Genomic DNA, 144,179 nt, shown 5'->3' on the forward strand with positions numbered 1-144,179 from the left:
TCAGCACTGGAAATGATTTTCCACTCTAGATTAAAGTGTTTCTGCCAGCTTTTCTTTTAAAATTGGCCTGTTTTCATAGTACTAGTGAGATTACTCAAGTAAAACATGCTGATCTCCTCAGCAGTTATTCCCTTAATGGAGAATGCATATTTAACTTAGGGAGACTGATGCATGGGCAGCCACTACACAGTCCTCGACACATCGGGGTCAGGGCCCAGTAACGTAGAGTGTAAGATGACTGGGGACACTGCTGCAGCCGTCAAACACCTTCACTGCTGTTGTGATGTGTTATCACCTTCTACCAGCTCCACCATTAAGTTCTTGGCTGGATCACTCTCTGTTTGAAAACTTCCCCTTGACCTTACCACTATGGGTGGCATAAGGAACTCAGCTCCAGATGGCATTGCTCTCAGGCTCTCAGGATCTTACACGCCTCTTCGGCATGACAAGGTGACGATCCTTGGAGAGTCCTGTTTTCACAGTGTTCTCATTGCTCGTAGACTGTTCTGTATGTACCAAGCATTCCACTTTCCCCAATATCTGTAAAACCTCACTACAGGGAGTTCCAATTGGACTGTGTACAGAGCCAGAGAGTCATTGATTCATGGAGCACAGAAACAGGCCTTTTGTCCCAGCTAAACCATGCTGACTAAGATTCCCACCCAAGCTCACAATCGGGATCAGAATCAGATTTATTATTACTAACAATTTGTTGTTCTGAGGCCGTAGTACACAAGACATAAGAAATACTGTAAATTATAATAAGAAATATATAATGTAAACAAAATAAATGAACTAAATAGTGCAAAAGGAGAACAAAAATCGTAAAGCTCTGTGACATTTACTATGCCATATGTTGGACTGAGGCTGAGACAGTGAACCAGCTCCGGCTGCTCTCGGCTTCGAGCCTGAGGACTCACTTTCATTCTAAATGGTATTTACTTACTTAGTTCTATTGTTTGCACAATTTGTTTTTTTCTCTCTCTCTGCACATTGGGTATTTCTCATCTTTTTAATGGGTTCATTTGGGTTTCTTGTTTTGTGGCTGCCTGTAAGGAGACAAATCTCGAGTTTGTACAATGTATACATACTTTGATAAGAAATGTATTTTGAATTTAGAACTTTAAAGAAGTGTTCATGAGTTGGTTCCTTGTCCGTTCAGAAATATGATGGCAGGGTGGAAGAAGCTGTTGCTAAAGCATTGAGTGTGACCCTCTAAACATAGAACACAGAAGATTTAGAGTCATAGTTAGCCATATCTGTCTAAATTTGTGAGATGGAATGTTTTGACACTGTTCAAACAGTCTGATCTAGTATCAGTTCATATTTCAATGCACTTCCTCAAAAACCTGTTTGCTATTGTTCTAGCTTGTGGCAAGGATTCCAATTGTCTGAGCAAGTTTTCACACCATGATTTCCTTCTTTGTACTGTCATTTCAAATTCCAAACAGCATTGCTTTTGTTTGTTAACTTACAGGTGGATCTATAGGTGGCCAAAATGTGAACTTTGCTTTGGCAATTGAAATCCTTGACTGTCTATACTGACAAGATTGTAGCCTTTGCAAAGATAGAATCAGAATTAGAATCAGGATGAGGTTTGTTGACACTGACATATTTTGTGAAATTTGTTGTTTTGCAGCAGCAGGATACTGCAATACATAAAAATTACTACAACTTAAATTTACACAAAAATCATAAACACAGGAGATTCTGCAGATACTGGAAATCCAGAGTCACACACAAAATGCTGGAGGAACTCAGAAGGCCAGGCAGCATCTATGTGAAGGAATAAATGGTCAACATTTCAGGCCGAGACCCTTCTTCAGGATGAGAAAGGAGGGGTAAGAAGCCTCTCATGCATTTATTTGTATTTATGCAACACATGAAAAAAATACTAGAAGTTACAATAAGAATTATAAAAACAATAATCTGTGTAAAAAGAGAGCAAAAGGTGAGGTAGTGTTCAAGGGTTCACGATCCATTCAGAAATCTGATGGTGGAGGGAAAGAAGCTGTTCTTAAAATGCATCCATCAGCCTTTTTGAAGATTTAATAATCTTAGTGAACTGCTTTCATCAGTACATTTCAGACTCAGATCGTAACCTTGGGCTTTGCTACAACTCTCTGTCAGATTTCTGCAGCTGTGCCTCCCACAGGTGTAGATGAAACTCCCAAGATACCTGAGGTGCTGATTGAATTCATTGGTATCTCAGCCCAGACACAATTCAAAGGTATCAACTAAAAAGACTCCAAGAGGTCAGAGCTAAAGTAAGTTTAAAGTAATAAACTCAATGGTTATATCACTCAACCTCTGGCTCTCTCTCCCCAACATAATTTACATATTTTTCTTTAATAGCTTTGGATCAAAGAGAATTTCAGATTCAGATTCATTTATTTGTCACATGTTCATCAAAACATACGTCAAAATGTATCTTTTGTGTTAACAACCAACACACCGCAAAGATGTGCTGAGAACAGCCTGCGAGTGCTGCCAGACATCCCGACACCAACACAGCATGTTCACAATGCTCATAAGAACACAACAAAACAGAATAAAACAAACAAAAAAATCAACAACAGCAAAACAAGCCCTTTCCCTCCCACCCAACCAACCACATACACGGACAGGACAGTTCTCCAACTCCAGGATGGATCTCCATGCCTTCAGCCTCCAGGCTTCATCCATCTGGCTTCTACTTCCAGACTTCTGGTTTACCTTCAGGCTCTGATCTTTGGTATCAGACTAGCTGATTACAGGACCCAAACTCTAAGCTCGAACTCCGGGTACGCCGACTCACTGGCCTCCTGCTCTCATGGATATCTGATTCCGGAACCCACTAAGCTGGGACAGTCCACCATCTACAGATGACCTTTGTCACTCATTCATGACACTGACCTTCGAGCATGGAGTGAAGGCCTAGACTTTGGATATCTTTCATCTCATGTCCACATCGCCTGCCTTTGAGTACAGAACAGAGACTCAGACTCTGGAGGTTTGGAGGTCCTTTGTCACCTGACCATGTTGCTGGTATTCAAATACAATTACTTTTGGGCCAGTCTCTATTAGGAGTACTGCTTTGCTAAACTGACCTATCACATTGCTTTGTGCTCTCATTTAACAGAATTCACATTTAAGGAAATGCCCATTTATTCAGCTTAGAAACTGAATAGCTCTTGAGTTTGTTCCAACATGTTAAACTGCAATGTAGCCATTTAGGGCAGCCACATCAAAGTCAAAGTCAAAATTAAATTCATTGTTATCTGCACGGTGCAATGAAAAACTTACTTGCAGCAGCATCACAGGTATCTAGCATCATAAAAACAACATTCACAAGAAAAAAATGCATGATTTTTACAAGACAGAACACAATTAGAACAAAAAAATGTCTACTCTAGTGCAAAATCAAAGCAATCAGTGTTACTAAACTGTAATCATTAGCGTTTTGCCAGTTGGTTTAAGAACTGAATGGTTGAAGGGAAGATGCATGGTCAAAGTTTTAGAACAGCTTTTTCCTCTCCTTCATCAGATTTCTGAGTGGTCCTTGAACCCACGACACTACATCACTCTATTGCTCCCCTTTTGCTCTATTTATTAATTTTTATACAGTATATTCTTATTGTAATTTTTAGTTTTTTATGTTTTGCAATGTACTGCTGCCACAAAGCAACAAATTCCACAAAATACGTCAGTGATAATAAACCTGATTCTGATTCTGTACTTGAACCTGGTGGTGTGGGACATCATTCTTCTGCATCTCCTGCCTGATGGTAGCTGTGAGAATGATGGCATAGTGAGGCTGGTGGTGGGACATCATTCTTCTGTACCTCCTGCCTGATGGTAGTTGTGAGAATGATGGCATAGTGAGGTTGGTGGTGGGACATCATTCTTCTGTACCTCCTGCCTGATGGTAGTTGTGAGAATGATGGCATAGTGAGGTTGGTGGGGAAGTTTGATGAGGGATGTTACCTTCTTGAGACTGAACCTCGCAGATACCACTGATGTTGGTGAGCAATGTGCCTCTGGGCAGAATTCATAGCTCTCTGCTGCTTATGGTGTTCCTACACATTCAAGTTGCTGCACCACATCATGATATAACCATGATGCTTGACCCATTTCTGCTCGGCAGGAAATTCTTAGTGGCTGTGAGAATCCCGCAAAAACTCAAAGTTGAGACTGAGTCTGCTGGAGGTTGAAGGCCAAAGACAGTCTGTTCTGGGGATAGAGGTCCATGTATGTATGTTGGCAGGAGAGAGGAATGAGGCTTGTTTAGCTGTTGTTATTTTGTTGCTTGTTGTGTTCTGTGTTGTTCTGTTGAGAATTGTGGGCATGTTATGTTGGAGCCAGAATAAGTACCAACACTTGTGGACCTCACTCTGCAAATCCTTGGATGTGTTGGTTGCTAAACCAAACAATACATTTCACTAACACTAAGAAATTCTGCAGATACTGGAAATCCAAAGCAACACACACACACACACACACACACACACACACACACACACACACATAAACACACATAAACACACACACACACACACACACACAAAATGCTGGAGGAACTCAGCAGGTCTGGCAGAATCTATGGAAATGAATAAACATTTCGGGCCGAGATCCTTCTTCAGAACTGAAATGGAAGGGGGAAGATGCCAAAATAAAAAGGTGGGGGGAGGGGAATGTTTCAATGTACATGTGATAAATAAACTTGAATTTTGAACCTTGAATCATGAAGCCACTGTGCTTTGCCACATTGGCGGTGCTGCACCATGTTGGTAGCTGGACAGACCTTGGACAAATAGGAATGCATAAATTAACTGAGTCTCGGCATCAGGAGTAGAGCCCAGCATGTGACTGGAAAATGAAAGTCCGACACTGAACACATATCCTCCACAACATAAACACTAGGGCAGTGATTTGGTGTCAGAGTGAAGAGTGGCTTTGTCTGCCAGTTCTGTTCCGTTAGGATGTTGTTCTCAAAAAGCATGCTAAGAAGCAGTATCTTTATTTCGTATTCAGTACTTAGAGGTCCATCGTTAAGGACTCCTACCACTAATGCCTACCACCCAGGACATGCCCTCTTCTCATTACTGCCATCAGGGAGGAGATAAGGGAACCTGAAGACGCACACTCAACATTTTAGGAACAGCTTCTTCCCCTCCGCTATCGGATTTCTGAATGGTCAGTGCACCCATGAACAATAAATACAAAATGCTGGGGGATCTCAGTAAATCAGGCTGCGGAAAGGAATAAAAAAATTGATGTGTTGGGCTGAGACTTGATGCAAGTTCTCAAACCAAAATATCAATTGTTTATTCCACCCCACATGTAGATACTACCTGACCTGTTGAGTTCCTCCAGCATTTTGTGCGCGTTACTCTGGATTTCCAGCATCTGCAGAATCTCTCGTGCCAATGGACTCCTCAACACTACCTCATTATTTTTGCTCTCTTCTGCACTACATATTTAATTTAATTTTTTAGTATACACTTCCTATTTTAATTCATAGTATTTTAATGTAATTTGCACTGAACTGCTAAAGCAAACCCACAAATTTCATAACATATGTCAGGGATATTAAACCTGATTCTGGATGTGACAACGAGTTATCAAAATCCTGATTTTATCTCAGATACTTTGACTATTTAACTGTACAAGTAAAACTTTAATATATTCAAATTCTATTAACACTAGCTTCTTAATGTTCTGTATGGGAACACGTGTCAAAGCTACAGGAAGTTTACAACATCTCCGTGAAGTGGCTTGTAAACACCATCAATATAGAACGTCAGTAAAAGCAGAGTTAGACCATAAGACCATAAGATACAGGAGCAGAAGTAGGCCATTCAGCTTTCGAGACTGCCCCGCCATTCAATCATAGGCTGATTGAATTTTTCCAGCCATCCCCACTCCCCTGCCGTCTCCCCATACCCTTTGATGCCCTGGCGAATCAAGAACCTATCTATCTCTGCCTTAAATACACCCAATGACTTGGCCTCCACAACCGCTCGTGGCAACAAATTCCACATATTTATCATCCTCTGACTAAAGTAATTTCTCCACATCTCTGCTCTAAATGGACGTCCTTCAATCCTGAAATCGTGCCCTCTTGTCCTGGACTCCCCTACCATGGGAAATAACTTTGTCATGTCTAATCTGTTCAGTCTTTTGAACATTCGGAATGTTTCTAGGAGATCCCCCCTCATTCTCCTGAACTCCAGGGAATACAGCCCAAGAGCTGCCAGACGTTCGTCTTATGGTTTCATTCCTCGAATCATTCTCATGAATCTTCTCTGAACCATCTCCAATGTCATCATATCCTTTCTAAAATAAGGAGCCCAAACCTGCATACAATACTTTAAGTGTGGTCTCATGAGTGCCTTATAGAACCTCAATATCACATCCCTGCTCTTATATTCTATTCCTCTAGAAATGAATGCCAACATTACATTTGCCTTCTTCACCACCGGCTCAGCCTGGAGGTTAACCTTTAAGGTATTCTGCACAAGGACTCCCAAGTCCCTTTGCATCTCTGCATTTTGAATTCTCTTCCCATCTAAATAATCGTCTGCCCACTTATTTATTCTACCAAAGTGCATGACTAGACACTTTCCAACATTGTACTTCATTTGCCACTTCTTTGCCCATTCCCCTAAACTATCTAAGTCTCTCTGCAGGCTCTCTGTTTCCTCAACACCACCCGCTCCTTCACCTATCTTTGTATCATCAGCAAATTTAGCCACAAATCTATTAATCCCATAGTCCAAATCATTGACATACATCGTAAAAAGCAATAGTCCCAACACCGACCCGTGTGGAACTCCACTGGTAACCGGCAGCCAGCCAGAATAGGATCCCGGATCCCTTTACTCCCACTCCCTGTTTTCTGCTGATCAACAAGGCTCCACGCATGGTAGTAACTCCGCTGTAATTCCATGCTAAGCAGCCTTATGTGCGGCACCTTGCCAAAGGCCTTCGGAAAATCCAAGTACATCACATCTACTGCATCTCCTTTGTCTACCCTGCACCCTGCTTGCAATGTCCTCAAAAAATTGCAGTAGGTTAGTCAGGCAGGATTTTCCTTACAGGAAACCATGCTGGCTTTGGCCTAACTTGTCATGTGCCTCCAGGTACTCCGTAATCTCATCTCCAACAATCAATTCCAATAACTTCCAAACCATTGATGTCAGGCTAACAGGTCTAGAGTTTCCTTTCTGCTGCCAACCACCCTTCTTAAATAGCGGAGTAACATTTGCAATTTTCTAGTCATCCAGCACAATGCCAGAATCTATTGGTTCTTGAAAGATCATTGCTAATGCCACAACTATCTCTCCAGATACTTTCTTCAGAACCCGAGGGTGCATTCCATCAGGTCCAGGAGATTTACCCACCCTCAGACCATTAAGCTTCCTGAGGACATTCTCAGTCGTAATTTTCACTGCACATACTTCACTTCCCTGACACTTTTGAATGTCCACTATACTGCAGATGTCTTCCACTGTGAAAACTGATGCAAAATACGCATTCAGTTCCTCTGCCATCTCTGCGTCTCTCATTACAATAGCTCCAGCATCATTTTCTATTGGTCCTATATCTACCCTCAACTCACCTTTACCCTTTACATGTTTAAAAGAGCTTTTGGTATCTTCTTTTCTTTTCAAATCTTTTTATTGTTATATTATACAAAAGAAATAGCATGAGCACGTTGAAGTATCAACACTTACAATGTCTCAAAAAGGACATCATCTTAAAGATTGAAAAAAAATTTGTGATAACAGAAAAAACCTACTAAGCAGAAAAAGTAAGAAAAAAAAACCATTAGGTGTACAACCCCGGAGCCGTGCGTCATACAAAAAGCTTCTAAAAATAAACATCAAACCGCCAGCAAGAAATGAAAATAAATTAAAAAATTTACAATTAGATCGTGGAAAAAATCTATCAATTAGCTCAAATGATAAAATGAGCAAATGAGCCCCATCTTTTCTCAAAATCAAATAAAGGTTCCAAGGTTCGACTTCTAATTTTCTCCAAACTAAGACATAGCATCACTTGAGAGAACCATTGTGACCAAGTGGGAGCTGATGTATCCTTCCACTTCAACAAAATGGCCCTCCTAACTATCAATGTAACAAATGCAATAACATGTTGGTCAGACACAGAAATACCATGAATATTTAAGGAATTATTCCAAAAAGCACAGTTAATTTATTAGGTTGTTGATTAATTTAATTGCTTAGAAATTGTTGAAAAAACTGACTTCCAGAACTGTTTCAATATAGAACAAGACCAAAACATGTGTGTCAGTGTAGCTATCTGAGTTTTACATCTATCACAACTATCAACATTAGAAAAGATTTTAGAAAGTCCCTTCTTCATCAAATGATAATGATGTACAATTTTAAATTGAATAAATGAATAGCTAGCACAAATTGAAGAGTTAACCAACTTCAAGATCCGCATCCAATCCTCCGTCATAAAAGTCAAATTGAGTTCTTTTTCCCAATCCCGTTTAATCTTAGAAAAAGGATGCTTATCCCATTATAATAATAAATTATAAATGCTTCCAATAGAATACTTGATCGAAGGATTCATACTCAATAGTATCTGACAGGTCAGCCTCCAATATGGAAGGAAAATTACTTAAATATTTTTGTATAAAATGTCTAGCTTGAAGGTATTGCAGAAAGTGTGAGTATGCAAGAGAATATTTATCAATTAATTGTTCGAAAGACATCAATCTATCTTCTTTAAATAAATCCAAAAAAGAATTAATACCTTTATTTTTCCAAAGTAAAAAAATTGGATCACTCAAAGAAGGCTTAAAAAGGTAATTTCGATAAATTAAACTACAAATTTTAAATTTTTTAAGATTAAAGAAACTGCGGAACTGGAGCCAAATTTGTAAAGAATACTTAATCACAGGATATAGGTTTGAATTAACAACTTTAGCTAATTGTATAGGTAAAGCAGCTCCCAATAACGAGGTTAAATAAAACTGTTTTACAACTTTCAGTTCCAGGTCTACCCAAAATGACCGATCACTCTTATCAACCCAATATATTCAAAAAGACATGTATCGCACATTAACAGCCCAATAATACATCCTTAGATTAGGCAAATCCTTTTTCAATTTTTGTAAGTGACATCTACTAATTCTTGGTCTTTTATTATTCCAAATTAAAGATAAAATAATAGAATCAATACGATCAAAAAATTTCCTAGTCAAAAAAACAGGGATATTCTGAAATAAATATAAAAATTTTGGTAAAATCATCATTTTAACTATATGAATATGACCAACAAGTGAAAATGTAAGTGGACTCCATCTACAAAATAAATACTTCGTAGAGTCTACTAATGAAACAAAGTTGGCTTTATAAAGATCCTTATATTTTTTAGTAATTATAATACCTAAATATCTAAAAGAGTCCGTGACTTTAAAAGGAATATTATCATATATAGAGACAGAATAATTTAAAGGAAACAATTCACATTTACTGAAATTTATTTTATTCCTGAAAAATCTCCAAATTCATTAAATAATTTTAGCAAGGCAGGAATAGATTCGTCAGGATTAGATATATAAACCAATAAATCGTCAGCGTAAAGAGAGATCTTATGCATGGTCTCATTCACAAAAATCCCACGGATAATTTTAGCCTCACGAAGAGCAATAGCAAGGGGTTCTAATATTAAATTAAACAACAAAGGACTTAATGGACAGCCTTGCCTTGTCCCCCGTGAAAGCTGAGAAAAAGGAGACCTACAATTGTTAGTGGCAACAGTAGCAATAGGGGCTTTATATATCATTTTAATCCAATTATCAAAATTAGCACCAAAGCCAAATTTCCCTAAAACATTAAATAAATATTTCCATTCGACTCAATCAAACACTTTTTCAGCATCCAAAGATACAACACATTGTGGAGTTTTAAAAGAGGACGAATATATAATGTTAAATAGTCTCCAAACATTTGAAAAAGAATAGCGACCCTTTATAAAGCCTGTTTGATCTTTAAAAATAATTTTACCCAAAATATTCTCCAACCGATTGACCATTATCTTTGACAGAATCTTAGCATCAACATTCAGTAATGAAATAGGTCTATATGAAGCACAGTCAGTGGGATCTTTATCTTTTTTAAGAATTAAAGAAATAGAGGCCTCATATAAAGTAGAGGGTAAGTCACCTTTCACAAAAGAATCCTTAAACATTTCCAACATATACGGAGAAAGCAACTTTCCAAATTTTTTATAAAATTCTACAGGATAACCATCAAGTCCCTGGGGCTTACCAGATTGCATTGAAAAAATAGCTTTATGAATTTCGGCTTCTGTAATTTGAGCATCAAGAGTTTTTTGATCCTCAGCCGAGATTTTAGGAAAAACAATCTTTCGTAAAAAAGCATTCATTTCAGAGGAATCTAACGGACATTAAGATTTATAAAGTTCAGCATAAAAATCTTGAAAAATCTTATTAATTTCTTCATATTCCTGAACCAAAGTACCATCTTTCCTACGAATTTTCATGATATGCCTTTTGGCTCTAGCCGTTTTTAATTGAGATGCGAGCAGTTTATTATTTTTATCTCCAGACATATAAAATTGGCTCTTTAACTTAAGCAAATAGCCTTCAATGGGATGAATTAATAACAGGTTATATTGTGATTGAAGTTCCACCCTATGGTTAAATAAATCAATATTGGGGGAAATTGCATAAATATTATCTAAATCTTTAATTTGTTTTGAAATTCTATCTAATTCTGCTTTAGTTTGTTTTTTAAGTTTAGCTGAATAACAAATAATCTGACCACGTAAAAATACTTTAAATGTATCCCATATAACTAATTTAGACATACCCCCTATATCATTAAAAAGAAGAAATCTTTTATCTGGGTTTCAATGAAACTGACAAAGTCAGAGTTTTGCAATAATGTCTGAGACATGCGCCATGGTGGGCGAGCAAGGATGACATCATCAAATTCAAAAGACAAACTCAAAGGTGCATGATCAGATATAGCAATAGCGTCATATTCCGCAAGTTTTAACACTAGGCAAGAAGCGGGGATCGATTATAATATAATCGATCCAAAAATATTTTTTATAAACATGTGAGAAGAAAGAATATTTTCTGTTATCAGGATGGAGATACCTCCACAAATCAATCAACCCAAAATCAATCAAAAAGAAATTAATAAATGACGCGGAACGATTTAGAAGTCGCTGATTGGTTGAGCTCTCATCAATCATAGGATTTAAGCAGCAGTTAAAATCCCCACCCATAATCAGCATATATTCATTTAAGTCAGGCAGTAAAGCAAATACCTTTTTAAAAAAAGAAGGATCATCTAAGTTAGGACCATACAAATTAACCAAAACAACTTTTCTGTTACAGATCGTTCCTTTAACAATTAAAAATCTACCATTAGAATCTGATTCAATATCCTCTTGAATAAATATATTAGATTTAATAAAAATAGACACGCCTTTTGTTTTACTCTGAGAAGTAGAGTGAAATTGCAAACGATTCCACCATCCAAAAAAATCTATTTTGATCTCCCGCCCTGATATATGTCTCTTGAGCAAAAATTATATCAGGTTGGAATTGATTAATAATTTTAAAAGTCTTTTTTGTTTAATAGGATGATTCCAACCACGTACATTCCAATTTATTATATTAATCCGTTTAAATACCATGCTATAATTTTATTCTACTTTATACATGCGCAGAGCACATACCGATACGGGACAATCAAAAATGGCGGCGATGAAGAATACAACCAGATAGAAAGTACGCATGCTCCAGAACCACCTAATGGGAAAAAGCCCCTAACTCTAATCCCACCCCCTTCCCAAAAACCCAAGAAAAAGGCAAGCAATCTATGATAGAGTTCAAAACCACTGACCGCTCCGTCTCTATTTTCTTTCCCTCCTCCCAGTTAGTAAAAAGAGTAAAGTGACTTTGTAAAAAAGACAAAGTCTCAGCAAAGAAAAGCATTTACATTCCATCATCTAATAAACAAGAAAGAACCAAAATAATGTTATCTCTTAGAGAGAAAAAACAGTGCCATCTTTAAGTTTAACATTAACTCCCTAAAAAACTTCAAAATTCAATTATAAAATGTCATAATAAAACAGAAAAAAAAATTAATAGTATATTTGACCCAGCTGAGTTTTCAAAAATACTAATGAATAATATCATAAGTAATTAAACCCCCCAAGTATATATATACTTTAGTATCTTCTTTGATATTATTTTAGTATCTTCTTTGATATTATTTGCCAGCTTCCTTTCATAGTTCATCTTTTCCTTCCTAATGACCTTCTTAGTTTCCTTCTACAAGTTTTTAAAAGCTCCCCAATCCTCTATCTTCTCACTAGCTCTGGCTTCCTTGCATGCCCTCTCTTTTGCTTCTACTTTGGCTCTGACTTAATTTCTTCATGGGTGTCCTTCCATTCAAAAATTTCTTCTTATTTGGAATATATCTGTCACCAGCCATTGCTGCTCTGCTGTCCTTCCTGCGAGTGTCTTTTTCCAGTCAACCTTGGCCAGTTTCCCTCTCATGCCATTGTGATTTCCTTTATTCCACTGAAATACCAACACATTGGAATTTAGTTTCTCCTTCTCAAATTTCAAAGTGAACTTGATCATATCCTGATCACTGTTCCCTCAGGGTTCCTCTGGATCATTGCAAAACACCCAGTCCAGCACAGCCGCTCCCCTAGTGAGGTCAACAACAAGCTATTCTAAAAAGCCATCCTTTGGACATTCTGCAAATTCTCTCTCTTGAGGTCCAATGCTGGCCTGGTTTCCCAGTCCACTTTCATGTTAAAATCCCCAACGATTATCATGACATTGCCCTTCTGACACGCCTTTTCTACCTCCTCTGTAATTTGTAATCCACATCCCGGCTGCTGTTTGGAGGCCTGTATACAACTGCCGTTAGAGCCCTATTACTCTTGCCATTTCTTAATTCAACCCATAGAGACTCATCCCTTTCTAATGATTTAATATTATTTTTTATTCACAGGGCCACACCACCCCCTCTGCCTACTAACCTATCTTTCTGACACATTGTATATCCTTGGACGTTCAGCTCCCAATGGCAGCCATCCTTTAGCCAAGTTTCAGTGATGGCCACAACAGCCCTTTTCAAGTCCAGCCACAAACTGAGGTCTGGATTGAGGTCTGGGCTCTGACTTGGCTCAATGTTGTATTTGCCAATCTGTAGCTGAATTTCAAGATTGTCTATTTTATTTCTTATGCTGTGTGAATTCAAATATAACATTTTCAGTCCAGTATTTGTTGATCTCTGTTTTAACTGCCCTACACCTCTATTGCCCTGTAACTCATTGATCTTGCCTCATTTCCTGCCTATCCTTTCTATCATCCCTGTTGCACACTATCTTTGATTTATTTCTGTTTTCCTCTTCCTCAGCCCTATCACTCCAGTTCCTGTCCCCTGGCAAATTAGTTTAAACCCTCCCGAACAGCTCTATTAAACCTGTCTGCTTGGATATTGGATCCCTTTGGGTTCAGGTGTAACCCGTCCTTTTTGTACAGGTCGTATCTCCCCCAGAAGAGGCCCCGATGATCCAGGAATCCAAAGCCCTGCCCTCTACGCCAGTCTTTCAGCCACGCATTAATATGCCTGATCATGCTCTCAGGACCTCCTCCCTTTTTCTACCTATGTCATCGGTACCAATGTGTACCAAGACTTCTGGCTGTTCATCTTCTCCCTTCAGAATACTTTGCACTCGATCCGAGACCTCCTGTGCAGTGGCACCAGGGAGACAACACGTCATGCAGGTATCTCTATCGGGCCGACAGAACCTCCTGCCTGTTCCCCTCATTGTTGAATCCTCTATGACTATGACATTCCTCATCTTCTTCTCTTCCTTTTGCACCATGGAACCAGGCTCAGTGCCAGAGAACCGATCACCGTGCTTGTCCTTTATCAGGTTACCCCCTCAACAGTATCTAAAATGAGATAACGATTATTGAGAGGGTTGGCCACAGGGGTACTCTCTACTATCTGAGCTCTTCCATCCCTTCCCTGACAGTTACCCACTTATCTAACTCCCGCAGCTTCAAGGTGACTAACTCCTTGTCGTTCCTGTCTATCTTCTTCTCACTTTCTCTAATAAGCTGTAGATCAGCAAGTTGCAGCTCCAGATCCCTAACACAGTCTCTCAGGAGCTGCATCTCGGTGCACCTGGCACAGATGTGCCCATCTGGGAGACTGGAAGATTCCCAGGATTCCCACATCTGACACCAAGAGCAAAGTCCTAACCCTAGAGACATGCTCTCTATTCCTCCCAAAAAAAAGGCAAGGAAAAAAAAAACGAAGTCCACTTACCCACTTACCTCGCTGAAGGCCGAATGAGCCAAAACCCTACCACTCTGCCTCAGACCACTCCGTCGACAACCGCTCCACTAGGCAGTGTCTCCCTTTTATGCCTGAACCTTCCCTGCTCTCCAACTCATGATTGGTGCTTCAGTTATAGCCGAGTTCCCATGCTTTCCCCTTTTAAACTTCTCTTCTCTGAAATAATGATAAGTAAAACGCAAGGATGAGATCATGGAGCCATAAGTTCATGTTCAAGTTTATTGTCATTCAGCCACATACATGTATACTGCCAAATGAAACAGCATTCCAAGGTGCTCAACACAGTACATAGAACTCGCACACACAAAATATTGAGTAATATTACCACAAATAAATTAACAAATAATAAAATATATTCTAGAAGATTGACATTTTTCATAAGGTGCCTTTACAACACAAGTTAAAATTCAAACAGTGTAACACTTCTGGCACCTCATATGAGATGAGACCTAGGTGGTGGCAGGAGGTTCAGTAGTCTCACGGTTGAAGCAAAGAAGCTGTTTCTCATCCTAACAATCTTTGTCTTAATGCAGTGGTGTCTCCTGCCTGATGGTATGTGGTCAAAGAAGTTATGGGACAGATGGGAGGGATCCTTGACAATGCTAAGGGCTCTGCATACACCATACTCTTGTTTAACATCTCAGGCGGGTGTAAGAGAGACCCTGACGATCCTCTCAGCAGTCTGCACAATTCATAGGAGCAGAGTAAGGCCATTCAGCCCATTGAGCCTGCTCCCCCATTCTATCATGGCTGATTTATTATCTCTCTCAACACCATTCTCCTGTGTTCTCCCAGAAATCTTGGACACCCTAACTGATGAAGAAGCTATCAGTTACTACTTGACTTAGCCTCCAGAGCCGTCTGTGGCAATTAATTGCACAGATTCACAAATTTCTCCTTATTCAAGTTCAAGTTTAGTTATCATTCAACAAGAACATGCATGAATACAGCTGAACAAAACAGCTTTCTTCTGACGTCAAGGTACAAAGCACAGTACCATCTGTAATGCTCTGCTTAAAATTTCTACTGCTATGCTGTGAAGTATTTTTATTTTAGCAGTTTTCTGCAAAAACATTATGTCTGCTTGTGAGAGTGTCTTGGCTTTGGCTATAGACGAGGACCCATGTAGTCCAACTTAGGAATGTTATGTCACACAAAAAATATAGTCCAAGTCCCTAAATCCATGAATGTTGCAGCAGTCTGTAATCAAGCACAATATAGCTTGTCTTCTGCTGAGCAAGCACCAGGAGGCAGCTCCGACTCCAGGACGCACATGGTGTCACAATGCCTCTGGCACACCTTTGGAGCATTTGATGGAGCGCCCTGTTAAGATGGCGGCACACTCAGATGCTGCGCCTTCTGCAGGGTCAACCAAAGGTGTTATTGTCTTTTTTATGATCACAAGTCCCTGTTGGACATTAAGAACTTTAAATACTGCAGATCTACCCCATGAGTAAGTTGCTTGTTGGTGGAGAAACTGAAGGAGCTGGACTGTGTGGACCATAATGCAGCCTGCAATGGAGAGGCATCAGTGCATGAAGGAAGTTCAAAGTTCAAAGTACATCTACTCACTGTATACAACCTTGAGATTAATTTTCTTGCAGATATACTCAATAAATTCATAATAGAATAATAACCATAAAAGATTCAATGAAAGACCACTCCAACTTGTGCATTCAACCAGTTTGCAAAAGACAACAAATAGTGCAGGTATTAAAAGAAAGAAATAATAATAATAATAAGTAAATAGATAAGCAATAAATATCAAGAACATGAGGTGATGAATACTTGAAAGTGAGCCCATAGGTTGTGGGAACATTTCAGTGATGGGGTAAGTGAAGTTGAATGAAATTATCACCTTTGGTTCAAGTGGTATTAACTTGAACCTGGTTTTGTGAGTCTGCTGGCTCCTGTACCTTCTTTCCATTGGCAGCAGCAAGAAGAGAGCGTGGCATGGGTGGGGATATTCCTTGATGTTGCATGCTGCTTTCCTACTCCTTGTAGATGTACTCAATAGTGGGGAGGACTTTATCTGTTATGGACTGGGCTATACCACTACTTTTTGTTCATTACCAATTGTACTTTTCTTCCAGGAAGATCTGTGCAAAAGTTTGATCTTGGCAACAATCTGAGCGGCATATTCTGAACCTCATTGCAAGTCGACAGCTCACCATTGTAGAAATCTACAACTTGCATTAAACAAACTTATCACTTCTCAAGGCTTTTTATAGGAGTGTTATCAAGCAATCCTGGTCCATGTAGAGAAAGTGTCTGAAAGTAGGAGGGTATGGTTGAAAGGCAGTGAGATTCATGGTGTGGCTAGGGTGTTGGTGATGGGAATTTTCAAGAAGGCACTGGTGACATTTTGCAGGTAGCTCATGAAACTACTAATATATATATATTCTGAACTGTTATCGCTGCAATCTGGAGCCTTACAATTTTCCTTATGCTTTCAGTACAGTAGTACTTTACTGTACCTGTGACAGGGTTCAATTCCCAACACTGTCTGTAATGAGTTTGTATGTTCTCAACGTGACTGTGTGGGTTTCCTCTGGGTGCTCTGGTTTCCTCCCACAATATATCATTTGGTAGGTTAATTGGTCATTGTAAATTGTCCTGTGATTCGGCTTGGGTTAAGTTGGGGGTTGCTGGGCAGAGTGGCTCAAAGGGCAGGAAAGGGCCTATTCTGCACTGTATCTCAATAAATAAATAAATAAACAAACAAACAAATAGACGTAGCATCTCATATTCTCAATATACTTTTTATTTGCACAATATATCTTATTTTGCACATACGAGGAATTCTGCAGATGCTGGAAATTCAAGCAACACACATCAAAGTTGCTGGTGAACGCAGCAGGCCAGCAGCATCTCTAGGAAGAGGTACAGTTGACGTTTCAGGCCGAGACCCTTCGTCAGGACTAACTGAAGGAAGAGCTAGGAAGAGATTTGAAAGTGGGAGCGGGAGGGGGAGATCCAAAATGATAGGCAAAATGTGGTCGAAAGGTTGAACATCACATGTTTTTTTTAGTATTTATGTACAGGTTTTTTTGCAAATTCGATTGTATTTCTTCGCTTTCTGTAAATTCTGCAAGAAAATGAATCTCAGGGTTATATATGGTAACATATATGTACTTCAGGAATAAATTTGACTTTTGATTATGGCAAGAAGAGGGCCTTGCCAGTGGCTGAGCCAATTAATTTTGGGAATGATCAGTGGGCCAAGAATTAGAAGCAGCTATCTTGAAGAGGTGCAGGGCTGGAGGAGTTTACTGAAGTAGGGAGAGGTGCAGGGCCGGAGGAGGTTCTGAGGGAGGGAGAGATGCAGGACTGGAGAAAGTTCTGAGGGAGGGAGAGATGCAGGGCCGTTGGAGGTTTCTGAGGGAGAGAGAAAGTGATGGAGAGAACTGAAAGAAAAGGAAGGAATTTTAAATTCACTGTGCTCTTATCTAGAAATCATTTCAGGTCAAATAGTGCACAAGTAATGAATAATTAGGACTTGGTACGATCTCTGATACAGTCATCAGATTTTTAATGGGCCTCATTTGGAACCTGACACTATCAAAAAGACTGAGTTATTATCAGTACATATACTCATTTGTCTCTTTATTACATACCTGCAAATATCTCATCTGCAGCTCAGAGAAGGATGCAGGGACACGGTCAAGGGGCTCAGTTGTTGTTCAGACCAAATATCAGAATGGGGAGGAAATGATATATAAGTGATTTTGACCATGAAATGATTGTTGCTGTCAGGCCTGGTGGTTTGAGTATCTCAGAAACCTCTGATCTACCAAGGTTTTCATGCACAACAGTATCTGGAGTTTACAGAGAAAAAATTATGTCCAGTGAGCAGCAGTTCTGTGGGAAAAAAAGTCTTGTTAATGGGAGAAGTCAGAGGAGAATGACCAGACTGGCTCAAGCTGACAGGAAGATGATAGTAAACTCAACCACACGTTACAACAGTGGTGTGCAGAAGAGCATCTCTGAATGCACAACATATCAAACCTTGAAGTGGAACGTCTACGGCAGCAGAAGATCCCAAACCTACACTCAGTAACCCCTTTATACTTTATCAAGTGGCCACTGAGTGAGTGTATGTCAATGCATAACTTTCCACAAAAATCTGCTTGTTATTGTTGCAGAGAGCCCTGTTGTCTGAACAAACTTTCACACCATTAATACCTCCTTTCCATTGAAAATTTGAAACTCCAGCCACCATTGCTTTTATTAGTTGTTTATTGGTAGAAGATGAGAAGCCAGACAGCTGGTTCAGTCCTAAGTAAACAAAACAGAGGTGTAATCAAAGGCATAAGAGATTCTGCAGACATGACATTATCACTACACTGAAATGCCACATTTATGTAACAAGTTTCCAAAGCAAGCAGCTAAGGCAAGTAAAATAGCAGATTTTAAACACAGGAGATTCTGCAGATGCTGGAAATCCAGAGTAACACACACAAAATGCTGGAGGAACTCAGCAGGTTAGGCTGCATCTATGGAAAAGAGTAAACAGTCGACTTTTTGGGGTGAGACCCTTCAGCAGTAAATTATCATTATGCTGAAAATTAGAGAGAAATACCTTATAACTATAACTTTCAAATGCAAGCATTAATTTTTGTCTGACTGTTTTAGATAAATTGGAATTTTACAAAATTAAAAGAAATATTTTCTGTTTATTTTTGAATACAGCAATTAGTTTTACAATGTGGCATGTGACTTTTGCATTTCAATTTCTCTGTTAGCATCCATTTTCACATTGTTGAGGTATTATTACCCCTAATCAGTAACGTACTTACTGGTTTCTCTGGCAATTAGTATTTTGTGATTTAGATAAGGAGAAAACAACAACCGCCACCAGCAATGAACACAATTTTGTAATGTGCTCCACAGACTCTTGAAAGTTCCTTTTTTCTCCCTGTTGAATGGACAACCCCCCAAGAAATGGTAACACATGATGGTCTGCAGCTGCAATCTTGCAGATTACCATCTCTTCCAAATTTTTTATTATCTTTTCTTTCTAGGCAACAGCAGAGGATAAAAATCAATTTCTGCTGGTTTATACATGACACGTGTGTTAGATTAGATTAGATTAGCTTTATTTGTCACATGTACATCAAAACATACAGTGCCCACTTTTGTTCGAATGAATTCCACACCTTGCACCATGACTCTTTCTCCCATCTCCAACCCTTCTTCTCTGCTTGGACACCCCACTCTGGTTCTCTGCTTGGACGCCCCACTCTGGTTCTCTGCTTGGACACCCCACTCTTGTGCCAAGATGAGGGCACCCTCAGGTGGAGGAGCAACCTCATATTCAGTCTGGGTAGCCTCCAACCTGAAGGCAGAAAAATTGATTTCTCCTTCCAGAAGAAAAATTCCCTCCTCCTGCCCTCTTCTTCTATTCCCCACTCTGGACTCTTACCTCTTCTCAACTGCCCATGAATTCCAGTTGGGTCCCCTCTTCCTTCCCTTTCTCCTTTGGCCCACTCTCCTCTCCTATCAGATTCCTTCCTCTCCAGCCTTTTATCTTTCCTAGCCACCTGGCTTCATCTCTCACTTTCCAGTTACCTCCTTTCCTTCCTCCCACCTTTTTATTCTGGCGTCTCCCCCTTCCTTTTCAGTCCTGAAGAAGGATCTCAGCCCAAAACATCAACTGTTTATTCATTTCCATGGATGCTGCCCGACCTGTTAAGTTCCTCCAACATTTCGTGGCTGTTGCAGTGAAATGCATTTCTTGCATTGAGGATGTGATGGAGTCGGCATGCAAGTGTTGCCTACAACTTACTGTATGTCCTTGGATTGTGGGAGAGATCCACAGCACCCAGAGGAACCCCACGAGGTTATTGGGACAATGTACAAATTCCTTACAGATGGCAGTCGGAATTGAACCCCAATCAGTGATTACTGGCACGCTGTAAAGCATTGCGCTAACTGCCATGTGCACTAACACCCCATTTGTCAGTGAATAAAATGTTCCCCTGTTTGCTTTGAAGAGAAAATTTCTCCACAATCTCCTAATCAAATTTCACATTTGACCAAGGCACTAAGGAGATTTAACTGGTCAATTATCACATTGTCGTCTGCAGACGCTTGCTTTTTCTATCAATGATACACTGATAACCACACTTCCTGAATTACAGCAGGAGACTTCATTGGCCATTGAGCCCACTGTGGATGTTTATTTAATGTTATTTTTAATTTTTATGTGGAGACAGCACAATAACAGTCCCAACCAGTCTATTCTGCTCTATTGCACCCATGTGCGCCCCTGTACAGGTTTGGGATGTGGGAGGAGACAGGGGCATCCTGAAGAAATCATCTGGTTACAGAGAGAACATACAAACTTCTTAAGTTTGGTGGTAAGTGGCGGTATTGAACCCAGGTTGCTACACTTAATAGTGTTATGCGAACTGCTACACTACCGTGCCACCCATAGTGTCCTGAGTTTGTTGGCGTCTTTCCTTTTATAAAAAGAAACAGCAATCTGGTGAGCTGTAGATTTTCAGGAGCTACTGTCTTCTTGGGATGCAGTCTCCTCATTGAGTGTTCAAAGCTCTACAACTGGCTGCTGGTTGCCAGGTCTAAAGGAGGACCCGGTTTAACATATAGTTCAATCGCTTCCACTTGACATAAGGTTAATACAATACAAAACATAGAACATTACAGCACAGTAAAGGCCCTTTGGCCCAGGATGTTGTGTCATCATTTTAAGTTACTATCAATCTAATCCTTCCCTCCTACATAGCTCTCCATTTTTCTATCATCCATGTGCTGATCTAAGTTTCTTAAATGTCTCTAATGTATTTGCCTCTACCTCAACCCCAACCAGTGTGTTCCACACACCCACCACTCCCTGTGTAAAAAAACCTACCTCTGACATCTTCCTATACTTCCCTTCGATCCAGGAAACATCCTGGTAAATCTCCTCTGCACCCTCTCTAAAGTTTCCAAATCCTTCCAATAATGAGGTGACCAGAACTGAACACAATATACCAAGTGTGGTTTGACCAGGGTTTTATAGAGCTGCAAAATTACATCATGGCTCTTGAACTCAGTCCCCCCGACTGATGAAGGTCAACCACCATATGCCTTTTTAATAGTCTTATCACCATACATGGCAACTTTGAGGGAGCTATGCACATGGACCCCAAGATCTCTCTGTTCCTCCACACTGTGGGCTCCAAGATCCCTCTGTTCCCCCATGCTGTGGGCCCCAAGATTTCTCTGTTCCTCCACGCTGTGGGCCCCAAGATTTCTCTGTTCCTCCACACTGTGGGCCCCAAGCTTTCTCTGTTCCTCCACGCTGTGGGCCCCAAGATCCCTCTGTTTCTCCACGCTGTGGGCCCCAAGATCCCTCTGTTCCCCCAGACTGAGGGCCCCAAGATCCCTCTGTTCCTCCAAACTGTGGGCCCCAAGATCCCTCTGTTCCTCCATGCTGTGGGCCCCAAGATCCCTCTGTTCCTCCACGCTGTGGGCCCCAAGATTTTTCTGTTCCTCCACGCTGTGGGCTTCAAGATCCCTCTGTTCCCCCAGACTGAGGGCCCCAAGATCCCTCTGTTCCTCCACACTGTGGGCCCCAAGATCCCTCTGTTCCTCCACACTGTGGGCCCCAAGATCCCTCTGTTCCTCCACGCTGTGGGACCCAAGATCCCTCTGTTCTCCCAGACTGAGGGCCCCAAGATCCCTCTGTTCCTCCAAACTGTGGGCCCCAAGATTTCTCTGTTCCTCCATGCTGTGGGCCCCAAGATTTCTCTGTTCTTCCACTGTGGGCCCCAAATCCCTCTGTTCCTCCAAACTGTGGGCCCCAAGATTTCTCTGTTCCTCCACACTGCCAAGAATCCTATAATTAATCCTGGATTCTATCTTCAAATTTAACCTCCCCAAGTGAACCACTTTTTCAGATTGAGCTCCATCTGCTAATTCTCAACCCAGCTCTGCTTCCTGAGTATGCCGCTTTGTCACCGAAGATATCCACAACACCACCAACCTTTGTGTCATCTGCAAATATACAAACCCACACTTCCACTTCCACATCCACATTAGAGCCTGATAAGGGTAAATATTTTTTTAAATTTACCCTTGCTCCTTTTGGTTTGAGTGAGCATGATTGGGCTACAAATGAACAATACTTGATTCAATCAAAAATAGTAAGAATATACATATATAACGATGATTTGATTCACTAGGCCAATATACTGTCAAAAAGGCATAGTGATATAATTTGTAGAACATTTATTCACAATGTACCAAGGAAGAATGACCCAGTTATAACATAATCATCATTCATTCTGTGCTGTGCAGTGTGATGTGTGTGATCATGATCTTTGCATGACCATGCTATTAGCATTTAGTGAAGTTTCATATGAGCTTTACCAATTCAAAGAGAATAGGTCACCAACATTCCAGAGTAATTAGTGGCAACAGCCAATACTGCCTTGCTGATGATGCCCACAAATGAATATTAAGGTTAAATCCTTAGCAACAAAGTTTTGCGAAGGGAGAAGTTTGCAGTGTTGCTGGTCAGTTTCATTGTATGGTACACTTCAAGTTTCCTGTTCCAAGATGGTGCCAGAGTGTGGCGTCTCTTCAAAGTTCAAAGTAAATTTATTATCAAAGTATGTATATCTCACCATACGCTACACTGGGATTCTTTTCTTGCAAGCATTTACAATAGAACAAATTTCTACTATACAATAAAAGATCAGATTTTCTTCACAGTAGAACAAAGAAAATGTGCACACAAAGACTGACAAACATCAATCTGCAAAAGAAGATAAACTGAGCAAACACAAAAAAAAGTAAATAAATAATATCGAAAACATAAATTGCAGAGTCCTTGAAAGTGAGCCCATAGGTTGTGGAGTCAGTTCTCAGTTTGGATGAATGAAGTTATCCACACTGGTTCAGCAGCCTGTTGTTTGAAGGGTAATAACTATTCCTGAACCTGGTGGTGTGGGACCCCTTGCCTGATGGTAGTAGTGAGAAGATAACATGTCCTGGATGGTGGGGTCCTTGATGAGGGATGCTGCTTTCTTGTGGCAGCACTCCTTGTAGCTGTACTCAGTGAAATTGAGGCCTTTGCCTGAGATGGCCTGGACTTTATCCAGCTTCTCCCTAATTCATTGCATCAATTATAATCATTCTATGCTTTCAAACTTGAATCCTAAGACTTTAAGAATTACTCACTTTATTGCCTACCTGCAGTACACATTCTCTGTAACATGAGCAGTATATTCTGCACACAAGAAATTCTGCAGATGTTGGAAACTTTGAGCAACATAAAATGCTGGAGGAACTTAGCATGCCAGACAGCATCTATGGAGGGGAATTCTACGTTCTGTTACTGCTTTTCCCTTGCACTACCTTAAAGCTACTAGGTTTTCAAATTGCTTGTAGAATGGCAAGCAAAACAAAATGGGAAGAGGCAGAATGGTGAGGGTGCTTCATGATGGATGCCATCCTTTTGAGGCATTGCCTTTCCAAGATGTTCTTGAAGGTGGGTTGACTAGTGCCCATGATGGAGCTGGCTGAGTTTACAATCCTTTGCAGCTTTTTCCAATCCTGTGCAGTGGCCCCTCCATACCAGACGGTGATAAAACCAGTCAGAACGCTCTCCGTAGGTTTGTATATCTGTAGGATTTTGCTAGAGACTATGGTGACAGACGAAGTCTTCTCAAACTCCGAATGAAATATAGCTGCTGCTGTCATGCCTTCTTTGTAATTGCGTCAATATGTTGGTCTCAGGATAGATGTTCACAGGTGTCGAACCCTAGGGATTTGAAACAGGTCACAGAGGAGGATTTGTATGAGCAGAGCAGGGAATCACAGAGAGCGATCTCCATAGAAAGCGGAAAGGGGTATGGAGGGGAAGATGTGGCTGGTGGTGGGCCATACTGTAGCAGGCTGAAGTTACAAAGAATGACGTACTTGTTACGTAGACAGCAGTGTTTCACCTGCTCTATCAGCAAGCTACAGATGATCATGGAGGTGGGAACAAATATTAGTGCTTGCAAAAGGGCAGTGAGTGGGTATTTACAGAGAATGATTGAAGGGCTATGAGGAATGGAAGTCACAGGATTGTGCTGTATACAAGTATAGACTGGATGGGCAAACTGGCCCCTTTGGTTCCATTAACAATTTTATTTTATTTTTTTAATTTAGAGGTAAAGCGCAACCTACCTACGTAACAGTAATCTAATCAAAGGACAAGTTACAGTCGCCATTTAAGCTACTAACAGCTGAAACATCTTTGGACTGTGGAAGGAAACTGGAGGACCGGAGAAAACCCATGTGGTCATGGAGAGAACATACAAGCTCCTTACAGACAGCTGTGGAACTGAGCTCTGAATTACAACGCCCCAAACTGTGATTACACAGCACTAACCTCTATGCCACCATAAATTTTAATAAATTTATGATTTGATAAAGTTAAAAAGAGAAGTGAGTTAATAAAACAACATTAGAATGTGTTGTGTGAAATCAGATCTGTAGTTTTGGTGAGAGGGGACGGAAGACACTCACCACTGGTAAGTTAATTATCTATTTGGAAGACAAAACTGACACTAATCATTAAGTAAACTGTCCAAGTTAGACCCAGTTACAAGTACTTATCTAAAGTGTGTGCTTGGGCCCTCGCTCACTGCAGCCCACTTCCACTCTTCCCGTAGCACTAGTTGTGATCCAGTCTGTTAGTGAGCAAACAAGACTAGGTGCTTTAAGCACGCTAGATTTATACTATTCTCTACCAGGGCTCTGACATCATCAGCCGGTGACAAGGTGCCAAACAGCAGCCAAAGGAAGTTCTGCAATGTTCCTTAAAAGAGCCAATCACTTGCTAGCACGGGGGAGCGGCTGTGGGTGAACAAGTGTGATTGGCAATTACTGCAACAGATTGCTAACCAGGAAATCTCTGAATCTATTACCAGCAGCCATCCAAGGTAAACACCATAAATAGCCATTTTTGTGCCATTTAGCCAGAGACTCTGACTGTCGTCCCTCTGACTGTAGCAAGACTTTGGGAGAAACCCTAACATTTCCAGGCCTGTAACTACTTTATTCAATCAACATTTGGATGTCATTTTTTTACTTAGTGCCAAGTGTGTTTTAGAGGTTCAAGGTTTGTCCTAATATTTTTAAAATCAAAACTCGGCACAAAAATCTGACTTCTCAAGTATACATCAACTCGATGTGTGAATGTCTAGAGCCCTTCGTGACTAGGGTCATTCTGACTTTCAATTAATGTCAGAATTATTTGTACTGCCGGTGGCATGAAGGTGTAGCAGCTAGTGTCATGTTATTGCAGTGTCGGCGAATTCCTGACGCTGTCTGTAAGCAATTTGTGCGTTCTCGCTCTGATCACATGGGTTCCCTTCCAGTGCTCCAGTTTCCTCCTACTTTACAAAAGTGTACAGTTAGTGTTAATGAGTTTTGGGCATACTATGTGGGAGCAAACAAGATGGTGACACTTGCAGGCTGCCCAGCACGATCCTTGTTGATTTGATTTGACACAAATGATGCATTTTACTGTATGTTTTCAATTCTTCTGATATACATGTGACAAATTAAGCTAATTTTTATCTTTATCTTTAATTACTGAATTAATCATTACACAATGCCATCCTTGCTTGGACTTGACAAAGGTTGGTAATACAAACAGAGTTCCAATGCTAAATAGACGTTCATGAATGACGTTCTTGTTGTTTAACACACATAATAGCAGGAGATAAGTCACATAAACATATTCACCCATGTCTCTCTGGTGTTCAGTGATTTCCATAGGGTCACATTGCACAAAAACTGGCCCTTCAGCCGTCAATCATTGGTCCCATGTTATTTGTGCTAGGTTAGAGAGGCGCGGTAGCAGAACACTAATGGGGAGATTTTGCATAGTGGTAATTACCACTGGATCAGTAATCCAGAGACCCAGTTATACACTGGGGACATGTTCAAATTCCACCATGGCAGATGGTGAGTTTGAATTCAATAACGATATCTGATGACATGAAACCATGTTGATTTTTGTAAAAACCCATCTGGTTCACTAATCTGGCCTATATACTGTATGACTCCAGACCCCACAGCAATATGGTTGACTCTTAAATGCCCTCTGAAATGGCCTAGAAAGCATTCAAGCAGTTTGTATCCAACTGCTGAAAAGAAAATAATAAGGAAAGAACCCAGTTGGATAACCCGGAATCGACCTAGGCACTGGAACCATCAATGGCAAAACCAGCCCTGTCGACCCTGCAAAGCCCTCCTTACAGACTAGTCAAGGAACCGAACAGAGTTGTATTGACAGAATCATACCTCACTGTTACCATTCCGGACTCCACCGTCACCATTCCTGGGTATGTACTGTCTCACTGGCAGGACAGACCTGGCAGAGGTGATGGCACAGTAGAGAGGGAGTTACCTTGGCAACTCTCAAAATTTACTCTGGCCCCCATGACACCAGGTTAAACACGGGCAAGGAAACCTCCTGCTGATTACCACCTACTGTTCTCCCTCAGCTGGTGAATCAGTACTTCTCCATGTTGAGCAGCACTTGGAGGAGGCATTGAGGGTGACAAGGGCACAGAATGTACTCTGGGTGGGGGACTTCAATGTCCATCACCAAGAGTGGCTCGGTAGTACCACCACAGACCGAGCTGGTTGGGTCCTACTGGACACAGCTACTAGGCTGGGACTACAGCAGGCGGTGAGGGAACCAATAAGACGGAAAAACACACTTGACCTCATTCTCACCAACCTGCCTACCACAGAAGCATCTGTCTATGACAGCATTGGTAGAAGTGACACCACACAGTATTTGTGGAGACTAAATCCCATCTCCACATTGAAGAAACCCTTGACGTGTTGTGGGCATCTATGAGGCGCTGTGGGCCATCAATCTGCAACCTCATCATATCCCCAACTCTAACATTACCACCCAGCCAAGTGATCAACCCTGGTTCAATGAAGAGTGCAGGAGGGCATGCCAAGAACAACACAAGGCATACCTCAATTTGAGGCATCACCCTGGTGAAGCCACAATACAGGACTATTTGTATGCCAAACACCATAAGCAGCAAGAAACAGACAGAGCTAGGTGCTCCTACAACCAACGGATCGGATCTGAGCTCTGTGGTCCTGTCACATCTGGCCGTGACTGGCGGTGGACAACCAAACAACTCACTGGATGAGCAGGCTCCATAAAAATTCCCATCCTCAATGATCACAGCAGACATGTACAAAAGATAGGGTGGAGGCATTTGCAACAGTTAGAAGTACCAAGTAGGTGATCCAGCTCGGCCTCTTCCAGAAGTCCCCAGCATCCCAGATGTCAGTATGCAGCCAATTCAATTTATTCCTCGTGATAGCAAGGAACAGCTGAAAGCTCTGGATACTGTGAAGGCTATGAACCCAGACAAAATCCCGGCAATTGTCCTGAAGACTTGTGCTCCAGAACTTGCCACACCACTAGCCAAGCTACTCCAGTACAGCAACAACACTGGCATCTGCCCGGCAATGTGGAACATTGCTCAGGTACACAAGAAACAGGACAAGTTCAACCTGAACAGCTTACTCTCAATCATCAACAAAGTAATGGAAGGGATCACCAACAGTGCGATCATGCAGCTCCTGCTCAGCAATAACCTGCTTACGGATGCCCAGTTTGGGTTCTGTCAAGGCCACCCAGCTGCTGACCCTATCACCTCCTTGGTCCAAACATGGACCAAAAAGTTGAATACCAGAGGTGAGGTGAGAGTGATATCCCTCGACATCAAGGCAGCGTTTGACCAAGTATGGCACGGAAACATAGAAACATAGAAAATAGGTGCAGGAGTAGGCCATTCGGCCCTTTGAGCCTGCACCGCCATTCAGTATGATCATGGCAGATCATCCAACTCAGAACCCCGCCCCAGCCTTCCCTCCATACCCCCTGGTCCCTTTAGCCGCAAGGGCCATATCTAACTCCCTCTTAAATATAGCCAATGAACTGGCCTCAACTGTTTCCTGTGGCAGAGAATTCCACAGATTCACCACTCTCTGTGTGAAGAAGTTTTTCCTCATCTCGGTCCTAAAAGGCTTCCCCTTTATCCTCAAACTGTGACCCCTCGTTCTGGACTTCCCCAACATCGGGAACAATCTTCCTGCATCTAGCCTGTCCAATCCCTTTAGGATCTTATACGTTTCAATCAGATCCCCCCTCAATCTTCTAAATTCCAACGAGTATAAGCCTAGTCAATCCAATCTTTCATCATATGAAAGTCTTACCATCCCAGGAATCAATCTGCCCTATCATCAAGGTGCCCTAGCTAAAATGGAGTCAATGGGAATTAGGGGGAAAACCCTCCACTGGTTGGAATCATACCTGACACAAAGGAAGATGGTTGTGGTGGTTCGAGGTCAATCATTTCATCTTCAGGAAATCACTGCAGGAGTTCTTCGGGGAAGTGCTCTAGGACCAACCATCTTCAGCTGCTTCATCAATGACCTTCCTTCTGTCATTAGGTCAGAAACGGGAATGTTTACAGATGTCTGCACAATGTTCTGCACCATTCATGATTCCTCAGATGGCGAAGCAGTTCATACCCAAATGCAGCAGGACTTGGACAATATCCAGGCTTGGGCTGACAAGTGGCAAGTAACATTTGAGCCAAGCAACTGCCAGGTAATGACCAACTCCAACAAGGGAGGCTCTAACCATCGCCCCTTGACATTCAGTGGCATCACCATCACTGAATCCCCTACTGTCAACATCCTGGGGGTTACCATTGATGGGAAACTGAACTGGTCTAGCCATATAAACACTGTGGCTACCAGAGCAGGTCAAAAGCTAGGAATCCTGCTTTGTGTAACTCACCTCCTTACTCCCCAAAGCCTGTCCACCATCTACAAGGCTCAGATCAGGAGCACTTGGAAATTCCCCTCCAAGTCACTCACCATCCTGACTTGGAAACATATCGCCATTCCTTCATTGCCACTGGGTCAGAATCATAGAATTCCCTCCCTAACAACACTGTGGGTGTACCTACGCCTCAGGTAATTGGTCACATGGGTGTAACTGAGTGATGTGGGCTTATTGGGTTTGTTACTGTGCTGTATCTCTAAATAAAAAAAATACACTCTGCGAGCACTTTATTACGTACACTGCAGAATGGCAAAGAAAATTGCTCCAAGTGACTTTGACCATGAAATGATTGTTGTTGCCAGTCAGGGTGGCTTGAGCATCTCAGAAATTGATCTCCTGGGATTTTCCTGCACAACTATCATTTACAGAGTTTACAGAGAATGGTGTGAAAAACAACAAAAAAACAGTAAAAGGCAGTTCTGTGGGTAAAAGTGCCTTGTTAATGAGAAGGGTCAGAGGAGAATGGCCAGACTGGTTCAAGCTGACAGGAAGGTGACAGGAACTCAAATAACCACATGTTACAACGGTGGTGTCCAGAAGAGTATCTTGGAACTTGTCAAACTTTGGAGTGGATGTGCTACTGCAGCAGGTTACCATCAAGTTACACTCAGTGGGTACCGAAAGGGTAATGTACAGGAGGCACCTCATAAAGTGCCCTCTGAGTGTATATGTTCTTTCATTATACATTTATTTGACTTTGACTTTGAGTTTGGTAAACCCAGTTGTGCACTGTTCTCATTGGTTACAATATTGTATAATCAGAAAACATTTGTGTCTTGTTAATGCTCAAATTCATACCGACCATTTAACTATGTTCTTGAAGTTGCTCTTTTTTCCAGTATTACTGCAGGTGTTGTACACCAGACATGAGCCCAATTCCCCATTGTTCTTATCACTCTCAATACTGTGTAAACATGGTGGTCTGTGACTTTTTGTGACGAAGTTCCTTTGTCTAGCTTCCGTGTCATGAAACATGCATGTTGTGCACATACTACACCACTTTTTGAACTGACATATGTACATGTGTGGATGGGCTCTGGTGAAAAACAATTTATGCTAGTCACACTTTTGTTCTGAATTCTGCTTTGCACCTCAGCCTTCACTTCAAAGACAGTGATCTCATTTACTCTGCCACATGCAGTCCAGAATGCTGCAAATCTCTGAGAGATGTCTATAACTGCTAAAGAACATCCTTATTGTTTATCCTACACTCTCCATCTGTAGATCTGTGTATGTGTGCTTACAAATGTTGCACATAAATGGAGTCAATGACTGTAAGAGCATAGGACATAGGAGCAGAATTAGGCCGTTCGGCCTATTGAATCAGCATTCTGTCATGCCTGATCTATTATCCCTCTCACCCTCATTTTCCAGCACTCTCCCCATAAACTTTGACACCCTTACTCATTAAGAACTAAATATACCCAATGACTTGGCCTCTACTGCCACCTGTATCTTATGTCTTAAGTAGTTTCAGACAGCACTTGACTGAATACGCGTTGATGTAAATGATCCAATGTGAGCTGGGCATCTTTTGCCAGCGGAGGACTTGCATTAGAGAAGAGTAAAATCACAAAAGTTTGTGCTCTTGATCTCAGTGAAGTGATGCCAGTTGAAGATAGGAACCCACAGATATATTTAGCATTTAGGAAAGAGATTGTTATGATTGCCTCTGTTCAATAATCTGTTATCTATTATCATCTGTTGCATGAGTTGTAAAATCAAGGCTCTGTTTTGTCTCTAATATGGATATAAAAAAATCACTGACTATTTCAAAGAAGTAGTCGGCAATTATCCCCAGTGTCCTGGCCAATATAAATCCCTCAATCAACATTAACTAAACATCTGGTCACCATCATGGTGCTGGGAGTTTCTGGTGTGCAAATAGATGTGGTCCTCACATTAAACTGCAGATTACATTTCTAATTGGCTGTGCAGCACTTTGGAGCTCTCAGAGGTTCAGATATGTAAATGGACACTGTACAGCCATTGATACCAAGGGAATGCTTAAGAAGATATATGCAGCCAGGGTTTGTGAGTTTCTGTGAGTCTGATGGGCAAGTCAAAGACAATGTCTGTGAATCCAAGAGTCTGCTGAAGGCCAAAGATAGCCTGTCCTAGGGCTGTAGGAATGTGTATGGGTGTGGGTGAGAGGGAGGAATGGGGCAAGCTTTGCTGTTGTTGCTTTATTGCTTGTTGTGTTGTGTCTGCCTTGTTCTGCTGAGCATTGTGAGCATGCTATTGTCAACACCCGAGTTGTGGGCTGCCCCCGATACATTGTTAGGTTGTGTTGGTTGTTAACGCAAACAACACATTTCATTGCATGTTTCCATGTACACGTGATAACTAAATGTTCCTGAAACCTGAAAGTAATTTTTTTCGGTTTCCCTTGCTTCTTGCATGAAGAACAATCATTTGACACAGGACTAAATGAACATACTAAACACAAGAGATACTACAGATGCTGGAATCCAGAGGAATGCACACCAGTTGCTGGAAGAACTCAGCAGGTCAGGCAGCATCTATAGAAAAGAATAAACAGATGGTGTTTTGGGCTGAGACCCTTCATCAGGACTCGGTGAACATGAATTGTTAATGAACTTGTCCCACCTCAGCAACTTTGGACAAAGAAGGATGTACGGGAGAACAAAATCACTCAGTGGCCCAGCTAGCATTAATGGAAAGTCCTGAAGAAGGGTCTCGGCCCAAAACGTCAACTGTTTATTCATTTCCATCGATGCTGCCTGACCTGCTGAGTTCTTCTAGCATTTTGTGTCTGTTGCTTTGGGTTTCCAGCACCTACAGAATTTCACATGTTTATTAAGTTCAACCTGAAAACTCCATGAAGTTCTTGAATTCCTTTAATTCCACCTTTTTATCCCATAAGACCACAAGACATAACAGCAGCATTAGGCCTTTGGCTAATTGAGTCTACCCTGCCATTCCATTATGGCTGATCTACTTCAATCCCATTCTCCTGCCTTCTCTGCATTATCTTTGATGCTCTGACTATCAAGAACCTATTAAAATATACCCATTCGCTTGGCCTCCACAGTCATCTGTGGCAATGAATTCCACAGATTCACCACTCTCTGGCTAAAGAAATTCCTCCTCATCTCTGTTCCAAAGGGACATCCTTGTGTAGCCCCCTGGTAAGCCTCATGCTCGCTCAGCTCGCTTTCGTCTAGGGGGAGCAGCCTTCGGCCCTGCCAAACTTGGTAATCAAGTTTGTGTGGATGCTGTGTGATGTACCTCACCCCGCCAAATAACAGACAATACACCATATGCGATTAAATGATTACAGTTTATAGATCTTGCTGGAACTATGTAATTAATAGAGATAAAATATAAAAGGAAAATAAAAGGCGCCAAACTTATCAAAGTTCAACCACTTCGTGCACAACAGTTAGAGCTCAATTAACGGAGTCTTTTTTTCACCATTCGATCCTCTCCGACTCCCTTGACCTGCTGCCTGGGACCAACCACAGTGGTCGACCAGATGCTCCACACAGGTCTGTCTTCGTCTCCTCTCCTCACTCAGGGTTGGTCCTGCCGCCCAAGGTCACAGCATCGCGTCTCCTCTCTCTGTCCCCATCGTGCCTTCTGCCCCAAAACCCGCGAAAACGTAGCTTACAGACACACAAGAAAGAATAACGTCTATCCCAATTGGTTAGCAAATGAACACAATGCTTTTATCAGTAATATAGCCAAAACAAGCAGAGAGAGAGAGAACTCCTTATATCACAGTTATTATTACAAAAAAGCCATTTTAATTATAACATAACAAAGAAGCCATTTTGTTAGCCTTCGCTGTAACATAAAAGAAGTAACTCCTTACACTTGTATTCTGAGGCTGTTCCCTCTGGTCCTAGACTTCCCAGTTATAGGAGATACCTATCCATGTCCACTCTATCTAGGCCTTCCAATATTCGGTCTTTTCCAAACTACACCACTCATGACAAATGAGCCTTGACGCTGGAGAGGTGGTTGATTATGGAATTCCTTTCCTCTTCTCTTTTCTATTCTCTAGGATGCTTTATCTTTGAGATCAACAAACCCAAAATGCTGGAGGAACTCAGCAGATCAGGCAGCATCTAGGGAGTGGAATGACCAGTCAACATTTCTGGATGAAACCCTTCATCATTACCTTTGAGGTACTCCTTCAAGCCTGCTTACTTGTAAACTGCTTTATAAGGGTCAGTGAAAAATAAGCTTGCAGATAATTTTAAGAAGGAAGTTTTTGTTATGTCAAAGAAATAACATAAATGCAATTTATTAATACAGTTATTTCTCTGTCTCTAGGGGTGGGAAGTTCAAGAGGGATATTAGAGGAAGGTTTTTTACTCAGAGAGTGGTTGGTGCGTGGAATGCACTGCCTGAGTCAGTGGTGGAGGCAGATACACTCGTGAAGTTTAAGAGACTACTAGACAGGTATATGGAGGAATCTAAGGTGGGGGCTTATATGGGAGGCAGGGTTTGAGGGTCGGCACAACATTGTGGGCCGAAGGGCCTGTAATGTGCTGTACTATTCTATGTTCTATGTTCTATGTTCTCTCTCTAAGTGATTTTAACATTTGTCAGTCTTGCTCAGTTAATCTTTGGCCAGAAAGTCATTTTTAAACTGGTTGCTTAAAAATTGTACTCAAAAAACAAAAGGTTGTCCTGTTTTTCACTTTTAGTTGCATAATGGGGCACTTGCACAATTGAAGCCCCAGTTAAATATAAACAAACTCAGTGGCCAATTAATTGTCCATCAAAGTTCAAAGTAATTTATTACCAAAGTACGTATATGTCACCTTGAGGTTTGTTTTCTTGCAAGCATTCATAGTTGAATAAAAAACAATGAAAACAACCAATCTACAAAAAAAGATAAAATGTGTAAATACAAAGAAATAGTAATAAATAAACATATAAATAAATAGAACTGACTACATGAATTGCTGGTGAACGCAGCAGGCCAGGCAGCATCTATAGAAAGAGGTACAGTCGACATTTCGGGCCGAGACCCTTCGTCTTCCACTCTCTGAGACAGAGCTCTCTGTCCTCAGTAAGGGCCTCACCCTTGTCCCCCTTCACCCACACCTCAGCGAGTTCCACGTTCTCCTGAGTCCTGAGGAAGGGTCTCGGCCCGAAACGTCGACTGTACCTCTTCCTATAGATGCTGCCTGGCCTGCTGCGTTCACCAGCATTTTTTGTGTGTGTTGCTTGAAATTCCAACATCTGCAGATTTCCTCGTGTTTGCATGACTACTTGAGTTGTTGAGTTCTTGAAAGAGAGTTTGCAGGTTGTGGAATCAGTTCAGTTTTAAGGTGAGTGAAGTTATCCACAGTGTTTCAGGAGCCTGATTGATGAAGGGTAATAACTGTTCCTATGCCTGTGGGACCTCAGGTTTTTGGGCCAAGACCCTTCATTAATTGGTTGTTGAAAAATTTGTGCTGGAAAAAAGTTCTCATTATTTGTTCACTTTTCTTTGTACAATGGAGCACTCATATAATGGAAGCCCAGTTGAACATGAACAAACTGAGAGGGCAGTTAATTGTATACAGTATATTGTGATACCATTAGAACATCAAAAGGGGGAAAGTGTGAGGCAATAGGACATATTAAATGATGTCTTTTAGTGTGATAAAAAGGGAAAAGATTCTCTTATCTCTGTGTGCAATGGCTTGGTTGGATACGATTCATGTGAGTGGTTTGAGAGCTGCTTCCTGATTTGCTTGTGTGGTATGTTCACCAGCTGGGACTGCAGCTCAGTGATAGTGTCAGTACATTATTACCCCACACTGTAATCAAACCCTCAAATTCATTTCAAAATGACTGTTATTTCAAGTTATTTTACAATAATGTCTGCATTCAATCTGGATTAAAAAGAAGTCAGTCTCAAGACTTAAAAGGAAATGTTTAAACATTAAATTCCTCTTCCTCAAATAGAAATGCTCTCCCACTAAATTACCTGGTTTCCTTGCTTCCCCAAACTTTGGAGAGGAAATTTGGATCAGTTCTGCTGGTCTAAGAAAACCAAAATTGAGCTCATGTGTGTATTTCTGCCTTGCAAAAAAATAAGATTGCAGATGTTAGAAAACTAAAATAAAAACAGAAAATGCTGGAAACATTCAGCAGATCAATGTTCAAAGTTCAAAGTAAATTTATTATCAAAGTACATATACTGTATGTCACCAGATACCACTGTGAGGTTAATTTTCTTGCAGGAATTCACAGTAGAACTAAAAAGTACAATAGAATTAATAAATAAATGCACAAAAATAAAGAATGACAAACAATTAATGTGTAAAATCCAATAATAAATAAATAACACTGAGAGCATGAGCTGTAGATTCCTTGAGAGTGAGTCCATAGGTTGTGTTCAGTGAGAGGTGAGTGAAGTTATCCATGTTGGTTCAGAAGCCTGATGATTGAAGGTTAATAACTATTCCTGAACCCAGTGGCGTGGGACCCAAGGCTCCAGTATCTTCTTCCAGATGGTAGCTGTGAGAAGAGAGAATCTCCTAGATGGTGGGGGTCCTTTATGATGGATACTGCTTTCTTGTGTCAGTGCTTCATGTACACGTGCTCAATGGTGGGAAGGAGGGCATTTCCTGTGATGGACCAGGCTGTATCCATCACCTTTTGGAGGCTTTTCCATTCAGGCAGGATCTGTGAAAAGAGAAATAGAGTTAATTATTTAGGTTAAAGTCCTTCATGAATTCTGCCTGAATGTGCCAATGAATACAATATTGGCCTGGTGGTTGAAGGCAGAGGGTGATAGTGGAAAGTCGTTCCTTAGATTGGAGGTCTGTGACTGTGGCAAGCCAAAGGGATTGGTGCTGGGTCCACTGTTGTTTGTTATCTTCAGTATATTATAAAGATAAAGATTAGCTTTGTTTGACACACATATATCAAAATATATATTGAAATGCCCTGTGTGCTTCAAATCAGTGAGGGTTGTACAAGGCAGTCTGTAAGTGTAACAATGCTTCTGGTGCCAACATAGCACGCCCACAACTCTTAAAGCCTGATCTTACAGGTGGTACAGTAACAGCGTATGCTAAGTGTGAGACCGCCGTGTCGTAGGATTAATGATTTGGGTGAGAACATCGGTGGCATGTTTAGCACATTTGTGGATAGCAGCAAATTTGGTGGTTGATACTACAGTCCTCTTCTGGAACTCAGCCTTCGAATTCATGTACCTCAGCACAGCATTATTTACAGGGATCATACTTTCCTTCTGGATTCATTGCTGGGTCATTTACTTCGCCATGATTTCACAAAATTGGAGGTTGCGAGCAGTGCGGTTTGAAGGGCTGGAAGGGTCTATTCTGCGCTGTATCTCAATAGATAAAAAAAAATACTTATTTATTTTTATATATTTATTATTGTAACTTATCATGCTTTTTATGTATTGCACTGTACTGGTGCTGCACAACAAATTTCACGACATATGCCAGTGATACTAAACCTGATTTCATTGTAAGTTACAGGCCTGCGGGAACTTCCTCTGAAGTCAACAGCAGCCTAAAAATGCGAAGCAGGACTCAGGTGTTAACTGGCTGGGATCCTACCTATGTTGCAGTGGAAGTTGCGATTTGGGTCACAAGATGCACTATCATGGTTGGATGTTAATGTGAAGTTAGGTTGAGTGAGGTACAAGGACAATGAAAAATCCATTTGTAGCAACGTCACAACCATTCAGATTCAGAGAGCAACCCTCAAAACATAACACACACTGACTCTGGAGGAACTCAGCACGTCAGGCTTTTGCATTCTCCAGGCTTTGGCTGTTGGACTATAGTCCTAATGAAGGGTTTCAGCCCAAAACTTTGACTCTTTATTCATCTGCATAGATTCTGCTGTTGTGTTCCTCCAGCATTTTGTTACTCAGGATTGACAGCATCTGCAGAATCTCTTGCTTTTACTTAGAACATAAGATGTAACCTGATCATAAACACAAGAGATTCTGCAGATGCTAGAAATCCAGAGGAGCACACACAAAATGCTGGAGGAACTCAGCAGGTCAGGCAGCATCTATGGATAGGAATACATTTTGTCAGCACTTTGGATTGAGATGAAGGGTCTTGGCCCAAAATATCAACCATTTATTCCTCTCCATGCTTGACCTGATGAGTTCCTCCAGCATTTTGAGTGTGTAATGTCTGAGGCTGGTTATGTGGGACTTCAGACATCTGTACCTCCTGCCTGATGGTAGCAGAGGAAAGAAGGTACTACCTTGATGGTGGCACTATCTTCTTGATGACAGATGCCATCATCTTGAGGCACCACTTCATGGCTACTACTCTGGAAGTGGAGTTTTCCTCCATGTAAAGCACAGGGTCACTAAGTTGCCCAGCAATGCATGCTTGCTTTTGGTCTATCAATGTAGAAGTCATTCTGGTGAGGGGTCCAAAACCAGAAATATAGTGTGTTTCCCATTCCACAGATGCTGCTGGAACTGCTGAGAGTTTCTGTGTTTTTATTTTGTATTTCTGGTGTTCACTGGTTTTCGTCTGATTATCATGCATCCAGTCAAGATGCCATTGGTTTTTAAGCCCATAGGGGTTGTTCTGTGTTAGAGAGAACTTCCGTTAGGGGCCAGATTAGGGTTTAGGAACAGAGATACAGAGATGTGGAGGAGTAAGAGGTCAGGCTTCTGCTCCGTGTTCAAAGGGCAGCAGTGTGGACAGGCGGTGAAGGCTGTCACGATACTAGGCCCCCGCTCTGCGGTCTGCGTCCTGTGACACGGATATGGGGCAAATCCGTACGGATCAGGCCCCCGCTCTGCGGTCTGCGTCCTGTGACACGGATATGGGGCAAATCCGTACGGATCAGGCCCCTGCTCTGCGGTCTGCGTCCTGTGACACGGATATGGGGCAAATCAGTATGGATCAGGCCCCTGCTCTGCGGTCTGCATCCTGTGACACGGGTATGGGGCAAATCCGTACGGATCAGGCCCCTGCTCTGCGGTCTGCGTCCTGTGACACGGATATGGGGCAAATCCGTACGGATCAGGCCCCTGCTCTGCGGTCTGCGTCCTGTGACACGGATATGGGGCAAATCAGTATGGATCAGGCCCCCGCTCTGCGGTCTGCGTCCTGTGACACGGGTATGGGGCAAATCAGTATGGATCAGGCCCCCGCTCTGCGGTCTGCGTCCTGTGACATGAATATGGGGCAAAGGCCGTCCGGATTAGACGCCGGCTCTACGGTCTGCGTCCTGTGATATGGATATGAGGCAAATCCATCCGGATTAGAACCCTGCTCTATGGTCTGTGTCCTGTGATATGGATATGAGGCAAATCCATATGGATTAGAACCCTGCTCTATGGTCTGTGTCCTGTGATATGGATATGAGGCAAATCCGTACGGATTAGAACCCTGCTCTATGGTGTGCGTCCTGTGATATGGATATGGGGCAAATCCGTATGGATTAGAACCCTGCTCTATGGTCTGTGTCCTGTGATACGGATATGGGGCAAATCCATATGGATTAGAACCCCGCTCTACGGTCTGTGTCCTGTGATATGGATATGAGGCAAATCTGTACGGATTAGAACCCTGCTCTATGGTGTGCGTCCTGTGATATGGATATGGAGCAAATCCATATGGATTAGAACCCCGCTCTACGGTCTGTGTCCTGTGATATGGATATGGGGCAAATCCGTCCGGATCAGGCTCCCAACCTACGGTCTGCGTCCTGTGATATGGATATGGGGCAAAGGCTGTCCAGAATCCAGGCTTTCGTTCTGGTCAGTGGCTCCTTGCATCAGATATCGATGTCAGCAGGAGGCACAGGAGGGTACAAGGGCCAGTGAGTCAGCGAGTCTGGAGTTTGAGCCTAGAGATCAGGTTCCCATAATCAGCTAGTCCGGGATTCGACACTGAAGATTGGAGACTGGAGACTGGAGTACGAGGACTCTCATGTGTGTGTAAATCTAGTCAGTTCCATCTTGGGCACTAGCCTACAAAGTACCCAGGACATCTTCAAGGAGCGGTGTCCCAGAAGGGTATCGTCCATTATTAAAGACCTCCAGCACCCAGGGCATGCCCTTCTCTCACTGTTACCATCAGGTAGGAGATACAGAAGACTGAAGGCACACACTCAGTGATTCAGGAACAGCTTCTTCCCCTCTGCCATCTCATTCCTAAATGGACATTGAACCCTTGGATACTGCCTCACTTTCTTTTTCATATACAGTATTTCTGTTTTTTTGCACAATTTAAAATCTATTCAATATATGTATACAGTAATTTATTTATTTATTTCTTCTAGATTATGTATTGCATTGAACTGCTGCAGCTAAGTTAACATATTTCAGGTCACATGCACATGATAATAAACCTGATATGTGTGTTTGTGTGTGTGTGTGTGTGTGTGTGTGTCTGTCTGTTTCTGTGTGTGTATATGTGTGTATGTGTATGTGTATGTGTGTGTGTGTGTGTGTGTGTGTGTACTCTGTGTGTGTATGTATATACGTGAGTGTGTCTGTTTGTTTCTGTGTGTGTGTATGTGTGTGTGTGTGTGTGTGTGTGTGTGTGTCTGTCTGTTTCTGTGTGTGTATATGTGCATGTGTATATATGTGTGTGTGTGTGTATATACGTGAGTGTGTCTGTTTCTGTGCGTGTATGTGTGTGTGTATGTGTGTGTGTGTATATATGTGAGTGTGTCTGTTTGTTTCTGTGTGTGTGTATGTGAGTGTGTGTATGTGTGTGTGTGTGTGTGTGTGTGTGTCTGTTTCTGTGTGTGTATATGTGCATGTGTATATATGTGTGTGTGTGTGTGTGTGTGTGTGTGTGATGGAGGAAAGGTGCTTGTTTTGTTGCTTGTTGTGTTCTGTGTTCTTCTGCTGAACATTGTGGGCACGTTGTGTTGGTGCCTGAATGTGTGGTGACATTTACGAGCTCCTTGCGAACATCCCTGGGTGTGTTGGTTGTTCAAATGACAAATTGATTATACAGGTGATAAATAACTCTGACTCTGAACCGAAGGGCTGAGTCCTGCTGAAGTTCACAGTTGAGTCCTGGTCTGTACATGGATTGTTAGCTGGGCTGGGAATTCTGTAGTTTGCAGACCAGTTGTGCTGCGCGGGCGGATCACCACTAACAAGTTCCACCACTGGCCAAGTAATGAAACTTAGTGCTGTTCCATATCTGAGCTGGGTGTGAAAGCAAAGTCAATTTATTAGCAAACTGCGGTTGTTGTTGCACCATTAAACCAGACCTCTTACCTCCCTCTTACGTACCAATTTGTCTCCACTTTTGATTCGTCCAATAACAATAGTGTCATCAACAAATTTATATATGGTATTGGAGCTGAGTTTAGCCACCCAAAGAGAGCTATTAGGTAAATAGAGCAGGGGGTTAAGCATACAGCGTTGAGTTGTGCAAGTGAGGAAGTCAAAGATCCAGTTGCACAGGGAGGTATTGAGGTTTGGGTCTTGGAGATCTGTGATTAGTTTTGAGCAAATGGTGTGTTGAATGCTGAGTTATCATCATTGAAGAGCATCCTGATGTATGCATTTTAAGACCATAAGACAGGAGTGGAATTAGCCATTTGACCCATTGAGCTGCTGCGTCACTTCCTGTTGGCTGATTTATTATCCCTCTCAACCCCATTCTCCTGCTTGCTCGCCATGACCTTTGACTGATGACTAAGTTTCCACAGCCATCTGTGGCAATGAATTCCATAAATTCACCACCCTCTGGCTCAAGAAATTCCTCCTCATCTCTGCTCTAAAGGGACATTCTTATATTTTTAGTCTGTGCTCTCCTCATCCACTCTATCTAGGCCTTTGAATATCAAGAGGTTTTAATGGGATTTTCCCTCATTCTATTAAAGTACAATGAGTACAAACCCAGAGTCATCCAACACTCCTCATACAGTAACCCTTCCATTCCTGGGATCATTCTTGTGAACCTTCTTTGAACCCTCTCCAATGCCGGCACATCCTTTCTTAGATAAGGGGCCCAGAACTGGTCACAATACGCCAAATGTGAGCTGACCAATGCCTTATTAAAGCATCCTTGCTTTTATATTCTAGTCCCCTTGAAATGAATGCTAACATTGTATTTCTCTTCCTCACCAGAAACTCAACCTACAAGTTAACCTTATGTTTGCTTTGATCAGCAGAGACTACTGCTTTGTGAATCACAGGGTATAGTGCCTGATAGCTCGGAGAGCAGTGGGTGGGCTGTGAAGCAGAAAGATGCAGACACTTGGGAACCCTGCATGAGGACCCTATTGGATGACATATTACTGATAAAAAAGATATTTGACTTCATTCAGCCCTGGAACATCTGGACAGTGAAGATTTGCAGATGAATGAGTGGCTGAGATACTGGTGCAGGGAGTATTGTGAGACACTTTGTGCCACTTATCTAAGAAAGGATGTACTGGTATTGGAGAGGGTCCATAGAAACCTATTAAATATTGAAAGGCCTAGAGAAAGCGGGGGAGTCTAGGACCAGAGGGCGTAGCCTCAGAATAGAAGGATGTCCATTTAGACTAGAGATGAGGAGGAATTTCTTTCACCAGAGAGTAGTGAATCTGTGGAATTCATTGCCACAGACAGCTGTGGAGGCCAAGTCACTGGATATCTTTAAGCCAGAAGTTGATAGATTTTTGTTAGTCAGGGAGTCAAAGGTTGTGGAGGGAAGGTAGAAGAATGGGGTTGAGAGTTAATAAATCGACTATAATGGAATATTGGAGCAGATTCTATGGTTGAATGGTCCTACGTTATGATCTTATGGTCTTGACCTGTTCAAGCTGCAGTTCTTTGCTCTCTAAAAGCAGGAAGACTTGATAGTAATCTCTTTCTCTCTCTCTCTCAAGGCTTTTTTCTGAGGTGTTCCACCACTCTCCAATAAGGTACCAACTGTTGGTGGGTAGCAAGCTGAAGAAGGCAAATGATATTTTGACCTTCATTGCAAGGAGTTTCAGGTACACGATAGAGGATAACATCCTACAGGGCCTTGATGAGACAATACTTGATTTCTCACTTAAGAAAGAATACAATGATTCAGTCACAGCATAACACAACATGGAATAATCCCATCAAAGTGCCCACCAAGCTGGTGCCATCTGCCTAAATCCCTCTAAACCCACCTGACCATGTTCCTTTGACCATTGGCACAACCCTAATCACTACAGTGCAGCAATACCATGATCACTTACATCACTTTTACTGGAATGCACACTCTTTTCTTTTTGTTCTATTTTTGCTATTACTTGTTAAAATTGTATAGAATTGATGTTAATATTTTTCTCGTCAATGCAGCTTATGTGATGCTCTGTGCCTGTGATGGTGCTGCTAGTAATAGTGCTTGTCACCGCACCTGTGCATTAAAAACAATAAACTTGTCTTGATTGTCTTGGGCAGCAGGGCAGCATGGTGGCTAGTGCGTTGCTTTGCAGTTCCCACTGCTGTCTGTAAGGATATTCTATTCTCTCCCCATGACTTTGTGTGTTTCTTCTGGGTGCTTGGATTTCCTCCTACATTACATACTGCTAGGGTGAGTGAGCTGTCGGGACACTACGTTGGCACTGAAAGTGTGGCGACACACAAGGCACAATCCTCGCTGATATACTGTATTTCGATTTACATTTGACAGATCAAGCAAATCTCTAATACAACAATGCATTAAATCCCACCTGTTGACTATGAAATAATGGGTGTGTAACACAGTGGTGTTGCTGCTACCTCATTGTTTCAACAACCTAGTTTAAGTCCTGACCTTGGGTGCTGCTCATGTGGTGATACTTGCCCAGCACAATTCTTGCTGATCTGACTTGATGCCAAGATCCACTTCACTCTATCTTCTCATTTTCAATTAGAGGTACAACACACAACAGGTCCTTCCGGCCCTTTGAGCCCAACAACCCACTGCCTAATCACGGGACAATTTACAACGACCAATTAACCTACTAACCAGTACGGCTTTGGACTGTGGGAGGAAACCCACATGCACACAGGAAGGAACATACGAACTTACTTACTGGGATTGAACTCCTTGAGCTGTAACCGTGTCATCCTACTCACTACACCACCGTGGTGCTGCTGTGTTTCAATGTAACTGTGACCACCTCCACCCAAACTTCCACAGGCACATCCAAGCCCTGCTATGGGGTTACCAGACCCTTGTGTTGGTGCAATTGGCAAAAGGGAGGGAATGCATGTTGCTACTTGGAAACTATGGTCTTATGATCTGGGTGTCAAAGTAAGGGGAGAAGGCAGGAAAAGGGATGAAAAATCTGCCATGATGGCATGGTGGAGCAACACGATGGGCAGAATGGCCTAAATCTGCTGTAAATCTGCCTAGTAAAACTGAGTAACTGTGCAAGAAGGTGATTAGTGAGGGAGACCACCAAGAGACCTATGACAACACTGGAGGAGTTACAAGCTTCAGTGGCTGAGTTGGAAGAGACTGCGCATACAACAACTGTTGCCCGGGTGCTTCACCAGTCACAGCTTTATGGGAGAATGGCAAAGAGAAAGCCAGTGTTAAAAAAAACTAAGGTGAAATCTCAGCTAGAGTTTTCCAGAAGGCATATGGGAGACTCAGAAGTCAACTGGAAGAAGGCTCTATGTTCTGATGAAAACAAAATTGAGCTTTTTGGCCATCAGACTGAATGCTATTTTTGGTGTAGCCGAACACTGCATATGATCATGAAGCATGGTGGTGGCTGCATCATGCTGTGGGGATGCTTCACTGCAGCAGGCCCTGTAAGGCTGATGAAGGTAGAGGGTAAAATGAATGCAGCAAAATACAGGGAAATCCTGGAGGAAAACCTGATGCAGTCTGCAAGAGAAGTGTGACTCAAGAGGTAATTTGTTTTCCAGCAAGACAATGACCCCAAGCATAAAGCCAAAGCCAAAGCTACACAAGAATGGCTTAAAAACAACAAAGTTAATGTGCTAGATGGGCCAAGTCAGAGTCCAGACCTCAATTTGTGATCTACATGCAATCTGACAGAGCTTGAGCTGTTTTGTAAAGAAGAATGGGGAAAAATTGCAGTGTCCAGATGTGCAAAGCTGAGGGACACCTATCCACGCAGACTCAAGGCTGCAATTGTTGGCAAAGGTGCATCTACTAAGTACTGACTTGAAGGGGATGAGTAACTATGCAATCAATATAGACCAATTTGTAGAAGGAGTCTTTTCTGTTGATCAATATCAAAAAAAGCCAAATTAAATCCACTGTGATTTTCACTTTGACACAAAAGATCCTTTTTCTGTCAAAAAATACAAATTAAATCACTGATAATCAATGTTGTAAAATAATAAAACATGAAAACTTCCAAGGGGGAGTGAAGATTTTTTATAGATACTGTATCTGTGCTGAAGAATTTTGCACAGTACTGTATTATTTTTATTTATTGTTTATTACTTATTGACGTTCAGGCCCTTCCAGCCCTTTGAGCCACACTGCCCAGCCAACACCAATTTAATCCTCGCATAATCATGGGACAATTTGTAATGACCAATGAACCTACTAACTGGTATGCCTTCGGACTGTGGGAGGAAACCAGGGCACCAAGAGGAAACCTGTGTGGACACAGAGAGAAGGTACTAACTCCTTACAGGCAGCAGCAAAGAGTTCTCATATACTTCCCTGAGATTAATTTTCTTGTGGCCATTCACAGTAAATACAGAAAGACAATAGAAACTATGAAAAACTGCAGACAACAAAGACAGAAAAATGACCAATGTACAAAAGACATTCCATTCAAGGACATTGGTGTTTCTGTTTCAGGCTCTGATGTAACCAAGCAGTAAACTCTTCACCGGGCATCAATTTTGAAGTTATAGACAGGTAGCACCTCAGTTCAAGAATGTTATCAAGCAAAATTTTACATTGAGTTGTTAGGCAGATGGTCAGAAACTTGATCAATGTCATAGGCTTTAAGGAATGTTTGATATACATTCTAACACATGGTAGAGTACATATCCTGAATCTCATCTGCAATCTCCCTTCACTGTAATTATCATGTAATTGGGAATGTTCTATGAACCAGACTTCCAGAGTTGGAAAAGCCATATACAGTAGTTTCCAGGAGTTATAAAGCCACTTCACAATATGTGTACTTTACTATCAGACAAACAACTAATGAATGATTATCTTGTGACACACAAATATCTACACACTGCTTTCCCTCTTTGGAAGACTATTTTACATATACAGTGGCATGCAAAAGTTTGGGCTAATGAGCGCAAGAATAGCATGATCAGGCATATTAATGTGTGGCTGAAGCCTGGAGTAGGGGGCAGGGCTTTGGATTCCTGGGTCATTGGGGCCTCTTCTGGGGGAGATACGACCTGTACAAAAAGGACGGGTTACACCTGAACCCAAAGGGATCCAATATCCTAGCAGACAGGTTTAATAGAGCTGTTCGGGAGGGTTTAAACTAATTTGCCAGGGGACGGGAACTGGAGTGATAGGGCTGAGGAAGGGGAAAACAGAAATAAATCAAAGATAGCGTGCAACAGGGATGATAGAAAGGATAGGCAGGAGATGAGGCAACATCAACGAGTTACAGGGCAATAGAGGCGTAGTGCAGTTAAAGCAGAAAGCAACAAATACTGGACTGAAAATGTTACATTTGAATTCATGCAGCATAAGAAATAAAGTGGACAATCTTGAAATTCAGCTGCAGATTGGCAAGTATGATGTTGGGCCAAGTCAGAGCCCAGACCTCAGTCCAGACCTCAGTTTGTGGCTGGACTTGAAAAGGGCTGTTGTGGCCATCACTGAAACTTGGCTAAAGGATGGCTGCCATTGGGAGCTGAACGTCCAAGGATATACGATGTGTCAGAAAGATAGGTTAGTAGGCAGAGGGGGTGGTGTGGCCCTGTGAATAAAAAATAATATTAAATCATTAGAAAGGGATGAGTTTTTACGGGTTGAGTTAAGAAATGGCAAGAGTAATAGGACCCTAATGGCAGTTGTATACAGGACTCCAAACAGCAGCTGGGATGTGGATTACAAATTACAACAGGAGGTAGAAAAGGCGTGTCAGAAGGGCAATGTCATGATAATCGTTGGAGATTTTAACATGAAAGTGGACTGGGAAACCAGGCCAGTATTGGACCTCAAGAGAGAGAATTTGCAAAATGTCTAAGGGATGGCTTTTTAGAAGAGCTTGTTGTTGAGCTCACAAGGGGAGCGGCTGTGCTGGATTGGGTGTTGGGCAATGATCCGGAGGAACCCTTAGGGAACAGTGATCACAATATGATCAAGTTCACTTTGAAATTTGAGAAGGTGAAACTAAATTCCAATGGGTTGGTATTTCAGTGGTATAAAGGAAATTATAATGGCGTGAGAGGGGAACTGGCTAAGGTTGGCTGGAAAAAGACACTCACAGGAAGGACAGCAGAGCAGCAATGGCTGGAGTCTTTGTGAAAAATGAGGGAAGTACAGTGCAGATATATTCCAAACAAGAAGAAATTTTCGAACAGAAGGACACTATTTGAAGAAGCGAAGTCAGAGCCAAAGTAGAAACATCAGAGAGGGCATAAAAGGAAGCCAAAGCTAGTGGGAAGATAAAGGATTGGGAAGCTTTTAATAACTTGCAGAAGGAAACTAAGAAGGTCATTAGGAAGGAAAAGATGAATTAGAAAAGGAAGCTGGTGAATAATATCAAATATAAAAGCTTTTTTAAATATGTAAAGGGTAAAAGAGAGTTGAGGGTAGATATAGGACCAATAGAAAATGATGCTGGAGATATTGTAATGGGAGACACAGAGATGGCAGAGGAACTGAATGCATATTTTGCATCAAGTCTTCACAGTGGAAGACATCTGCAGTATAGTGGACCTTCAGGAGTGTCAGGGAAGTGAAGTATGTGCAGTGAAAATTACAACTGAGAAGGTGCTCAGGAAGCTTAATGGTCTGAGGGTGGATAAATGTCCTGGACCTGATGGAACGCACCCTTGGGTTCTGAAGGAAGCAGCTGGAGAGATTCCCGAGGCATTAGCAATGATCTTTCAAGAATCGATAGATTCTGGCATTGTGCTGGATGACTAGAAAATTGCAAATGTTACTCCGCTATTTAAGAAGGGTGGGTGGCAGAGAAAGGAAACTCTAGACCTGTTAGCCTGACATCAATGGTTTGGAAGTTATTGGAATTGATTGTTGGAGATGAGATTACGGAGTACCTGGAGGCACATGACAAGTTAGGCCAAAGCCAGCATGGTTTCCTGAAAGGAAAATCCTGCCTGACTAACCTACTGCAATTTTTTGAGGACATTGCAAGCAGGGTGCAGGGTAGACAAAGGAGATGCAGTAGATGTGATGTACTTGGATTTTCCGAAGGCCTTTGGCAAGGTGCCGCACATAAGGCTGCTTAGCATGGAATTACAGCGGAGTTACTACCATGCGTGGAGCCTTGTTGATCAGCAGAAAACAGAGAGTGGGAATAAAGGGATCCGGGATCCTATTCTGGCTGGCTGCCGGTTACCAGTGGAGTTCCACACGGGTCGGTGTTGGGACCGCTGCTTTTTACAATATATGTCAATGATTTGGACTATGGGATTAATGGATTTGTGGCTAAATTTGCTGATGATACAAAGATAGGTGGAGGAGCAGGTAGTATTGAGGAAACAGAGAGCCTGCAGAGAGACTTAGATAGTTTAGGGGAATGGGCAAAGAAGTGGTAAATGAAATACATGGTTGGAAAGTGTATGGTCATGTGCTTTGGTGGAAGAAATAAATGGGCAGACGATTATTTAGATGGGAAGGGAATTCAAAATGCAGAGATGCAAAGGGGCTTGGGAGTCCTTGTGCAGGATACCCTAAGGGTTAACCTCTAGGCTGAGTCGGTGGTGAAGAAGGCAAATGAAATATTGGCATTCATTTCTAGAGGTATAGGATATAAGAGCAGGGATGTGATGGTGAGGCTCTACAAGGCACTCGTGAGACCACACTTAGAATATTGTGTGCAGGCTTGGGCTCCTTATTTTGGAAAGGATATACTGACATTGGAGAGGGTTCAGAGAAGATCCATGAGAATGATTCCAGGAATGAAAGGGTTACTGTATGCGGAACGTCTGGCAGCTCTTGGGCTGTATTCCCTGGAGTTCAGGAGAATGAGGGGGGATCGCATAGAAACATTCCGAAAGTTCAAAGGACTGAACAGATTAGATATGACAAAGTTATTTCCCATGGTAAGGGAGTCCAGCACAAGAGGACATGACATTTCAGTACACTTGTAGCACCAACTAATATTCCAGCCAACTTTCTCCAGTCCTGAAGAAGGATCTTGGCCTGAAACATCAACTGTTTGTTCATTTCCGTAGATGTTGCCTGACCTAATGAGTTCTTCCAGCTTTTTGTGTGTTATTCTGGATTTTCAGCATCTGTAGAATCTCTTGTGCTAAGGGGGAGGGAGGGAGAGGAGGAAACGTCGACTCAGACCATGAGAGGCCTGCGTCAGGCATTTTCATGCCTTACAAGGCGCAGATTGGAAGTCTGTGTGGGGCGCCACTCCAAGCACAGACTAGAGCAATGTGTGATTAAGTGCCTTGCTCAAGGGCACAAACGCGCTGCCACAGCTGAGGTTCGAACTAGCGACCCTGAGATAACTAGACGAACACCTTAACCACTTGGCCACGTGCCCAACAATCTTGTGCTGAAGATTAACTTTATTCATCACATGTATATTATATACAGCAAAATGCAACATTTCCATTAAATCAAATCACCAAGGATTGTACTGGGAAGTGTCACCATATTTCTGACACCAACATAGCGTTCCCCCAACTTACTCGTCTTAGCCCATTCAACTTTGTAATGAGGGAGGGAAGTGGAGCAACTGGAGGAAACCCATGTGGTCGCTAGGAGAACGTACAGTCAGCGGTGGGAATGAATCCCTGTCTTATGGATGGTGATGTAATAGCATTTTGCTGATCATTACATGATCGTGCTACCCCAGTAGTAGGGGTTGGAAATCCAAAATCAAAACCCGAATTGCTGAACATACTCAATGGGTCAGGTAGCATACGTGGAGGGAGAAACAGAGGTGTTCCTTGATCTGCTGAGTATTTCCAGCATTTTCTGTTTCTATTACCATCCTGGTTGGTGCTTTTCATGTGGTGACATGCACAATGTTCCATTGACCTCCAAGAAGCGAAAGACTGGACAATAGTAGAATTAGACAGAATAAACACAAAGGGCAAAGCAGCTGCAGGAGAAACTATTATTACAAATATTTTTTGAAATATGATGGAGTCATGGAGCACTATAGCACAGAATCAGGCTCTTTGGCCCCGTCAAGTCCATGCTGAACTGTTTTTCAGCCTTGTCCCACTGACCAACACCTGGATCATGCTCATCCCATCCACATACAAACAACACTCAGAGAAATAAAACTCAAGTCGAAACAATGAACAAAGTCAAAGCTGTCAGGAAAGGAAACTAAATACAATCTAACTTTCTCTTTGCAAAGCAATCATGAGCAAAACCCATTGCTGGGAATACCCAACAGGTCGTTGCTTCTTGAGAGCAAGAGTATTAGATGAAATTGTCAGAGATGTAACAGTTCCAAAGCACATACAAAGCTGGGGCTTGTGTACAGGAACTAATGAGGCGAGAGTGTATATGTCAGTAATGGGAGATGGGGTTGTGATTTGGCGAAAAATGTCATAAACAGAGTATTTCATGAGAAGCAAGAAGGTCACTGTACAATGTTGGAGCTGTAATATGTGACACCACTTGTGGGCTTCCCTTGGGTATGTAGGTTGTTAAAGCAAATGACCCATTTCACTCATGTTTCAATGTACATGTGACAAATAAATCTGAATCTAATGTATTTATTTTCTAAACTGGTATGTGTTGATTTCTTTTGAATGTCTGTCAGTTTCCTCTTCGCTGTCAGTTAGAAATCCACTAGCCCCTCCAGAGAAGGCGTCCTGCAACTGACATTGGGGTGGCATAGGAGTGCGGGGTACAGAGCAGTGGTGACATGATGAGTCACCTTCCTGGCCTACACCCAGCCATTGGTAATCTACTGCTCTGACGATCACCAGCTTGTCATGATAGAGAGGGTTCTGAGTTCCTGAAATCCTGAGAATGGTGCCGCCTGAAGTTTAGCTCTTGGTAGGGTTACACAAGGAAGAGGTTCCCGACAAAGAGTGATCCAACCAAAATCTCAGTGGTGGAGTTGGTGAAAGATAACAACACGTCACGGTGACAGAGAAGGCAGAGAGAAGCTGCAGCAGTGAAGGGACCTCCAGTCATTTTGCATTGCTTATCATTTGACCCTGGCTCTGATCTAACAGAGATTTACAGAATTGGGGAGCATGCCTCATGAGAATAGGCTGGGATAAGTCAGGCAAATTGTTGGCTGGTCAATTAAAAGCAGATATGGCTAGAAGACAGATTTTGAAAATACGAAGAGCTGATAGAACTGAAACATCAGATGGTCAGGAAATTAATAAGGTATTTCTGGATTTCTGCTCTAACCTTAATAAACTTGACTTTTCAGACAATACTACCTCTATGAATAGATTTTTGCAAAAGCTGAATATACCTAAAATTTCTTCTCAAGATATGAATACATTACATGCACCTATTAAACAAGAGGAAATAACAAAGGCTATATCCTCTCTTCAATCAGGTAAGGCTCCGGGACCAGAAGAATTTTTAAAGACTTTTACTGGGATATTTACACCTCATTTACTTCAAGTTTTCACTGATTCTATATCCTCTGGGACTCTCCCAAAAACTTTTTATGAGGCATTAATTCCACTAATTCCTAAAAATGAAAAAGATTTATCTGAATGTGCCTCTTATAGACCAATTTCTTTACTAAATGTGGATTCTAAAATTCTTTCTAAAATTTTGGCTAATAGGATCGAGAATATTTTACCTGAAATTGTCTCTAATGGTCAAACTGGATTTATTAAGAATAGATATTCACACTTTAATATTTGGAGACTATTGAACATTATTTATTCCTCACCATCCAAAGAACCTGAATGTGTCATTTCCCTTGACGCAGAGAAAGCTTTTGATAGGGTGGAGTGGTTTTATTTATTTGAAATTTTAGAAAGGTTTAATTTTGGTCTGGGTTTCATTTCCTGGATCAAATTGATCTATGAAGCTCCTGTGGCTGCGGTTATAACTAACAATCAAAAATCTCCCTATTTTACACTATACAGAGGTACCTGGCAGGGCTGTCCTCTTAGTCCTTTGCTATTTAACTTGGCTGTAGAACCTCTTGCTATTGCTCTTCGGAATTCCAATAGTATTTAGGGTATTAAGAGAGGTGATAAAGTGCATAAGGTTTCATTGTATGCAGACGACTTGTTAGTCTACATTTCAGATCCTAAGAAATCTTTTCCTTCCATGTTATCCATATCATCCGAATTTAGTAGTTTTTCTGGATATAAGTTAAATTTATACAAAAGTGAGTTATTTCCCATTAATAATCATTTGGATCAGTATGAACAATTGCTTTTTAGTACTGCTAAAAATCAATTTACTTATCTTGGTATTAAAGTTATTAAGAATTTTAAAGATCTGTATAAATATAATTTTCTCCCATTAATTGATTATACCCAACAAATACTTTCTAAATGGTCTCCTATGACGCTATCATTAATTGGTCGAATTAATGCTATTAAAATAATAGCTCTTCTGAAATTCTTATATATATTTCAAGCAGTTCCTTCATTTGTTCCTTAATGTTTTTTTGACAGAATAGACTCTAAAATTTTATCCTATATTTGGAACAATAAAAATCCTAGATTGAGTAAACCTTTATTGCAGAGATTAAAAAAGGATGGTGGTATGGCCTTGCCAAATCTTAGACTGTACTTCCGGACAATTAATATTCGATATATTACCTGTTGGATTCATTATTCAGACATATATGACTGTCCTTTATGGGTCGATTTGGAGAAAAACTCGGTGAAGGGGTATTCCTTGGCCTCTTTACTGGGAGCTCCTCTTCCTTTTCTGCTCCCTAAGATTGGTAGACAAGACCTTAATCCTATTATTAAACATTCATTAAGAATTTACAGTCCCTCACAGTCCCCCACATGAAACCACCATGGTGGGCTTCACGGCTGAACAGGTGAGAAGACAGCTAAAACGTCTCAACCCAAGCAAGGCTGCAGGATTGGATGGTGTCAGTATCAGGGTGCTCAAAGCCTGTACCCCTCAGCTCTGTGGAGTATTTCGCCATGTATTCAACATTAGCCTGAGGCTCCGGAGGGTTCCTGTACTGTGGAAGACGTCCTGCTTCGTCCCTGTGCTGAAGACGCCGCGCCCCAGCGGCCTCAATGACTACAGACCGGTGGCATTGACCTCCCACATCATGAAGACCCTGGAGAGACTTGTTCTGGAGCTGCTCCGGCCTATGGTCAGGCCACACTTAGATCCCCTCCAGTTCGCCTACCAGCCCCGACTAGGAGTTGAGGATGCCATCGTCTACCTGCTGAACTGTGTCTACGCTCACCTGGACAAGCCAGCGAGCACTGTGAGGGTCATGTTTTTTGACTTCTCCAGTGCGTTCAACACCATCCACCCTGCTCTGCTGGGGGAGAAGCTGACAGCGATGCAGGTGGATGCTCCCCTGGTATCATGGATTCTTGATTACCTGACAGTACGTGTGCTTGCAACACTGCGTGTCCGACAGAGTGATCAGCAGCACTGGGGCTCCACAGGGGACTGTCTTGTCTCCCTTTCTCTTCACCATTTACACGTCGGACTTCAAAGACTGCACAGAGTCTTGTCATCTTTAGAAGTTTTCGGATGACTCTGCCATAGTTGGATGAATCAGCAAGGGAGATGAGGTTGAGTACAGGGCTACGGTACGAAACTTTGTCACATGGTGTGAGCAGAATTATCTGCAGCTTAATGTGAAAAAGACTAAGGAGCTGGTGGTAGACCTGAGGAGAGCTAAGGTACCGGTGACCCCTGTTTCCATCCAGGGGGTCAGTGTGGACGTGGTGGAGGATTACAAATACCTGGGGATACGAATTGACAATAAACTGGACTGGTCTAAGAACACTGAGGCTGTCTACAAGAAGGGTCAGAGCCGTCTCTATTTCCTGAGGAGACTGAGGTCCTTTAACATCTGCTGGATGATGCTGAGGATGTTCTACGAGTCTGTGGTGGCCAGTGCTATCATGTTTGCTGTTGTGTGCTGGGGCAGCAGGCTGAGGGTGGCAGACACCAACAGAATCAACATACTCATTTGTAAGGCCAGTGATATTGTGGGGATGGAACTGGACCCTCTCACAGTGGTGTCTGAAAAGAGGATGCTGTCTAAATTGCATGCCATCTTGGACAATGTCTCCCATCCACTACATAATGTACTGGGTGGGCACAGGAGTACATTCAGCCAGAGACTCATTCCTCTAAGATGCAGCACTGAGCGTCATAGGGTGTCATTCCTGCCTGTGGCCATCAAACTTTACAACTCCTCCCTTGGAGGGTCAGACACCCTGAGCCGATAGGCTGGTCCTGGACTTATTTCATAACTTACTGGCATAATTTACATATTACTATTTAACTATTTATTACTATTTTTCTATTACTATTTTATTACTACTTATTATTTCCATGACTATTACTATTTACTATTTACTAATAGTAGTATTACTATTACTATTTCTATTACTATTTATTATTTATGATGCAACTGTAACGAAAACCAATTTCCCCCTGGATCAATGAAGTATGACTATGACTATGACTATGACTAATTTGGTTTCAGTTTCACAGATTTTTTGAATTAAATAATTTTGTCCTTTCTAGTGAAATTTTTTAAACCATCAATTTTAGATCAGGTTTTTTAAATTTGGAAAACCAAAGAAATAATAACTTTTTCGGATTTGTTTATAGGGGATTGTTTAATGTCTTTTACTCAGCTAGCGGATAAATTTGATTTATCTACTGTACATTTTTTTAGAGATTTACAAATTAGGAATTTTTTACATACTTTGCTTCCAAGTTATCCGTCCGCTTATCCATCTAATATAATAGATACCCTCTTCCAGATTAAACCACTCCAAAAAGGATTAATAGCTACAATTTATAAATGGCTATTGAATTTATGAATGATATCTAATGATAAAATTAAAGCTGCCTGGGAATTGGAATTTCAAGAGTGACTTTCAGATAATCAATGGAGTAAAATTTTTCATCCGGTAAATACTTCATCTATTTGTGCCCGCCATTCCTTGATACAGTTCAGGGTAGTGCATCCGGCACATATGTCAAAGGATAAATTAGCCCGTATTTTTCCCAATATTAATCCTATTTGTGATAGATGTAATACTCAGGTGGCCATTTTAAATGACATGTTTTGGTCTTGCATAGAGTTGAAGAACTTTTGGAAAGATGTTTTTAAAATCTTGTCAGAAGTGCTGGATCTGGATTTACAACCACACTTATTTCTAGCTATTTTTGGGATTATTCCATCGGAAGCAGGATACACCCCTGCTTCCGCTCAGTGGTTGATAGCCTTTTCAACCTTATTGGCTAGGAAAACCATTTTACTTAAATGGAAGGACCTTAACCCTCCTACCACCTTTTATTGGCTTTCCTCTATCATGTCCTGTTTAAGTCTAGAGAAAATAAGAAGTCGGACACTGGATGTATCCTTTAAATTTGAAGGAATCTGGAGACCTTTTATTCAATATTTTCATATGATCTGATTTTTGTACTGATTCTCTTCCAGCTATTTTTTCAGAACCTTGGATTTGATCAGAGAGTCTCTCTTTTCTTGGTTTTTCTCTCAGGATGGACTGCCCAGTCCCCTTTTTTTCCTTTCTTCTGTTTAGGTTAGTGGTTTTTTCCTTTTTTTCTCATATAAAAATTTCTAATAGTCCTTCCATTGTTCATAAATTTATAAGAGGAGAATGAATTACATTCTTTTTTTCTGTATTATACATTCTATATCAAATTTATACTTTGTAGACCAACATTATGTACAATTCTGATATTATTTATTTTACCTTCTGTATGTACTGTTATTGACATATATGCCAGAGATATTCTCCTCCTGTTTGTATACACACTTTTTAAAAAAATCAATAAAAAGATTAGAAAAAGAAAGAAAGAAAGAGAATAGGCTCAGTGAACTGGGCCTTTTCTCCTTTGGAGCGACAGAGGATTAGAGGTGACCTGATAGAGTTGTATAAGATGATGAGAGACATTGATCGTGTGGATAGTCAGAGGCTTTTTCCCAGGTCTGATATGGCTAACATGAGAGGGCACAGTTTTAAGGTGCTTGGAAGTAGGTACAGAGGAGATGTCAGGGGTAAGTTTTTTATGCAGAGAGTGGTGAGTGCATGGAATGGGCTGCCGGTGACAGTGGTGGAGGCGGATACAATAGGGTCTTTTAAGAGACTCCTGGATAGGTACATGGAGCTTAGAAAAATAGAGGACTATAGGTAGCCCTAGGTAATTTCTAAGATAAGGACGTGTTTGGCACAGCATTGTGGACTGAAGGATCTGTATTGTGCTGTAGGTTTTCTATGTTTCTATGTTTCTATCAAGGACTGTATGGTGACTGTTTGTGCCGCAGCCTGGCCATGTTAAATAAAGCCACACACTTAGAAGAATATCATACTTGACTCGATGATTACACTATTACGACTACTCATGACAAAATAGTCTCTGATGGCCAAGAGTTCAGACCACATAGTCACAATTGGTGATGTTGTCCTGTGGCTAAGCAGATGGAGTGACACTGTTTCTCTGCATGCACATGCTGATAACTAATGTGGATTCTTCATTTTCCCACAAATGGTCTCTTTATTGTCAGTTACATTCTTGGAATGTTTTCTTAAGATATTTCTGCAATAGATTAATTTACCATATTTGGAATGCATGTGTTTTCCTATTAACCTAACCTTTCTTCACAAATAGCTATCCATATCTGTGGCTTGGGTACTCAACCACAGTGCATACATCCTGGGTTGGAAATTTGCCTCTGCAGTGCAGAAAATACTAGTGCTACAATTCTGAAATCACACAGGGTTGTAGTGTCAGTATTAGTGGCATTAAGCAATTTTTTCTGGATGGCACAATTAGCGCAATCACCGATTAGGTTTCGATTCCCACTGCTGTCTGCAAGGAGTTTGTACGTTCTCCCTGTGCCCGCGTGGGTTTCTTCCAGGTTTCCTCCCACATTCCAAAGATGTATGAGTTTGTGTGAGTGAGTTGTGGTCATACTATGTTGATGCCAGAAGCATGGCGATACTTACAGTTTGCCTAGCACAATCCTCGCTGCTCTGATCTGACATAAACGACGTATTTCACTGGACACTCCGTGACCACTTCATTAGGTTTACTTGTACTGCTGCTCATTAGTGCAAATATCTAATCAGCCAATCATATGGCAACAACTCAAAGCATAAAAGCATACATACATGGTCAAGAGGTTCAGTTGTCAGAATGGAAAAGAAATGTGATCTAAGCGACTTAGAGTGATCGTTGATGCCAGATGGGGTGGTGTGCATATCTCAGAAATTGTTGATATCCTCAGATTTTCAAGGACAACAATCTCAATAATTTACAGAGACATATATATATATATAGTGTATGCAGAGCCTTATATAGAGTGAGCTGTCACTTTCAGGCCAATGGACAAAAAGAACAATTCCTGCTCTTTGGGCCTTCAAAAGCAAATAGAGATGTATCATAGCTCAGCTGAGTGTTGCGGTGATTGGAATAAGTAATTACATCAGAAAAGGATTATGGATGTGTTTAACAATTCACACTTATCCAAATGCTGGAAAATGCATTAGGTTCTTCTTCATAGCCTGTTCTTATATTCTGAAGACATCGCTGTTGTTTGCAAAATATAATTTTGCAATATCAATCCAAGACCAAAAATTCATGGTGACACACACAAAATACTGGAAGAACTCAGCAGGTCAGGCAGCATCTGTGGAAAGGAATAAAGAGTTGATGTTTTGGGCTGAGACCCTTCATCAGGACTGGAAATAAAGGGGGAAGAAGCCAGAATAAGAAGGTAGAGTTATAGGTGAAACCACATAGGTAGGTGAAGTGAGAAACTGTGAGAAAGGTAGGTAGGTGAAGTGAGAAACTGTGAGTTGACAGGTGAAAGTGGCAAACGGCTGAAGAAAAATGAATCAGATAGGAAAGGAGAGCGGAACACGTAACGTGAAGGCTTAACTTACATGCTGTTTGAAAGCTGCTTCTACCATACCAGTTGCTGATTGACCTGTTTGAGGGGTGTGGTTTGAGGCAGGTGGAAGATAGATGGAGGCAGATAAAATTAAGGACAGTCAATTGCACCCAAATTTCGGAAGGGGGGAGGCGATACTGGAGACAGGTAAAGGTGACCAAAACTCCTAACATGAAATATGATAGATTCATATTTTTGAGCTTGAGGCAAAAAGGCAATATGAAAGCAAAGAGCAATTATTTTCACAGGCAGTAAAATAGCTTAATTAAGTAAAGATAATAATTGTCAGTCTTACCCAAATCTTGTAAGTGAACAAAGATAACAGCAGTTTTTTTGGTCATTTCATTGGTGAAACCAGCTTTGAAACACCACATCTTTATTTTACATAGCACCTTTAGCAGTGTAAATAAACACCCCAAGGCTTAAAACATCAACATTTTAAATGGTTAAAAAATAGAGTGAGTTTTGTTACTCATTGCTGTCACAACGCAGCTGTTCATCTGCTTCCACTGTGTTGCTGCTGTAACTATTTCCTCTGGTATGGGTTCAAAGTGCTTTGCCAATCTTCGTCAAGCTCGGGTCAAAAAGCTAGAGAATCACTTGAAATGAGATCACTTCCCATCCATGTGAAAACTGTTTTCACTTTACCCAATGCGGGATCTGCAGGCTGATGAATGTACACATTAAAGATTGCGGGAAAGGCAGCTTATGACTTGTATCTTTATTGCACAAGGAAAACAGATGCCCAAAATTCTCCTCTGCTGCTAAATCCTCCGCTGTTTATTTCAAAATACATCAATCCTTGTCGGAAGCCAGTTTCTTTCAATAAACTATAAATGGGTGTGTGAGCTTTGTTCTTCCTGTTTACATTTTCACATGTCTCCCAACCACAGACCACCATCACACTGTGCCAGATTCCATCTGGCACCTCTGCTGTCTCAACAGACCAGTCCAAAAGTCTGCTCACATGCTCTTTCCAGTTGGAACATCACCAACCTGTGGGAGGTGTAACCTGATAGGAACACAACACCAAAGGAAACCCTTGGGTCTCTCACCATCAACTACACTGGATCCCCGAAAGCATGGATAAATCCCAATGTAGTGCCCAGTTGGCTGAAATTCCTTTGCAAGCTTCAGTAATTTTAATCTGTAATTCATCACCGTCATAGAACAGAACAGACAGAAAAAGGTCTCATACCTGACAAACTGTTATTTGCATAGAACAATCAACCTTTAACTGGAGTATTGTCTTCCATACCCAACCCCCTGCCCCCTCCATCTATGTACCTATCCAAATTTCTCTTAAATATAGAAATCATCACACTACCCCAACATGACCACCCCACCCCTGTTACTACACCACCCCAACGTGACCACCCTAAGCCTATGTTACCGCACAAGCCCAACGTGACCACCCCACCCGATGTTAACGCACAAGCACAACATGACCACCCCACCCTGTTACCCCAATACGTCAACATGACAACCCCACCCCTGTTACCACACCATCCAAATGTGACAACTCCACCCCTGTTACCCCAATACCTCAACATGACCACCCCACCCCTGTTACCCCAATACCCCAGCATGACAACCCCACCCCTGTTACTCCAATACCTCAACATGACCACCCCACCCCTGTTACCCCAATACCCCAGCATGACAACCCCACCCCTGTTACCCCAATACCTCAATGTGACCACCCCACCCCTGTTACCATACTATCCCAACGTGATCACCCCACCCCTGTTACCATACTATCCCAATGTGACCACTCCACCCGGTACCATACTATCCCAATATGATCACCTCACCCCGTTACCGTACTATCCCAACGTGACCACCCACCTCTGTTACCGTACTATGCTAATGTGATCACCTCACCCCATTACCATATCACCCCAATGTGACCACCCACCCCTGTTACCATATCACCCCAACGTGATCATCCCACCTCTGTTACCATACTATCGCAACATGACCACCCCACCCCTGTTACCGTACTACCCCAACGTGACCACTCCACCCCTGTTACCGTACTATCCCAATGTGACCACTCCACCCCTGTTACCATACTATCCCAACATGACCACCCCACCCGTTACCGTACTATCCCAACGTGATCACCCCACCCCTGTTACTGTACTATCCCAACATGATCACCCCACCCCTGTTACTATACTATCCCAATGTGATCACCCCACCCCTGTTACCGTACTATCCCAACGTGATCACCCCACCCCTGTTACCATACTATCCCAACGTGACCACCCACCTCTGTTATCGTACTATCCCAACGTGACCACCCCACCCCTGTTACCGTACTACCCCAACGGACCACTCCACCCCGTTACCGTACTATCCCAACGTGACCACTCCACCCCTGTTACCGTACTATCCCAGTGTGACTACTCCACCCCTGTTACCGTACTATCCCAACGTGATCGCCCCACCCCTGTTACCGTACTATCCCAACGTGATCACCCCACCCCTGTTACCGTACTATCCCAATGTGACCACCCCACCCCTGTTACCGTACTACCCCAACGTGACCACTCCACCCCGTTACCATACTATCCCAACGTGATCAACTCACCCCTGTTACCGTACTATCCCAACGTGACCACCCACCCCTGTTACCGTACTATCCCAACGTGATCACCCCACCCCTGTTACTGTACTATCCCAATGTGATCACCCCACCCCTGTTACCGTACTATCCCAACGTGATCACCCCACCCCTGTTACCGTACTATCCCAACATGATCACTCCACTCCTGTTACCATATCACCCCAACGTGACCACCCCACCCCTGTTACTGTACTATCCCAACATGACCACCCCACCCCTGTTACCGTACTATTCCAACGTGATCACCCCACCCCTGTTACCATACTATCCCAATGTGATCACCCCACTCCTGTTACCGTACTATCCCAACGTGACCATCCACCCCGTTACCGTACTATCCCAAGGTGATCACCCCACCCCTGTTACCGTACTATCCCAACGTGATCACCCCACCCCTGTTACCATACTATCCCAACGTGACCACCCACCTCTGTTATCGTACTATCCCAACGTGACCACCCCACCCCTGTTACCGTACTACCCCAACGGACCACTCCACCCCGTTACCGTACTATCCCAACGTGACCACTCCACCCCTGTTACCGTACTATCCCAGTGTGACTACTCCACCCCTGTTACCGTACTATCCCAACGTGATCGCCCCACCCCTGTTACCGTACTATCCCAACGTGATCACCCCACCCCTGTTACCGTACTATCCCAATGTGACCACCCCACCCCTGTTACCGTACTACCCCAACGTGACCACTCCACCCCGTTACCATACTATCCCAACGTGATCAACTCACCCCTGTTACCGTACTATCCCAACGTGTCCACCCACCCCTGTTACCGTACTATCCCAACGTGATCACCCCACCCCTGTTACTGTACTATCCCAATGTGATCACCCCACCCCTGTTACCGTACTATCCCAACATGATCACTCCACTCCTGTTACCATATCACCCCAACGTGACCACCCCACCCCTGTTACTGTACTATCCCAACATGACCACCCCACCCCTGTTACCGTACTATTCCAACGTGATCACCCCACCCCTGTTACCATACTATCCCAATGTGATCACCCCACTCCTGTTACCGTACTATCCCAACGTGACCATCCACCCCGTTACCGTACTATCCCAAGGTGATCACCCCACCCCTGTTACCGTACTATCCCAACGTGACCACCCACCCCTGTTACCGTACTATCCCAACGTGATCACCCCACCCCTGTTACCGTACTATCCCAATGTGTTCACCCCACCCCTGTTACCATACTATCCCAACGTGATCACCCCACCCCTGTTACCGTACTATCCCAATGTGACCACCCACCCCTGTACCGTACTATCCCAACGTGATCACCCCACCCCTGTTACCGTACTATCCCAACGTGACCACCCACCCCTGTACCGTACTATCCCAACGTGATCACCCCACCCCTGTTACCGTACTATCCAAACGTGATCACCCCACCCCGTTACATCACCCCAACGTGACCACCAACACCCCGTTACCACATCACCCCAATGTGATCACCCCACCCCTGTTACCGTACTATCCCAATGTGATCACTCCACCCCTGTTACCATACTATCCCAACGTGATCACCCCACCCCTGTTACCGTACTATCCCAATGTGACCACCCACCCCTGTACCGTACTATCCCAACGTGATCACCCCACCCCTGTTACCGTACTATCCCAACGTGACCACCCACCCCTGTACCGTACTATCCCAACGTGATCACCCCACCCCTGTTACCGTACTATCCAAACGTGATCACCCCACCCCGTTACATCACCCCAACGTGACCACCAACACCCCGTTACCACATCACCCCAATGTGATCACCCCACCCCTGTTACCGTACTATTCCAATGTGATCACTCCACCCCTGTTACCATACTATCCCAACGTGATCACCCCACCCCGTTACCACATCATTCCAACGTGATCACCCCACCCCTGTTACTGTACTATCCCAACGTGATCACCCCACCCTGTTACCACATCATCCCAACGTGATCATCCCACCCCTGTTTCCGTACTATCCCAAAATGACCAATCCACCCCTCTTACCGTACTACCCCACATCTATGTTACCACCCCACCCCCATGTTACTGCACTACTCTTAGGTTACTGTGTCACCTCTTTGTTACTGTGGCACCCCAGCGCTACTGTGCTAGTCACTTAATCTTGCTCTTGGTCCACACTGAATGTGACGTAATTCTATGATGACTACTGCCGTTAATTTCTAGGGATTTTTTTTGAAGATGTATTAGATCATGGAAGAGTTGTTCTTCACAAACTGTGGTCAAAGGTACAACAGCAGCAATATTACAGTTAATTAGTTATCTACACTCAGTGGCTAGTTTATTTGGTATACCTGTAGACCTGCTCGTTAATGTAAATATCTATCATGTGGGTTTTTAAAAAGGTCTTTGTCACAGAGTGATTTATAACATCCTGAAGTGCTCATATAGGGTTAGGTAGAGTGTATTGGTTGTCCAGGGAGAGGGTAGCACCTCTGGTGAAGGGATTTGCCATGTCCATGCTTGGGCAGCTCACTCACTTTTGGTCCCCACCCACGCTCAACGCTCACCTGTGACTCCAGGTAGCTGTTTGCGTGTGACAGCGACCGCACTACGGTACACAGTTTTGACAGCTGGCCTAAATCAGGTGAGGGTAGTTGGCAGCCTTATGCCCAGGCGATGTAGGGACATGCCTGTCCTAGCGTACAAAGTCAACTCCAGTGGAATGGTCAGATGGTATCTACAGGAGATCCAACAGTCAGGAAGCAGTACTGCTTTGCTCTCTGGAGAGCGAAGGGCTTGACAGAGCACAGAAGATGTTATGGTCATCTACTGCAACTGAGGAAGAGCCCAGTTTGTGACACTTGCTCATGCCACTGGACCTGGACTTCTGAGGTTGAGAGAACAGAGCAACTCAGTGCAACAGCTTTTCCAATTTAAAAACTGTGTCATTGTTGGATAAGATGGACAACCATCAGGCATACCATGTGGCAGCAGAAGATGACCATGAACGTACCCTGAGTGGCCACTTAATTAGGTAGAGGAAGTTCTTAATAAAGTGGCCACTGAACATAGATTTGTCTATGGTTACACAAGAACTGAAGATAGAGGCACTGGAATTCTTTTTGGTTCTGTTGTAGGGGCTGAATTAACATCAAAAAAGCACAAAGTGATTTACTTGCTGCCAATGGGAAGACTTCACCTCTGGAAAATGGTCGCCTATCTGCTCTTTGATTTCTGACAAGAGCAAATAAAATACAGAAAGACAAATTAAATTCTGCTGGAAATCCAGAGTAACACTCACAAAGTGCTGGAGGAACTCAACATGTCAGGCAACATCTACAGAGGGGAATGAACAGTTAATACTTTGGGCCAAGACCCTTCTTCAGGACTGGAAAGGAAGGAGGCAGAAGCCAGAATAAAAGGTAAGAGAGAAGTACAAGCTGGCAGGTGATTGGTGAGACCAGGTGAGGGGGAAGATGATTGGGAGAGTGGGGAACGAAGTGAGAAGATGGGAGGTTATAGGTAGAAGAGCTAAAGGGCTGAACAGGAAGAAATCTGATGATAGAAGAAAGTGGACGTAGGAGAAAAGGAGGGAAGAAGGGCACGAGAGAGGCTTTTTTTAATCAAGAACCACCCTGATTCAGCATTGGATGGTGAACTATAAATACTTCTTGTTTAGTCTGGGAGGTTCTTGACATATAGAAATTCATAACCATGCTCTTCTTCACAAATGCTGGCAACGCAGACCACGCTTTGCCCTAGGATATGACAGAAAGGCACATATTTGTATATAAAGGTATAAAACATTAATGTGTACAAAAGTGTTCTATAGAATTTTGAAAATGCTGGAATCTTTCATATCTTAGGCATCACACGTACAAAATACTGGAGGAACTCAGCAGGTCAGGCAGCATCCATGGAGAGGAATGAACATTCAGCATTTCAAGATGGGACTCGTCATCTGGAATGGAAAGAAATGGAGATGAACTAGAAGGAACATCATCTGCTGAAGGCTAAATCTGTGGTATGATTTGTGGATGGCTATTTCAAGGGCGAAGAGATAATTTTGAACAAGGTTGGAGGTGATATTGGATGTACGACAACTCTGGCAGGGTCTGCAAGACACTACTAACTACAAAGCAAAACCCAATAGCATGAATGGCAGCAATGCTTCACTAGCAGATGAACTCAACGCCTTTTATGCCCGCTTTGAAAAGGAGAACGCAACTAGAGCCGCGACGATCCCTGCTGTACTTGGTGAGCCTGTGATCTGTCTCAGAGGCCGATATTAGGCTGTCTTTAAAGAGGGTGAACCCTTGCAAGGCGGAAGGTCCCTATGGAGAACCTGGTAAGGCTCTGAAAACTTGTGCCAACTAGCTGGCAGGAGTATTCAAGAACATTTTCAATCTCTCACTGCTACAGACAAAAGTTCCCACTTGCTTCAAAAAGGCAACAAATATACCAATGCTTAAGAAGAATCATGTGAGCTGTCTTAATGACTATCACCTGGTAGCCTCACATCAACAGTGATGAAATGCTTTGAGAGGTTGTTCATGACTAGTCAGAACTCCTGCCCGGACCCATTGCAATTTGCCTATCGCCACAGTAGGTCAATGGCAAATGGTATCTCAATGGGTCTTCACATGGCCTTATAGACCACATGGACAACACAAGCACCTATGCCAGGATACTGTTCATCGACTACAGCTCAGCATTCAACACCATCATTCCCACAATCCTGATTGAGAAGTTACAGACCTGCACCTCTGTAGTAGTGAAGAGGTGTCGCAGTAATAGCCTGGTATTCAACGACAGTGAGACAAAAGAGCTGATTGTGGACTTCTGGAAGGGTAAGACGAAGAAACACATACCAATCCCCATAGAGGGATCAGAAGTGAAGAAAGTGAGCAGTTTCAAGTTCCTGAGTGTCAAGATCCCTGAGGACCTAACCTGGTCCCAACATGTCAATGCAGTTATAAAGAAGCAAGACAATGACTATACTTTATTAGGAGTTTGAAGAGATTTGGCTTGTCAACAAATACAATCAAAAACTTCTATAGATGTACCGTGGAAAGCGTTCTGACAGGCTGCATCACTGTCTGGTATGGGGGTGGGTGGGTGCGGGGGCTACTGTACAGGACCGAAAGAAGCTGAAGAGGGTTGTAAATTTAGTCGGCTCCATCTTGGATACTAGCCATCTTCAGGGAGCGGTGTCTCAGAAAGGCAGCGTCCATTATTAATGACCTCCAGCACCCAGGGCATGCCCTTTTCTCACTGTTACCATCAGGTAGGAGGTACAGAAGCCTGAAGGCACACACTCAGCGATTCAGGAACAGCTTCTTCCCCTCTGCCATCTGATTCCTAAATGGATATTGAACCTATGAACACTACCTCACCCTTTTAAAATATATTTTATTTCTGTTTCTTGCATGGTTTTTAATCTATTCAGTATATGTATATTGTAATTGATTTACTTATTTATTTCTTTATTATTATTATTTTATTTTACTTTTTTCCCTCTTCTTTATTATGTATTGATTTGAACTGCTGCTACTAAGTTAACAAATTTCATGCCACATGCCGGTGATAATAAACCTGAATCTGATTCTGAAGAAGGCCAAGCTTCAGCTGTGAAGAAAGAAGCGGAGATAATGTCTTTCTGTGGGACTTTTTGAAATAGAAATACCTTACTCCTTATTCCTCTGTGAGGTTCAGGCAAATGATCAGCTCATTGAAGGTTCTGGAGGGACACGATTTCTTAATCAAACCCTTCTGGCTTTTTCTATCTCTATTGGCAGTTTTCTCCATTCTGCGTGTCCACTTCCCATTCCTCCTGCAGAATTCCAAACAGTGCATTTTACCAATGCATCGATTGTCTGAAATCATAAACACAGGAGAATCTGTAGATGCTGGAATTCCAGAGCAACACACACAAACTGCTGGAGGAACTCAGTAGATCAGGCAGTAATTATGGAGAGAAATAAACTGTCGTCATTCCGGGTAAGGAGGGAGAAGGGTCGTTTGAAATCCAGATGCTTTTACCATCAGAAACATGGCCCTAGCACCATGGGTGCCACAGTAGTGTAGCATGACGCTATTACAGCATGGGCTGTTCTGGAATTCCAGTACCATTCAGAGTCAAAGGGAAAGAGAACACTCCAGTACAGGGACAAGTGCTTTGGCCTATGTATTCCTTGCCGAACCAATAATCTGCCTAGTCCCTTCGACTTTCACCCAAGTGAAAGTCTATACCTCCCCCATCCATGTACCATGGAAATCCATGTTAGTCTGTTGACGATACTACATTGATTGGCCTAATCTTAAATAATAATGAGGCAGCCTACAAAGAAGTCATCACCTGACACAGTGGTGTCAAGAAAACAACCTCTCCCTCAGTGTTACAAAATCAAAGGAGCTGGTTGTGGATTACAGAAGGAATGCAGACAGGCTAACCCCTATTGACATCAATGAATCTGGGGTTGAGAGGGTGAACAGCTTTAAGTTCCTTGGCATCCACATCACTGAGGATCTCACATGGTCTGTACATATCGGCTGTGTGGTGAAAAAAGTACAACAGCGCTTCTTTCACCTCAGACGGTTGAAGAAGTTTGGTATGGGCCCCCAAATCCTAAGAACTTTCTACAGGGCCACAATTGAGAGTACCCTGACTGGCTGCATCACTGCTTGTTATGGGAACTGTACTTACTTAATCGCAGGATTCTGCAGAGAGTGGTGCGGACAACCCAGCGCATCTGTAGTTGTGAACTTCCCATTATTCAGGATACTTACAAGGACAGGTGTGTAAAAAGGGCCTGAAGGATCATTGGGAACCCGAGTCACCCCGACCACAAACTGATCCAGCTGCTACCATCGAGGAAATGTTACCACAGTATAAAAACTCCGACAGGCTCCAGGACAGCTTCTTTCACCAGGCCATCTGACTGATTAATTCACGCTGATACAATTGTATTTCTATATTATATTGTTGTACATACTATTTATTATAAATTACTATAAATTGCACGTTGCACATTTAGACAGAGACATAACGTAAAGATTTTTACTCCTCATGTATATGAAGGATGGAAGTAATTAAATCAATTCAATACCTTGTTTCTTTTAAATGTTGAAATTGAACCAACATCTACCACTTGCGTTTACACCCCATTCCAGATACTCACCACACTCTGAGTGAAGAAGTTCCCCTCACGTTCTCCCTAAATTTCTCACCCTTATCGCATGGCCCTGGTTCTAGTCTTACCCAACCTCAATGGACAAAGCCTCCTTGCATTTGCCCTAACCTATTCAACCTTTCCCTCAGGTCCTCAAGTCCTGGCAACATGCTTGAAAAATTTCTCTGTACTCTTTCAGTTTTATTGATATCTTTCCTGTATGTAGGTGACCAAAACTGCACACAGTACTCTGAATTAGGCCTCAGTATTGTCTGACACAATTTCAACTTAACATCCCAACTCCTGTATTCAGTACATTGATTTATGAAGGCCAATGTGCCGAAAACTTTCTTTATGACCCTATCTACAACTGATGCCACTTTCAAGGAATTATGAACCTGTATTCAAAGATCCCCCTGTCCTACTGCACTCCTCAGTGCCCTACCATTCACCGTGCAAGACCTACTCTGGTTGGTCCTCCCAAAATTCAACACCTCTTAGTTGTCTGCATTAAATTTCATCTACCATTTTTCAGCTGATCTAGATCTCATAGGAAGCTTTGATAGACTTCCTCACTGTCTATTACATCCTCAATCCAGGTGTCACCCACAAATTTAATTGTTCAGTTAACCCCACATTATCATCCAGGTCATTGATACAGATGACAAACAACAAAGGACCCAGCACAGATCCCTGTAGCACACCATTAGTCACAGGCCTCCAGTTAGAAAAGCAACCTTCTACAAACATTCTCTGGCCAATGTCTATTCTAATTTGTTACTTCATCTTGAATGCCAAGCAACTGAACTTCTTGACCAACCTCCAATGTGGGACCTTGTCAAAAGCCTTGCTAAAGTCCATGTAGGCAACATCCGCTGCCTTACCTTCATTAATTTTCCTGCAAATTTCCTTGAGGTTAGGTTGACGTGACCTACCACACACAAAGCCATGTTGACTACCTGTAATCAGCTCATGTCGATCCAATACCTTCCAATAACTTTCCCATTGCCGATATAAGGCTCAGAACCATATAATTTCATGGCTTATTCTTAGAGTTTTTCTTGAAGAACAGAAGAACATTGGCTATCCATCAATCCTCCAACACCTCACCCATGGCAAGATGTTTTAAATATCTCTTCTCGGGCCCCTCAATTTCTACACTTACCTCCCAAGGGTCTGAGGGAACACATTGTCAGGCCCTACAGATCTATCCATCCTAATTTGCAACAAGATAGCAAACACGTCTTTCTCTGTAACCTGTATAGGGTCAATGGCCTTGCTGCATCTATGAACTCTGTGTCTGGCTCCTGAGATACAAAATATCCAGGTAAGATCTTCCCCATCTCTTTCAGTTCCACGAATACTATAGATTACATTCTAATCTTTCAGAGGACTAATTTTGTCCCTTGCTATCCTTTTGCCCTTAATATCTCTGTTGAAGTTCTTCGTATTCTCCTTCACTTTGCTAGAGCTATCACATGCCTTCTTTTAGCCCTCTTGATTTTCTTCTTAAATGTCTCTTGCATTTCTTATACTCCTCAAGTACTTCATAGACCTACTGTATCTACTATGCATTCTTTTTTCTTAACCAGGGCTCAATATCCTTCAAAAACCAACGTTCCTTGCCTTTTACTCTGAAGGGTACATACAAGCTTTGTACTGTCAAAATATCACTTCTGAAGGCCTCCCACTTACCAATGCACCTTTTCCAGAAAACAATCTATCCTGATCCACACTTGCCAAGTCCTTTCTGATACCATCAAAATTACCCTTTCTTGAATTTAGAATCTCAACCCAAGGACCAGATCCTTCCTCTTCCATAATTATCTTCAAACTAATGGCATTATGATGACTAGATGCAAAGTTTTCCCCTACACAAACTTCAGTCACCTGCCCTGTCTTATTCTCTAACAGAGGATCCAGTATCACTCTCCCTAGCTGGGGCTTCTCTGTACTGATTAAAGAAATTTTCCTGAACTCATTTGGCAAAATCTACCCCATCTAGTCTTTTTACAATGTGGGAGTCCCAGTCAACATGTGGAAACTTGAAACCACCTACTATTACAACCTTGTATTTCAGATTCAGATTCAGAATCAGGCTTAATGCCACCCGCATTTCTTGTGAAATTTGTTAGCTTTGTGGCAACAGTACAATGCAATACATGATAATATAGAAAAAAAATGAATTCTAGAATGTATATTTAATATATCCTTATTAAATAGTTAAATTGAATAAGAAGTGCAAAAAAAGAAATAAAAAATTACTGAGGTACAGTAGTGCTCATGGGTAAAATGTCCATTCAGAAATTGGTTAGTAGAGGGGAAGAAGCTGTTCCTGAATCATTGAGTGTGTGCTTTCAGGCTCCTGTACCTCCTTCCTGATGGCAACAATGAGAAGGGAGCATGTCCTGTGTGGTGGGGGTCCTTAATGATGGATGTCACTTTTCTGAGGCACTGCTCCTTGAAGATGTCTTGAATACTATGGAGCTGACTAGTTTTACAACTCTCTGCAACTTACTTCGATCCTTCCAGATGGTGATGCAACTAGTTAGAATGCTCTCCATGGTACATCTGTAGAAATTTGTGATTTTCTTTGGTGATGTACCAAATATCCACAAACTCCTAATGAAATACAGCCACTGTCTTGCCTTCTTTATAGCTGCATCAATATGATGGGACCAAGTTAGGTTCTCAGAGATATTGACACTCCAGGAACCTGAAATTGCTGTCTCTCTCCAATTCTGATCCCTCTATGAGGACTGGTGTGTGTTCCCTCATCTTACCCTTTCTGAAGTCTATAATCAGCTCTTTGGTCTTACTGACATTGAGTACAGGGTTGTTGCTGCGACATTACTCAACTAGCTGGTATATCTCACTCCTATGTGGTCTCTCATCATCATTTGAGATTCTGTCAACAATGATTCTGTCATCAGCAAATTTTATAGGTAGCAGTTGAGCTCTGCCTATCCACACACCACAGTCTATTTCCTGCAACAGTCTGCTATCTCTCTACAAATTTGCTCCTCTTAATTCCACAGATGGTTGTGTGGTCTCTATCCCATTAGGTTGTCATACCTTTCTTTTTCCTCTGTTCTACCCATAAAGTCCCACTGGAAGATCTCTCCAGTCTGTCCTGGTTGAGCACTGCTGGGATATTTTCCCTGTCTATTAACACCACTCCTCCCCTTTAATCGCTCCTCCTCCATCACGTCTAAAACAACAGAACCCTGGAATATTCAACTGCCAGTCTGTCCTTCCTGCAACCAAGTCTCACAGATAGCCAAAATGTCTTAAATTCACGTGCTAATCCATGCCCTGAGCACATCTACCTTTCCTATAATACTTCTTGCATTGAAATATAGGCAGCTAAGAACATTAGTCCCACCATGCTTAATCTTTTGATTCCTGACTTTGCATGTAAACTTAACAATATTCTCCACAATAGAGTAAGAGATAAGGACCAGATGGAATTGCTATAGAAATGATTCAAATGCTGGGAGATTTCTGGATTGAATGGTTGACAGGTTTGTGGAATAAAATATATGATAGTGAGAAAGTACCTGAAGAAAAGAGCAAGTCAGTGTTTATTGCACTGCCAAAAAAAACCCTACAGCAATTGAATGTGAGTTGCACTGCACGATTAGTTAGATGAGTCATGTTGTGAAGATCCTGCTACAAAACATCACGGTGAGAGCAAGAAAAAACATGAAACCAGAGATTGCGCAAGAGAAGTGCAACTTCATTGAAGTTAGTGGATAGTGCAATTGTTATCTTCAGAATTACTTGTGTGCGTACCATAGAGGTCTAACAAGACTATGTCCCATTGATTATACCAAAGCTTTTGATCAGGTGAGTTATGAAGTGCTTATCTTTCAGCACTTCATGGAAAAGATATCAAAATCATCAGAAATTTATATTGGGGACAAAGAGCAGGAATGAGAGTTGAAAATGAGACAAGTGATTTTGTTCAGATTAAGAGGGGAGTCAGACAGGATTGTGTTCTCTCACCTGACATATTCAACCTTTATAGGGGAAGATTCTAAGAGAAATTAGCAGTATTCTGGGCATGATTATTGGTGGATATAATTTGAGCAATCTATTTTATGCAGAGAACATAGTGCTGATAGCTACTTCTAAAAAGGAGCTCCAAGAAATACTAGATAAAGTTATTGAAGAAAGTGCAAGGAGAGGATCAACCGTCACCTGCAAGGAGACCGAATCGATGGTCATCGCAAAGAAGAAAGAAACACAGAAATGCGAACTGAAAGTGGGTAATGAAACAATTACACAGGCATGGAAGTTCAATTACTTAGGGAGTATGATAACATCTGACAGGAGGGCTGATGTTGAAATTAGAAGAAGGACTGGGATTGCTAAATGTATGTTTGACCATTTGAGCCAGAATAACATAATTTCTATGGGTACAAAAAACTCAGGGTTGCGGTGCTACTTTCATTCCACATTAACACGTGGAAGTGAAAGCTGGACAGTATCAGAGCAAAATGAGGGAAGACTCAAAGCTGCAGAAATGTGTTTTTGAGAAGAATGATGAAAATACTGTGCAAGGACAGAGAAACAAATAAGGAAGTGTTGTGAAAAGCCAGAATAAGAAGAGAGCTGTAATCATCAATCAGGAAATGGCAGCTGGAATTTCTGGGACATGTACTGAGGAAAGAGAAGCTCGAATATCTTGCAGTGATGGGAAAAAATGATGGAAGAAAAAGTCCCAGTCGACAGTGCATGACATTGGTGAGTTACATCAAGGGATGGACAGGCAAAGGTTTTAAAGACCTTATTGGAACTTATCTGATTAAAGACAGATGGAGCACCATAATTCCCCATCTCATATAACACAGCACTTAATGATGATGATGAAATTATCCTCCCAGGAGTATGGGTGTGCATAGAGCGTCCCAACTTGGTGATCAATTTCTGTCCAAAGCTAGGAATCCAATTTTGGGTTTCACCTCTGCATTTTGTATTGTGATCATATGAGTTGAGTAGGATTTCTCCTAAAGGATTGTCTAGCGGTTGGTCCTCAGGTGGCTATAGAGGGTGATCAGGGATCTATATAACTCAGGGATGTTAGGATGGATCCCTTAACACAGAATGCCTGTGTGTGACTTTGTTTAATGTGGGGAGGCTGATGCACAGGCAGCCATTATATGGTCCTTGACAGATCAGGTTCAGGGTCCAGTGACATAGAATGCAAGATGACTGGGGACCCTTCACTGCTGTAGCATTCCACCTCCTGTCACTGCCATTGAGATGTGTCATTATCTTCCACCAGCTCCACCATTGAGATGTATCGTTATCTTCCACCAGCTCCACCATTGAGATGTATCATTATCTTCCACCAGCTCCACCATTGAGATGTATCATTATCTTCCACCAGCTCCACCGTTGAGATGTATCATTATCTTCCACCAGCTCCACTGTCACTGCCATTGAGATGTATCATTATCTTCCACCAGCTCCACCATTGAGATGTATCATTATCTTCCACCAGCTCCACCATTGAGATGTGTCATTATCTTCCACCAGCTCCACCATTGAGATGTATCATTATCTTCCATCAGCTCCACCGTCACTGCCATTGAGATGTATCATTATCTTCCACCAGCTCCACCGTTGAGATGTATCATTATCTTCCACCAGCTCCACCATTGAGATGTATCATTATCTACCACCAGCTCCACCATTGAGATGTATCATTATCTTCCACCAGCTCCACTATTGAGATGTATCATTATCTTCCACCAGCTCCACCATTGAGATGTGTCATTATCTTCCACCAGCTCCACCATTGAGATGTGTTATTATCTTCCACCAGCTCCACCATTGAGATGTATCATTATCTTCCACCAGCTCCACCATTGAGATGTGTCATTATCTTCCACCAGCTCCACCATTGAGATGTATCATTAACTTCCACCAGCTCCACCATTGAGATGTATCATTATCTTCCACCAGCTCCACCATTGAGATGTATCATTATCTTCCACCAGCTCCACCATTGAGATGTATCATTATCTTCCACAGTTTCCGAGGTCACCATCTTTTTAATTCAGTAAAGTAAAGCCCAGAACTGGAAGTCATGTAGGCGTACAGGAGTGAGCTAGGTTGGGTGGAGTCTGGTGTCATAATAACAACCTTCACTCACATCAGTAAGATCAAGGAATTGATTGTGGACTTCAGGAAGGGCAAACTGGGAGATCACACACCAGTCCTCATAGAGGGATCAGCAGTGGAAAGGGTGAGCGGTTTCTAGTTCCTGGGTGTCAACATCTCTGGAAATCTGTCCTGGCCCAACATATTCGCGATTGCAAAGAAGGCATGTTAGCAACTATACTTCATTAAGAGTTTGAGGAGATTTGGTATGTCGCCAAAGACTCTCACAAATTTCTACAGATGTACCGTGGATAGCATCTAACTGATTGCATCAGTGTCGGGTATTTAGGGGCCAGTGCGCTGGATCAGAAAAAGCTGCAGAGGATTATAAACTCAGCCTGCTCCACCATGGCCAGTGGCCTCCCCAGCATCAAGGACACCTTCAAAAGGCGATGCCTCAAAATGGCGACATCCATCTTTAAGAACCCCAATCATTCAGAACATGCCTTTCTGTCATTGCTACATTCAGGGAGGAGGTACAGGAGCCTGAAGACACACACTCAACATTTTAGGAACACCACTTTCCCTCTGCAATCAGACTTCTGATCAGACAATGAACCAACCCATCAACATTACCTATTTTTGCTCTCTTTTTGCACTGCATATTAAAATTAATTTTTAAAATATTTATTTCTTTTTGTAGTTTATATATTTTTAAAGTATTATGCTGTACTGCTGCTGCAAAACAGATTTCATGACATAAGTTAATGATAACGAACCTGATTCTGATTCTGCTCTTCTTGCACCTCTCCCAACATAGATCGCTCCTGTGCACACAGAAAGTGCAGCAATCAGAGCTGTTTTGAAATGAATTAACTCTCACAGGGAAATATGAAAACAGTGTACATAATAAATGCTTTCATTCCACATTCTCTTGTGTGTTTTCCAGCTGAAAGCAATAATAAACGCTCCGTGATTTAAGCCTTGATGGGTGATTCTGGGAATGGGGTTTGGAGGAAGACTGTCTCCAAAATCAAATCCTGCATTTTTTTTCTAGAAAGTAAACTTATCTGCCGTAATGCTTTACTGCTGTGATAATATTTCTATTATGCAACTTCAGTCATAAAACATGAGTGGCAATTTTAGTTGTAGCTACATTTGGATATGTACAAGGGAAATCTTTACTTTAAATAGCCTATAATTTTATTTAGGGGTTAGCTTTTTTGTGCAGACTCTCAGATGTTTTAAATCTTGAGAACAATATTTCTTTGAGGTTCCTGATTGAAGCCAATAAATTTTGTTATTTAACCCCTTTATGTTCACTCACAATTTTCAATTAAGTGCATAGAGATAGAGCTTGCAACCTTCCTGATTTCATCCTGGTAAAGAGTGGCACAGCCAATAGAATTTCTGCCTCACAGTGTCAGCAACCTGGGTTCAATCCTGCCCTCCGGTGCTGATGATGTGGAGTTTGCACGCTCCCCCTGTAATACTGTAGGTTTTCTCTGGATGCTCAGGTTTCTTCAAATATCCTTGAGAGGTGTGGGTTGATCAGTTAATCAGACACACAAGAGACCCTCTCTCCTTCTGGTCTGGCAGACCTATCACACAATCTCTTTTGCTCCCTTGACCTGCTCCATCTGCCCATCACCTACAATTCCTCCTATTAGCTCCCACCCATCCTTTTGCTCTTTCCACCTCCCTCACTTTATTCCATTCTCCACCATCCTCTTCCATCAGATTCCATCATTAACCCTTCTGCCTGCACCTCCAGTCCCACTCTTCCTTCCCTCATCGGCCTATCATGTTATGCCAACATTTTAACCTACTCTAAGATCAATCTAACTCTTTCCTCCGACATAAGCCCCCATTTTACTACCAACCATGTGCCTATCTCAGTTTCTTAAATGTTGCTCATGTATCTGCCTCTACCACCCCTGGCAGGGCATTCCAGCTTTTGCTCAACCCATTCCCTCCATCTCTTTTTACTGACTATCTCCTCTTTGGCTTTCAGTCTGGGTGAAGAATCTTGACTGCAAACATTCATTTCCCTCCATAGATGCTGACTGACCTGCCATATTCCTCCAGTATTGTGTGTGTTGCAGGCAGGTTAATCAACTCTTTGATAGTTTATAGGATTCATGTTGTTAAAAGTTGTTCCAGGTGTGCAGGTGAGTGGTAGAATCTGGGGGAGTTGTTGTTTACTGAGGATTACTGTAGGCTGTATGCTTGATTGTGTGGAAGTTGTGGTAAGACAAGGGTTAGGATAATGTGCAGGCAAGGATCGTTCACAGATAGCGTTCAGTCAGTCCACATAAGAAACGACTTTGCAGAGCATAGCTCCCCTTTGCACGGCCGTGGACCGGAGCCATTTGACACATGGAGACAAGATAAGGACGTAACAGAAGGATGCAAGGCACACACACCGACTAGAGGACAATTGCTTTACTAACTTCCAAGTAAGTTGGTAGCTTGTAGTTTCTTTTGACTTTTAACACCTGGATCGTGAACGGCAATTAATATTGCTCGTAAGGAATTTGAACATTCAAGGTTAGCCATTGGTCAATATCCATAACTGCAAGTCATTCTGTATAAAAATGTCATTTCTTTGTTCAGACTGCAGAACAGTGTGGTGAGAGGCTCTCCTTGTGCAGAAGTAAATAACGTGTGCTTCAGGAATGGGTGCGAGTTTTCAGAGTTCAGTGAATCAACAATAATTGGTGGCAGGTACTCAGTGGCTGAAGATTTATGACTCTGTGATGCTCCAATTGAGGTGGATTTTTTTATACCTGTTTCACCCCTCAGTCCTGATGTTAACAAATGAGAGAGGGGAAAGGAGTAGTGGTGGTTGAGAATAGAAGAAATTGAGAAAGTAGGACCAGTAGTGGGCCATGCAACCACTGAAGGCTGTCCTTCCCTTCAATGTGATCCTGTCTTATCTGTGTTGGCCTCAGCTCCTCTGTGCCATTACCCTACAGCCCTCAGCTCCAAGAGCTGGGCTGAGAAGTGACAGACAAAGTTCAGTCTGGCAAAGTGTGAAGTAATTCATTTTGGAAAGTCAAATCTGAAGACAAGATTCTTAGCAATGTGGAGGAATAGAGGGACTTTTGGATAAAAGTCTATAGATACATCAAAGTTGCCATGCAAGTTGATAAGGTTGTTCAGAAGGAGACTTTCATTATTTGAGGGATTGAGTTTAAGAGCCATAAGGTAATGTTGCAGCTCTATATAACCAGTTTTGGTTGCCTCATTATGGAAAGAATGTGGGAGCTTTACAAGGGCTGCGGAGAAGATTTACCAGGATGCTGCCTGGATTAGAGAACATGTCTTTTGAGGAGAGGTTGAGTGAGCTAGGCTTTCTCTTTGAGGTGAAGGTGGACGAGAGCTGACTTGTTAGAGGTGTACAAGATGATAAAGGGTATAGATAGAATGAGCAGCCAGAGTCTTTTCCCCAGGGAGGAAATGGCTCATACCAGAGGCCATAATTTTAAAGTGATTGAAGGAAAGTATAGCGGGGTGTCAGAGGTAGGCTTCTTACACAAAGAATAGTGGGTGTGTGGAACTCCTTGTGGTGGTAGAGAAGAATGTTGAAAAGAAGAGAATCTGTGGAAATGCAATAAATAATAAATAAATAATATTGAGAATAGTATAGAGTCCTTGAAGGAGAGCCTATAGGCTGTGGAATCAGTTCAAAGTTGAAGGTTATGAAATCAGTTCAGTGTTGAGGAGAGTGAAGTTATCCATTCTGGTTCAGGACCATGATAGAAACATGGAAAACCTACAGCACAATACAGGCCCTTTGGCCCACAATGTGCCGAACATGTATTTACTTTAGACATTACCTAGGGTTACCCATAGCCCTCTATTTTCTAAGCTCCATATACCTATCCAGGAGTCTCTTAAAAGACCCTATTGTATCCACCTCCACCACCATCGCCGGCAGCCATTCCACACACTCACCACTGTCTGAGTAAAAACTTACCCCAATATCTCCTCTGTACCTACTTCCACACGCCTTAAGACTGTGCCCTCTTGTGTTAGCCATAATAGTCGAAGGTAATAACTGTTCCTGAACCTGGTGGTGCATGTAAGAAATTACTGCCAATGATCCATTGAACATGAACACTGGATCGAGTTTACAGCCTGACATATCATTCCTGCTGGTGAGATGAACATCTCTGCCTTCAATACAAGATGTACTATAGGCAGATGCTTCAGGTACATCTCTTTGCAAGAAACACAAACACTACAAGTGAATTTTAAAACTGAGACATTGCTTGAATTTGCAAGTCCTGAAGGTATCAGTTATGAACTATGGTTGTAATGATCTAAAACAGCCATCAAGCAAGGTAATAATGTGTGAAGCAATGCAAGATTTCATATGTCTTCAACATTTGCATGAACAAACAACACAACCTAAAGATGTGCTGGGAGCAGCCTGTAGAGTCACCACACATTCTGGTGCCAACATGATAAGCCAATCATGCTCAGCAGAACAACACAGAACACAACAATCAACAAAACAACAACAGCAAAATAAGCCTCTTTCTTTCCTCCTACTCTCCCTCCCTCTCTCCAACACACACGGACAGTCCTGCAACAAAACAGAACATTCCAAGCAACAAAACACCAACAGTGAAACAAGCCCTGATCGTGTTACCAGACCTCCATTTCACCTTTGAGCTTCGATCCAGTCCTCTAATCGACCTTCAGGCTTTAATCTGAACTCCCATTAAATCCATAACCTTCCATGCATTTGCTAGTTAGGTTCCTATATAGATGTCTCTTAACTGTAGAGGTTGTAGTTCCCTCCAGCACCTCTTCTGTCAGCACGTTTCATGTGGTGGGTGAAGGTGGAAAGGCAAACCAGGGAGTTACTAATGGAATTGTCCCTTCAGAATGTTGAAAGGTGAAGGTATGTTTACAGGTGAAATGCTTTTAAAATGGTAGTATCTAAAGATGATGGTCCAGATTGTCACTCCAGGACCTGATTTTTAAGTTTACAATCTTTCAGTTATCACCAAGATTCAGTGATCTGTTCCAGGTGATCATTATTGATTTTGTGATATCACGGAGATACTTAAGCCTAAATCTCACCAATATCCATAGCACGCTGGCTACTCATTTACTTTGTTTGCTCCTGATGTGATCTTTCCACACTCAAAATGCCCATTTAACAAAGTGGCAGAGTGGCACAGTTCATAAAGCCGTTACTTCACAGTGCCAGAGACCCAGCTTCAGTCCTGACATTCGATTGGGTGGGCTTTGCACATTCTCCCAGTGACCACATAGGTTTCCTTTGCAAGCTCTAGTTTTATAGAACATAGAATATTGCAGCACAGTACAGGCCCTCCACCCTATGATGTTGTGCCAACCTTTAATTCAACTCCAAGATCAATCCAACCCTTCAGATAAGAAAACTAATCCATTGCATATTATTTGGGGTATGTGCTGTTATTTTGATTCCTATTTACTACAATTTAGATATGGGTCCATAATTCAAATTAAAAATTGAATTGGCAGATGGAATTTAATGCAGATAAGTCTGAGGTGTTGACAAGCCAGTTTAGCTTTACCAGTGAGCAATAGAATAGAGTGATCTGGGAATTCAGATCCATAACTCCTTCAAAGTGAAGGGGGTTATAAATCAAAGTTCAGGGGTTGGGAGTTAGGTTGAAATTGTATAAGAAGTTTGGAGACCTCTCCTGGGGCTGGAGTGCTGTCTGTGTGTGTGGTGGTGAAGGGGGGAGGAGGGAAGGGGCTCATTTTTCTGTTGTTGATTTGTTGCTTGCTGTGTTCTGTTTTGTTGGGTTCTGTGTTGTTCTGCCAGACATGGTGGGCATGCAATTTTGGCACCAGAATGTGTGGTGACACTTGTGGGCTGCCCCCAGATCACCCCTAGGTGTGTTGGTTGTTATCACAAACGATGCCTTTCACCGTACTTTGATGGACGTGATAAACAAATGAATCTGGAACTATCAAGTGATATTTTGACTCAATAATCTCATTATTATCAGACTCTCAAATGCACATCTCATACACTAAAGGATGAATTCTATATTCCACATTCTTTTTCTCTTTTTAACTCCTTTGATGAGTTGTCCTATCAAATTCTTTCTTCTCCAGCTCTTTGTCTCTTCCGTCTGTTGCCTTCCAGCTTCTTCCTTCAACTCCCACTTACCTGGTCTCACCTATCACTTACCAGCTTGTACTTCTTCCTCTGTCCCCTCATTTTCACTCAGGCTTCTTGCCCCTTCCTTTCCAGTCCTGATGAATGGTCCTAAACATTAACTGTTTATTCTTCTCCATAGATACTTCCTGACCTGCTCTGTCCCTATAGCACCTTGTGAGTGTGTTCCTCAAAATTTCCAGCAACTATTGAATCCCTTGTGATTAAGTTGTTAATGTGCTTCAAGACTGGACTTATGACTGTTTTTATAGTGTAGGGATTTTGTGAATTCTATTGTTTCTTTGTTTTGTGGCTGCCTGCAAGAAGGTGAATCTCAAGGTGATATATTGTATGCATACTTAGTTAATAAATGTACTTTGAACTTTGAACTTTTGTGAAACATTTCCTCAGCTGTTAGGGGAACAACGCCATCTTACTTCCAGCATCATTAGCACCCCCAGGTTTCAGAACCTCTGGATTAAAAAGTGTCTTTAAAGTTCATACACTTGACTAGATGGTGTTTACTCTTTAGTTACAGAATACTAAATTCTTGGAATGCAGACGGTCTGAATTGGAAGAGGCTGCATTGCCCATCTCCGTGTTGATATTGCTTTGTGTGGCTCTCAGTGATTTTTCTTCAGCTCTGCAGAACGGGTGACAGAAGGTCCTTGTTTAGTAATAAAGTGGATGTTTTTTTAAGCCATAATTGGATCCTGAGCCACTGCCAGATGAAACCAAAGGGCCACTGCAGGGAAATTTTGCGCTGTATGGTGCCTCTCAAAATAAATATCACACAGGCATAAATTAATAGGGACTTACTCTGCATCACAGAGAGTGAGCTCAGATGGCAGCTTGCAGTTTAATACAATAATAGTCCTGTTACGTAAAAGGGTAAATGGTTACTTTTGATAGTCCATCAGATGTATCTACTTGTGAAAACAACACTGAATTCTTAGGCATCGTGTACAATAGCTAATCACCTATGTATTTCTAACATCATGCATCATACCAACTGCACTCTTTTTTGACTGATTAACTTTGACTGTGTTTTTAAGTCTATAAGTCCATGAGACATAAGAGCAGAATTAGGCCATTCAGCCCATCGAGTAGACTCCATCATTCCATCATCCCTCTCAAACCCATTCTCCTGTCTTTTCCCCAGTAACTTTTCATGTCAGGAATCAGAAACCTATCAACCTCTGCTTTAAACATACCCAATGACTTGGCCTCCACAGCCATTGGTGCAATGAATTCCACAGATTCACCACCCTCTGGCTAAAGAACTTTCTTCTCATTTCTGTTCTAAAGGGACATCTTTGTATTCTGAGTCTGTGCCCTGTCCTCTGAGACTACCCCACTATAGGGAACATTTTCTCCTCAGGCACTGTCTCTTGGCCTTTCAATATTCAATAGTTTTCAATGAGATCTCCCCCCATTCTTCTAAACATGTCTGATATGTTTACCTTTTCATTCCCAGGATCATTCTTGTAAACTTCCTCTGGACCTTCTCCACTGCCCTGGAGATAAGTTTTTAAAGAATATCAAATGGATCTTTGGATTTTTATATGCCACAGTTATACAAATCTTATATTTTTCATTGAACTCCTGGCTTACTTCTACCTCCCACCCCATTATCTCTCTATTCTCTGACCTTGAAGGGAGTCTGGCTCACCAGTTACGACTTGCTCTCCGATGAACTATAATATGACTACCCTGATTAATAAGTCATTTCACACAGCATAAAAGAATCTCATGGCGCTGGATGGGGCCAAACTTGATTCACCATTCATCCAATACCCTCCGGTTTTGGGAAGTGAGTGGAAATAGCTCTGCTGATAGAATTCCTTTCCTGCCCCCACCTCCTTCACAATAACCCACAATGTCATGACTGGCTAGTGAGAAAACAGCTGTCTGGTGTGAGATGGCAGACTCAGCAGAACTCAGAGAATGAGCCATTTTGCACTACACAGCCAACTAATGCGCTGGACAGAGCAGTTTCATTCCAATTCCTGTTGCTCATTATATAAACTTCTGTTTAAAAAGAGATCAAATATCTGAGACATCAGTTCTATTAACTGAGCTGGCCATCCTCCAGGCTTTCCTAAATGACTGGCTCAGATGGTGGGCTGGCTAAATTTTTTGACTTGTTTTAATTCAGCCCATAAACTTTCCTTTAGGTAAGCATTGATGTTTTGTTGTAAGCAGGTCGACATTTTCCTTTCTAGTTTTGAAGAAGGGTCTCGGCCTGAAATGTTGGCCGTTTATTCATTTCCATAGATGCTGCCTGACCTGCCGAGTTGCTCCACCACTTTGTGTATTTTGTGAACACACACACACACACATACCTATACATAAGACAAGTTGTGCAAAAATAATAGTGGACAACAAATTTTTTCAGAAGTGTTGCTTCCCCAGAATTTTATTTTGTTTATGATAGACTGCTTGAAGGTGAACAGAACTATAATTTCAGACTACTTGGAGAAACTACTTGGAATTTGGAGAAACAACAAATTAACTTTTATTGAATATAATGTGTTTAATTGCATAATGGTGCTGATGCTTTGCAATAGTTCAACTAAGTTAAAAATATTTTGTTAATGATTTTCATTTGTACTCAGTGTCTGAGGCTTCTTGCTTAAGTGTCCAACAATAATTCGTCAGCATTGATGGATTCCAGTTGTCCTGGTATCTTTTCTTCATGACCGCAATGTCCTGGTGAAACCTTTCACCATGTTCGTCACTAACAGCACTGAGATTTGCAGGGAAGAAGTCTAAATGGGAATGCAGAAATGAATCTTTAGTGACATGTTGCATTTCATGGTTTTATATGCTTGAAGCATGCTTTCAACCAGCTGCATGTAGTTTAGTGCTCTGTAGATGCTGAGGAAAATTTCAACAACTTCCTTGAACGCCTTCCATGTGATTTTCTCCAGTCCCACTAGAAATTCTTCAAATTGCCTGTCATTGATGACCTGTTTGATTTGTGGACCAACAAAAATGCTTTCCTTAATCTTGGCATCAGTTATTTTGGGAAGCATCTGTCTCAAATATCAAAATCCTTCACAGAAATTTTTGTGCCTGATGATAGCAAATTCCATCCTTACAGTCCTGAACCCAATAATTATCACTAAAACCTGTCCTGCCATGCAGCAGCCACGCCGCCTAAGCATGCCTGGACAAGATAGGAAACTTTCCAGCTTACATTGTAGGCAACATTTTAATTGACTTGAATTATGAGTTGAAATAATAAACATAAGTTTATTTAAAAAATGGTGCATGATAGGAAAATTTCATGATCGGTAGCCCAAAATTCATAAGGTACACATAAAGGTATTCAGGAAGCAAAATCTTTGTTGTCCAGTGTAATGAGGTAGTGTTCATGAGTTCATGGAGTGTTCAGAAATCTGATGGCAAAGGGGAAGAAGCTGTTCCTAAAATGTTGGGTGCATGTCTTTAGTCTCCGGTACCTCCTCTCTAATGGTAGTAATGAGAAAAGGGCAGACCTTGATGATAAGGTTGCTTAATGATGGATGGATGCCACCTTCTTGACAGATCAGCTGTGAAGATGGCCTCGACATTGGAGAGACTAATGCCCATGATGGAACTGGCTGAGTTTGCAACTGTCTGCAGCTTTTTCAGATCCCCCTGCATACCAAGCGATGATCTCCATGGTACATCTATAGAACACAAAATCTATCAGAGCTAGAATCTGATAAGTAAGAGAGGAGGTAAGGGGAACCATTAGGGGAGAGGTAGGTAGATGGAACAAAACCAAACAGGGGAGAAGGAGAGATTGTTGGTGAGATGTTGTAGCAGCTGAACAGAACCAGAACAGTAAGTGGGATATAGATGGCTGATGGGAGAGTCTGGAGAGGTGTTTAGAAAAGGCAACAAGAATCAGAGGACAGAAGGAAGGGGAGGAGGGGTGGGAAACAGGGTTACCTAAAACTGGAAAATTTAGTGTTTATTATATTGGATTACAATCTACTCAGGTGGACTATGAGTTGTTTTATCTCTAATTTATGTTGGACCACACATTGGCAGTGGAGCAGGTTGAGGATGGACAGGTCCTTGATAAGCTGCAGGAAGGGTGGGAGAGGGTTACCTGTCATAGGTTAAAATTAGGATGACCCCAGGAATAAGCTGTAAGTTTTATCTGGTCAATGAGTGAATGGGAAATAAATATAGACAATAGAAGATAGTCAAAACATAATCAATAGATGTTTCATTTATCAACACTTGGTCCATGAGCTTCAAATAGTTTGAAGATTTAAGTACTGTACTTGTCCAGATGCTTCATAACTTTTGTGGAGTCTTCACTACTCTTTCAGGATGTACATTCTGTTTCTAGCCACCATCTGGGTAAAAAAAAACTCTCCTTCAAATTCCCTCCAAACCTTTCACTTATCATCTTGAATCTAGTGTCAGGGTACTGGAGCAGGGATCCAATTGCAGACCCAGTACTGTGCACACAGTGATATTAATTGAGCAACAAATCATGAGGTGCAAACAAAGTCAGTGTCAAAGTTCAGGCAGAGATCAAAGCATCCAGAGAAATCCAAAAATCAGAATCTGGAAACAGGTAGAGTCAATATTCAGATAGACAGAGTATAGTTACAAATGCTGGAAAGGCTCAGAAAAATTCACTGGTACAATCTGGTAACAAACAGCTGAAAACACGGGACTGAAATACACTGAGCAATAAACAGAGAGGCAGATGATAGGTGGAGCACAATGAGACACAGGTGGCAGCAATGCAGGTAATAATGAGAAGCAGTTGAGAGACAGAGTACTCAGTAATACAGGGGCCGGAGTAGAGCAGGAGTGGGTACAGGAACATGTGGCAATACAAAACCACAGACTGACAGCTAGGGGGAAACACACAAAAAGACAGAGTTCAACTGGAGGTATTGACATCTAGAAGATATGTAGGGCATAGGACATTACAACAGAGTACAGGCCTTTCCTCCTGCGATGTTGTGTTGACCTTTTAACCTACTCTAAGATAATCTAACCCTTCCTTCTGACATAGCCCTCCATTTTTCTGTCACCTATGTGCATATCTATGAGTCTCTTAATTATCCCTAATGGATCTGCCTCTACTATTACCTCTGACAAGGTAGTCCACGCACCTTCCACTCTCTGTAAAAAAGCTTACCTCTGATATTTATCCAATCACCTTATGCCCACTGGTATTAGCCTTTACGCCCTGAGGAAAATGTTTCGATCTATGCCTCTTATCATCTTGTATACCCAGTTTGAAAAATCCAAAGTTTGGAAAAGACTGATGCAAATATTGGTGTCCATGAAACTATTGTCATGGAAGCACATCTGGTTCATCAATACCTGGTAAGGAAGGGATTCTGCAGTCCTTATCTACTTCAGGCTGATACATGCCTCCAAATCCACCAACATGGTTGATTTGTAACGTCTCTTTAAATGTGAGAAAGGAAAACCGCAGATGGTAGAAATCTGAAACAAAAACAAGAACTGTTGAAAATAATAAACACAAGAGATTCTGTACATGCTGGAAATCCAGAGCAATACCCACAAAATGCTGGAGCAGCTCTACAGGTCAAGCTGCATCTATGGAGAAGAATAAGAAGACAATGTTTTGGGTTGAGACCCTGTTGGAAATGCTCGAAAGATTAAGCTGCACTGGTAAGAGAAGTAATTGATGTTATATGTCCAGGTTACTTCATCAGATTTTGGTCTCTGAAATGGGCCAGTAAGCTTAACATTCGAGCTTGACCGACATGAAAAGAAGGTGCTGGTGTTGTCAGAGATATCCACATCCCAGGAATGCAAAAGAGTAAACCCTCCAATTAATTTCTGGTAAGGAATGGCTTGTGGACCAATGATAATTTTAGGAAGCACTTTGTGTTTTTGTATTTTTAAGCAGCTGCTTAAATGCCTGTTGTTATTGTTGTTGGAGGACTGGCTTAAATCTGTGGGCAGATTCTACCAGAAACTTTGGTACTTTGAGCCAGGAATGTTATGTTACACATACTGTCTCTTCATTCTGTGCCCAGCCCCAGGAATCCACTGACAACCACTCTGGGGCTTCACTCCAAGTGAAATTGCTGGTGCCAATTTTTACTGGAATTCTTTTTTCTGAATTCATGGAGGATTTATGAGAATGTTGTCAGGATTTCAGTTAGAGGGAGAGGTTGGGCAAGCAAGGACCTCATTCCTTGAAGCACAGGAGAGTAATTTTTTTAAAGTGATGAGTGCTGTAAACCATTGGACCATAAGACATAGGAGCAGAATTAGGCCATTTGGCCCATCAAGTCTGTTCCGTCATTCCATCTTGGCTGATTTATTATTTCTCTCAACACAATTCTCCTGCTTTTTCCCCATAACCTTTCACATCCTGACTAATCAAAACCTATCAACTTCCACATTAAATATATACAACGACTTGGCTTCCACAGCTGTTTGAGGCAATGAATTCCATGGATTCACCAGCCTCTGGCTAAAGAAATTACTCCTCATCTCTTACTAAAGTGATGACCTTTCAGAGGGGGTCATAGACTCCCCACTATAGGAAGCATCCTCTCCATGTTCACTCTATCTTGGCCTTTCAGTATTAAAGACACTTCAACGAGATCTGCTAACATTCTTCTAAATGCCAGTAAGTATTGTACATGCTCAGAGCCATCAAAATCTCCTCATATGTTAACCCTTTTATTTCTAGGACAGCTCACTGGTAATTCAAAAGGCAAGAAATTTGATTTAAAACATCACTAATAACACCTTCTCTGAAGTAAATTGTGGTAAGTTATCACCACAAACAATGAGGAGGTGAGCAACAGCAAAGTAAATTTGAGGGATGAACCACGCTGGTACATTGCAGAATTGATGGAGGTGGAATGAGCCATTCAGAGAGGAGACTTTGAGGCAGAGGAGTCTCGATGGCTGTACGTCTGGCCTGCGTGTCAGGTTGGATTGCTCTCAGCGTGTCAGGTTGGATTGCTCTCAGCGTGTTAGGTTGGATTGCTCTCAGCGCCAAACTGATTTGGAGAAATTGAGAGCGGCTCCAGGCTGGGTGGCAAAATCTGGGCCCGGAGCAAGTTGCTCGGCGGCGTGGTATAGGCCTGGAACCCTTCACTGCAGCATTGTCCGGGTCCTAGTGCAAAGTACGATACACTGTTTGGACAGTTTAAATGCTAGCCCAGAGAGCCTAGAAAGACAGGATGTCCAGGATTGGAGGTGAGAGCAAATTTCACTCTCTGTCCCACGATGGTCACTCCTCTCTCCATGGCGCTGATCCCACGAAGACTGCCCAGCTGCTGCGCTCTGTACCTGCTAATATGATGAACTGATACAGAGGCTTTGGGCCTACTCTGAGCTGCTTCAGGTTTTGGATCCAAAGTCTCATTTTGATTCACAATATTATTGCTCACTTCTATTGTTTGCATGATTAGTGTTTTTCTTTCTTTCTCTGTTATCAGGTGTTGGTATTTATTAATTTTTAAAAATTGGATTCTTTCAGATTTCTTGCTTTGTGGCAGCCTGTAAGTAAATAAAACTCAAGGTTGCATAATTTATGCATTATTTGATAATAGATGTACTTTGGAACTTTGAAAACTGCTCACAATATTTCAATTATGGCCTGACAATACCCTTTTGAAATATCAGCATTATGTCTATATGGATAGGGTGAATGCACACAAATCTTTTTCCCAGGGAAAGGAAATCAATAGGAATCAGAATCACTGACACATGACATGAAAAGTTGTTGCTTTTTTGGCAAAAGTACAATGGAAAGGCAATAATCTATAAATTTAAATATAAACAAATAGTGAAAGAAAAGAATAATACAGTTCAAGACTTACAAAATGGTGGAGGAACTCAGCAGGTTAGGCAGCATCCATAGAAATGAATAAATAGTCGACATTTCAGACTGAGACCCTCCATCAGCACTGGAAAGGAAAGGAGTAGATGCCACACTAAGAGTGTGTGGGGATGAGAAAGAGGAAAAGCTAGAAGCAAGGTGGTTGGGGAAGGGTGGGATGAAGTAAGAAGCTGGGAGGAGGAAAGGAAAAGGACTGGAGAAGATGGAATCTTATTGGAGAGAGAGGTGGACCATGGGAGAAAGGGAAGGAAGAGGCATAGTGGGAGTAGTGATAGACAGGTGAGGCAAAGAGATAAGAGGCCAGAGGGGGAATTGAAGAAGAGGGAAGAGAGAGGGCAAAAGTGCTGGAGGTTGGAAAATCAATGCTCGTGTCATCAGGTTTAAGGCTACCTGGACAGAATATGAGGTGTTGCTCCTCCAATCTAAGAGGAAGCCAAGTCGGGACAGGAATGGGCACAGGAATTAAAATCGTTGGCCACTGGGAAATTCTACTTTTTGTGGATGGAGAGAAACTGCCCGACAAAGCATTTCATATTCTACATTGGGTCTCACCAATGTAGAGGAGGCTGCATCTGGAGCACCGGGTACAGCAGATGACCCAAAGAGATTCTGAGGGGAAGTGTTGCCTCACCTGGAAGGATTGTTTGGAACACTGAATGGGAGAGATGAGATGAGGTAAATGGGCAGGTCTAGCACTTCTGCCACTTGCAGGGACAAGTGCCAGATAGGAGATTAGTGGAGGAGGATAAATAGACAAAGGAATGACAGAGGGATTGATCCCTGTGGAAAGTGAAGTGTTGGAGGAGATAAAGATGGGTTTCATTGTAGAGTCCCATTGAAGGTCGTGGAGGTTGTGGAAAATGATATGTTGGCTGCAGAAGCTCATGGGCTGGTAGGTAAGGACAAGAGGAACTCTATCACTGTGAAGGTGGCGGGAAGATAGGCTGAGCATGGATGTCCTGGAAATAGAGGAAATGCAAGTGAAGGCAGCATCAATGATGGAGGAAGGGAAACCCCTTCTTTGAAGAAGGAGGACATGTCCTGGAAAGGAAAACTTTGTCCTGGGAACAGAAGTGGCAGAGATGAAGGAACTGAAAAAAGGGAATGGGATTTTTACAGGAGATAGGGAGGGAAAAGGTATAGTCAAGGTGGCAGTGAGATCAGTATGCTTATAAAAGATATCAGTAGAGAATTTGTCTCCAGAAATGGCGATAGATTGAGAAAGGGGAGAAAGGTGTCAGAAATGGACCAAGTAAATTTAGGGCAGGGTGGAAGTTGGAGACACAAAGTTGATGAAATTGATAAGCTCACCATGGGTGCATGAAGCAGCACCAATGCAGTCATCAATGTAGCGCAGAAAGAGTTAGAGGGCATTACCTGGAAGGGCTTGGAACACGGTCTGTGTCACGTAATGCAGTTCATTGGTTCATGGATCACTCAGAAATATGATGTTTGAGAGTTAGAAACTATTGCTAAATTATAGAGTATAGGTCTTTAGGCTGACTCAGAAACATAGAAACACAGTAAACCTACAGCTCAATACAGGCCCTTTGGCCCACAAAGCTGTGCGAACATGTCCTTACCTTAGAAATTACCTAGGGTTACTCATAGCCCTCTATTTTTCTAAGCTCCATGTACCTATACAGGAGTCTCTTAAAAGACCCTATCGTATCCGCCTCCACCACCGTCGCCAGCAGCCCATTCCACGCACTCACCACTCTCTGAGTAAAATACTTACCCCTGACATCTCCTCTGTACCTACTTCCAAACACCTTAAAACTGTACCCATTTGTGCTAGCCATTTCAGCCCTGGGAAAAAGCCTCTGACTATCCACACGATCAATGCCTCTCATCATCTTGTACACCTCTGTCAGGTCACCTCTCATCCTCCGTCATTCCAAGGAGAAAAGGTCGAGTTCACTCAACCTATTCTCATAAGGCATGCTCCCCAATCCAGACAACATCCTTGTAAGTCTCCTCTGCACCCTTTCTATGGTTTCCACATCCTTTCTGTTGTGAGGCGACTAGAACTGAGCACAGTACTCCAAGTGGGGTCTGACCAGGGTTCTATGTAGCTGCAACATTACCTCTCGGCTCCTAAACTCAATTCTACAATTGATGAAGGCCAATGCACCGTATGCCTTCTCAACCACAGAGTCAACCTGCACAGCAGCTTTGAGTGTCCTATGGACTCGGACCAACCAGCTCTCTGATCCTCCACACTGCCAAGAATCTTACCATTAATACTATATTCAGCCATCATATTTCCTACCAAAATGAACCACTTTACACTTATCTGGGTTGAACTCCATCTGCCACTTTTCAGCCCAGTTTTGCATCCCATCAATATCCTGTTTTAACCTCTGACAGCCATCCACACTTTCCACAACACCCCCAACCTTTGTGTCCTCAGCAAATTTACTAACCCATCCCCCCACTTCCTCATCCAGGTCACTTATAAAAATCACGAAGAGTAGGGGTCCCAGAACAGATCCCTGAGGCACACCACTGGTCACCAACCTCCATGCAGAATATGACCCTTCTACAACCACTCTTTGCCTTCTGTGAGCAAGCCAGTTCTGGATCCACAAAGCAATGTCCCCTTGGATCCCATGCCTCCTTACTTTCTCAATAAGCCTTGCATGGGGTACCTCATCAAATGCCTTGCTAAAATCCATATACACTTCATCTACTGCTCTACCTTCATCAATGTGTTTAGTCACATCCTCAAAAAATTCAATCAGGCTTGTAAGGCACGATCTGCCTTTCACAAAGCCATGCTGACTATTTCTAATCATATTATGAATTTCCAAATGTTCATAAATCCTGCCTCTCAGAGTCTTTTCCATCAACCACTGAAGTAAGACTCTCTGGTCTATAATTCCCTGGGCTATCTCTACTCCCTTTCTTGAATAAGGGAACAACACCCACAGCCCTCCAATCCTCCGGAACCTTTCCCATCCCCATTGATGATGCAAAGATCATCGCCAGAGGCTCAGCAATCTCCTCTCTCGCTTCCCACAGTAGTCTGGAGTATATCTCGTCCAGTCCCAGTGACTTATTCAACTTGATGCTTTCCAAATCATCCTCTTTCTTAACATCTACATGCTCAAGCTTTTCAGTCCACTGCAAGTCATCCCTACAATCACTAAGATCCTTTTCCGTAGTGAATACTGAAGCAAAGTACTCACTAAGTACTTCTGCTATCTCCTCCGGTTCCATACACACTTTTCCACTGTCACATTTGATTGGCCCTATTCTCTCATGTCTTATCCTCTTGCTCTTCATATACTTGAAGCAGCACTTCTTGAAAATGCCCTGAATAGTAGGGAAGGTTTGCCCATTCTGGAAATGGCAAGGTCTACAACTCTCTGCAGCCTCTTGTAATCCTGTGCATTGGAGGCCCCATACTAAACCGTGCTGCAACATTGCACTTCATACATCTCCTCAAACTTCTGACAAAGTGGAGCTGATGGTCTGCCAGCTTCATGAATGTGTTGAGCCCAAGACAGACCCTCTGAGATGTTAATGGCCAGGAACGTGAAGGTTTCAAGGGATATGGGCCAAATCTTAAACGGGACTAGCTTAGTTGGGCACTTTAGGTGATACAGAGAAGTTGGGCTGAAGGGTTTGTTTCTATACTAAGAAGCTCTAGGACTTTATCTGAGAAGGTCTGGCATCAAGAAACTCTGATAAAGCTAAAATAAATGGGTAGAAAGACAAAAATGCTCCAGTAGTTGGAGTCTAGTAGGAATTTGGTTGGAATCATTGGAGGCCAATCTTTCTCTTTCCAGGCTACCAGTACAGGAGGCTCTCAGACCAATGCCCTAGGCCCAGCTATCTTCAGCAGCCTCATCAATGCAGTTCCTTCCTTCTGTCTTTATCTAAGAAATTTCACAAATGGTTGTGCAAAGTTTAGTTCTATCCTTATCCCTTAACATCAGAGCAGTTCATGCCTGTGTGCATTGTGAATCAGAATCAGAATCAGATTTAATACCACTGGCTTATGTTGTGAAATTGTTGTTTTGCAGCAGTAGTACAGTGCAATAAATAATAATTTTAAAAATTACAAGTTATAATAATTTATATAAGAAAAAATAATGAGTTAGTATGTATGGCTTCAGAAATCTGATGATGGAGGGGAAGAAATTGTTCCTACAGCATGGAGTGTGTGTCTTTAGGCTGCTGTACCTCCTGTCTGAGGGAATGAGAAGAGCCAATGTCCTGAGTGATGGGGGCCCTTAATGATGGACGCAGCCTTTTCTGAGGCACCGTCTTTTGAAGATGTCTTTGATGCTGGGAGGCTGATGCCTGTGATGGAGCTGGCTGCGTTTATAACCCTCTGCAACTTTTTCTGAAGCTGTGCTGTGGCCTGTTCATAATCAATGGTGATGAAAACAGTTAGAATGCTCTCCATAGTCCATCTGTAGAAACTTGCAAGAATCTGTTGTGACGTACCAAATCTCCTCCAATTCCTAATGAAATATAGCTGCCGTTGTGCCTTCTTTGTATTTGCATCAATATGTGATGGCATTTGGTTCACAAGGCCTTAAGTCAAATAAAGATTTAAAGCCTATCTGCCATTGATATCTATAGGTGCCCTCACTATAGAGAGGTTATGATATATCCACCTATTCTTCAAGGACTAGTTTACTTCCTATTTAATCTGCGAGACAATGTCTAGCTGTCAATGTCTGCTGCTTGAGCATGGGTCTCCCTACCAAGGAGGAGATGCTTTCAGCTAACAAAGTAGTTTAAACTCAGTTTATTTTTAATGATGCACATTTAAATTTCTCTTGTCAAAAAGGGCTTGGCTGAAACATTGACTGTTTATTTATTTCTGTAGATGAGCTGCTTGACCTGCTGAGCTCCTCCAGCATTTTGAGTGTGTTGCCGTGAATTTCCAGCATCTGCAGAATCTCTTGTGTTTTCCTCTTGTCATCTTGTCGTTTTGTGTCTGGAACCTAACTCAGTGCTCAAAAGTCCAATCTTTACATCTGCTTCCAGAAGCTAGTCATCTCAAATCAGCGTAGGCAATCTTATTTCTCCATTATCTCTCACAAGGAGGCCAGTGACACTTTGAAAGTGCATGTACAATACCTTCTCACCAGAACCAGAACTGGCAGTACCAAATATTTCCATCCAGGGCTAGATTGGAAACTTATTTTACAGCAACCAGGAGCCATCATCTCCCAGGTTTCTGTCACGAAGACCACTTGCTTTCACCCACCCAGCTGGCAGGCAAAGAGGTGCCAATGTGGGACGTTTCAATCCAATGAAGTGCAAAATCATTTGGCTCACTTCCTCCTCCTCCCACCAAACCACAATCTATTCCACCCTCCCACTCTTGGCAAATCTCAGATATAAATAAGGTCAGTATCTCTGTTACGGAATGTAGCAGAAATTAATTCAAACTAGAGCCAGGCTTCGGTTCTTATTGTAAATGTAAATAAGTTCAGGAAGCTCGCAGTTAGCCTTCAGTTATTTTTGTAAATTGCAAGCAGTAAATTGAAGTGAAAAGCACAGTATGCTCCACAGACTAAGAGATATGGTTTGCAAAATAGTGAGATATTTGCATATGCATGAGCCAAACGTTAAAACAATGTGGTGTGTTAATCGGTTTGCATCAAGCCAGGCAACCCTGGCTAAGTTATTTGCATCATTGTGACTGAGTTTAAGCAGGTTGACCAAAAAGATGTTGTCACTTAGCACATCAAAGATGTTCACAGGTATGGCAATCAATAGTTTTTATGTACTTATGATATTTGTGTACTCAGAGACAGCCCTGACAACATTAACTTTGGTTGTCCCCAGATGCCTTTAGACTATTTGTGTGAATTACTTTGCGACGAAGGTGTTCGAACATTCAGAGACGTCTGTCACAGTAGATATGTAATTCAAAGGAAGCATTGTCAACCCAAAATATTGAAGGAAACTATGTTATTGTAACTATTGAAATTATGTTGTATCAGCTACCTTTACTTTTGATCTTAGGAATATAAAAATGTGATGTACTTTTGGGCTTGTGAGCCTCTACTGAGAATATATCTAGAATGATGCCTACTTTTTGTGATGAACAAAGGCTTCTCTATCTCTGGCTTCGGAATCTCTTCAGTGATTTTGATTACAGTCACAACATCTCGAAGTGGTGCCATTCTCTTTAATGGCAATGGACGAGAAAGACAAACGACCCTCGGTCAATTCTGAGCTGCGATTTCCCCCTGAGAAGTTTCAGTTTGATCTAATCACAGAGCCAATGATATTGATTTGCATAATTTGCATTGATTATGCAAATACAATTAAATAATTTACAACCACAGATAAACCCTGATGCAATGGGATTTGCTGATGAGAAATTAGCAGTGTTAAGGCAGTCAAGATCAATACTGAGAATGACCTTTGCATGAAAGAACTCTCATTACATGCACATTATACTTGGTTAGATTTCCATTTGAGGTTGCTTCTGGAAAATGCAAAGTCATCTGTCTCTTGGGATGTATCTGACATAGATGCAATGACAACTGCTGGAAGCTTACTTGGGACAGAGCCAGCGTGAAATGCCGATGAGCTGGCAGCGTGTTCTGTGGGGCAAAGAAGTAATAAAAGAAGTACTAAGGGAGTTTGAAATTTGAACCTTGAAGTGGATGGGTTATAGCAGCAGAAGATCACAATCATACACTCAGTGGCAGTTACTTAATACAGGAGATAACTAATAAAGTGGCCAGTGAATGTAGTTTATAAATTATTTTATGTATTGCACTGTAACGCTGTTGCAGAACAATACATTTCATGACATGATAAGAAATAATACTTTTATACTTTATTGTCGCCAAACAATTGGTATTAGAACGTACAATCATCACAGCGATATTTGATTCTGCACTTCACACTCCCTGGATTACAAATGTTAGTTATTAAAGATATTAAGAATAGTTTAAATTAGTAAATATTAAAAATTTAAATTATAAATCATAAATAGAAAATAGAAAAATGGGAAGTCAGGTAGTGTAAGAGAGGCAGGTCCGGATATTTGGAGGGTACGGCCCAGATCCGGGTCAGGATCCGTTCAGCAGTCTTATCACAGTTGGAAAGAAGCTGTTCCCAAATCTGGCCGTACGAGTCTTCAAGCTCCTGAGCCTTCTTCCAGAGGGAAGAGGGACGAAAAGTCTGTTGGCTGGGTGGGTCGAGTCCTTGATTATCCTGGCAGCACTGCTCCGACAGCGTGTGGTGTAAAGTGAGTCCACGGAGAGAAGATTGGTTTGTGTGATGTGCTGCGCCATGTTCACGATTCTATTTTGTTTCAAAAAGGCAATTTCTGCAGTTATAAAACACGTGGTACCAGAGGGGATCCGAGGTGGAGAGGGTTGGTAACTTTAAATTCCTTGGTGTTTTATAATTGCAGAGGTTCTGTCCTGGGATCAGCACATAAGTTCCATTACAAAGAAGGCACAGCAGCACCTTGGCTTTCTCAGAAGCTTATGCAGATTCAGCATGTCACATAAAACCTTGACAAACTTCTAATAATGCACAGTGGAGAGTATTCTGATTGGTTGCATCACCATTGGTATGGAAACACCAAAGCCCAGAAACAGAAATGGCTACTAAAGGTACAAGATACAGCCCAGTGCCTCACAGAAAAAGCCCTGTCTGCTCCAGTGCCTCACGGGAGAAGCCCTCTCTGCTCCAGTGCCTCACGGGAAAAGCCCTCCCTGCCATTGAGCAGAACTACAAGGAGCTGCTGCAGGAGAGCAGCATCCATCATCAAGGACCCCCACCATCCAGGCAATGTTCTCCTCTTTGCTGCTGCCCTTGCAGGGAGTTACGGGAGCCTTAGGATCTTAATTCTGAAAGACTTTTGTTTTTGAAATAGTAAACTAAAATTCTATAATCTTAAATCAGATTATCCATTGGGAGGAGCACAGGAGCCTTAGGTCCCACACCACCAGGGTCTGGAACAGTTATTAACCTTCAACCATCAGGTTCCTGAACCAGCATTCACTCACCATAACTCTGAACTGATTCCACAACCTCTGGACAAACCCTCAAGGACTCTACAACTCATGTTCTCAGCATGTATGTATGTATTTTGTATTTGCACAGTTTGACCTCTTTTGCAAATTGGTCATTTGTCAGTCTTTGTGTGTAGTTTCTCATTGATTCTATTGCATTTCTTTGTTATACTATGAATCCCTACTAGAAAATGAATCTTAGGGTAGAATATGCAGACACCAGTTTGTCTGAAGAGCCTATTTCTATGCTGTAAAGCTTTATGAATTTCATGAGTTGACTCATCAAGCATCTAGTCAATAACAGCAATCCTACCAATCTCAACGCACACCAGCAGCACCACCTTACAGAGATTCAGCATGTCGCCAAACACTCTAACGAACTTCTGCAGATGTGCTGTTGAAAGAATGTTCACATGGTTTGGCATGGCTATTCAACTGTGGAGGAATGTTAGAAGCTGCAGAGAGCAGTGGGCTCAGTCCAGTACATCACTGGTACATTCCTCCCCACCATTGGTGGTATCTACCTCAAGAAGGCAGCATCTTTCATCATAGATCCCCGTCATCTGGTCCATGGCATACTCTTGTAGCTACCATCAGTCAGGAGGTACAGAAGCCCAAATCCCCACACCACCAGATTCAGGAACATCTACTCTGCTTCAGACATTCGGTTCTTGAACCAACCTGCACATCCCCAATCACTGCCTCAGTACAGCAACGTGACACAGCACCATATTTCACCGCAGTGGACTTTATTTTTGTTCTAGTTATCCTATTTCCTGTATAATGCTGAACAATTTATGTGTAGTTAATGTTTTCTTGTGGAGGTTATGTCTCTAATGCTATGTGCCTGTGACACTAATGGAAGTAAGTTTTTCATTGCACCCATGCATACATGCACTTGTGAAGATGACAATAAATTTAACATGATGACCTGAACCTAAACCGTTTTATTCTTCCCAGATTCTACCTCTCACCTACACACTATAAGCTGTTAAACTATGCACTTTTGGGATGCGGGAGACCAGCAGAATGGAGAACCCGACTGCAAGGAGAGCACACATGAAAGTTGTTGGTGAGCGCAGCAGGCCAGGCAGCATCTATAGGAAGAGGTACAGTCGACGTTTTGGGCCGAGACCCTTTGTCAGGACAACAGGTAACTCCTGCAGGGAGAACAGGTAACTCCATACAGACCTCACCAGAAGTCAGGGTGGAATCCATAGCTCTACACCCGTGAGGCAGCAGCTCTAGTACATAGAACATAGAACAGTACGGCACAGTACAGGCTCTTTTGGCCCAAGATATAGGGCCGACCTTTTAACCTACTCTAAGATCAATCTAAACCTTACCTCTGACATAGTCCTCCATTTTTCCATCATCCATATGCCTATCTAAGAGCTTCTTAAATAAATATCCCTAAAGTATCTGCCTCCACCACCACCCCGGCAGCATATCCCACAAACAAGAGAAAATCTGCAGATGCTGGAAATCCGAGCAACACACACAAAATGCTGGAGGAACTCAGTAAGCCAGGCAGCATCTATGGCAACAACTACAGCTGACGTTTCGGACAGGACTGCCGAAGGGTTTTGGCCTGAAACGTCGACTGTAATTTTTTCCTAGAAGCTGCCTGGCCTGGTGAGTTCCTCCAGCATTTTCTGCGTATTCCTCACTCTCACCACTCTCTGTGTTAAAAAACCTACTTCTGACATCCCCCCCTATACTTTTGTCCAATTACCTTAAAATTATGATTCTTCATATTAGCCATTTTAGTCCTGGAGAGAAGACTCTGGTAGTACACTTGATCTATCACTTGATCCTCATCCTCCTTCACTTAAAGAGAAAAGCCCTGTATTGCTTAACCTATCCTCATAAAATATGCCCCCCAATCCAGGCAGCATCCTGATAAATCTTTTCTGCACCCTGTCTAAAGCTTCTACATCCTTCCTATAATTTTGTGAGTGGAACTGAAAACAATACTCCAAGTGTGAGCTAACCAGGGTTTCAAAGGGCTGTAATATTACCAAGATTCCTCATTGGACAGTGGAGATCATCCCTGCTCCTCTTGGAAATTATAATCTAATAAAAACAAATTAATGATGTTGCAGGAGACTTCAGACTCCTGTGTTTGTTCTGCACAGACAAGCCTTTGGGTTAAAATACCCCCAAAATCATGGTTCTGACCCAATCTGCTTCTGCATAGATATAACCCTACTAAATATGGGCTCGTTTCTCATGCACCTTAAATTCAAATTTGCAGTGGGGTAGGAATGGAATGAGCTATTTTAAAGGCCCAGCCGACCAGTTTCCATTTGTCCGATGGGGAGGGTCTGGTTATAAATGACCTCCACCCTCAGACCTTAAATGTAAATGTGGCAGATGAACCAGTCAGAGTGTCACACACTTGTAAACCTCTGGTATTGGAAGATGTCACCTTGTGTCTATTTGTGGGGTACCCTGAAATGCCCCTGACTCTCATAGCCTGCTGAGTACGCATTGCTGAACAATGTCTCATGTTCAGCTTAATATGATCTGTTCAGATGCCTGGCGATTCGGATTGTGGCTGAGGGCATAGCAATTGGTAACAGGCAGTGACATCCAGAGCAGACATGTGTTGGCTGTAGATGATATTTTCTGTTCAGGCTGTGCTGTTGAGGCTCACTCACTGGAATTGTACGTGGGCACTGGTTCAAGGTGCCGCTCACCATATGTTCATGATCAGGACACTAGCAGCAGTGTCACCTCAGAGCAAGGAAGCGAGATAAATTACGACATTCCAACACGTTGGGTCATGTCCTCCTCTATGGCCACGAAGAGGCCACTTTCAGTTTGGAGGAGTAACATCCATAGCCTCCAACCTGATGGCATGAACATTGATTTTTCTCTCTCCCTCTTCTCTCCTTTCTGCTCCCTGTTCTTGCTCCCCCCTCACCACTTCTCTTCTCCCCACCTCCCTCTGGTATCCCTCCTCCTTCTCTTTCTCCCAAGGTTCACTCTCCTCCTCTCTCAGATTGTTTCTTCTTCAGCCATTTACCTTTCTCACCTATCACTGCTTAGCTTCGCACTTCATCTCCCCTCCCGACACACCTTCCCTCTCATCTGGCCTCACCTATCACCTGGCAGCTTGCCCTCCACCTTCTTATTCTGGCTTCTTTCCAGTTCCGATGAAGGGTCTCATGCCAAAATGTAGACTGTTTATCCTCCTCCATAGATGCTGCCTGATCTCTTTTCGTGTGTGTTACTCTGGATTTCCAGCAGCTGGAGAATCTTGTGTGTTTATTGTGAGCTAGATTTTATGAGTGTTTTAAAATGCTCAGATCTTTGAAGTAAATTGATATAATTAAATGGTTCTGTGGGTTTCCTGTGATATATATGGAGATATGCAACAATACATTTCAAAGGACAGTTCCAGGACTTCACTGTGGGAAACTAACCCAGTTACCTGCCACAGCCCCAACCTGGGAAATTACTGGATCAGGCAAAACCGGTTTTGCAGCCTGTTGTGAATTATTTTCCTTTTCAATTGGTCCCTCCCAGTCCTCCAGGTTTCCCACCCAAAGAAAAGGATGAGATAAAATGATTAATTATTTCACACATATCAAGATGCAGTGGAATACTTTGCTTTGCATACAATACATACAGATTAATAGCGGTAACAATAACAGACTGCAGAATGGATAATAGAACATAGAACGTTACAGCAAAATTCAGGCTCTTCAGCCCATAATGTTGTGTCAACTTCTTAATCTAGACTAAATTGAATCTAACCCTTCCCTCCCACAGATCCCTCCATTTTTTTTTATCATGTGGTCTGTACATACCGGCTGTGTGATGAAAAAAGTACAACAGCGCTTCTTTCACCTTGGACGGTTGAAGAAGTTTGGTATGGGCCCCCAAATCCTAAGGACTTTCTCTTAAGTTTTTAATTCCCCTTCCCTGGGATAAAAAAAAGACTATGTGTGTTCACCCTATCACAGCCATCATGATTTTATCCATTTCTACAAGGTCAGCTCCCTCTGTAACTCAGGACTTTGCGTTATGGCAGCATTCCTGTAAGTTTTCCTTGTACTCTTTCCAGTTCTGACTTCTTCCTCCTTCCTTTCCAGTCCTGATGAAGGATCTCAGCCCAAAACATTGGACCTTTATTCCTTTCCATAGATGCTGACTATCCTGCTGAGTTCCTCCTGCATTTTGACGACGTTATTCCAGTTTAATGATACCTTTCCTCTAACAGGATGACTGAAATGCTACACAATACTCCAGGTAATATGCCGCTGGGACTGAAAGTGTGGTCTTACCAACATATTAAACAACTGCAGTGTAACATCCCAGCTCCTATAATCAATGCCCTGAATGTTGAGACCAGTGTGCCAAACATCTCATTCACTGCCTTTTCTACCTGTGAAACTGCCTTCAGTGAAATGTGTATTTGTATTCGAAGGCCCCTCTGTTCCAGAACATTCCCCAGGACCCAACTCATCTCCATTACATGGACATGAGCCCAACAGTCTCAGCTGATCATAAACACAAGATAGTCTGCAGATGCTGGAAATCCAGAGTAACTCACATAAAAATGCTGGAGGAACTCAGCAGATTCAGGAAGCATCCATGGAGATGAATAAAGAGCTGGCATTTCGACTGATATTCCATTAATTTGCAAAGTGAATTCTCTACATTTCAAGGATGATGATGGTTACTTTCAGTCAGTTAGTGGGGTTATACCCAACTCCTCAGAAAGGAACAGAGCGTGCGTGAATGGATTTTAGGTGAGTAGGGGGTTGCACAGGTCCAGACCTACCATCTCGACATCCCCTCCCAGATCCAGCTGCATGGTGGAGTCCAAGACAGCTGGGGGAAGTTCTGTTGCAGTGAATGTCCAGACCAAGCTTCGATGCAAGAGATGCCCTTTCCGCGCTTCACCGCACATGTTTGCTAGATGGCCGTTGACCCTACGAGAGGGTTCATCCACCCTTTGACAGGTATTGTTTTTCATCCTGCAGGGTGTCTAGCCACCCGCCTCATCAGGCAAGCCTGGTGGGGGAGCCGGTTTAATCGCCGACCACCTGACCATGCAACAGGTAGTACTGGGTTACATGGTACAAGTAACACTGAGACGTGTGACCTAACCTGATAATGCCTAATAAAACTTCAGCATTACATCCTTGAAATGAATACTAACATTCCTTACCACTGACTCATCTTGCAACTTAACTTAAGGGAACCCTACATGAAGACTGACAAGTCCCTTTTCACCTCTGATTTTTGAATTTTCTCCCCAGTTTGAAAATAGTCCACTCCTATATTCCTTCTGCCAAAGTGCATGACCATACACTTTCCTACTCGATATTCTATCCGCCACTTCTTTGCCCATTCCCCCAATCTGCCTAAGTCCTTCTGCAGAATCCCTGCTTCCTCAACACTGCCTGCCCTCCCTGCTTCCTCAACACTGCCTGCCCTTCCACTATCTTCATGTCCTCCGCAAACTTGGACACAAAGCCAACAATTCCTTCATCCAAATCATTGTGTATAATGTGAAAAGAAGTGGTCCCAAAACCAACCCCTGTGCGCACCACTAGTCACCAGCAGCCAGCCAGAGAAAGACCCCTTTATTCCCACACTTTGCCTGCTACCAGCCAGCCAATCTCCTATCCATGCTAGTAGGTCAGGTTAATACCATGAGCTCTTATCTTGTTAAGCAGTCTCATGTATGGCACCTTGTCAAAGGCCTTCAGAAAATCCAAATAAACAACAACCACTGACTCTCACGGTCTCTGTCTCTGGAGACAGCTTATCCACCGACATCTATTATAAATCCACAGACTCTCACACCTACCTGGACTATATCTCGTCCCACCCTGTTACCTGTAAAAACGCTATCCCCTTCTCTCAATTCCCCCGTCTATGCTGCATCTGCTCTAAGGATGAAGCTTTTCATTCTAGAATGAAGGAGACTTCCCTTTCCCTGCCATCAAAGCTGCCCTCAATCGCATGTCTTCCATCTTACGCATGTCTGCTCTTACTCCATCCTCCTGTCACCCTACCAGGGATAGGGTTCCTCTTGTCTCCACCAGCCTTTGTGTCCGGCACATAATCCTCCGAAAATTCTGCCACTTCCAACAGGATTCCACCACCAAACACTTCTTCCCCACCCCCCCACTTTCTGCTTTCTACAGGGATTGCTCCCTAAACGATCCCTTGTCCATTTGTCCCTCCCCACTGATCTCCCTCACCTGGAACTTAACCTCGGAAACAGAACAACTGCTTCACGTCCTTCGTCACTCTCACTCAGAGCCCTAAGCAATCCCCGCAGGTGAGTCTGTTGGGGTCATATGCTGTGTTTCGTGCTCCCGGTGTGGCCTCCTGTATATCGGTGGGACATGACCAAGGGTCTTGGCCCGAACCGTCGACTGTGCCTCTTCCTAGAGATGCTGCCTGGCCTGCTGCATTCATCAGCATTTTCTGTGTGTTACATAGATTGGGAGATTGCTTTGCCAAGCACCTATGCTCCGTCTGCCAGAAAAAGCGGGATCTCCCAGTGGTCACCCGTTTTAATTCCACTTCCCATTCCCATTCTGGATATGTCCATCCTTGGCCTCCTCTGCTGTTGTAATGAGGCCACACTTAGGTTGGAGGAACAACACCTTATATTCCACACATAAAAGTTACTGGTGAACGCAGCAGGTCAGGCAGCATCTCTAGGAAGAGGTACAGTCGACGTTTCGGGCCGAGACCCTTCGTCAGGACTAACTGAAAGAGGAGCCCTCCCCCTCCCACTTTCAAATCTCTTACTAGCTCTTCTTTCAGTTAGTCCTGACGAAGGTTCTCAGCCCGAAACGTCGACTGTACCTCTTCCTAGAGATGCTGCCTGGCCTGCTGCGTTCACCAGTAACTTTGATGTGTGTTGCTTGAAATTCCAGCATTTGCAGATTTCCTTGTGTTTGCGACCTTATATTCCATTTGGGTAGCCTCCAACCTGATTGCATGAACATCGATTTCTCGAGCTTCTGGTAATGCCCCCCATCTCATCTCCTTCACCATTTCCCATCCCCTTTTCCCTCTCTCACATTATTTCTTTGCCTGCTCATCACCTCCCTCTGGTGCTCCTCCCACCCCGTTTTCTTTCTTCCATGGCCTTCTGTCTCTTTCGCCAATCAACTTCCTAGCTCTTTGCTTCACCCCTTGCCCTCCAGGTTTCACCTATCACCTTGTGTTTCTCCCCACCCCCCACCTTTTAAGTCTACTCAGCTCTTTTTCTCCAATCCTGCCGAAGGGGTTCTACCTGAAATGTCTACTGTGCTCCTTTCCATAGATGCCTGCTGAGCTCCTCCAGCATTTTATGTGTGTTGCTTGGATTTCCAGCATCTACAGAATTTCTCTTGTTTACCACTGACTCTCCTTTGTCGATCTTGCTTGGTATTTCCTCAAAGATTTGTCAACAGATTTTCTCTTTGGAAAACCATGCAGACTTTGACCCATTTTAGCATGTGCCTCCAAGTATTCTAAAACCCCATCCTTAATAATAGACATCTTCCCAACCACTGAAGTCAGGCTAACTGGCCTATAATTTCCTTTCTTCTGCCTCTGTCCTTTGTTAGAGTGGAATGACATTTGCAATTTTCCAGTCCTCAGGAACCATTCCACAATCCAGTGATACTTGAAGAATCATTACTAATGCCTCCACAATCTCTTCAGCCATCGCTTTCAGAACCCTGGGGTGTAGTCCACTCTGGTCCAGGTGACTTATTTACCTTCAGTCATTACAGCTTTCCAAAGACCTTCTCCTTAGTAATAACAATGACATTCACTACTGCCCCCTAACACTCTTCCATTCCTGGCATTCTGCTAGTGTCTTCCACAGTGAAACATATAGAAGCATAGAAAACCTACAGCACAATACAGGCCCTTCGGCCCACAATGCTGTGCCAAACATGTACTTACTTTAGTAATTAGCTATGGTTACCCATAGCCCCCTATTTTTCTAAGCTCCATGTACCTATACAGAAGTCTCTGAAAAGACCCGATTGTCTCCGCCTCCACCACAGTCGCCAGCAGCCCATTCCACGCACTACTGATGCCATTTCACCATTACTGCCTCTTTAGTGTAATTTTGCAGTTGTCCAAGCACTCTCATCTCTCTTTCACTTTTTATATATATAAACTTTTTGTATCCTCTTTTATATTGTTTGCTAGTTTACCTTCATATTTCATCTCTTTTCTCATTATGCACCTTTCAACTTTCCCCCAGAAAGTCCAGCCATTGCTGTTCTGCTGTCAACTTTGGCCAGCTCCTCTCTCATGCCTCTCTAATTCCTTTTATTCCTCTGTAATACTGATACATCCAATTTTAGTTTCTCCTTCTCAAACTGCAAGTGAATTATATCATATGATCACTAAGAGTTCCTTTACCTTCAGTTGTCTAATCAAAACTGGGTCATTAAGTAAAACTCCGTCCTGAATTGCCTTTCCCCAATGGGCTCAACTACAAGCTGCTTTAAAAAGCCACCTCGTAGGCATTCTCCAAATTTCGTCTCTTGGGACCCAGCATCAACCTGATCTTCTCAATCAACATGTATACTGAAATCCCCCATGACTTTCGTAACATTGCTCTTTTTACAGGCTTTTTCTGCCTCCTGTTATAATTTGTGGCCTCCATCCTGGCCACTGTTCCGAAGCCTCTATATAACTTTCATCAGGGTCTTTTTACTCGCGCAATTTCTTAACTCTACCCACAAGGATTCTACATCTTCCAATCCTATGTCACCTCTTAATAAGGATTTAACTTCATTTTTACCAACAGAGCCATCCCACCATCTCTGTCTACCTGCCTGTCCTTTTGATAAATGTGAACCTCTGAATGTTAAGCTCCCAAATAATGATTTTCTTTCAGCCATAACTCAGAGATGTCCACAACATTATAGCTACCAATCTCTAACTGTGCAACAAGAGAATCTGTCTTGTTCAGTATACACTGTGCAATCAAATGTCACCTTACCCTTTTTGATTTTACCCGTGTTACACCTTAACTCATTCCACTGCATCTCTGTTTTAAATGGATGCCCCTCTATCCTGACGCTGTGCCCTCTTGTGCTAGACACCCCCATGACTTTTTATTTCTATTTTTGCACTACTTACTTAATTTAGCTATTATATATATACACACGCACTTACTGTAATTCAGTTCTTTCTATTATTATGTATTGTACAACACATTTCACAACATATGCCGATGATATTAAACCTGATTCTGATTCTAGTTCTGACTCTGACAGTATGTGCTGGATCATAACTATATGTGTTGTGTGTGGCTATATGTACTATGTTTTGCTTCTTGGCACCAAATGAACAATGTTTCATTTAGCTGTATACACGTGTTTGGTTGAATATAAATAAACCTGAATTTGAATTGGGACAATCAGAAAACAAGTACCATCACTCACTTAGCCTAATTGAGTGGCTGTTCATCCTCACTGTTTTCCACTGAACACTGAGCACATTAATGCTCCCTTTTTATGGCGTCATACAGCATTGTGGACATGCTATGGTGCCAAATTGTGTGATGACCCTTGCAAGCTGCCCCCAAGAATGCTGATTGTTTACACAAGGGATACATTTCACTGTATGTTGTGAAAGCACATGTGAAAATAAACATGAATCTTGAAACTTGGATAATGCAGAAAAATGATCTTCAGCCCACCATTTTAAAATTGATTTTCCATCACTCTGTGCTTATCCTTTGAGACATGAGATGCTGGAAGTCTGGAGCATCGTCAAAATTCTGGAGGAAATCAATGGATCAGTCAACATCTGTGGAGTTAACATTTCCATCAGCACTGAAATTTAATAGGAGGGAATTGAATTGACTTTATTTCTTACATTTTCACATACATGAGGTGTAAAAATCTTTTCATTATGTCTCCGTCTAAATGTGCCATGTGCAATCATAGTAATTTTAAATAATTTATGATAAATAGAACAGTTAATGTAACATAGAGATACACTCAAATCAGCGCGAGTTCATCAGTCTGATGGCCTGGTGGAAGCTGTCCTGGAGCCTGGCTTTTACGCTGCGGTACCGTTTCCCGGATGGTAGCAGCTGGAATAGACCGTGCTTGGGGTGACTCTGGTCCCCAATGATCCTTTGGGCCCTTTTCTCACACCTGTCTTTGCATATGTCCTGAATCATGGGAAGTTCACAACTACAGATGTGCTGGCTGTCCGCACCACTCTCTGCAGAATCCTGCGATTAAGGGAGGTACAGGTCCCATACCAGGCAGTAATTCAGCCAGTCTGGATGCTGTCAATTGTGCCCCTGTAGAAAGTTCTTAGGATTTTGGGGTCCAACCATCTGAGGTGAAAGAGGTGCTGTTGTGTGTTTTTCACCACACAGCTGGTGTGTACAGACCACGTGAGGTCTTCAGTGATGTGGATGCTGAGGAATTTAAAGCTGTTTACCCTCTCAATCCCAGATCCATTAATGTCAATAGAGGTTAGCTCATCTCCATTCTTCCTGTAATCCACAACCAGCTCCTTTGTTTTTGTGACATTGAGGGAGAGGTTGTCTTCTTGACACCACTGTGTCAGAGAGATAACTTCTTCCCTCTAGGCCACCTTATATTGTTTGTGATGAGGCCAATCAATGTGGTGTCGTCAGCCCAGTCATAGGTATACAGGAAATAAAGGATGGGACTTAGTACACAGCCCTGAGGGCTCCTGTGTTGAGTCAAAGGAGTGGAGGTGAGGGAACCCACTCTTACCACCTGCCAGCAATTTGACAGAAAGTCCAGGATCCAGCTGCACAAGGCAGGGTGAAGGCCGTGGTCTCTGAGCTTCCTGTTGAGCCTGGACAGAATTATGGTGTTGAATGATGAACTGTTGATTGTTATGTTGTTGTTATGATGTTGATAGCTAGTATAAAAAGATGGGGGGAGTGGGTGGAAAGAGAGCTAATGAGTGACAGGTGGATCCAGATGAGGTGGATTTTAGACAGATGAAGGAGGAGAGAGAATGCGATTGATGTAAGAAGCTTGGAGTTGATAGGTGAAAGTGACAAAAGGCTGAAGAAGATGGAGTCTGATAGGAAAGCAGAGTGGACCATGAAATAAAGGGAAAGAGGTGAGGAAGGGAACAAGAGGAAGAAGTGTGTGGGTGATGAGCAGACAAAGAGGACAGGGGAAGAGAAGGAGATTTTGTGACGGGAACTAGTAGGACAGTGGATAATCTTATCCTTGTGTGCCTTGGTGATTTTCTAACTTCCAGTCATTTCTCCCCCTCCCATTGCTCCCTTTTTCCATTCCCTGTTCTGGTTCCTCACTTACCTTTTCTCTTCTCCTCACCTGATGCTCCTCCTCCCCTTTCTCCCATGGTTCACTCTCTTCTCCCATCAGATTCCTTCTTCTCAGCCCTTTACCTCCTCTACCTTTCACCTCCCAGCTTCTTATTTCACCCGTTTCTCCCCCACCCATCTACCTTCACCTTTACCTGGTCTCATCTAACACTTCCTAACTTGTACTCCTTCCTCTCTCCCCACCTTCTTATTCTGGTTTCCCCCACAGCCCCTCCCCTTGCCTTCCCGCTTCCTTTCCAGTCCTGATAAAGTCATTGTTTCCATTGACTTTTCATTCCCCTCATTAGATGCTGCCTGACCCGCTGAGTTCCTCCAGCATCCTTTGTTTTTTGTTTTACTCTGGATTTCCAGCATTTGCAGCATTTCTTTTGTTTATAATTTCCTACCACCAATGTCTGCTTCCATTTCACATATCTATCATATGTTTCTGTACCAGGTTTGACAGTGCCAGCTCCAACCAAACTTGGGGACAAAGCATTCCACACCACAATAAAGGTCTGTGCATAAAAAACCCACAACCTTCAATCTCAGAGTCCAGTCTACTACCTACTGAGCTAAATTGGCAGTTAATGTACATCGATGTCAGTCAGAGCCAACAATAACCAACATGAAACAAAATGTGCAATTTTTCTACTGTTAGTACATTTCTCGGTCTTTGATTAAGCACTTTGATGAAGCACTTCATTTGATCTTTCTTTTCTTATAAATAGTCAGCAATTCCAAGTACTCCTCAGATCATCTCATATGTGCACACACCCAACCTCACCTTCCTCCATACAGCCCCTGGAATGTAGTTATCCTGGAAAATTACATCTACTCAGGTGGCCACTCAATGCTATCTCCTGTGAGTGGTCACTGAATAAAGTGGCCACTGAAACTGTTCGCAAAGTTTCTAGCCAGGTTTTTTTCCAGAACATCCAATGAGTCTCAAAGTTAAAATATCTTACTTATTGCAATGAAGGGAGTTAGGAAAGAAGTCGACAATCAGGACCTCAAAGGTAGTCATCTTGGGGTTACTGCATGTGCCACGTGACAGTGAGTAGAGGAACAGAATGAGATGGAGGATAAATGCGTGACTGAGAGGTTGGAGTTGGGGCAGGGATTCAGATTTCTGGATCATTGGAACCTCTTTTGGGGCAGGTGTGATGTGTACAAAAAGGATGAGTTGCACTTGAATCCTAGGGGGACCAATATCCTGGCAGGAAGGTTTGCTAAGGCTATTGGGGAGAGTTTAATCTATTGTTGGGGGGTGGGAACTGAACTGAAGTGATGAAGGAAAGAGAGGTTGGCTCACAAATAGAGAAAGCTTGGAGACAGTGTGTAAGGGCGGATAAGCAGGTGATAGAGGAGGGACGCGCTTAGTCTGATGGTTTGAGATGTGTCTATTTTAATGCGAGGAGTATCATGAATAAAGCAGATGAGCTTAGAGCATGGATCAGCACTTGGAGCTATGATGTTGTGGCCATTACAGAGACTTGGATGGTGCAGGGGCAGGAATGGCTACTTCAAGTGCCAGGCTTTAGATGTTTCAGAAAGGACAGGGAGGGAGGCAAAAGAGGTGGGGGCGTGGCACTGTTGATCAGAGATAGAGTCGTGGCTGCAGAAAAGGAGGAAGTCATGGAGGGGTTGTCTACAGAGTCTCTGTGGTTGGAAGTTAGGAATAGGAAGGGGTCAATAACGCTACTGGGTGTTTTTTATAGACCACCTAATAGTAACAGAGACATCGAGGAGAAGACAGGGAGACAGGTTCTGGAAAGGAGTAATAATAACAGGGCTGTTGTGGTGGGAGATTTTAATTTCCCAGGTATTGATTGCCATCTCCCTAGAGTGAGGGGTTTAGATGGGGTAGAGTTTGTTAGGTGTGTTCAGCAAAGTTTCTTGACACAATATGTAGGTAAGTCTACACGAGGAGAAGCTGTACTTGATCTGATATAAGGAAATGAACCTGGTCAGGTGTCAGGTCTCTCAGTGGGAGAGCATTTTTGAGATAGTGATCACAATTCTATCTTCTTTACCATAGCATTGGAACGGGATAGGAACAGACAAGTTAGGGAAACGTTTAATTGGAGTAAGGGGAAATACAAGGCTATCAGGCAGGAACTTGGAAGTATAAATTAGAAACAGATGTTCTCAGGGAAACGTACAGAAGAAATGTGGCAAATATTCAGGGGATATTTGTGTGGGGTTCTGAGTAGGTACGTTCCAATGGGACATGGAAAGGATGGTAAGGTACATGATCCGTAGTGTAGAAAGGCTGTTGTAAATCTAGTCAAGAAGAAAAGAAGAGCCTATAAAAGGTTCAAAAAACTAGGTAATGATAGGAATCTAGAAGATTATAAGGTTAGCAGGAAGGAGCTTAAGAATGAAATTAGGAGAGCCAGAAGGGGACATGAGAAGACGTTGGCGGACAGGAATAAGAAAATCCCAAGGCATTCTACAAGTATGTGAAGAACAAGAGGATAAGACGTGAGAGAATAGGACCAATCAAGTGTAACAATGGAAAAGTGAGTATGAATCCGGAGGAAATAGCAGAGGTATTTAATGAATACTTTGCCTCAGTATTCACTACAGAAAAGGATCTTGGCGATTGTAGGGATGACTTGCAGTGGTTGAAAAGCTTGAGTATGCAGATATTAAGAAAGAGGATGTGCTGGAGATTTTGGAAAGCATCAAGTTGGATAAGTCACCAGGACCAAACAGGCTGTACCCCAGGCTAATGTGGGAAGCGAGGGAGGAGATTGCTGAGCCTCTGGCAATGATCTTTGCATCATCAATGAGGACAGGAGAGCTTCCGGGCAATTGGAGGGTTGTGGGTGTTGTCCCCTTATTCAAGAAAGGGAGTAGGGTTAGCCCAGGAAATCATAGACCAGTGAGTCTTACTTCAGTGGTTGGTAAGTTGCTGGAGAAGATCCCGAGAGGCAGGATTTATGAACATTTGGAGAGGCATAATACGATTAGGAATAGTCAGCATGGCTTTGTCAAAGGCAAGTCGTGCCTTATGAGCCTGATTGAATTTTTTGAGGATGTGACTAAGTACATTGATGAAGGTAGAGCAGTAGATGTAGTGTATATGGATTTTAGTAAGGCACTTGATAAGGTACCCTATGCAAGGTTTATTGAGAAAGTAATGAGGCATGGGATCTAAGGGGACATTGCTTTGTGGATCCAGAACTGGTTTGCCCACAGAAGGCAAAGAGTGGTTGTAGACAGGTCATATTCTGCATGGAGGTCGGTGACCAGTGTTGTGCTTCAGGGATCTGTTCTGGGACCCCTACTCTTCATGATTTTTATAAATGACCTGGATGGGGAAGTGGAGGGATGGGTTAGTAAATTTGCAGATGACACAAAGGTTAGAGGTGTTGTGGATAGTGTGGAGGGCTGTCAGAGGTTACAATGGGACATTGATAGGATGCAAAACTGGGCTGAGAAATGGAAGATGGAGTTCAACCCAGATAAGTGTGAGGTAGTTCATTTTGGTAGGTCAAATATGATGGCAGAATATAAGTATTAATGATAAGAATCTTGACAGTGTGGAGGATCAGAGGGATCTTGGGGTCCGAGTCCATAGGACACTCAAAGCTGCTGTGCAGGTTGACTCTGTGGTTAAGGCATACCGTGCATTGGCCTTCATCCATCGTGGGATTGAGTTTAAGAACCGAGATATGATGTTGCAGCTATATAGGACCCTGGTCAGACCCCACTTGGAATACTATGCTTAAATCTGGTCGTCTCACTATAGGAAGGACATGGAAACCATAGAAAAGGTGCAGAGGAGATTTTCAACGATGTTGCTTGGATTGGGGAGCATGCCTTCTGAGAATAAGTTGAGTGAACTCAGCCATTTCTCCTTGGAGCGACGGAGATGAGAGGTGACCTGATAGAGGTGTATATGATGATGAGAGGCATTGATCGTGGGGATAGTCAGAGGCTTTTCCCCAGGGCTGAAATGGCTAACACAAGGGGGCACAGTTTTAAGGAGCTTGGAAGTAGGTACAGAGGAGATATCAGGGGTAAGTTTTTTTACACAGAGAGTGGTGAGTGCGTGGAATGGGCTGCCGGTGACGGTAAAGGAGGTGGAAATGATAGGGTCCATATTATTTTTATTTATTTATGTGTTTGTTTATTTGTCTGTTTATTTGTTTATTTATTTATTTGTGTGTATTTGCACAACTTGTCTTCTTTTACCAATTGATTGCCAATCTTTGTGTGTAGTTTTTCATTGATTCTATTGTAGTTCTTTATTCTACCCTGAATGGCTGTAAGAAAATGAATCTCAGGGAAGTATATGATGCCATATATATGCTTTGATAACAAATTTATTTCAACCTCTCCTGGTTTCACCTATTATCTCCCACCTCGACCCCTCCGCCTCTCCTGGATTCACCTATTACCTCCCACCTTGACCCCTCTACCTCTCCTGGTTTCACTTATTACCTCCCACCTTGACCCCTCCGCCTCTCCTGGTTTCACCTATTACCTCCCACCTTGACCCCTCCGCCTCTCCTGGTTTCACCTATTATCTCCCACCTTGACCCCTCCACCTTTCCTGGTTTCACCTATCACCTCCCACCTTGACCCCTCCGCCTCTCCTGGTTTCACCTATCACCTCCCACCTTGACCCCTCCGCCTCTCCTGGTTTCACCTATCACCTCCCACCTTGACCCCTCCGCCTCTCCTGGTTTCACCTATTACCTCCCACCTTGACCCCTCCGCCTCTCCTGGTTTCACCTATTACCTCCCACCTTGACCCCTCCGCCTCTCCTGGTTTCACCTATCACCTCCCACCTTGCACGTCTTCTTCTACTCCATCTTCTCATTCTAACTTCTCTTTTTTTTTCCAGCTCTGAATAAAGATCTCAGGACAAAACATTGACTGTTTGCTCTTTTCCATAGATGCTGCATATCCTGTTGAGTTCCTCTAGCATTTTGTGTGTATGAGTTAGTAAGATGTTGATGCCAGAAGCCTGGTGACACTTACGGGCTGCCACCAGCACATCTGTTCAGTTACTATTCCAATAGTTATCCTTCTGCCATCAGGTTACTGAACCAGCATTGTTAACTTCTCTCACCTCAACTCTAAAATGATTCCACCATGTATGAACACACTTTAAAGAACACCACAACTCATGTTATCCATATTATTTTTATTTATTTATGTGTTTGTTTATTTGTCTGTTTATTTGTTTATTTATTTATTTGTTTGTGAGTGGGTCAAGTAACATCTCTGTGAGGAAAGGAATTGTCCACATTTCAAAATTCAGTCATTCAAAGTTTAAAGTAAATTTATTATCAAAGTACATCTTGAGTCCTGAAGCCTCCGATGGTCAGGGTTGACCACGGATATTGCATTTGAGCTGTCTAGATGTGAAAGCCAGGGCAGTGCGATATGGAGATCAAGTTGTTGCCCATGTAGCAAGCTCCCCTCTTCACACACCCGATGAACTCAAAGGAATGGCAGAGATTGATACAGTTTGGCAACAGCAGCTTCGCAGGAGTTGCCAGTCAGCATTGAACTCAACATTGGACTGCCTTAGAGATTCCTGCTCAAGGTTTCTCCCTCAGGATTTACTCCCAAAGCCTTCCCCATAAGTGAGTATAGCAGTAAGACAGTGGAGGTGGAAGATCAGAGTTTTCCTTCTCCTAGGATAGCTGCCAACCATGGCTAATGAGCCCCATCTGCCCAAAGCGACTGGCTTTAAGGCAGGGGCTATTTGAGGTGCATGCCACTGGGAGCATTTAATAGATAGTGGGAGCTTGTCCCCATTCCCACCTCCATCTAAAATGACCTTAAGGAACCATCAAAATACAAATATGAGATTTATTTTCTTGTGGGCATACTCAGTAAACCCAAGAGCCATAATAGAAAGAATGAAAGACCTCACTCAAGAGGGTGGGCAACCAACATATGTACAAAAGCCAACAAATTGTGTTGACACAAAATAAAAAGAAATAATAAGGAGAAATAAATGAACAATAAATATTGAGAACATGAAATGAAGAATGCTTGAAAGTGAGCCCATAGGTTGTAGGAACAGTTCAGTGACAGGTAAATTGAAGTTAAGTGACATTATCCACATTGGTTTGAAGAGCCTAATGGTTCAGGGGTAATAACTGCTTCTGCACATGGTTGGGTGAGTCCTGAGGCTCCTGTACCTTCTTCTTGATGGCTGCAGTGAGAAGGGAGCATGATCTGGGTGGTGGGAGTTCCTGATGATGGATACTGCTTTCCTGTGACAGTGCTCCTTGTAGATGTGCTCAGTGGTGGGGAGGACTTTACTGTAATGAACCCTGCACCAGAACATTAGTAACACAAGAGATTCAACAAATGCTGAGCAGCACACACAAATTTCTGGAGGAACTCAGCAAGTCAAGCAGCATTTATGGAAATGAATAAAACTTTATTCCTCTTTATAGACGTTGCCTAACCTGCTGAGTCCCTGGAGCATTTTGTGCATATTAATCAGACATCAGTGACCCGGTAAAGAATTCCTTTCAAAAGGTGGCACCTCAAGAAGGGTGCATCCATCATCAAGGACCCTCACCATCTGGGACATTTCCTCTTCTCATTACTACCATCAGGGAGAAGGTGCAAGAGCCTGAAGACCCACACTCCGTGATCAATTTTTGAGCTTTCCCCCTTCTGCTATCACATTCATGAATGGTCTACAAACCTATGAATACCACCTTGTTATTCCTTTTCTTTGCACTGTTTATTTATTTATGTAGTTTATGGATTTCGTGTAGGAGATATGTCTGTACCAAAGGGGGTGTAAGGTGCTCCTTCCCTCTACTAGCCTACAGGTCACCTTTGGGCAAGGTGTGGCACCTGCTTCACCCTTCCAATTAGGGTCATGTGAAAGGATGGGAACTGGTGGTGGACGGTCGTATGAGCAGCTATTGCATATCACAAGTCCTGGTTATGCGACCACTGACACAGGCAGACAATATCTGAAGAGTATTGATATGGCTGGGGTCACCCGTCTTATAGAGACACTGCCCAGAAGAAGCCAGTTCTGTAGAAAAATTTGCCAAGAACACTCATGGTCATGGAAAGACCATGGCTGCCTATGTCAGAATGAACAAGTAAATTTATAGGGTTTATCTCTTAACACTGTACTGCTGTCTCAAAAGAGCAAATTTCATGATATACAGAACATATTATGATATCCCAGCCATCAGGCTGATCAACATCCTCATCCATGAACTGAGCCAGGGTGACCAAGGACGGGAGCTCAACATTCAGGGATATTCAATATTCAGGAGGGATAGACATGAAAGAAAAGGAGGTGGGGTAGCATTGCTGGTTAGAGAGGAGATTAACGCAATAGAAAGGAAGGACATTGACCGGGAGGATGTGGAATCGATATGGATAGAGCTGCATAACATTAATGGGCAGAAAACACTGGTGGGAGTTGTGTACAGGCCACCTAACAGTAGTAGTGAGGTTGGGGATGGCATTAAACAGGAAATTAGAAATGTGTGCAATAAATAACAGCAGTTATAATGGCTGACTTCAATCTACATATAGATTGGGTGAACCAAATTAGTAAGGGTGCTGAGGAAGAGGATTTCTTGGAATGTATGCAGGATGGTTTTTTGAACCAACATGTCGAAGAACCAACTAGAAAGCAGGCTATTCTAGACTGGGTATTGAGCGATGAGGAAGGGTTAATTAGCAATCTTGTCGTGAGAGGCCCCTTGGGTAAGAGCGACCATAATATGGTGGAATTCTTCATTAAGATAGAGAGTGACATAGTTAATTCAGAAATAAAGGTTCTGAACTTAAAGAAGGGTAACTTTGAAGGTATGAGACATGAATTAACTAAGATAGACTGGCAAATGACACTTAAAGGATTGACGGTGGATATGCAATGGGAAGCATTTAAAGATCGCATGGATGAACTACAACAATTGTTCATCCCAGTTTGGCAAAAGAATAAATCAGGGAAGGTAGTGTGCCCGTGGCTGAAAAGGGAAACTAGGGATAGTATCAATTCCAAAGAAGAAGCATACAAATTAGCCAGAAAAAGTGGCTCACCTGAGGACTGGGAGAAATTCAGAGTCCAGCAGAGGAGGACAAAGGGCTTAATTAGGAAAGGGAAAAAAGATTATGAGAGAAAATTGGCAGGGAACATAAAAACTGACTGCAAAAGTTTTTATAGATATGTGAAAAGAAAAAGATTGGTTAAGACAAATGTAGGTCCCCTACAGACAGAAACAGGTGAATTGATTATGGGGAGCAAGGACATGGCAGACCAATTGAATAACTACTTTGGTTCTGTCTTCACTAAGGAGGACATAAATAATCTTCTGGAAATAGTAGGGGACAAAAGGTCCAGTGAGATGGAGGAACTGAGGGAAATACATGTTAGTAGGGAAGTGGTGTTAGGTAAATTGAAGGGATTGAAGGCAGATAAATCCCCAGGGCCAGATGGTCTGCATCCCAGAGTGCTTAAGGAAGTAGCCCAAGAAATAGTGGATGCATTAGTTATAATTTTTCAAAACTCTTTAGATTCTGGACTAGTTCCTGAGGATTGGAGGGTGGCTAATGTAACCCCACTTTTTAAAAAAGGAGGGAGAGAGAAACCGGGGAATTACAGACCGGTTAGCCTAACATCGGTGGTGGGGAAAATGCTGGAGTCAGTTATCAAAGATGTGATAACAGCACATTTGGAAAGTGGTGAAATCATCGGACAAAGTCAGCATGGATTTGTGAAAGGAAAATCATGTCTGACGAATCTCATAGAATTTTTTGAGGATGTAACTAGTAGAGTGGAAAGGGGAGAACCAGTGGATGTGGTATATTTGGATTTTCAAAAGGCTTTTGACAAGGTCCCACACAGGAAATTAGTGTGCAAACTTAAAGCACACGGTATTGGGGGTAAGGTATTGATGTGGATAGAGAATTGGTTGGCAGACAGGAAGCAAAGAGTAGGAATAAACGGGACCTTTTCAGAATGGCAGGCAGTGACTAGTGAGGTACCGCAAGGCTCAGTGCTGGGACCCCAGTTGTTTATAATATATATTAATGACTTAGATGAGAGAATTAAATGCGGCATCTCCAAGTTTGCGGATGACACGAAGCTGGGCGGCAGTGTTAGCTGTGAGGAGGATGCTAAGAGGCTGCAAGGTGACTTGGATAGGTTAGGTGAGTGGGCAAATTCATGGCAGATGCAATTTAATGTGGATAAATGTGAGATTATCCACTTTGGTGGCAAAAACAGAAAAACAGATTATTATCTGAATGGTGGCTGATTGGGAAAAGGGGAGGTGCAACGAGACCTGGGTGTCATTATACACCAGTAATTGAAAGTGGGCATGCAGGTACAGCAGGCGGTGAAAAAGGCGAATGGTATGCTGGCATTCGTAGCAAGAGGATTCGAGTGCAGGAGCAGGGAGGTACTACTGCAGTTGTACAAGGCCTTGGTGAGACCACACCTGGAGTATTGTGTGCAGTTTTGGTCCCCTAATCTGAGGAAAGACATCCTTGCCATAGAGGGAGTACAAAGAAGGTTCACCAGATTGATTCTTGGGATGGCAGGACTTTCATATGATGAAAGACTGGATGAACTAGGTTTATACTCGTTGGAATTTAGAAGATTAGAGGGGAGATCTTATTGAAACGTATAAAATCCTAAAGGAATTGGACAAGCTAGATGCAGGAAGATTGTTCCCGATGTTGGGGAAGTCCAGAACGAGGGGTCACAGTTTGGGGATAAAGGGGAAGTCTTTTAGGACCGAGATTAGGAAAAACTTCTTCACACAGAGAGTGGTGAATCTGTGGAATTCTCTGCCACAGGAAACAGTTGAGGCCAGTTCATTGGCTATATTTAAGAAGGAGTTAGATATGGCCCTTGTGGCTAAAGGGATCAGGGGGTATGGAGTGAAGGCAGGTGCAGGGTTCTGAGTTAGATGATCAGCCATGATAATACTGAATGGCGGTGCAGGCTTGAAGGGCCGAATGGCCTACTCCTGCACCTATTTTCTATGTTTCTATGTTCCTATGTTTCTATGACCCCAGCAACCCCCACCACACAGCATACCATTACCTAATGACATAAATACAAGACATACAAGAGATGCTGGAAATCCAGAGAAATAAATGCACAAAATGCTGGAGGAATTGAGCAACTCGGGCAACATTTATTGAAATGAATAAACAGTCAATGTTTTGGGCTGGGACTCTTCATTTGGACCAGAAAGGAAGGGGAAAGGTGTCAGAATAAGAAGGTGGGGGATGAGAAGGAGGATAAGCTAGAAGGTGATATGTGAAGTTGGGGAGGGGGATGAAGTAAGAAGCTAGGAGGTGATAGGTGGAAAAAGTAAAGGGCTAGAGAAGAAGGAATCTGATAGGAGGGGAGAGGAGAGGGAACCATGGAAGTAAGGCAAGGAGGGGGAGTTCCAAGAATGTAATATGCAGGTGAGGAGAAGAGGCAAAATGCCAGAGTGTGGAATTGAAGAAGAGGGAAGGGGAGGGGGAGAAAAAGTACTCCCCCTTTCATGCCATCAGGTTGGATACTACCAGGAGATAATATGAGGAGTTGCTCCTCCAAATTCTGAGGGTCCTCATCATAGCAGTCGAGCAATTAAAATGGTTGGCCACCAGGAAATTCTGATTTTCCTGGATGGAGCGGAGGTGCCTGACAAAGCATTCTGTAGTCTATGTTGGGACTTACCAATATAGAGGACGCTGCGCTGGGACCACCGGATACAGTAGACTACTCCAACAAATTCGCAAGTGAAGTTTCGCCTCAGCTGGAAGGACTGTTTGAGGCCCTGAATGGAGATAAGGGAGGAAGTGAGTGGGTAGATGTTGCATTTCTGCTGCCTGCAGGAAGACACGTTAGGCAGGGGAGGGATGAATGGACAAGGGAATCATGTAAGGAGTGATCCCTCTGGAAAGAAGAGTGTGGGAAGGGGAGGAAAAGATGTGTTTGGCGGCAGGGTCCCATTGAAGATGGCGGAAGTTGTGGAGAATGATATATAAGATGCTGAGTTTATGGGATGGTAGGTGAGGACACGAGGAACCCTATCACTCTCAAGGCAGTGGGAAGATGGGTAGAGCATGCATGTCCGGTAGATGGAGGAGATGCAGATCAATGGAGGAGGAAGAGAAACTCCTTTCTTTGAAGAAGGATGATGTCTCTGATGTCCTGGGAAGGAAAGCCACATCCTGGGAACAAATATGGTAGAGAGGAAGGAGCTGAAAAAAGAAATAAAATTTTTACAGCAGATAGGGTGGGAAGAGGTATAGTGAAGATAGCTATGAGAATCGGTATGTTTAAAAAGATATTGATAGACATCTATTAGTAGTTACTAGTACATTGCGTCTGTAGGATTGCTTTTTTAAATGTATATTCATTGTGTGTTTTTGTTGTTTTTTTTATTGTGTTTTCTATGCTGCATCTGATCCGGAGTGACAACCATTTTGTTCTCCTCTGTACTGGTATACTGAAAAATGACACTAAGCAATCTTGAATCTTGAATAAAAGCCAGTAATAATGATTTTGATTCATTTACCCCATCAGATGCTCTTGACCCATTGAATTCCTCTAGCAGACTCTTTGTTTGTTACTCCATTATCTCCACTCATGGAGGTGGACATACTTCAGGTTTTCCTGTGGTGGATATATGGTATGTGATATGATAGATGGTGGTAGATGATAAAAAATGAGAAAGATAGAGCTGGGAAGGGGTGGAGAATGTGGAGACAGCTGCTGGAGGGAGATAAACAGGAACACAAAGGGTTACCAGTGTTGGAGTCTGATAAGTAAGGAAGGTAATCCCGGGAACCATTAGCAGTGTGAACACTTGAGTCGAGTAGGATATTCTTCTGAGGGGTTTCTTTAACGAAGAATGGTAAGGTGTGACTTTGTTTAATGTAGGGAGACTGATCCATCACACAGTCCTTGGCAGAACAGCAGTGAATGTTCCCCAGTCATCTTGCATTCCATGTCGCTGTAAAGCCTTGCACTAACCTCAGTGCTACCCTGTTGTGACAGGTGAAATGTGTGGGTGAATGGAAATGGGAGGGTAGAGGGGAATGGAAATGGGTGATGAGGGGATTATTTGGGAAATGGAACAAAAAGTGAAAAGCCAGAGAAGGATCAGAAGAAAGGAAAGGGCAGGGGGTGGGACTAGAGGGAGGTTTCAAAGTAGACACTGGAGGTACAGGTTAGCTAAAAGTGGAAATCTTAATGTTCATGCCTTGGGTTGAAGACTATCCATGTGGAATTTGAGATCATCATAAATACCAGATTCTGCAGTTGCTGGAAATCCAGAGCAACACGCACACAAGATGCTGGAGGAACACTGCAAGTCAGGCAGCATCCATGGATAGCAATAAACAGTCACTTTTTCAAGCCAAGACTCCTTATGAGTCTTTATGAAGGATCTCGGTGTGAAACATTGACTACATATTTCTCTCCATAGAAGCTATTCAGAAAGTCAGAAGGCATGGGATCCAGGGAAGTTTGTCCAGGTGGGTTCAGAATTGGCTTGCTGCAGAAGGCAAAGGGTCATGGTGGAGGGAATACATTCGAATTGGAGGGTTATGACTAGTGGTGTCCCACAAGGATCAGTTCTGGGACCTCTACTTTTCGTGATTTTTATTAACGACCTGGATGTGGGGGTAGAAGGGTGGGTTGGCAAGTTTGCAGACAACACAAAGGTTGGTGGTGTTGTGGATAGTGTAGAGGATTGTTGAAGATTGCAGAGAGACATTGATAGGTTGCAGAAGTGGGCTGAGAAGTGGCAGGTGGAGTTCAACCCAGAGAAGTGTGAGGTGGTACACTTTAGAAAAACAAACTCCAAGGCAGAGTACAAAGTAAATGGCAGGATACTTGGTAGTGTGGAGGAGCAGAGGGATCTGGGGGTACATGTCCACAGATCCCTGAAAGTTGCCTCACAGGTAGATAGGGTAGTTAAGAAAGCTTATGGGGTGTTAGCCTTCATAAGTCGAGGGATAGAGTTTAAGAGTCGTGAGGTAGTGATGCAGCTCTATAAAACTCTGGTTAGGCCACATTTAGAGTACTGTGTCCAGTTCTGGTTGCCTCACTATAGGAAGGATGTGGAAGCATTAGAAAGGGTACAGAAGAGATTTACCAGGATGCTGTCTGGTTTAGAGAGTATGCACTGTTATCAGAGATTAAGGGAGCTAGGACTTTACTCTCTGGAGAGAAGGAGGATGAGAGGAGACATGATAGAGGTATACAAGATATTAAGAGGAATAGATAGAGTGGATAGCCAGCGCCTCTTCCCCAGGGCACCACTGCTCAATACAAGAGGACATGCCTTTAAGGTAAGGGGTGGGAAGTTCAAGGGGGATATTAGAGGAAGGTTTTTTACTCAGAGAGTTGTTGGTGCGTGGAATGCACTGCCTGAGTCAGTGGCGGAGGCAGACACACCAGTGAAATTTAAGGGACTACTAGACAGGTATATGGAGGAATTTAAGATGGGGGGTTATATGGGAGGCAGGGCTTAAGGGTCGGCACAGCATTGTGGGCCAAAGGGCCTGTACTGTGCTGTACTGTTCTATGCACCTGACCTGCCGAGTTTCTCCAGCATTTTGTGTGTTACTCTGGAAATTGAGGTGTTGCTTCTCTAGTTTGCATTGAGCTTTCCCTGACAGTAGGGGAGAGGATAGTTCAGGAATGGGAAAGAGAAATAAAATGGCATACAACTGGGAACTCAGAATGGCCCCAGTGGACAAAGTGTAGGCTTTCTGTAAATCAGTTGCCTGATCCATGCTCAGTGTCACTGACATACTAGCTTGCTTCAAGTGAGATGTTTAATTTCAAACTATGATGCAGTCAAATGATTTTGTGAAGTTGATTCAGGGACTTGTCAGTGTATCCAGAAAATAAACTAGTGGGTGCTCTTCAGTGACAGTGCAGCAGGCAATAAGAATGAATGTGGTAAATCATCGAGAGGAGTAGGATTTCAATGTTTTTTATCAGTCTGCTATCACCAGCCTGTGTAATGAAATTTATAAAGTGATGATGAAGTCGTTTCTACAGTCTCGGCTTTATTTTAGCACTTTCATTTCCTCTTGTGTGTATAGGATGGTGTGGTGACATTTTCAGCAAGGTCACTACACCTGAGATATGGTTCTTTAATGACGCAGCCTGCTATCTTTCCCAGTCTCCCCCCTCCCTGCTTCTCCAACACCCAAGAGGCTTCCATGCACAAAATTCCAAACTGAGCCATCACAAAGCCCATTTTAGGTTTCCACAAAGATACACCCTTCTCCTCCTTGTCAGGTAGTTTGTTTTGTGTCCTGAAGAAGGGTCTTGGCATGAAACGTCAACTGTTTGTTCATTTCCATAGATGCTGCCTGACCTGCTGAGTTCCTCCAGCATTACTGTAGATTTCCAGCATCTGCAGAATCTCCTGTTTTTAAAGCTTGTATTATGTTTCTCATGTGAATGACTGCAGAGGGGGGCAATGTCACTGCAGCCCTGTATACTTGCATTATTTTCAGACGAAAGGGGACACTAATTAATTTCAAGGCACGTAGCTGGTGAGTTTCATTTAATTCAGCTCTTGACAAGCCATATATTAAAAGTTCAAGGTGTTAACGTTGTCACCTTGCCCATTATTCATCTGCCGGAATCAGTAAAATCAGTATTCTCTGGAAATCTCAGTGTACAGCCAGGATTCAGTAACTTTCCTTTGTTGATCTTCAATCAACTCATATCATGGTTTTGTTATGAGGTAGAATAACTCTAATTGATCAAGTAGTGTTTGCTCTTTTGGAAATTAATTATTTCCTTGCAGACCAATTGTGAGTCACCTTTACAAGACTGAAGAATAGATTAACGGTTAATGATTAGATTAGTCTGACATGTCTATCCATGGTCTCCTCTACTGCCATGATGAGGCCACATGCAAGTTGGAGGAGCAACACCCTATATTCCATCAGAGTAGCCTCCAACTTGATGGCATGCGTATTAATTTCTCAAACTTCTGGTACTTGCCCCCCATCCCTCTCCTTTACCATTCCCCATTCCTATTTCCCTCTCTATCCTTACCTGCCCATCACCTCCCCCTGGTGGACTTCCCCCTCCCCTTTCTTCCATTGTCACCTGTCCTCTGCTATCAGATTCCCCATTCTCCAGCCCTTTATCTCTTTCACCAATCAACTTCCCAGCTCCTCACTTTACCTCCTTCCCTTCTCCTGGTTTCACCTATCACCTACCACCTTTTACTTCTTCCTCCCCTTCCCAAGTACTGATGTATGGATCAGAAACATGGACCCTGGAGAAGGATGACATGAAATGAATTAATGCTTTTGAAATGTGGTGCTATCGATGAATGTTGAAGATCAGCTGGGTAGAGAAATTTTCAAATGAGAGGGCTTTGTCCGAAGTTGATAGACCATGGATACTGCTGGAGAAGATCATGAAGTTAAAAGTTGTTTATTGTGGACACATTATGTGGAGAGATAATATCTTGTCAGACTTGCAATATGGAAAGGTGGAGGGAAAGGAAGGACGAGGAAGGCAAAGAACAATGTGGCTGGATAACATCAAGGATTGGACCAAGCTGGACAAGACTAGGGATGTTGTGGACAAGTGTCGGGACAGAGCGGTGTGGAGGGAAATCGTCCGCCATCTGGAAATCCCAGATGCGACCTAACAACAACAACGACCCCAACATTCTTACTCTGACTTCCTCCCTACCTTCTCAGTCCTGACGAAGCATCTTGCCCAAAACGTTGACTGTTTAATCTTTTCTATAGATGATGCCTGACCTGCTGAGTTTCTCCAGAATTTTGTATGTGTTGCCAAAGATGATATTAGCTTTATTTGTCTTTTGTACATCAAAGCATACAGTGAAATGTATAACTTGTGTCATAAAAAAATTAGTAAGAATTGTGCTGGGGGCAGCCTGCAATTGTCGCCACGCTTCTAACACCAATAACTTACTAACCCTAAATGTACATCCTTGGAACGTGGCAGGAACTGTGTGCACACAGTCACGGAGAGAATGTACAAACTCACCAGAGGCAGTGGTGGGAATTGAATCTCAATCAGTGATCACTGGCACCATAAAATGATTGTGCTACCCCTGCTACCATGCTGCAGAGGACTGAGGGATAGTTTGTTATGTAGTTAATATTTCAGTAATATTGTAAATACATGTTTGATTAAGCATTCTATGTTTGTGTACATAATTCATTATGGGTGATATGTAAAACTACGTGAATGGCACATGTCATTATGCCAGCCCGTCACTAGTGTGTGCCTCACCAAAATAAAACTAAGTAGACTCATTTCCCAGCTGCTGTGATTTTCTTTTGATAGGTTTCTGGAGTTACGGAACATAACAGTGGCGATGAATAAGTATGAAAATGAACCCGAGATGCTTTACTACCTGTTGGACCACAGCATGTTTTTCTTCAGAAGAGGGAGAGAGAGAGATAGTTATTGAAAAAAAATGCAGGATGTTGTTTTTCTTCATAAGGGGAGAGAGACATTTGGGTTAAAATCAGGCAGTAGATGAAATTAACAGGTTCACAATTAGTGAATACTGGATGATAAAAATAATAACTAAAAAAAACAGAAATGTTTGGTGACATCAGAACAATAGATGCATTTAATTGCACAGCCAACAAGTAGATGATGTATACTGAACAAATTGAACAGTATTTTGAACTCAAAAAAAGCAGGTGTTACTGAGTGCAACAGGTGAAAAATCATACAGTTTGTTGAGAAGTTTAACTGCTCCAAGTGAACCAACTGAAATGAGCTTTGCTGATATTGTGAAAGAAATGCATGAACATTTAGAACCAAAACCATTGGTGATTGCCGAATCCTTTAGTTTTTATAAGCAGAATCAAAACTAAAGGGGAATCCATTTCAACTTGTCTGGTGGAATTGAAGAAAGTATCTGAGCATTGTCAGTTAAATGATGGGCTTAATGATGCCCTGAGAGATTGTTTAGTTTGAGGAATCTTACAAGAAAGCATTCAAAATTGGTTCCTAACTGAAGTGCAACTAACGTTTTGGGCAGTTGAAATCACTGTATCAATGGAAACACAGTGAAAAATGTAATTGAGTTACAGTCAGGAATGAAAGTGTGTATGAACAAAATTACAATGCCTAAACAGAAACCTGCCTGGCCAAACAAATTGTGTTACCATTTTGTAGCAGGGGCTCACAAACACAAACCAATCCAGGTTTAAATGCAAGACTTGCAAAAAATGCAACATGTAGGACACACACAAAGTGCATGTTGGGAGACAAAAATAAGTTGAATGCATGGAGAAGAAAAAAGGCTAAAGTCAAGTTGGAGTTTCAAATAGAACAGTAATCTGCATGCTATTGACGAGAAATATGATGATGATGATGATGAGAGCGACACAGGACTGAGTAGCCTTAGGATTTACTCTGTGAAAACTAACAGGACACAACTAATATGATTTACACCAGAAATGAACAGCAAATTAGTTACAAACAAGAAAAAATCTGCAGATGCTGGAAATCCAAGCAACATACAAAAAATGCTGGAAGAACTCAGCAAGCCAGGCAGCATCTATGGAAAAAAGTACAACAGACCCTTTGGCAGGACTGTTGAATGGTTTTGGCCCGAAACGTCAGCTGTACTTTTTTCCATAGTTGCTGCCTGGTCTGCTGAGTTCCTCCAGCATTTTCTGGGTGTAGCAAATTAATTACATTGGAAATTGACACTAGCTCGACTGTTTCAATCATTCCACAAAGTGAGTTTGAGTAGCATTTCAAAGATACCAAACTGAAGCCTGCAGGTATCCAACTAAGAATTTACACTGGAGAAAAGATAACTTCTGTGAGAATGACATTTGTAACAGTGAAATACAACAACCAACAAGCCACATTGGGCTTGTATGTGGTAAAAATAGGAGGGCCAGCATTGTGGGGCCATGATTGGCTGAGACAACTACAACTTGATAGAGATCCACCCATCATCTGCAGGCTAAATCTCCTGCAATAGAGTGAACTGAAAGCAAATTAAGAAAGGTACTGGATGATGCCATGACAGTGTTCAAGGATGGCACTGGAAAACTTAAATATATCAAGGGTAAAATACTGTTAAATAAAATTGCCACACCCAAGTTTTACAAAGCCCATCTGGTTCCTTATACCATCTGTGATAAAGTAGCCAGCGAACTAGATCGCATGGAAACTGAAAGAATTCTTTGCAAAGTTGCCTCGAGCCCATGAGCACCACTGCTGCTCCCAGTAGCCAAGGAGGATGGGTCTGTCAGCATCAATGGTGATTTTACAGTCACCATCAAATCAATACTGAAAGTAGATCTATACCATCTGCCCAGGATAGAGGATAGCTTTGCAAACCTTTCTGGAGGGAAACACTTCAGCAAAGTGAGAGAGGAAAGAGACAAGATTGCTGTGGCCTTGACCACTATCTACCTGTCCTCTCAAGGCACAGGTGAGGTCCTAAAGGACTGGCAAATGGCTAATGTGGTACCTCTATTTATGAAGAAATCAACCGAAAATTGTGGGAACTCTAGACCAGTGAGTTTCACAACAGTTGTCGGGAAATTGCTGGAGAAAATTCTTAGAAATAGGATATATTAGCATTTGGATATCCATGGGATAATTAGAGAGAACCAGCATGGCTTTACCCAGGGCAAGTCATATCTTACCAACCTGATTGATACCTGGCATGTAGCTCCTCCCACACTTTAGCTCTCAGCTTGGATGGTACAACTCTCAATCCCCACATAAGGCAACCCCCATTAAGGACAAGTTCATCACAGCGCTGGTAAAAAAAATGGAAAAACTGGAATTTCCGTTGCGTATTTCAGACATTTTGAGTTGACAGAAAGACCTTGATGCTGGTTTGGGGTGTAAAACAGTTCAACCAGTACCTGCATGGGAGACAGTTTACCCTCATTACTGATCACAAATCACTAGTGTCCATTTTCAATGCACAGAATGCAGTAACCATATAACCATATAACAATTACAGCATGGAAACAGGCCATCTCGGCCCCTCTAGTCCATGCTGAGCTCTTACTCTCACCTAGTCCTGCCGACCTGCACTCAGCCCATAACCCTCCATTCCTTTCCTGTCCATATATCTATCCAATTTAACTTCAAACGACAACATCAAACCTGCCTCAACCACTTCTGCTGGAAGCTCGTTCCACACAGCTACCACTCTCTGAGTAAAGAAGTTCCCCCTCATGTTACCCCTAAACTTTTGTCCTTTAACTCTCAACTCATGTCCTCTTGTTTGAATCTCCCCCACTCTCAATGGAAAAAGCCTATCCACATCAACTCTATCTATCCCCCTCATAATTTTAAATACCTCTATCAAGTCCCCCCTCAACCTTCTACGTTCCAAAGAATAAAGACCCAACTTGTTCAACCTTTCTCTGTAACTTAGGTGATGAAACCCAGGTAACATTCTAGTAAATCTTCTCTGTACTCTCTCTATTTTGTTGACATTTTTCCTATAATTCGGTGACCGAAACTGTACACAATACACCAAATTTGGCCTCACCAATGCCTTGTACAATTTCTTAATATCATCTGCATTCTCACTCATCCAATTTACCACCCCTTCATCCACGAATGCAGAGATGGGCTCTGTTTCTTGTAAGACATATTACAAGATCAAATTTAAGAGGGCAACTAATCATGGAAACGATGATGGACTGTCTCATTTACCCTTAGAAAAGGAAATACCTGAAAAACTTACAAAAGAGGACACTCCTCTTGACATATTCTCCCTAATGCAAATTGAAAGACTCCTTGTTACCACAGGGATGATCCAAAGGGAAACCAGAAAAGACCCTACTGTCTCAGGTCTACATAGCAACTCAAGATGTCGGGTACATGCCGGGTATCTAGGAGTCATAAAAAGGAAAGCAATGGCTGGAAGCTTTTGTCTGGTGGCCTCAGATCAGCAGATCGAGCATCTTTCCATGCATTGTTTGGGATGTCCAGAAGATGTCAAGAGCAGTGTTTCTCCATCCCTGGCAAAGGATTCATGTGGATTTTGCCAGAACATTCAGAACCACTTCCTGCAGTCGCAGAGCAAACTCCTACAACTCCCGTAGAGGAGGCCCCAGAACCTGAGATCGTCTACATGACTAGAAAATGATATGTTCCATATTTGAGTTGAGATGGATTCTGTATTGATTAAAGTTTAGAGCTAAGCAGGAAGGAGTATGGTGTATTTAACATTTCAGTAATATTGTAAATATATTATTTGATTAAGCTTTCTTGGTTTGCTTACATGTTATGTGTAAAAATATGCAAATGGAATACGACATATGCCTGCACATCATTTGTGTGCACCTCACAAAAGTGAAACTAAGGAGACCCATTTCCTGTTTCTTTTGATTGGTTTGTGGAGTTACAGAAAATAGCAGAGACGAATGTCTGACAAAGGGTTCCAGCCCGAAACATCGACTCATGGTTTCCACGGATGCTGCCCATCCTGCTGAGTTCCTCCATCGTGTTGTGAGTGTTGATAGAGACCTTAAGACCCTTGGTCCTGGCTCACCTCTCTTGTCTCAGCTTTACTCGATTTGTCTTTTCCAAAGGCTTCTCCGTTTCTGCAGAAGTCATAATGCCGAGCAGAATTTGGCCTACTTGTTCACAATGAATGATACAGAAATAGCTTCTTTCTTTCCACTGACAGATTTCAGAATGGCTCATAAAAACAATCTCATAATGTTTCCCAGTCCTACCAAAGGGTTTCAGCCGGAAACGTCGACTGTACTTTTTTCCCTAGATGCTGCCTGGCCTGCTGAGTTCCTCCAGCATTTTGTGTGTGTTGCTCGGATTTCCAGTATCTGCAGATTTTCTCTTGCTCATTATACTTATGATCTATCGACTTGCCTCTGTATTAAGACTATTGTGACGAGAATACACATAAATTAAGATGTTAGCTGTCCTGTGCTGGCACCAGTGGGTTCAGCAGTTGGTCTGCCACCTGTCTTCAGGGGAAAGAGAGATAAGGAAAACAATGGAGCAGCATTTGGAGATGTTAATGAAGGGACGGGAGAGAGTAACGGAAGGAGAGTTGTCAAGATCGGCTCCTCCCTTTGAACCCTGAACTGTTTGAAGTGATGGACAGGCGATACCCCAGCAGGGGGATAAAAAGGGACAGGTTCGCTAAGGCAGGACACACACGACACCCGAGGTAACGAGACCCTGGAAGCGGTGCGTCTCCCACAAGTCGGTGGGAAGTTTTGGAAGACCGGTTGCGGGACCAGGCCATAGATGCACAGGGTGGAAAGGCACGATCGGCGGGAACCTGGTGTGTTTCCACCCTTGCCTGGGTGCCAGGTTCACCGCAGGGAAACGATCGTATCTGGAAACGGAGGGGGTCACGGTTGGTGACCTCAGATGACACCACAAAGGACTCACCCGAAAGCTGACTGCGAAGGTCTGTGTGTGGAAGCCGTTTGAATATTCATTCGTTTTGCTCTCTCTCTCCTTCCCCCCCCCCCCCCACTGTCCATCTCCCACGGCAGCGATTACTGCGAACTGAACTGAACTTTGCATCACTTTGAAACTGGTCATTTACCCCTAGACAACGATAGAGCTTGATTGATCCTGTTATCTTAATTCTGTGTACATGTGTGTTTATCATTGCTGCACTGTTGCATTTATTATCCTTTTGATTAGAGTACTGTGTTAATTGTTTCTTTAATAAAACTTGCTTAGTTCTAGTAATCCAGACTCCAACTGAGTGATCCATTTCTGCTGGTTTGGCAACCCAGTTATGGGGTACGTAACATAAGTGGGGTTCTCGTCAGCGATTTTGAATGCTAAATTTGGGACGGAGTAAATTGTTTAGGTTAAAATTCCTGAAAGAAAGAAAAGACAAACAGCAGAAATGGAGGCTGAGGAATTTATAAAGGCGCCGACCTTGGAGGCATTAGAGGATGCCAGGAAAACGGAATTGGTAGCTGTAGCCAAACGGTTGAATCTTGCTAAGGGGAAGTCGACAATGAGGAGAGAGGAGATACACAAAGCTATCGTAGAGCACTATGTATCTAAAGATGTGTTTCCCCAAGGGGAGCTGGCGGTGGTGTCTATTGAAAAACCTGCTGGAGACGCGGTACAGGTGCAGCTTGAAAAACTGAGACTCGAGCACGAGTTCCGGGTACGGCAGTTAGAACACGAAGAGAAGCAGTTAGAAAGGCGGGAGAAAGAGAAAGAGTTAGACAGGCAGGAGAGAGAATTAGAAAGGCGGGAGAAAGAGAAACAGTTAGAAAGGCAGGAGAAAGAGAAAGAGTTAGAAAGGCAGGAGAGAGAGAGAGAGAGAGACAGTTGGAGCGAGAGGAGAAACAGAGGGAAAGGGAATTCAAGCTGGAGAAGTTAAGGATAAGGGCAGAGCAGGGACCCGTGCCGAACCAAGGTGGAGGGTTCTGGGCGACCCAGGAGGTTAGGCTGGTTCCCCCATTTGACGATACCGACGTGGATCGGTACCTTCTCCATTTCGAAAAAGTTGCTACAAGTCAGGACTGGCTGAGGGATAAGTGGGCTGTTTTGCTTCAGAGTGTACTGAAAGGGAAAGCCCAACAAGCTTACTCAGCTTTGTCCGCGGAAGATGCCCAGAGGTATGAGGTGGTGAAAGAGGCCATCCTCAGGATTTATGAGTTCGTCCCAGAGGCATACCGGCAGAGGTTCCGGAATGCGAGGAAGCAGTGGGACCGCACGTATTTAGAGTTTGCCCGTGAGATGCAGACATATTGTGAGCGTTGGTGCGCCTCGAAGGGGGTAGGGGGGATTATGACAGACTGCTACAGCTGATCCTGATTGAGCAGTTTAAATGTTGTGTCCCTGAGGGTATGAGACCCTACCTAGATGAGGAAGAGGCAGCCACGTTAGCCGCAACTGCTAAGTTAGCGGATGAGTATGCGTTGACACATAAAGTGAAGTTTGCCCCAAGTAAAAGCTACCAGAAGGGTAGTCAGGACAGCGGGGAGAGTCCGCCAGAAAAGTCAGAAAGTAAGCCGGGGACTAGTGAGAAGGATAAGGTAGACCGGGAGCAGTCTGGTAGGAAGTCTCCTGGGGTCGTCTGTTATAATTGTGGGAAAGTCGGACACTTTGCGTCCAGGTGCTTTTCCCCAAAGAAGGAGACGGGAAAAGGAAAAACGGCGATTTTGACTGGCTGTATCGAGCTGGTAAACGAACAGCTAGGAAAGGACAGGTCTGCCAAGGTTCAGGAAGGGCGCGAGAGGTTTATCTCGGCCGGATTGGTGTCAGTGAAGGAGGGGTTAAACCCAGTTCCAGTGCGGATCTGCAGAGACACGGGAGCGTGTCAGTCACTGATACTGAAGAGTGTATTAGAGTTTAGCTTAGAGACCCAGACTGAGGAGGTCAAGGTCAAAGGTATTGGCGAAGGGACAGAGGCAGTCCCTTTGCACCAGATACACTTACAAAGCAACCTGGTCTCTGGACTTGTCACGATCGGGGTGAGGCCCGAATTACCGATGAAAGGCGTGGAAGTCTTGCTCGTTAATGACCTCGCCGGGGGAATCGTGTTCCCCGCCGTGAGATTGACAGGTCAGCCTGCCAGCATTGAGGCCCCGCCCATGGACTCACAGGTTCATCACGGGACTGCGGTAGTAAATTTAGCTGAGACGTTTCTGCCAGCCTTGTACGAGAAGGGGGTAGAAAGTGAAAAGAAGGAGTGTAGTGAAACAAGAGGTATTGAGGGAGCTGAGGCAAACTTAGCATTAGCCAGGAAAGAATTTGTGCAGGTGCAGGAGCGAGACAAGGGGCTGATTGTTTTGGCGGAGACAGCTCTCTCTGACACAGAATTAACAAGGGAACTAGTAGGCTATTGTGTGGAGGAGGAAGTGCTAAGGAAGAAAGGGAGACCAAGTACAGTACCCGCAGATGAGGAATGGGGGGTGGTGCAAAAGAGTTATGGGGATGAGATTTTTAACCTGGCCCACAAGGCACCCCCCGGTGGACATTTTGCGGTGCTGGAGGAAACAGTTGGTGGAATCATGAAAGAGGTTTACCGACTGCCCAGGAGGAAGGATGCTATTGATCATGGCAGACGCGAACTGAGACGGTCACAGGCTTTTGATATGCTAACAAACCTAGTCGGTGTTAGCGCGGAAATCAATGAAGCTAGGGTCTCCCTGATAAGAGAAAAAAAACATTTTGAAAAGATGAGTATGGTATCGACCAGATGGGAGAAAGCTATTGTTTTGGCCGGCTCTGCTAATAAGGTCTCTCCCTTAATCCCCGAACAAAGCGACTCTTTAGGAGAAGTAATTAAAATGAGTATAGAATGAGTAATTCAGTGACGAAAGGGCTGACGAACACAGAGGTGTGTATTGGCAATGTAATACGGCTGCCTGAAGCCAGCTTGATAGTGAACCTTGAAAAAAATGAGTTCGGCCACACGAAGGTCACTTACCTGGGAATTGTGGTGACACAGGGGCAGCTGGCAGCGATGCAAGCTACAGTGCAGGCTATCTCTGATATCCCAACCCCAACAGACAAGAGGGCCCTCAGAAGGCTCTTGGAGATGGTGGGGTACTGTAGGAAGTTTTGCAATAACTCTGCGGTTACTACCCCTCCCCCTCCTACTAAGCCCTTGCGAGAGAAAACTAAGTTGGAATGGGACGACCCTTGTTATTGTGGTCCGGGACGAAACCCAATGAGAGGTTACATTGATCGCAATTCATCAGTGTTTTTGGCCACTATGAAGTTTGCTAAGTTGGAGCCTGGTCTAAGGGATTATTAATAACACATATAAAAGGAACAGAAAATGTGATGGCTGACTGTCTGTCAGGTGTTGACAACTTCAAATTCGCTGTATTAGCCAAATAGCTGATAAAGATGTATATTTGTGTGTATCAAATAATGTATTCATGTTTGTAATTTTTACCCCGGTAAAAATCCTTAAAGGGGGGAAGTGTGACAAGAGTACACATAAATTAAGATGTTAGCTGGCCTGGGCTGGCACCAGTGGGATCAGCAGTTGGTCTGCCACCTGTCTTCAGGAGGGAGAGAGATAAGGAAAACAATGGAGCAGCATTTGGAGATGTTAATGAAGGGACGGGAGAGAGTAACGGAAGGAGAGCTGTCAAGATCAGCTCCCCCTTTTGAACCCTGAACTGTTTGAAGTGATGGACAGGCGATACCCCAGCAGGGGGATAAAAAGGGACAGGTTCGCTAAGGCAGGACACACACGACACCCGAGGTAACGAGACCCTGGAAGCGGTGCGTCTCCCACAAGTCGGTGGGAAGTTTGGAAGACCGGTTGCGGGACCAGGCCATAGACGCACAGGGTGGAAAGGCACGATCGACGGGAACCTGGTGTGTGTCCACCCTTGCCTGGGTGCCAGGTTCACCGCAGAGAAACGATCGTATCTGGAAACGGAGGGGGTCACGGTCGGTGACCTCAGATGACATCACAAAGGGCTCACCCGAAAGCTGACTGCGAAGGTCTGTGTGTGGAAACCGTTTGAATATTCATTTGTTTTGCTCTCTCTCTCCTTCCCCCACACTGTCCATCTCCCACGGCAGCGATTACTGCGAACTGAACTGAACTAAATTGAACTGAACTTTGCATCACTTTGAAACTGGTCATTTACCCCTAGACAACGATAGAGCTTGATTGATCCTGTTATCTTAATTCTGTGTACATGTATGTTTATCATTGCTGAACTGTTGCATTTATTATCTGTTTGATTAGAGTACTGTGTTGCTTGTTTCTTTAATAAAACTTGCTTAGTTCTAGTAATCCAGACTCCAACTGAGTGATCCATTTCTGCTGGTTTGGCAACCCAGTTACGGGGTACGTAACACTATTCAAAAACTTTGTTTCCATCACAAGAATGGAAGTTCCCCAAAAACAGCTCTCCTCAAAGAAGCCTTCAAACTTCCACCTCCTGATTAATACCTCAAATGTTCTCACCTGGTCACCATAAGTTTTTGAACCTCCACACGTCACCCCTGCTCTCTATAAACTGAACTGGCTGCCCATTGCCTGTAAAAAACCACAAGGTCAGAAAACATAGGAGCAGAATTAGGCCATTTGGCCCATTGAGGCTGATCTGCTATTCCATTGTAGTTAATTTATTATCCCTCTCAACCTCATTCTTCAGTCTTCCTTTGTAATTTTTGACACCCTTACTAATCAAGAACTTATCAACTTCCACTTTAAATATATCTACGGATGTGGCCTCCACAACAGCCTGTGACAATGAATTCCACCATTTGGTTTAAGAAATTCCTCCTCATCTCTGTTCTACAGGAGCATCCTTCTATTCTGAGACTGTGTCCTTTGATTCTAGACTCCTACTACAAACATCCTTTCCATATGCATTCTATCTACACCTTTCAATATTCGATATGTTTCTGTCAGGTGTTGCTCTCTGAATCCATTTTGCAAAGTCAGGTCATAGAGTCATAGAACACTACAGCACAGAAGTAGGTCCTGCAGCCCATCTAGTCTCTGCTGAACTGTCATTTCGCTTAGTCCCATGACCTGCACCCAGACTGGTGTTCTCCATACCCCTTTCATCCATGTACCTATCCAAATTTCTCTTAAATGTTGAAATCAAACCCGCATCCACCACTTCTGCTGGCAGCCTGTTCCTCACTCTCACGATCCTCTGAGTGAAAAAATTCCCATTCATGTTAGAAACATAGAAACATAGAAGACCTACAGCACAATACATGCCCTTTGGCCCACAATGCTGTGCCAAATATGTACTTACTTTAGAAGTTCCCCTTAAACATTCCACCATTCACCCTTAACCCATGACCTCTAGTCTAATCTCTCCCAACCTCACTCTGGCCTCTTACCTCTTTTCCCCTCCCCCTTCCCTTTCTTTTACATCCGCTCTCCTCTCCTATCAGATTCCTTCCTCTCCAGCCCTTTACCTTTTCTACCCATCTAGCTCCTAGCTTCTCCTATCTCCTTGCAGCTGTCCTCCTTCCCCCTCCCCCACCTTTTTTTATTCTGGTGTCTTCCCCCTTTCTTTCCAGTTCTGAAGACGAGTCTTGACTTGAAACATTGACTTTTATTCATTTCCATAGGTGTTGCCTCACCTGCCGTGTTCCTCCAGCATTTTGTGTGTGTTGTTCTCCGATGGAAAAGTCTGCTTGCTTTTACCCTTCATAATATTGTTGTCTGTCTCAGTCGCTGTATATAACACAGAAACACTTGAAACAAGCTCCAGTTACAATGACTAGGATTCGATCCATTTACACTGTAGAGTTAACCCAGGCAGTTTAACAGCATCATTCACAACCTTTATTTGCTGAACTTTACAAGCAGCCTGAAAGATATATGTATATTGCCCAAAGTGAAGTCACACCATCCGCTCCAACTATTCGTATCTGTTCCTAGACTGATGATAAAAGAAATCTACAGTCAAATAACACCTTTTAGTATTGCAAGGACACAGCAGTTAAATGAGGCATTTGTGAAGTGTAGTGACATAGTGGTGGTAAATACTGTGAGCTCCAGTGAGAAAATGATCAGATAATCTGCTATTGTATCAAGAAACACTTTATTCTTAATAAGAAAATTGCAAACTAAAGTGTGCCATGCATTTTGACTGTTGCAATCCCAGTGTTCAATTAGATTCTTTAAAACCATTCATGCCGTGACAATGGCAACAACTCAGAATCCATTTGATCGAGGGGCACTAGAAAATATAGTTGGACTTCAGACAGTTAAACATTCCATTCAGAGGACAATACAACATGTATTCTTTGTAAGGTATTGGTCAGACCTCACTTGGAGTATTGTGAGCATTTTGGGACTCTTATAAGAAAAGATGTGCTGGCATTGGAAGACATCCTTTTCATGAGAGTGATCCTGGCAATGGGTAACATGAAAGGAATATTTGATGGCTCTGGGTCTGTACTCGCTGGACTAAGGGGAAATCTCATTGAAGCCTATTGAATGTTGCAAGACCTAGATAGAATGGATGAGGAGAGGTTGTTTCCAATATTTTATAGTTCATAGTAAATTTATTATCAATGTACATATATGTCATCATATACTAACCTGAGATGCATTTTCACAGGAAAATCAATGAAGAACTGCTCAGTGTAATTAGTGGGGGAGACTAGGACAAGATAACACAGTCTCAGAATACAAGAACATTCCTTCAGAAGGGAGATGAGAATGAATTTCTTTAGCAGATGGTGATGATTCTGTGGAATTCATTGCCACAGGTGGCTATGTAGGCCAAGTTATTGGGTATATTTAAAACGGAGGTTAATAGGTTCTTGATTAGTAAGAATGTCAAAGGTTTCAGGCAGAAGGCCTAAGAACAGGTTTGAAAGGGATAGTAAATCAGTATGACTCAGTGGGCTGAATGACCTAATTCTGCTCTTATGTCTTTTGGTCTTATGGTTTTATCGTGTTTTTTATGCTACATCAGATCGAGAGTAACAATCATTTTGTTTTTCTTTACACTTGTATACTGAAGAATGGCAATAAACAATATTGAATGTTGAATCTAGAACCTTGAATCATTTGTAATCTTGTTACACTCCTCAGATTCTTTGCTGAGGCTTGAATTCATATCTGCATGTTATTAATTGAGAATACACAATCTCAACTAAGGATGCAGTAGTACTGGAACAGTAATGTATGTACACCATGATCTTGTTTAATTAATTTTGTTTCCAACGCTACCAATGTTTTGAGAATGAATTGTTTTGGGTGAAATTAATCGCAGTCACTTTTGTATTCTTATAACACACCTTCAGCTTGCTCTGCAGTCTTTTCACAACATTGCATTTGCATCAGAATAAGAATCAGGTTTATTACCACTGACATATGTTGTGTAGTTTGTTGTTTTGTGGCAGCAGAACAGTACAACACATAAAAATTGCCTTAAATTACCATCAGAAATATAGTAAAGGCATCCGTCAGGTCACTAGTCCAATGCCTTAACCACTTGGCCACGTGCCCACACAATCAGAAATATATCTTATAAACAATACTGAAGTAGCGCACAAGACAGCGAAGAGAGTGGGGTTGTGGACTGTTCAGAAATCTGATGGTGGAGGGGAAGAAGCTGCTTCTAAAATAATCAGTGTATGTCTTCAGGCTCCTGCTTCTCCTTTCTGATGGTAGTAGTAAGAAGGGGATATCTTCTGGATGATCAAAGTCCTCGATCATGGATGCCGCTTTTTTAAGGCACCACCTTTTGAAGATTTCCTCTGTTAGAGTAATTTTTGGGTTTAGGTCATTCACACGTAGTAAATGGCTTCAGCAATGGAACAGTCTTCTGTTCCTTGACAATGCATTTCCTAAAAGCTGTGAATACCGGAATACCAGTCCAGACACCGCTAATGAGAAGGTGTGAGGTTTGCATGCAGTTTCAAAGACAGCAAAAGCTGGGAGACCGTTTCGCTGAACATCTATGCTCTGTCTGCCAGAGAAAGCAGGATCTCCCAGTGGCCACACATTTAAATTCCACGTCCCATTCCCATTCTGATATGTCTATCCACGGCCTCCTCTACTGTAAAGATGAAGCCACACTCAGGTTGGAGGAATAACACCTTATATTCCGTCTAGGTAGCCTCCAAACTGATGGCATGAACACTGACTTCTCTAACTTTCGATAATGCCCCACCTCCCCCTCGTACCCCATCCGTTATTTATTTTATATGTATATAATTTTTTTCTCTCTTTCTTTCCTTTTTCTCCCTCTGTCCCTCTCACTATACTCCTTGTCCATCCTCTGGGCTTCCCCCCTCCCCCTTTCTTTCTCCCTTGGCCTCCTGTCCCATGATCCTCTCATATCCCCTTTGCCAATCACCTGTCCATCTCTTGGCTCCATCCCTCCCCCTCCTCTTCTCCTATCATTTTGGATCTCCCCCTCCCCCTCCCACTTTCAAATCTCTTACTACACTCTTCCTTCAGTTAGTCCTGACGAAGGGTCTCGGCCTGAAACGTCGACTGTACCTCTTCCTAGAGATGCTGCCTGGCCTGCTGCGTTCACCAGCAATTTTTATGTGTGTTACAGCATTATCTATACTTTGTAAACATGGATTTTCCTTCATGTTAAGCATGTAAAATACCAAATAAATGTATTGTGGATTCAGTTTGGAACAATGGATTCCTGAATACCAGTCGTGGTGCTGCTGGCGCTGGTGGGATGGATGTAATCGGGAGGTGGTGAAGTTTGTATGCAGCTTCAAAGGAAAATATTGTCTATACTCTGTAAATATGGAATTGTCCTTTGTGTGTGTAGCAAATAAATAGTGAGCCCCACGTTAGGCAGCAGACCTTTCCACCGAAAGCGTCTCCATCTGTATGATTCCTGCTGAACCTTGTTTCATCGAATAAAGAAGCTGCTTTGTATCTAGCAGTAACTCTCTCACCGGTGATTTCATTCACGCAACAACAACCTCCATGGTAGGGAGGCTACTGCCCATAGTGCATTAGTAGTCCTGAAGCAGTGACTTTCTATAGCCAGTAGAAAGACATGCACATTCACCTTCACACTTGATGCTTCTTTGTAGGCAGTTGTCTGGGATCAAGATTGACTTGTTTTCACTGCAGCTCTGTGGATTCCGAAGAGACTGATGAGCCCAGTTTGGGACCTATGGGCTCAAAATCAGAATGAAGGTTATTATCATGTGTTGTGAAATTTGCTGTTTGGTGGAAACAGTACAGTTCAACCCGTAAAAATACACTATAAATTACAACAAGAAATAGATATATCTATATATATAAACAAGCAGTGCAGAAAGAGAACATAAATTGTGAGATAGTGTTCATGGGTTCATAGATCATTCAGAAATCTGAAGGCAAGAGGAAGAAAGTTAAAAGACTGAGTGGGTGTCTTCAGGCTCCTATATCTCCCCCTTTGGGACTGACTGATTCTGTTACAGAGGGGGCAGACAACTGGGTAATTGTGAGGAAATTTGTGAGGGAACTTATGAGGGAATTTGTGCCTGCTGTTTGCACTTCTAATGTGATCTCAATGAACAGATTCTGAATACCATATTGAATCACACACACTCAAAGTTCTGGTGGAGCTCAGCAGGTCAGACAGCATTGTTGGAGAGGAATTAACAGTTGAGGTTTCAAGCCGAGACCCTCTATCAGGACAGGAAAGGAAGGGGTTTTACTGTTATACCATATTGAATACTGCTTTATCACTTTGATCAGTCATAAGCCAGAGATTTTCAAGAGTTAATGGGGATGCTGCTTTGAGTACAACCTTGAATGTTTTTTCTCTGTCTGCCTGATAACTTTTCTCTGTGACAGACCGAGACCCATGCATCCATATTGAGCAGCATAAACCAGTGATTAATGCAAAATATTGACACAGATTAAAAATATCTCTAAACTGAGATGAAAGTGGCAATTAGATTCCCATCTGGAAAAGTCTCCCTTGACACACTGTCATTGAGAATGTAGGGTTCAGTGACAACAACTAACCCAGCACTGAGCACATCTATGAGGAGCACTGTCACAGGAATGCAGCGTGCATCACCAAGAAACCCCACCATCCAGGCCATGCTCTCTTCTCACTGCTGAGATCAGCAGAGAGGTACAGAAGCCTCGGGACTCATATCACCAGGTTCAGGAACAGGTATTACTCTACAACTATCAGGCTCCTGAACTGGGGTTGATAACTTCACTCACCTCTAATCTGAACTAATTCCACTACCTATGGATTCACTTTCAAGGACTCTACAGCTCATGTTCTCAATATTTATTATTTAATATTAATTCTTCTTATTTATTTTTTTATTTCTGTATTTACACAATTTTGTTGTCTTTTGCACATTGGTTGGTTGTTTTTGTGTGCAGTTTTTCATTGATTCTATTGGGCTTCTTTGTAGTTACTGTGAAATCCCACGTGAAAATATATCTCAGGGTAGTATGAGATAGTGACAAATATGTACCTTGATAATACATTTACTTTGAACTTTGAAGAAGAGGAAGCAATTCAGTTTATTCATCGGACGATGGATCTGTGCACAATGGAGTACTTGGAAGTTTCTGTTGTGTACATTTTGCAGAGCACCTATGATCCAAAGCAATGGGGCAAGGAAAGAGAAGATTAATTCGCAGTGCACAGAAACGAAACATCAGAACAAAGGAAATCCTCAGACTGGTCAAAGATTAACACTTTGTCCTATCTATTCAAGACATTTCCAACCATGCGTACCAAGTGATTCTATAAAGCAACAAACCAGGATGTGGTTAAGATTAGACAGGCAGTCTGTCACAAAGTCTGATCAAGATATAAATGGTGAGCCTAGATATCTGTGAACAGTCACATATTGACAATGAAATGCAAATTTGAAGAAAACAGAGACAGACTATGGGGAGTCCTTTTCAAAGATATCACTATCTTTCACTGACTTTTTAAAAAGTATGAGATTACAGAATAGTGACAAGTGCCCAGGAATGAAAAAGTTAATAGAAAATGGTGGACACAGTCCAGGCCATCACAGACAAATCCTTCCACACCATTGAGTATATCTGTGTGGAGTATTGCCACAAGAAAACAGTGACCATCAACAAGGACGCTCACCATTAGTTCACACTACAACCATCAGGAAGGAAGTACAGAAGCCTTGGGTCTCACACTGCTGGGTTCAGGAACAGTTATTACCCTTGAACCATCAGTCTCCTGAACCAGCATTGGTAACTTCACTCACCTTGGAACTGATTCCACAACATAATTTAATACACAATTTGTCTTCTGATGCACAATGATTGTTTTGCTGGTCTTTTTATGTATAGTTTTGGAGGAAGAAATAAATGGGCAGACTATTATTTAGATGGGGAGAGAATTCAAAATGCAGAGATGCAAAGGGACTTGGGAGTCCTTGTGCAGAACACCCTAAAGGTTAACCTCCAGGCTGAGTTGGTGGTGAAGAAGGCAAACGCAATGTTGGCATTAACTTCTAGAGGTATAGTATACAAGAGCAGGGATGTGATGTTGAGGCTCTATAAGACACTCGTGAGATCACACTTGGAGTATTGTGTGCAGTTTTGGGCTCCTTATTTTTGAAATGATTTATTGACATTAGAGAGGGTTCAGAGAAGATTCATGAGAATGATTCCAGGAATGAAAGGGTTACTGTATGAGGAACATCTGGCAGCTCTTGGGCTGTATTCCCTGGAGTTCAGGAGAATGAGGGGGGAAACTCATAGAAACATTCCAAATGTTGAAAGGCCTGAACAGATTAGATATGGCAAAGTTATCTTCCATGGTAGGGGGGTCCAGGACAAGACGACATGACTTCAGGATTGAAGGACGTCCATTTAGAACAGAGATGCAGAGAAATTACTTTAGTCAGAGGGTGGTAAATCTGTGCAAAATGAGTGGCTGTGGAGGCCAAGTCATTGGGTGTATTTAAGGCAGAGATAGATAGGTTCTTGATTAGCCAGGGCATCAACAGGTATGGGGAGAGGGCAGGGGAGTGGGGATGACTAGAAGAATTAGATCAGCCCATGATTGAATGGTGGAGCAGACTTAATGGGCCGAATGCCCTACTTCTGCTCCTCTATCTTATGGTCTTATGGCCTATACCCGGGCAGCATGGGTGCATAGCAGTCAACACAACAATGTACAGGGCCAATTATAAGATCAGGGTTCAAGTGTCACTGTTATCTGTAAGGCGTTTGCACATTCTCCCCGTGACCACGTGGGTTTCCTCCGGACCTTCTGGTTTCTTCCCACATTCCAAAGGTGTGTGATTAGGATTAGTCAGTTGAGGGCATGCTGTGTTGGTACCAGAATTGTGCTGACACTTGTGGGCTGCCTGGCACAATCCTCGCCAATTCCATTGGTTGCAAATAATGCATTTCACTGTTTTTGATATACATGTAACAAATAAATAAATCTAATCATTAAATAAGTGTGTTGAGTACAGGAGTTAGGATGCTATGTTGAAGATGCACAAGATATCAATAAGTCTTAATATGGAGTATTACATACAACATACAACATAGAAGAGTACAGCACAGGAACCAGCAAAAAAGTAAAAATCAACACCCCCGTCCCAAACTAATATCTCCAACCTACACAATGTCCATATCCCTCCATCTTCCTCACATCTGTGTGCCCATCTAAACATCTCTGAAAGGCCTCTCGTATTTTCCTCAACTACCATACTAGGTAGCGCATTCCAGGCATCTACCACTCTCTGAGTAAAAAACTTACCCATCATATCCTCCTTGAACCTACCCCCACTCACCTTCAATGCATACCCTCGGGTATTTGACATTTCAACCCTGGGAGACAGATACTCTCTGTCTACTCTATCTACGCCTCTTATAATCTCATAAACCTCGATCAGGTCTCCCCTCAGCCTCTGCCGTTCCAGAGAAAACAGTCCAAATTTGTCCTGCCTCTCATGATATCACGTGCCCTCCAAACTAGGCAACATTCTGGGAAACCTCTTCTGCACCCTCTCCAAAGCCTCAACATCCTTCCTATAGTGGGACAAACAGAACTGTGTGCAATATTCCAGATGTGGCCAAACCAGGGTTCTATAAAGTTGCAATATAACCTCATAACTTTTGTACTTAGTTGTTTGATTAATAAAAAAAAGCATCCCATAAGCTTTCTTACCCACCTTATTGACCTGAGTAGCCACTTTCAACGAGCTATGAATGTGGACCCCAAGATCTCTCTGCTCAGCAACATTGTTAAGGTTCTAAGTGCTGGACTGATATGGAAAGGTTGGGTATGGGCCAAAATGTAGCTGTAGAGTTCAGGCCCTGAGCATATTGATACAACAGGACCCGAATCTTAGAGTGAGGAATGACCTTGAATGATTTAAACTCCGACCCACCTGTAGGATTTATGACACAGAGGACTGCTGAGGAAAAGGGTCTCTTGTCTAGAGAGGCGATCAGTACTTTCTGTTACAACTGTGGAGAAGATGGACATTTCAAGTGAGACTGTGAGGGGCAAGAAAATCTTTGAAAAATAAGTCACTGGTTAATCAAACAGAGAAGAAAAGAGGCATAGCTATGGATGGTAAATACGAGGAATTCTGCAGATGCTGGAAATTCAAGCAACACACATCAAAGTTGCTGATGAATGCAGCAGGCCGGGCAGCATCTCTAGTCTTACTGCATCCGGTGCTCCCAATGTGGCCTTCTATATATTGGCGAGACCCGACGCAGACTGGGAGGTCGTTTTGCTGAACACCTACGCTCTGTCCGCCAGAGAAAGCAGGATTTCCCAGTGGTCACACATTTTAATTCCACATCCCATTCCCATTCTGACATGTCTATCCACGGCCTCCTCTACTGTAAAGATGAAGCCACACTCAGGTTGGAGGAACAACACCTTATATTCCATCTGGGTAGCCTCCAACCTGGTGGCATGAACATTGACCTCTCTAACTTCCACTAATGCCCCACCTCCCCCTCGTACCCCATCCGTTATTTATATATATATATATATATATACACATTCTTTTTCTCTCTCTCTCTCCTTTTTCTCCCTCTGTCACTCTGACTATACTCCTTGCCCATCCTCTGGGTTTTTCCCCCCTCCCCCTTTTCCTTCTCCCCGGACCTCCTGTCCCATGATCCTCTCATATCCCTTTTGCCAATCACCTGTCCAGCTCTTGGCTCCATTCCTCCCCCTCCTGTCTTCTCCTATCATTTTGGATCTCCCCCTCCCCCTCCCACTTTCAAATCTCTTACTAGCTCTCCCTTCAGTTAGCCCTGACGAAGGGTCTCGGCCCGAAACGTCGACTGTACCTCTTCCTAGAGATGCTGCCTGGCCTGCTGCGTTCACCAGCAACTTTGATGTGGATAGCTATGGATGGACCCAGTAAAGGGATGGGCTGGCGTCTCAGAGAGCATATGTTCTAATCACTGTATCAAGGGAAGTACTAAAGTGCAAAACTCGATTTCTGAAGACTTAATGGAACCAAGCTCTGATGTATCCATACGGATTGAAGGTATTTATGCTCAAGCCATACTTGACACAGGTTCTCAGGTTCCTCTGCTTTACAGATCCTTTTACAACCGGTATTTGACACATTTACTATTGATGTCACTCAGTGCCCTTGGGAATCAGGGGCTTAGTCATAGTCATAGTCATACTTCATTGATCCCGAGGGAAAATGAGTTTGGTTACAGTTGCACCAACCAAAAATAGAGTATAGATATAGCAATATAAAACCATAAATAATTAAATAATAATATGTAAATTATGCCAGGAAATAAGTAAGTCCAGGACCAGCCTATTGGCTCAGGGTGTCTGACCCCCTCAAGGGAGGAATTGTAAAGTTTGATGGCCACAGGCAGGAATGACTTACTATGACGCTCAGTGTTGCCCAACCAGTACATTATGTAGTGGATGGGAGACATTGTCCAAGATGGCATGCAACTTGGACAGCATCCTCTTTTCAGACACCACCATCAGAGAGTCCAGTCCATCCCTACAGCATCACTGATGAGAACCTGTGTGATGGTTACTTGTCATTGAAACCGGAGTTTTTGGAAGCAGATGTTGGAGTAACTGAGACTATTGACGCACCATGTGTGTCTGCCCTGATCCAGTTGAAAAGGGTGGAGCTTCCATTCTTGGCGGAACAAATGCTTCCATTGTGAGAAGGCTTGTGGGAGTATGTAAGGACAGAAATGCAGAGAAGTTTTTGAAAACCTTATTTATTCGCCCTGTGTTTGGAGCTGCTTTTGAGAAAGTGCAAGTTCCTCTGAAGCAGGATGATGAGCAGAAATGAGGAACTGTGTGGTACACCCAGTCTAACTCAGTCAAGTTACATCCTGGAGTGATGGGAATCCCCAGATTTGCCGGAGTATCCAACGGCCAGGTGGATGCTCCTGATGATCAGCAGGAAGAGTCATACTTACCTGCAGGTGAGCAGGTGAGACCTGAGCTACAGAAACGTTCAGCTACCTGTGCAAACACATGGAGTCACGTAACTGTTAGCACAGGTAGCTAACGAGCCAAGTTTGCCTACGAGCCAGGTTAGAGGGTTACACTCAGATAAGGGGCCAAAAACTGCTTACGATGATCCAAGTGAGGCCTCATTTGTTTTTTATAAAGTTATATCCTTTCTATATCCTTTACATTCTATCCTTTTTATATTCTAGTCCCCTTGAAATGAATGCTAACATCACATTTGACTCAACCCTCAAATTAACCTTTAGGGAACCCTGCACAAGGACTCCCAAATCATTTTGCAGCTCGAATTTTTGAATTTTAGAGAACAGTCTTTGCTTTTATTCCATGACCATACACTTCTCAGCACTGTATTCCATTTGCCACTTCTTTGCCCATTCTCCTAATCTAAGTTCTTCTGCAGCCTCCCTGCTTGCTCAACACTACCTGCCCCTCCACCTATCTTCGTATCATCCACAAACTTGACCACAAAACCATCGATTCCAGCATCCAATTCATAGACATAAAAACTTAAAAAGAGGTTGTCCGAAATTCAACCTTTGCAGAACACCAATGGTCACCAGCAGCCAATGAGAAGAGG

Source organism: Mobula birostris, chromosome 9 (assembly GCF_030028105.1).
Source record: "Mobula birostris isolate sMobBir1 chromosome 9, sMobBir1.hap1, whole genome shotgun sequence".
NCBI lineage: Eukaryota > Metazoa > Chordata > Chondrichthyes > Myliobatiformes > Myliobatidae > Mobula > Mobula birostris.